Here is a 144,179-nt window from a genome sequence, read left to right as displayed (position 1 = left end):
GGCCTAAGAGAGGAGGCCAGAGACACACCCCCACTGATCAAATGTCCTGAATCCGCCACTATAAGTGTATAATCACAATAGAAGACGATGACTCTCACTTAAGATAAGAGGGAGCTGGGAGGACAGATGAGGGTATTTTGGTTCTTGAGATCTTCAAGCAATGTTCTCAAACTGATGTTGACCTGGATGGTTGGACTGTTCAGCCCGAGAACTATCGAGGCAACCATTTTCGTTTTACTTCAAACCCGATCCTGGCTAAAAACCATTGACTCGAGAGGTCAAACTGTCAACCCATTCCGACCCGCTCAATGGTTTTAACCATTTTTATTTTTATTTTTTATTTTTTGTCAAAATGGGCCATCCGATTCCAAGTAGTTTTTTAAAACATTATTATCAAGTAATCGTAGGGGTAGTTCTATTCTAGATTCCCGAAACGTTTCAAACACCGTGTGAAAAAAGGTTCTATCCCTAGCTCCCTGCCACCATGCCGTCAGTTAACAAGGGATGTCGATATCAATTTACATGTGAACCTGTGACTGAAGGATTTACTAATATTATTTTTGGGTAAATTGCAGAACATAGATAATTGCTAGGGAATAGGGATGGTCTCATTTTATAAACTAAACTTTCAAATGTGCTACCTTTAGTACCTGAATTTTCAAAAAAATATACATCAAGTCCAATTCCATTAAACTAACATCATCGTGAATGGTAAATTATAAAAATGCCCACGTTTTTATTCTCTATCTTCACAACCCATCTTCTTCACCTTTCCGATGCAAACCGGCAGCGAAATAAAGAGTTCTCACTTTGGAATGTATATGTCTGGTAGTTCCAGGTATTAAAATAGAACATTCGAAAATTTTAAGCCCTACAAGTGCAACTATCCCAAATTACAGAGTATCTATCTGCAATTTGCTAAACTTAAAAGAGTTCCTACTTCTATTTAACTCCGATTTCTCTCCACTTTATATCTGCATTCTGCAATTTTAAGTTCCCCGTAAAAGAGACCCTGTTTCACTCACAACTACGCTGAGAGAGAGAGCCTGACGTTGGAAGAGGCATCAAGCTCTGAGATTCAACTCGCGGTCCGGTCAAGCTCCAGTACGCAGACGTTTCTCCGACGATGCCTCCGGAGAGAGGTCGAGTGAAGATGATCTGGTCGGTCATCGTGGAGTTTTTCTACTACATAGCTGCCGGGGGCTCCATCAACCCCCTCCAGTCCTTCCACTACTAGTCACTGCTTGAGCAGCCCCTTTAAAGGCTTTCGGAACAAGTACATCAAGTCCATCTCTTGCCCCTGCTGTTTCTATTAGTTGTCGGATTTGTATTTTCTAAAAGTCTTATTTCTGTTCATAGAATCACAGTCGATGTTTCCAGGGAATTGCTTTTCGACTACTGTAAAACTTTTTTTTTTTTATCTGTAAAACATTCAATCACAGATGCCGAGTTGATCTATGCATATCATATATACCGTAACTGGACCCTTCTTGTTTGGTGTTTTTCGCAAATTGTTGTTCACTTGTATCATTGTATGCATCTTTGGATCTCTAATGAGCCTAGAAGTCTAAAGGCGGAAATCAGATCCTTTCCCGACTCGCGTTTCCGTTTTCGTCTCCAAACACAGACAGACAATGTCAGATAGGAATCTACTCATTACAGGGACTTATCTAATGTCAGATTGGAATCTATTCAACACTCATACCCACCCCCCCCCCCCATCTTGTGTTCACACATCATTTTACACCAATCCAGTGGTGTAAAAACTCCCCTTCATTCGGCAGGGCTGGACCATTATGAAATATGAATCTTTCACAGATTCATATTCTAAGTGCAAACTAGTTTGCAGCCAGTCATCATCTTTCCACCCTGTGTCGCGCCATGGTCAACTGCTAGTGCTAACCCTCACACTACAAAGTTCCGGGCTGGTGCACAAATACAGAGAGCTCTGCATTATTAAATTTCTACTGGGAGCAAAAAGCTTGCTTTCAAGAACTAATTCAACTTGACAATTATCCACTGTACATGATAAATTAGCTTATCCTATGTACAGCCATTCCTGAATCCTGTCCCCTATATTGCTTTAAATTAACATATGGGTAACGGTCATTTGCAATTTCTTTTAAAATTTTCCCCGCTAAAGCACTGTACAACCTATATATAACCCGAGGCTAAGCTAACAAGGAAAAAACAAAAAGAATCATGGCATCAGCAATTGGATGCACAATAGAAATCAACTAAAGTTTGCTTGAGCAGTAGGTAGCTACCGATATATACCCATACCTTCGCTAGACAGCGCTCTTCACCTCTAAACGTGCTTGCACATTTTATGTATTTCCATCAGAACTCTCTATGTTCTCTTCCCCAAGTTCTTCCTCAGTTTGCGCTCATAGCAAAAGCCACTGAATCTTTGCTTGCAATCACCCACATAATTTTCCTGCAGCATGAAAATTAATTTAAATCACCAGAACTAACCTGAGACCATGATACCCAGAATGAAGTGAAAGCTAAGTTCAGAATACCACAAAATTTTCCAAAAGCCTCTCCCCTGATCTTCTGGACTTGCCTGCAGAAACTCCACCAATATGAACAAGATAAAACAAACAATAAAGTGAAGAAAATACCTATTGAATTAAAGAGTGATGTTATTATGACCGAAAAAGAAAACTGTTCCAACTGTACCTCTTGATTTGACTATTCTACTAGACCTGGGAAGGAATTTTTGGCACATCGTGGTGCCCTGAAAACCCAGTAAGGGATAACCCATAAGATCTAATCTGTCCTCAATTGGCATCTCTGTAAACCCAAAGGAAGTCTTCCAGGTTTGTGTTCGCTGAGGAATAGCCGGCAAGACAAGTCTTTCTACTCCCAATCTAGATAGCATCTGTAAATTGCAAAGCAATGTATGTCTCATGACATCAAAGTTTAATATCATATTCAGATCAGCCGCTCCAAAAGAATGAATTCTTCACAAAATTATTGGGATAGATGAAGGTTACCTTCTCCAGTTCATTCACAAGAAGATGGCACATACCCTGCTGGCGGTGTTGAAAACAGGTTGCAATTAGAGGCATCTCTGCAACCCTTTGTCCATGGACCCTGAAAATTTAACACGGCAACCACAAATGATGCCTATGAACATCACAAATTCCTACAGATTAAGAAATTAAACGGGAAACAATCATTGAGACAGAACAGTTACCTCACTGTGGCCACAGATATCAACTCATCTCTTTTTTGCAGAACCATTGTATAAAATCCATTAAAGTTCAATCTCCTAATTTTTGATCTGTGGAAGAAAATGAAAGAAGTAGGCAAAGCTGAGTATCAATAAGTACTAAAAGATAACAGTAATAGTTCAACTGTGATGTTTATTTATTCATAGGAGTTGCTTCATTTGTAAACAGGCCCTTTTGTAATTTCTACATGCATTATTACGTATATTTCCTTTCAGTCAATTAAAGTTAATATTATGTACATAGAACTTGTGTTGGAAAAATAATAGTGCTGATTTACAAAGTAAAATATTTGTACACTTCCAGGATTTCATAATTTTTATTAGTGAAGTTTTTCACCTCTTTTTCGCAAACAATCCAGTCCAGGGTAGATTGCTTCCAACATGAACCTGATCAAAGGAAGAAATAGAAAAATAGAACTTCTCAATCTCTCAGAACAGTAATAATCCCAGCCTCTATATAGGGGAGATATTATAAATGGGGTTCCTTATTCAATTTCAATCTTAGGTTTGATTTTGTTGAAGTCCGGCCTGCCCTAGAAGTCTTTTTTGTTTGTTAGCTGAAAAATAAAGTAAACAGAAAGAAGTAAGAGAGGAAAGAAGAAGGAAGAAAGAGGAAGAAGAAGAGAAAAGGTCTGGTTCGAATTAGGGAAAAATCTACCCTAGTTTCGGCCAGACCTATTATTATATTATTAATATAATTGGAAAAGACATAAGTGCCCTTATTTAAGTAAGAGGCACTCGAACTAACATAATAGTACAATCAGCATTCTCAACAGGTACAAAGACCGAAATACCCCTTCACTAACACTCCCCCTCAAGCTGGTGAGTATACATCATATAATCCCAGCTTGTTACATATGTAGTCCACTCTCCCCCGACTCAAACCTTTTGTAAACAAGTCTGCCCACTGGTTTCCGGTATAACATATGTAGTCTATATCACTCCATTCAGCACCTTCTCTCTCACAAAATGACAGTCAACTTCAATGTGCTTGGTTCTTTCATGAAACACCGGATTGGAAGAGATATGAATCGCTGTCTGATTGTCACAATAGAGCTTCATTGGAATATTGATGTCATATCCTATCTCCTGTAGAAGGTTCCTTAGCCACACTAATTCACAAGCAGTATGTGTCATGGCCCTATATTATGCTTCTGCACAGCTGCTTGCCACAACTGTTTGCTTCTTACTTTTCCACGTTACCAAGTTACCCCCCAGAAGGTGCAATAGCCTGTGGTAGACCGTCTATCAGACATAGAACCTGCCCAATCAGCATCGGTGTATCCTTTTACTTCTAGTTTTCTGCCACTTTTGTACAGCAAACCACGGCCAGGAACTCCTTTCAAATACCTCACAATCCTTAGCACTGCATTCCAATGTGGGACCAAAGGTTTCTGCATGAACTGACTCACCACACTAACCACAAATGAAACATTTGGTCGAGTAATGGTTAGGTAGTTTAGTTTGCCTACAAGTCATCGGTATCTGCCAGGGTCTTCAAATACTTCACCTATATAACTGCTCAGCCTCATATTTGTTTCCATAGGTGTCTCAGTCGGTTTAGTACCCAACAAACATGTTTCTTCCAGTAAATCAAGCACATATTTCCTCTAACACAAATTAATGCCATGCTTAAATCTTGCTACCTCTATGCCCAAAAAGTATTTCAATTTGCCAAGGTCCTTTGTCTGAAAGTGTTCCTGTAGGAATGCCTTCAATCTATCAATGCCCATTTTATCATTCCCAGTCACAACGATATCATCTACATACACCACCATTAGTATTTTGCCTACCGGAGAGTCATGACTGAAGACAAAGTGATCAACTTGGCACTGTTTCATACCAAACTTCTTGACCACCTCACTGAACCTACCAAACCATGCTCAAGGGGACTGTTTAAGTCCATATATAGCCTTCTTAAGTCTGCATACATTATCATCCTCCCCCTGAGCAACAAACCCTGGTGGTTGCTCCATGTAGACCTCCTCGAGCAAATCACCATGCAAAAAGGCATTTTTGATATCTAGCTGATATAGAGACCAATCATACATAGCTACAAGGGAGATGACAACACAAACTGACCCTATCTTAGCAACTGGGGAGAATGTCTCTATGTAGTCAATGCCATAGGTTTGGGAGTGCCCTTTTGGAACCAGTCGCGCCTTCAGGCTCTCAACACGACCATCTAGCAAGTACTTAACGGCATACACCCACTTACAACCGACAACCTGTTTCCCAGGAGGAAGAGCGGTGAGGTCCCAAGCGTGATTATGATGGAGGGCAGAGAGCTCTTCTTCCATAGCACGGCACCACTCTGGAGAGGTAAGGGCTTCCTGGACATCCTTAGGAACAACCACTAAGGATAACAAAGAGATGAACTGGCGATGGGAGGCGGAGAGGTGAGTAAGGGAAACAAAATTGGAAATAGGGTGAAGGGTGCAGGTGCGTTTACCTTTCCGTAAGGCAATAGGAAGATCAAAGTTGGAGGCTGGTGTTGGATCTGGAACTGGATCTGTCGACGGTGATGAAGCCGAAGGAGTCGCAACCGGTACACGTGGACGATGTGTATACACATGACAGATAGGTGGACGGTCAACGGATGGTGGCACCGGAGGCAAGGACGTAGGCACGATTGGAACCAGAGGAGGAGGATCAGCCACAGGAAGGGGATGAGGAGGAAGTAGAATCATCGGACCCCACGAAGAACGGAGTAGACTCGAAGAAAGTAACATCAACACATACCAAGGAACAACGAGAACTAGGATGATAACACTTGTACCCTTTCTGAGTCCGAGAATAGCCAAGGAAGATACACTTAAGGGATCGTGCATCTAACTTGTCAGTCCCGGGACCCAGATTATGGACAAAGCGGACACACCCAAATACCCGAGGAGGAAGTGGAAACGGAGACATGTTGGGGAACAAGAAACTAAAAGGAGAATGACCATCAAGAATAGACGTGGACATCCGATTAATTAAGAAACAAGAGGTGAGCATTGCATCATTCCAAAAGGGTTTGGGAACATTCATGTGGTGCATGAGTGAGCGTGTCGTTTCTACAAGATGTCAGTTCTTTCTCTCAGCAACCCCATTTTGTTGTGGGGTGTAGGTACATGAAGTTTGGTGTATAATGCCATGTTGGTCCAAGTATTCTTGAAAAGATGAAGACAAGTATTCACGGTCATTATCAGAACGGAAAATTTTGATGTGAACACCAAATTGATTGCGGATCTCGGCATAAAATTTCTGGAAAATGGCAAATAATTCACTTCTTTCTTTCATTAAATAGAGCCACGTCATTCTTGAAAAGTCATCAACAAAAATAACAAATATTTTTATCCATTATATGACATCACTTTATAAGGATCCCAAACATCTGAATGAATCAAAGAAAAATGACTCGACACACGGTTATCAACCCTAGAACTAAAGGGAACACGATGGTGTTTCCCAAATTGACACGACTCACAATCTAGAATAAAAAGTTGACTCAATGAAGGGACCAAGGACTTCAGCACTGTCAACGAATGATGACCAAATCTACAATGCCACTGGAGAGGAGAAATAGATGACTGAAGGGTCGTTGACGTTCTTCCACCACCATCAAGATAATACAGTCCACCGGCTTCATGCCCTCCACCAATCTTCATTCCTGTCTTGAGATCCTGAAAAACACACATAGAGGGGTAAAATGTAATGGAGCAATTAAGGGACTTGGTCAGCTTACTAACAGACATAAGATTAAATGGAAACTTAGGTACATATAAAACAGAGGATAGGGATACAGGGTCTAGGTCAACATTACCGACACCACGAATAAATGATGTGGAGCCATTAGCAAGGGTAACAGATTGTGATGTTGAGCAATGAGAGAGATGAAAACACACCTGGAATTCCCGTCGTGTGATCGGAGGCTCCAGAGTCAATAATCCAGGGGTTGGGTGTGGATGCCAAACAAGCCATACTTGAGTGTGCAAAGGCAGTTGTGTTCTGCTGCGACGTGGATTAAACAAACCTTTCATACTCATCACGAGGAACACTCACCATCTCCTTGCCTAGACCATCTGAAGAGGTAGAAGGCATCTAGTCAACTAACCGGTTCTCCTGTCTAAAGTTGGAACTAGTGTCGCTAGTCATGGCATGGTTGGCCCACGTCGAGGGTGGACCATGTAAGTCATAGCAGTAGTTAATAGTATGTCCATCCAAACCACAATGAGTACACCTCCGTGGACCCGAGCCACGTCCTCTACCACGAGCTCCCCCTGAATCTCTACCTCCAGTACGACCACCACCACGGATATGTGTAGATCTACCACTACAACTCCGGTCATACACTGGACCGCTACTGCCACCAAGGCCAGGCTGGGCTCCTCAAGCCCCACTTCTGCCACCTTGACCTCTCGACACTGCAAATGCTGATTTATCTGAGATATTAGAGTTTTCCATAGATCCAATGGAAGTCCTCCGAAGACGAGCAAACACCTCCTCTAAAGATGGAAGGGCAAATCCTCCTAGTATCTGGGCTCGTACTAGTTCATACTCGGACTTCAGCCCCACCAGAAACCGAGTCACATCAAGCTGCTCTCTCTGTTGCTATTGAACCTTGACATCAGAAGTGAGAGGATGATAGACATTTAACTCATTACGGATATTTCTCATGTTGGCATAATACTCCTCAAGGCTCTGATTTCCCTGTTGCAGATTGAAGTATTCCTGATACAGTTGATATACCCTAGTTGTATTATCCTGACCAGAATGCAATTTCTTAGCATGATCCCACACCTCTTTGGCTATGTCAAGAAACATGAAGTTCACAATGATTCTGGGTTCCATACTGTTCCACAACCATGTGATGATCTGTGCATCTTCCTGTTCCCAGTCTTCGTACTCTTGAGAATTAGTGAGGGGTTTCTCCTCTCTTATGTGCTTTACCTTCTTCTTCGCCTTCAGAAAAACCTCTACAGACTTGGCCCAAGGGACATAATTATCTCCATTCAATTTAATGGAGGTCATTTGGACATTCAGGTAGTCAATAGATATCATCACACTAGGTTTACTATCACTGTTATCTGCCATTTCCGAATTCCCTTATCACTGAATCCTGAGCACTACACACTGCACACTGCACACAGACACTTCACCGAAATCTGCACACTGATTTCAGCAATAATAAAGGCTGAAAGCCGTACTTGTAACACCACAAACCCTACTCTACAGCTACCGGAAGTTTCACCATTAAGTAAACACTACTTCCCTTCGAATCACACACAAACCAGCATAAACCCTAGCATAAACCCTAGCATACTGCAATCTGAAAACCCATCATACGATCTATACCACACCTCTCATGTGTTCCATAACAGAAACTATGCATAAAAAAAAAAACTCCTTACCTCATCGCCAAAAGGCCAACCACACGAAGGAATGAAACACCACTGCACCACACGCACCAGCCCTACATTAATTAGGGGAGGGCTTAGAAACCACAGCAACCAATCAACAATGACACCACCGGAGGCATAGAAACCTCCAACGGAAGAGGGCGATAACTCCTTTTCAGCCCTTTTCCCAGTCTCCAACCAACAGCTGAGAAATCCAAGAGAAACCCTAGTTCGAATGCGCAGAAAACAGAATTCTAGCAAGTCTGATTTGTTTAATGTGGCTCTGATACCATGTTGAAGTTCGGCCTGCCCTAGAAGTCTGTTTTGTTTGTTAGCTGAAAAGTAAAGTAAACAGCAAGAAGGAAGAGAGGAAAGAATAAGGAAGAAAGAGGAAGAAGAAGAGAAAAGGTCTGGTTCGAATTAGGGAAAAAATCTACCCTAGTTTCGGCCAGACCTGTTATTATATTATTAATATAATTGGAAAAGGCATAAGTGCCTTATTTAAGTAAGAGGCACTCGAACTAACATAATAGTACACATCAGCATTCTCAACAGGTACAAAGACCGAAATACCCCTTCACTAACAGATTTTAACTTCTATACTATATATTTGAGAGATTAATCATCCCCAAGGCCATTTTGCATGATAAACATTCTCACAATAAAAGGATAAAGACAGCGAACTATTTAAGGAAAATTTTACTAGTGAACCCCTCGGAGATGAATGTAATTCTGTGTCGATCTAGGATCCTATAATTGAAAGGATGGAAAGGAAGTTGGCCCCTTGGAAGGTCAAATACCTTTTGTCTGGTGGTAGAATGACACTTCTGAAGAGTACTCTCTCAAATCTCCCCACCTACTTCCTTTCTCTCTTTCCTATCCCTGCCAAGGTGGCTAAAAATTTGGAAGCACTTCAGAGGAATTTCCTTTGGAGGGGGTGGGAAGACAAAAAGAAAATTCATCTTGTGAAGTGGGACCAGGTGTGGTTGCCTCCAGAGGAAGGAGGTTTGGGTTTAAGAAAATTAAAAACTTTTAGTACTGCCCCTCTTAGTAAATGGTGGTGGAGATTTGGAACTGAGAGGAATGCTTGATTGAGGAGACTGATTGCATCTAAGTTTGGGGTGGATTGAGGTGATTCGAGGTCTTTTGGACCCTCTACAGAACTGTGGTTGCTCTCTTTGGAAAGGAATTCTTAAATCCCTTTCAGTTTTCTCATCTGGTTTAGGTTTCAGAATTGGTAGAGGAAATAGACTAAAGTTCTGGAAGGGCCCATGGTGCATGGTTATCCCTCTTGCTGAAGTTTTCCCCCTGCTTTATCAGTGTGCTGCAGACCCAGATATCTCAGTTGCTGATTCCTATGATATGAGTGGTGACTCTATCTCCTGGAGTCCTCTATTTAGGAGAAATCTTTTCGACTGGGAGCTGGAACTGTTTATGGAGTTCATGCAAGTTCTACAGAGATAAAGCATCTCAGTCAATTTGGAGGATGAGTGGATTTGGAAGTGAAGTACGGATGGCACTTTATCTGTCAAGTCTATAGCCTCAAAACTAAGTCAGATTGGGGTGGCTGACTTCCCAAGAAAAACAGGTGTGAAACCCAATCTGCCCTTCCAAGGCAAACTTTCTAGTGTGGGTATTGATCCTTAACAAAGGTCTTTCAAGAGTCAATCTGGATAAGAGAGGGCTGCAGATCCCTGATCTGAATTGTGGGATGTCTGGATTAGCACCAGAGACAAGCAACCACCTCTTTCTCCACTGCCACTTTGCTATGAAGCTTTGGGTTCATTTTCTTAAAACTGTTGGGGTCGACTGGGTCATGCCTAGTTCCATCAAGGATTTGTTCTACTGCTGGAAATTGACTGGCATTAAGAGAAAAGGGAAGCTGATCCGGAGCACTATACCTACAGCTGTTATTGTGACCATTTGGTTGTCAGTTAGACCTTAGTTTAAACATCAAAATGTATTTTAGATGCTTCACTCTCAGTCAGTCTGGAATCTGGAATGAGTGCTCCTCTTTTTCCGGTGAGTTGTACCAGGGAGTTGTTGTAACCTTCTCTTTCTTTCAATAAATTCTTAACTTACCTTACCTTTCAAAAAAAAAGTATGGGGTGTCCACATGCTTCTTTTCTATCAAATGAGCCAACATGATTGAATCCATGGCATACTTCCTCCAATTAACAGAAAACCCAAGAAATGAATGGGCCTCGAACCCTAGAAATTATGTCAATGGTCCCAAATCTTCTTATCTTAAAGGACCTATGTAACCACTATTGTAGACAAGGTTCAAAGTATCAATGCACCCAATATGCACGAACAAGCGTATAGGGAAGTCGGTTTTAGGCATGCCTACCCCGTGAAAGTGCTCAAAATCCAAAACACCCCTTATTTGGGGTATCAAAGGAGCTACTGGTACACCCGATACGGGGCATTATTGTATCGAAATTTTGAACCTTGGTTGTAGATGTCAAAAACCTTCTACATCATTTCCCAAAAGTAAAATGTCATATACATATACGAAAAGATATGTCAATCCATTAGAATTGTGACAACTGACAAGTGAATAAATTATATTGGTTTTAAGAAAACTCAACATTAATAATGATATCCTTAAATTGTTCAAACCATGTTCTTGGGACTTATTTAAATCCATTGAGCGAGTTCTTAAGTAAACAAACTGTTATCTCAGTGGCTTCAGCAGTTCGAACCAGATGAAGAAAAAGAAGAAGAAGAAGAAGAAAAGGAGCAGTCGAATCTGATAGCATAAACCCTATCAGTCAACCCTAATATGAATTAGCCTCTAATTAGCTGTACAAAGATTAAACTGCCCCCCACTTAAGTATGGGGCAGGAAGTCTCTATTAAAACTGCCACATAAGCACATAACTTAACAAAAATAAAATGACTAATCTACCCTTATTCGGCTAGTTCTAACACTCCCCCTCAAGCTGGAGAATATGTCATATGATCCCAGCTTGTTACATATATAGTTCACTCTCCCTGAGCTTAAGCCTTTTGTAAACAAATCTGCCCATTGATCACCTGAGCCCACATGTTCTGTGCTTATCTCTCCAGTAAGGACCTTCTCCCTCACAAAGTGGCAATCAATCTCTATGTGCTTTGTTCTCTCATGAAAAACAGGGTTGGATGAGATGTGGAGTGCAACTTGATTGTCACAGTACAATTTCATTGGTCTATCCATGGAGAACCCAATTTCTTGTAGGAGATTCCCCAGCCATACTAATTCACATGTAGTGTGTGCCGTGGCTCTATATTCGGCTTCAACACTGCTCCTTGCCACAACCGCCTGCTTCTTACTCTTCCATGTCACAAGATTTCCTCCAAGAAATGTGCATTACCTGTAGTAGATCTTCTATCAAACAAAGAGTCTGCCCAATCTGCATCTGTATACCCAATTACCTCAAGTCTTCCTCCTGGTTTGTACAATAACCCACGGCCTGGAGCTCCCTTCAGGTACCTTACAATTCTAAAAGCTGCATCCCACTGAGGTATCCGAGGGTTCTGCATAAATTGGCTCACCACACTGACTGCGTCTCGTGATAGTCAAATAGTCCAGCTTCCCCACTAACCGTTTATGCCTTCCAGGATCATCAAATATTTCCCTTGTATCACTACTTAACTTACAATTTGGCTCCATGGGAATTTCAACCGATTTTGCACCTAACAATCCTATTTCATCCAACAGATCAAGAACATATTTTATTTGGCACAGGTTTACACCTTGTTTTGATCTAGCAACTTCTATACCCAAGGTCTTTTGTTTGAAAATGGTTTTGCAGAAAGACCTCTAGTTTATCGATCCCTAATTTGTCACTACCAGTTATGACAATATCATCCACATAGACCATTAATAAAATCTTTCCGACTTCTGAATCATAGCTGAACACCAAATGGTCAACCTGGCATTGTTTCATTCCAAAATTCTTCACCACTTCACTAAACTTCCCAAACCAAGCACGAGGCGATTGTTTCAACCCATAAATTGCCTTTTTCAATTTGCACACTTTACCATCCTCCCCTTAAGCAACAAACCTAGGTGGTTGATCCCTATATACCTCCTCCATAAGGTCACCATGAAGGAAGGCATTTTTAATGTCAAGTTGAAATAAGGGCCAATCATACATAACTGCTAGGGAAATTAAGACACGAACAGAGCCAATCTTAGCCACTGGAGAGGTCTCCATATAATCCACCCCATACAACTGTGAATAACCTTTAGCAACAAGTCTGGCCTTCAGACGCTCCACACTACCATCTAGCAAGTATTTAACAATATACACCCATTTACAACCCACAACATGCTTACTAGGAGGAAGAGTAGTGAGAACCCACGTTCGAGTATGCTGAAGGGCAGAGTTCCTCCTTCATTGCCTGCCACCACCCAAGTGAGCTAAGAGCCTCTTGGACATTCTTAGGTATAGAAATAGATGACAACAGTGAAACAAACTAGCAATGTGAAGCGGAAAGGCGAGAGACTAAAACAAAATTGGAAATGGGATGAAGGGTACAACTACCTTTACCTTTCCGTAAAGCAATGGGAAGATCAAGTCCTAAAGGTTCTGCGACAAGAGCAACAACAAGATCCGCAGACAAGGTAGAAGCTGGAAGAGCCGGTGTTTGTCGGTGAGTATGCACGCACCGGATCGGTGGTCGTTCAGTAGGGATCTGCACTGGAGGAGGTGAAGGGTCAACCCCAACTGGAACAACCGGAACGGGATCACGGACTGGAAGAGGAAGATGAAGCAAAGGTGAAGACACCAATGCTTCAAGTCCCGAGAAAAAGGGGACAGACTCAAAAAATGTGACATCAGGACAAACATAGCACTTCCGAGTAATGGGATTGTAACACTTATACCCTTTTTGAGTCTGAGAATAGCCAAGAAAGACACACTTAATAGAGCGTGCATCCACCTTGTCTATCCCAGGACTCAGATTGTGAACAAAGCACACACAGCCAAAGATGCGAGTGTTAATGGAAAGGGAGACAGGGTGGGGAACAAATAGAAAAGGGAGACCGACCATGAAGAATGAAGGAGGGCACCCGATTAATAAGAAAACACGCAGTAAGTACAGCGTCACTCTAAAATCGTTTAAGAACACTCATATGATGAAGAATAAACCGAGCAGTTTCAAGGAGATGACGGTTCTTTCATTCAGCCACCCCATTTTGTTGAGGAGTGGATGCACATGAAGTTTGATGAATGATGCCATGCTGCTCTAAATACTGTTGAAAGGAAGTAAGAAAGTATTCACAACCGTTATCTAAACGAAGAACTTTCATTGAAACACCAAATCGTGTACGTATTTCAGCATGGAATTTTTGAAAAATGGAAAATAATTCACTCCTTTCTTTCATTAAGTAAATCCATGTCATCCTTGAACAATCATCAATAAAAGTGACACAATACTTGTAACCATTATAAGACTATTTTAATCGGACCCCAAACATTTGAATGAACCAAAGCAAAAGGATTCAACATACGACTATCAACTCTAGGACTGAAGGGTACCTGACGATGTTTCCCATACTGACACGACTCACACTGTAAAGACAACAAATGACTCAAAGACGGAACCAGATCTTGAGTGCCTTGAGAGATGGATGTCCCAGTCGGCAATGCCACTATAGAGGAGTGAGTGAAGTCTGAAGTGCAACTGACGATCCACCACCGTCAAAGTAATACAATCCACCAGCCTCATGCCCCCCACCAATCTTCTTCTTCGTCTTGAGATCCTAAAAAACATAAAAGGAAGGGAAAAATGTAATAGAGCAATTAAGAGTCTTGGTTAATTTACTAACAGACATAAGATTGAGTGGAAACTTAGGGACATATAGAACAAATGATAAAGAAAGAGTTGTGTCAACATTACCAACACCACAGATGAGAGAAGAGGAACCGTTGGCAAGGGTAACAGTTTGGGATGTGGAAGTTTCAGAGAGGGAAGATAACACACCTGGAGTCCCGATCATGTGATCAGAGGCTCCAGAGTCAATAATCCAGGGAGAGGGTTTGGATACCAGACGAGCTATACCTGAGTGGGCAAGGGTGGCTGTAGTATGTTGTGAAGTAGCCTGGAGGAACCTCTCATACTCATCGCGCGGTACACTCACCATCTCCTTCTCGAAAATAAATGTAGATGTAGAGGGTGTTAGATCTGCCCGTTGGTTATCACTGACATCAACCCCACCAGCTACTGCATGATTAGCCCATGTAAAAGGAGGGCCATGGAGATCATAACAGAAATTCACCGAATGTCCGTCCTTGCCACAATGGGTATACTTCCTTGTAGAGTTACTTTTTCTATTACCACAACCTCCCCCTGAGTCACGACCACCACGACCTCCTCGGGAGGAATGTCCTCCCCCTCTAGTACCACGTCCACATCCTCTGGCTATCACAAATGCCGATCTGTCAAACTGTGTGGGATTCTTTGTAGATCCCAAAGAAATCCTACGAAGCCGTGCAAAAACTTCAAGTGTAGGAAGAGTAGAGCCTCCCAATATTTGGGCCCTAACTGGTTCTTATTCTGATTTCAACCCCAATAAGAACCTAGTGACATCTAGTTGTTTCCTCTGTTGTTGTTGAACCTTAACATCTGGAGTGAGGGTATGATAGACAGAGTTCATTTCTAAGGTTCTTCATACTGGCATAGTACTCTTCTAGGGTTTTATTCCCTTGTTGCAGATTGAAATACTCCTGATAGAGTTGATATACCCTTGTAGTATTATCCTACCTAGAATAAAGCTTCTTGGCATGTTCCCATATGTCCTTAGTTGTATCTAAGAACATAAAGTTGGTATTTATTTTGGGTTCCATACTATTCCATAACCATGTCATGATTTGGGCATCTTCCTGTTCCCAATCATCAAACCCTAAAGAGTCAGCTAATGGTTTATCTTCCTTCACATGTTTCACTTTCCTCTTTACCTTGAGGAAAACTTCCACTGACTTGGCCCATGGCACATAATTCTTACCATTAAGTTTAATGGAGGTCATCTGCACACCCAAATAATCGGAAGGGATCATCACACTCGGTTTCTAATCACTAGAACCATCTCCTGTTGCTGCCATTATGTCTCCCCCCACTGCTATCTCTAATTCTGAACTCTCAGTCACCAACCAAATACTACAGCAGTCTCTAAACTCAGGTGATAGCAACCACCTCTGCTACCTTCAGGTAAGCCTGTCCATTTGGTTTTAGATACTAATATGGGTTTTGTGCCTGTAACAGATATCCTAGAATTTCAACTTAGCCAACCAAGTGACAGCAGGGAAGTGACGAATGTTAATGCTGGAATTCGAACTAAGAAGGGAGTTTGGTTGGTAGAGAGGCAACAGGAGGAACTAGAACGTATTTGGGAGCAGATTTGTACCATGTTAGAGGAATATAAACAAAAAGAGGAAATGATAGAGGTGATTCCATAAAACCCTGAATCAGATGCAAGGCCCAATAGATTGGGGCAGGAAACAGGAAATAAAGGGCCGCCTAGGAAGTCAATGGGCAATAAGGGTAGGAAAAAGAAGAAAAAGTCTAAAGTAGAGAAACTAATAATGGACATTGAAGGGGATATTGAATTCAGTGGAAGAGGGGAAAGGAAAAGGTTTCTAAATGAAGGAAAATACTATCTTGGAGGGCTAAATTCATGAAGGTTAATGAAGATAATCAGTTGGAATGTGAGGGGTTTGGGTAGTGCCAGGAAAAGGAGATTGATTAAGGAATTACTTAGGAGAGAAAGACCTGATGTTGTGATGTTACAAGAGACGAAAATAGTTGAACTGGATAGGAGGTGGGTCAGAGAGATTTGGAAAGTAAGAGGGGTAAGATGGTGTTCAACTCCGTCATGGGGAGCTTTGGGAGGAATAGTAACTTTGTGGAGGGAGGACTTCGTAGAACCAATAGAAGAGCTAATAGAAAACTTCATTGTATCCCTAAAATTCAGGATGTGGAAGATGGCTTCATTTGGGTGCTAACAAATGTGTATGGGCCAAATAATTATAGAGAGAGGAATGAGTTATGGGAGGAGCTCCATGGTATTCAAGGTTTATAGGAAGGTCCTTGGTATTTAGGGGGGGGGGGGGGCTTAATGCAATAAGGTTAGTCAAATAATCCCAGTCAAGCCATCACAACTAGTATCTGTGAGTTACAAGAGATTTTTTTACTACATAATATCTTCACCTGGTCCAACTAATCCAACTTGCTCGAAACTTGATAGATTTCCTTTTAATGAGGGTTGGGAGAGCCATTGGAGAGGTTTGATAGCTACGGCTCTACCTAGGATAACCTTTGATCATTGCCCCATAGAAATAGGACAAGAACCTCTTGGAAATGGACCTAGACCATTCAGATTTGAGAATATGTGGTTAACACATCCAGATTTTTTGTCGAAGGTTAAGGAATGATGGAGTGAAGAGATGAGGGGAGCAAAATGGAATGGGGTTGGAAATGGACCTAGACCATTCCCAACTTGCATAGATCTGCCTCTAACTTCTTCCTTGAAACCGCCTTGGTGAGAAGGTCTGCTAGCTGCATGTCGGAGGTGATGTATGGAAGACATACTTCTTGAGATGTAACTATATTGGTGGCAGCTTGATTATCACAATATAACATCAATGGTTTCTCATAAACAATACCTAACTTCTCAAATAATGATCTCAACCATAGGATCTCAGCTACACCATTTTGCCATGGACCTATATTCAACTTCAGCACTGGAATAAGAAACATTTTGTTTTTTACTCCTCCAAGAGACAATGTTACCTCCTACAAAAGCACAATATCCAGAGGTAGATCTTCGATCATCAACACACCCAGCCCAATCAGCATATGTGAAAACTTCTATCTTCATGTGATCATTATTCTTGAATAAAATGCCTCTACCTAGGCACCTCTTCAAATATGCTAGTATCCTCTCAACTGCAAGGAGGTGAGTAGTCCTAGGAGAGTGCATATACTGGCTAACTACACTAACTGCATAACTGATGTCGGGTCGAGTGAGACAAAGATAGAGAAGTTTTCCAACTAACCGTTGGAACATAGCTTTATCTTCAAGGGGTTCTCCACCCTCTGCATTGATCTTGTGGCTTTGTTCAATGGGCGTGTCAAGAGGCTTAACACCCAACTTTCCTGTTTCTTCCAACAGGTCAAGAACATACTTTCTTTGAGAAACAAAAATCTCATGCTTGGATCTGGCTACCTCAATGTCGAAAAAGTAGCATAGTTCTCCCAAATCTTTTACCTCAAACTCTTGATAAAGGAATTGCTTAAGGGACTCAATCTCAGTATTATCATTTCCTATTACTAAAATATCATCCACATATACAGCAAGCAAGGTTAAGGAAGAACCCACTCTCTTAATAAACAAGGTGTGGTCTGATTGGGCCTATACATATACGAACCTTTCAAGGGCTTGTCTAAATCTATCAAACCAAGCTCTAGGGGACTGTTTTAGTCCATACAAGGCTTTATTCAACCGACAAACCTTCTTTCCTATCTCTGTACCATAAAATCCAAGAGACAACTGCGTGTAAACCTCTTCTTGCAAGTCTCCATTGAGGAAGGTAGTTTTAACATCCATATGATACAACGGCCAAGAGTAATTGGCTGCAAGAGATAATAAGACTCTGATAGTGGTCATCTTTGCTACTGGTGTAAAAGTTTCCAAGTAATCAATACCATATGTCTGAGTAAATCCTTTTGCAACTAACTAGGCCTTATACCTTTCAATAGAACCATCAACATTATGTTTCACAGTGAATACCCATCTACATCCAACTGGTTTCTTACCTTTAGGCTGATCAACTATCTCCTAAGTATTGTTTCTGATGAGGGCATCTATTTTTGCTTTTATTGCATCTTTCCATTCTAGTACTTTCAATGCTTCTTGTATTGTTCTGGAAATGAGAACATCGACAATGGATGCGAGAAAAGACTTATAGGAGGGAGACAAATGATCGTAGGACAAGAACCGAGAAATGTTGTGAGTTGTGGATGTGGTGCAACGACGCTTGCCCTTACGAACTGCTATGGGAAGATCAAGATCATCTAATGAAGGTGAAGGCTCCATGGTGGGATGTCTCTCATCTGTAGTATCTATGGTACCTAGATTTGGCTCTGCAGAAGGAACTGAGGCTACTGTGGTACCGGGATCTGAATCTGCAGAGGAAACTGGGACTAACCTGCACTGTTGATGTCTGAAATCAACACCTGTCTCCATCATCTATGATAGACTCTCACATCCTTGCATCTCTGACAGCCATCCCCATTACACCCCTCTTCACTTAATGGGATAGGTAAAGGAACTTCTGACGAGTTAACCCCATCCTTACTACTCTCCCCTTCAGTAGAAACCCTTGGATAATAGGGTACATCTTCAAAGAAAGTGACATCCATTGAGACAAATCTTTTCCCAGAAGTAGGTTCATAGCAACAATGTCCCTTTTGAGTTTGTGCATAACCAAGGAAAATACATTTTGAGACCTTAGGATCAAACTTGGAACGATGAGGGCCAAGAATCTGAACAAAGCATGTACAACCAAAGGTTTTAAGGGGAATGGTAGATAACTCTTTATCAGGATATAAGAGGGTAAATGGAGATTTCATGTCAAGAACCCCTGAAGGAATCCTATTGATGAGATACACTGTTGTAAGAACAGCATCCCCCCAGAAATGTATAGGCACATTGGAAGTAAACATAATGCTTCTGGCTACCTCCGATATGTATCTATTCTTTCTCTCAACAACCCATTTTGCTGTGGTGTATGAGGACAAGTACTCTGATGGATAATCCCATGTTCAAGCAAATAGGAGGCTAATGGGTTTGCAAAATATTCTTTCGCATTATCAGATCTAAAAATTTTGATTTTGACCCTAAATTGGGTTGAAATCATCTGATGAAAGATCCGAGTTAATGTTGGAACCTCATCTTGAGAACGCATGAGATAAATCCACAAAAAAACAAGTATAATCATTAACAAACAAAAGGAAATATCTGTACCCCCCCATGGCAATGGTATGGTAAGGTCCCCAAACATCAGTATGCACAATTTCAAAGGGAACATTACTTCTATTATTACTTAATGAATAGGTTGTCCTGTAATGTTTTGCAAGTTCACAACTCTCACATTTCAAACTAGACATCTAGATAGATTCAAATAAACTAGGAAACAAACTCTTCAAAGCCCGAAAAGATAAATGACCCATCCTATTATGCCAAAGCATAGCCTGATCAACAGACTGAGAAACACAAGACCTCTTAATCTCACTATCTCCCCAACGAGGACTCCCTCCAAGCAGATAGACTCCATTTGCCTCATGGCCAATCCCAATCACCTTCCTTGTCTCCAAATCCTGAAAAACACATCGATCCGGAAAAAAGGTTACTGAACAATTCTAGTTTTTTGTAATGCTACTAACTGAAAGCAATTTAGTACTATGCTTAGGAACATGCAAAACCGAAGATAAGGAAATAGCATTAGACAACTTGATGTCTCCCATGCCAGAAATAGGAACAAGGGAGCCATCAACAATGGACACTGTCTCTGCCTAAAGATAAGTAATAGGTAGTAAATAGTGACGGCAATCCAGTCATACGATCAGATGCTCTAGAATCTATTATCCATGAATGTTCTGTATTACCTGTAACTGAGGCATGGTGAGCTGAGGCCCGATTACCTGAATGAGCAAAAGCTAAGGTAGGAGGTACTGATGGTGTCTAAGGAGGTGGAGTTGAATTACCAATTTCATTTTCCAGCTGAATTAGAGCAGCTCAGGCAGCAACTAAGGTATCTAGAGGATTGCCTCTTGTGCTAGATGAGGTTGTACTATCAGTGTTAACAGACATATTTGCATTCCCCTTTTTATTTCTGAGTTTTGCTAGAACTAGATGTGGATGCAACTTCCAACATGTCTCTTTAGTATGTTTAGGTTTCTTGCAATGCTCACATACTAGGTCCTTCTTAACTTCCTTCTTCATGTCTCTTTCCTTATCACTCCTAGATGTGGGCTTAACTACTGCCAAAGCTGATTCAAAAGGCCATTGTTGTAGCATAACTTTTCTCCTAGTCTCTTCGTTGTGCACTAAGGAATAGGCCTAGGACAGAGTTACACTATCTCTTGTCAACAGTTGCTGCCTCACAATATCATATTCCGAATTTAGACGGTCCAAGAACTCAAACACTCTATTAGTTTCAATCTGCTTTCTGTAAATCTGTACATCCTTCTTACTTTCCCATTCAATTGATTCAAGATGGTCAATTTCATGCCATAGGGATTTCAAGATTGAAAAATAAACTGAAACTTGTTTCTCACCTTACTTAAGATTTTTAACCTCACATTTCAGCTCATAAGCCCTAGCAACATTAGGGTGCTAAGAGTAGGTTTCTTTCACAACATCCCATGTTTCTTTAACTGTTTTTTCCCATAAGTAATTTCGGCTGATGTGTGGCTGCATGGAATTGCACAGCCATGTCATCACCAAATAATTTTCCTGAATCCACTTAGCATAAGTGGGGTCCTCCTTATTTGGTTCCTTCACATCTCCCAACAAATAGTTCAGTTTTCCTCTTCCCTAATGGCCATCATGGCTGATTGGGCCCACTCTATGTAGTTTGAACCATCAAACTTTACGGTTGTAATCTGGAAGGTGTTTTCAGTCATACCACCTGAACCAGTCCCAAAAACACCCTCCCCTTGGTGCTTGAACTCCATTCTTGGTTAGCGGTTAAGCAAAAAACACCTTCTATTTACTGTAACAATCAGCCTACTGGGTCTGAAAAAAACTAACGATAGTAGGTCTAGAAGCAGAAATCAGATTTAGAGAAAGAAAAAAAATTCCAATTCACTGTATCACTGTATCAATCAGCCTACTAAATCTGAGAACTAATAGCAGTTGCCCTGGGTACAGAACTCCAAAAACAAAGATCGGAGAATAGAAATCTGATAGCAGCCAAACTTAAAAACAAGTCTAATCTCTTATCCAGACACAGTAACAGTCCTGGATTTCAGGGTTTTCTCTTAAAACCCTAGAAGAGAAAAAGAAAAAAAAAATCTATATAGCCGTACCTCACAAATTAAGCTATCCTTGTTGCTGCCCTCAAGAAGGAATAAGACCTTACCCAGGAATTTCTGAGAAAAAAAACCTGATCTTGATTCAAAAAGTTCTTGCTGAAATTCTGATCGCCAACTTCAGTTTGCTCAAAACTGATCTTGATTCTGATCAACCCGAGAAACTTCTGAAACAGAACTGATCTCGGAGAAAAATCTTCTTGATCGCCAACTTCAATCTTGATGAGAGAACCAAAAAATCTGATTGGCACCTCCAATCTTGATCAAAAACCTAACCATGATCACTTAATTCTTCTCTGATTCTTCCTGATTACAAGGAGCACTTTCCAATCCTTGGATAGTTGCTGAAGACTTCTTGTAATCTCCAAGAATCAGTCAAATGAAAAAAACTCAGCCCTAAATAATTCTTATGTGGTCGGCTGAATTAATTCCACATGAGAAACCCTAGATCGAATGCTCTGATACCAAGTAGTCACTCAAGATTGAATAGACACTTAAAAAGAGAAGAAAAAATAAAAAAAGAATAGGGATAAAAGAGAGAGAGAGAGAGAGATTTTGGTAAAAGATAGTTGGGTTGATGTGTTTAAACAGCCAACCCCCCCCCCTTAAATTTATATACATAGTATCATACTTGTAAAAGGACTGAATTGCTTACATGGCAAGATAAGATAAGATAAAGATGAAAAAAGACTAATCCTAATCTTATAAAAGACTAGTCCTAATCTTATAAAAGACTAATCCTAATATTATGATAAAGAACTAATTCTAATCATAACTTACTGCTGACATACGAACAGTGGGGACCACCTTAGTAAGGTCCACATTAGTGTTCTCTACAGGGAACATAGTGCTGAAGAATGTAGCCTTCCTAGGGAAGTGGTTATGGAGATGGCCCTGAGAGAGAGAGAAGAAAGAGAGAGAGAGAGAGAGATTATGGCATGAGGTGGTGGCAAGCATTCATGGCTGCTCAAGAAATGGTTGGGATGCCGAGATATCTCGTCAAGCTACCCTTACAACACCTTGAAAGGCTATACATGGCATTCTCCCTCGCTTCCTCAGTTTTATTAGGTATGAGGCTTGTTTTGGTGATGCTATCCGGTTCTAGGAGGATATTTGGGTGGGTACTCAACCCCTCAAAGATCGATTCCCCTTGCTCTATTCCCTCTCCCTTCATAAAAATGAGCCGATTGTAAATTTTCTCCCAAACCCGTTAATTCCCTTGTCTTTAAACTGGGATTTCGGTTTTCGTAAAGGGTTAAGGGGCGGTGAATCAAGTTGTGTTATTGAGCTAATTCATTTACTAGAGTTCGTTTGTTTGGACCCCGCATCTTCTGATCAAAGAGTTTAGACTCCTCTTCCAAAAGGTACATTTACTTCTTCTTCTTTTCTAAAATCCCTCAATTATAACCCTAATTCCTAAGGGCTCCCCTTCAAAGAAGTCTGGGCGTGACCTATTCTTCCAAAAATTGTCGTATTCTGCTGGGCAGTCTACTATGGGAAAATCAATACCTTGGAAAACTTGCAGAAAAAGAGACCCTCTCTTTGTCTCTCCCCGAATTGGTGCTCCTTGTGTAAGGCCCAGAATGAGGACTGTTTCCATTTGCTGATCTCATGTTCCTTTGCTATAGCTTTATGGAGTTGGAGCCTTTGTTTATTTGGAGGTAGGTGGTTTCTGCCATCTGATTTGAGTTCGTTATTTAACCCATCTTTTTTTGTATGGCACACTAGAAGAGGTAAGTTCATGTGGAAATGTGTTAGGGCAGCCACCTTATGGACTCTCTGGGAGGAAAAGAATGCAAGAGTCTTTTTAGAGAAGGAAAGAAGATTAGATGAAGTGAAGGACTGCATCCTAACAAGAGCAATTCATTGGATGAAAACCTTGGATACTCTTTATGATTTCTCCTTTGATGACTTATGGAGGAATTGGTTAGTAATAGATAATGCTTCGACAAAGAATAATAGAAGTTTGTCAGAATGGTTTCCACCTCTAGAAGGTGTCATCAAGTTGAATTTTGATGGAAGCATCCAAGGTAACCCTGGGCCTTCAGGTATAGGGGGTGTCCTGAGGAATAAGGGCAGCAACATAATTTCCTTATTCTCAGGACCGGTAGGAGTGGGGGACTCTACAAGGGCAGAAATACTAGCTGCAATACGAGGAATTTAGATTGCTAACCAGCTTGGGGTGAAGCATCTCCTAGTTGAAGGGGTCTCTCAAGTGGTAACAAGATGGCTTCTAAACCCGGATACTATCATTTGGGGCTACAAAGATCTCATCAAAAAAGTAAAGTGGTTAACTAGCAATATGAGAGTTGAGGTAAAATGGGTTAGCAGGTCTGCTAATACTATAGCTGATTCTTTAACCAAACAGGGGGCTTCTAGGGAAGATCTTTTTTGTGCTACTTTGTAAATTGTTATTATTTTAGAAATCTGTACTTAACTAACCTAGAGAGGTTGCAGCTTGTGCCTCTCCTTGGGGACATTGTATTACTTTCCATTGCTGGTCTGATTAATAAATTTCTTTCAATTATCAAAAAAAAAAACATTTCATCATAGGATATCCCATATTCTTCCTTGTAGCCATGAGCTACTAGATGTGCTTCTTGTTACAAGAATACTGATCAACAATTCAACACTAACAACTTATCCAAAAAAAAAACAATTCAACACTACCATCAGATTTTTAACTTCATTAAATACCAATTACTACCAATAAGTGGTGTATCGAACAGAGGCATAACTAGGTCCTATGTATTATTCTCAATTTATACCTGAATTTTAACATCAAAATACCGCCACATGTTGGTAAGTAGAAGGGATACATATTGAACCAAGTGAAGTGATTAAAGCACAACGAATAATGAGAAACCCATAATGATCTAGAGGACAAGAAAAACATAGACCTCCAAAGAGAAAAAACTGGTGAATCTGTAGAGGTAGAAGTGAAAGGCAAGAACTTACTAAGGGAGGAGGATCAGCAATTGGAGTAAGAGGGAAAGAGTCAATAAATGGAGCCTATGCCCTCCTTTTAAAGACCTGAAGAAGTTTCTTTGAATTGGTAAATGACAACTCCATTGAGGTATCTGAAACAGAAAGATCAAAACTAGGCAAATCGGAAAATAAAGAAAAAGGAGACTTAGCAACTAATGAATAATAAGAGAAACGAGAATCTTAAAGGAGTTTTCAAACAACTCCCAAAATGTCTATGTTTCTTCCTCTTAGCTAATCCATTTTGTTGAGGAGTTCAAGGACACAAGAAATGGGATGTGATTTCGTATGTATTCAGGTGATGTTTAAATTCCCCATTTAGATAGTCTCCTTGAATATAACCTTACAACATTAATTGTCATAGAAAATTGGGTTGTAAACATAGCTCAAAAGACTTTTATATAAAATACTTATAATTTTTCATGGAAAATAAGTCCAAGTACAACAAGTCACCCATAAACAAAACATGGTAACAAAGCCCAAACAAGACAAAACGGGAGCAAGTCCCCGTACATCACTATGTATTGCATCAAAAACTGTAGTGGAAATAGATGTGCATGTAGGGAACAGCATAGTAGAAAAGAACAACTACCGCATGATTTATCAATTTAATACAAAGAACAACTTTTTATTCAATAAGCAAGAATGAAATAAATTATCGAGTTTATTAGAATATAAGTGCTCAAGGATTTATTTCATAAGTGTCAAATTATATTTAAACTAGAATAATCAAAACTATTTCAAACTGAAAAAAAAAATTAACTAAAAAATGCTGGAGTCAGTATATCAATCTTCTCAAACTCTAAGGCAAAGAGACAACCAATTAAGAGTGATCACTTCCAGCCAGCCATGATACACACACACACACATGTAACAAGAAAATTTTTATTAAAAGAAAAAAACTGAATACAACCTAAAGGCAGATGTTAAGAAACATCCAACAAAGCCAACAACTCCAACTAACCACCTAGAACAACAGAAAAAACAAGAGATGACATCAATCTTGCACAGCAATCACAATACCAACAGAGAAATTACAAGGCTTAGGTCAATCTTCCACCTCACCAAACTCTTTTGGCCTCCTTTCTCATACCACATTTCTCCCCCTAATGGCTCAGGAGCCTTTTTCAAGCTTTCTTCTTTCCTCTTTCTCTCCAATGCTTCAAAATCTCTTCTAGAAAAATTCTCTCGTCCTAGGAAGAACAAGCCCAAAGACTTGCCAATTTCCACCTCTTTATCAACTAGAGTGTTCAAGTCCACACTACCTTTCTTCATTTTCTTTTCCTCCAACATACAAATTCATCCCTAATTCTCTGATAGGTCAGACTTTTTCGACTCCTCCCAATGAGAATCCACCAGAAGGATCAACTTTCAATCCACTTTGAATAAGTGAGAAGGTTCCCAACAAGGGTTTTCAAGACTCAAAGACCTGAGTTTAATCCCTCTTCTTTTATAAATCCCTTTATACTTATTGGCCGGCCCAACTCCCACTAGACCATCTTTCACCCTTAAAAAGACCTTCATAACATGAACCACCACATTGAGTTTGGTTGAAGCTCTGGTCTTCTTTGGGGTCTCCAAAACGTCATAACTTCCAGCCAAACTCGTCTCCTTGCCCCTGTGGCCCAAATCAACTCTCAGCCTTCTGACAAACACTTCAGATACCAAATAATCTGCATTGTTCCCAAGCAAAGCGTCTTGATTTAGCAATTCTAAATCATTCACCTTCTCATCCTCAACTTCTTTTAAGCTGCCACCTCCCTCCTCTCAGTACTTGGGCCTTGCGTACCTTCAGCTGGTTCAAGAAGTAGAGCATTGGACGTGACCTTGCCCAACTTAGCTTGAAGAAAACCCTTAGACTTCTTAGACTTCATTTTAACTTCGTGTATCACTGAGCAGAGCCCCTTTCTTCGAACATTAGAAGCAGCAACCGCCAACAAAACAGCAAATGAAGATTTCTTCCGATGAAATAAGCCACCTCATGCCTTCTCTTAATTCTTCTCTGGCCTACAATATATAGCTGTGTTGTATATTATATAATATGACACATATAGTAGAAATTATATGTAATATTTTTATATTATATAAAGTATAGCATATAGTTTATACATATGCTATATGTCATCATACAAGAGTGATATAATTGATTGAACTAAGGAGGAAAAGAGTGCTAGATTATTTCCAGATAATGAGAGAACTACGGAGGCAATAATTGAAAGTACTTCAGTTAGGGAGGCTCATCCTTTTCAGATTTTCCTTTGATGATATCATTATAAGTTGGGCGTAAATTGCAAGATCCTGTTGATCAAAAAAAAAAAAGAAATTGCAAGATCCTCTTCAAAAACGAAAAAAGTGGTGAAGCAGTGGACAAATCCATGAAGGGGCATTATAAAGCCGAATTTTGATGGTAGCAGCTTTGGGATTCTTGGGTGATTCACTTGCTAGGCAAGGGGTAAATAGAAATAAAATTTTAATTTTTTTGGGGCTCAATTGCAATGTGATTTAATCGGGCATGGATAACATGGACTATACTCTCAAGGCTTCTTTGTATATGTAAGGGTAGAATTATTGTACACTTTATTTACAAGTTTAATAAAATTATTTTGTTACTTATCGAGAGAAAGAGAGAGGGAGAGAGAGAGAGACAGACAGACAGACAGACAGAGATCTTTGTATGGTTTTCATTGATTTAGAGATAGGGTATGGGAGTCCCTAGATAGGTAATATGGTGGGTTCTTAAAGGGGGGAAAAACAGAGTCCCAATATGTACAGATACTTAAGGATATGTATGAGGGTGCAAAAAACCAACATTAGAATACCTGTAGGAAACATCAGATTTTGCAGTTACAATGGATCTTTTTTTTTTTTTTGGATAAAAGATAAGGTAAAATTTTATTCAAATAGCCAAAAATGGCAGATTACAACCAAGGCCCCTAAGACAAGGAGCCGAAACTCACTTTAACAACTACAATACATCATAACTCAAGAAAATTCCTAGATCTCAGCTGAGAACGGAGGACTGAAGCCTGAATCTCCTGCAGCCACCCAGGAAACTAGCTTGCCAAAAGCAAAGGCAATCAAGCAATCTATGATAGAGGAGGTCCCGTGGATCTTCACCAAGGGTCAGCACTTGGTCCTTATTTATTTGCACTAGCCATAGATGAATTGACTATACATATCCAAGAGGAGGTCCCGTGGTACTTAGTATTTGTTGATAATATAGTATTAATTGATGAAACTAACAAAGGGTTAAATGCAAAATTAGGTTTATGGACAAGTACATTAGAAACAAGAGGTTTTAAAAGTAGGACTAAAACAGAATATTTGCAATGTTAGTTTAATAGCAATAGGAGAGAAAACCTAGGATACACCTATGATTGGAGACCAAGAGATAATCCAGTGTGACCTTTTTCGTTACTTGGGCTCAATAATTCATAAGAAAGGGGATTGAAGATGTCACTCATAATACTAGAGCAGGTCCAGCAGGATGGAAAAAATGGAGGGGGTGTATCCAGAGTCTTATGTGATAGGAAAATACCACTTCAGCTAAAAGGAAAATTCTATAAAACAATTGCAAGGCCAGCTATTTTGTATGGAGAAAAGCGTTGGGCAGTTAAGAAACATGTCTAAAAAATTAGTGTGACAGAAAGGATAGGATCAGAAACAAAGTCATACAAAGGAACCTAGGAGTAGCTCCAATAGGTGATAAAATGAAAGAAAGAAGACTAAGGTGATTAAGCAGTTTGGTCATGTGCATAGAAGACCATCAAAGATCCCATTAGAAGAAGTGAGCTGTTACAAGTTGAAGGGGCTAGAAGAGCCAGGGGAAGACCAAAAAGGACATCGGTGGAAGTACCAAGAAATGATTTAAGCACCCATAATATGACAGTGGATATGGCACTAAACGGAACAGATTGGAGAAGAAGGATTCATGTAGCTGACCCCATAAGTTGGGACAAGGCTTAGATGATGATGATGATGTTATATGTCATAATATAAAATATACTATATACTTAATATAATGTTTTAAAATTGTAGGCCTGGAACTGAGTTTATGTTTCAAGCCCAGGACAGGGGATGAGCCAAAGCAAGGCTTGGGCAATAACCCTTATCATATGTGCTAAGCCTGGTTGGGCCTGAGCCCAGCTCATGATCACTCCTACAATGAATCTTATGCCCCTTCCTTTCACCTTCGCAAGAAAAGTGACGAGGTTACCATCATTAACTTAACAACCAAATTAAGATTAGTAGACAACCAAGGTACAAGAAAGACATTGGACAAATGAAAAGAACCAGAAGCTAAAGAAGGCATGCAAAATGTGAGTACCTATGACTATTACTAGTAAAATGGTTGATACCCAAATTGACAAAATCAATGATCAACAAAGGACTGGACTGGATGGAGAGCAAAAGCAGGAACATTTATCAGTTAATCCAATGGATATAAATGAAGAGAGATGGCCGTGGGCATTCAATTCTGGACCAACCAACAAACTTCATCAGATAAACAAACACCATGGCTGAGGTGGTTGACTCACAGGAGAACTATCTACCTTATTTTCTGACCCATGATCACCTCAAGTAGCCCAATAAGCCTTATTACCTTTCTCTGTAAAAGCCCTTCTATGGTACAATAGTACACTCACAATATGGTCATTATATTCATAGTACCAAAAAAAAAATCCTTCCCTGGTAATGTCAAGCAATATCTTCATATTCCTTGTATACATGACATTATGTACAAAAAATTCCAAAATAGATGCTTCTCTCTTAAATTTATTTATCAAACAGTAGTCCTCATCTCCTTTCATTCTTACATTATCCATATAGTAATGCATGTATCCTCCTGAATAAACTCATTGAGAACAGAATACACGTCTGGAAGAATACCCTTATTCAAATATTGACCCAAATTAATTCATAATCGGGTCTCAACATCAAGAAGAATTGCATAACTCACTTCTTATCTGGGATCTTCTTTGATACCTTGTTACAACCAAATTAAGCATCTAAGTTAGCCATCTTAAATTCCAACCAGAGTCATAAACTCAGATTATATTCTTCAATCTTCTTTTCCCTTTATGCACAAAACAAAATATCATACTCAATCTAAAAGTTCCTTTCTAAATTAAACTGTTGATACACCCTTTCAAGATATCCACACATCTGTTTGGTAGTGTAATCCATGCATGGGAATCCCAACACTCAAATCCATCAAACTCAATATCCAAGAAATAATTTTAGCATTATCATTTTTATAAGTAATTTTAGCATTGTCATTCCTCCATTGTCTGAGAGCTTCCATATCATTCTCAGTGGGTTTGAGATCAGCTCCATTGAGATAACCCCATAACCCTTTTCTTTCAACAAAAAATTTGAAGTGGAAATGCCAAACACCATAATTTGAACCATCAAATTTAATTGATAGGAGTCATGTTACCTGGATACGACATGGCTGGATATGGTGTCAGAAACAAAATTTTAACTAAAAAATGAAACATCCAACACAATAAGGCACCCTTGTACAGGTCTCTAGGTATCATTCATAGAATATCATTCTTATCCATAGTCATAGATAACTCAAACAAAAGCTATTGTTTCTAAATCTTTTTTCACAACTACCAAAAGTAGACTTGGCTCTCAGAGAACTCAATATCTTATTCAAGTTTTGAAAATAAACCAGAATACCAATTAAAAAGCAGGCATGACCAAACAATTAGGTCCTTTTTGGTGATACATACCCAACAAGAATCAACTATAAACTCCAAATATGTAGTTATCCAGACTGGCTTCTGGAATTTGAAAAAAAAAAAAGAATTAAGCCAATTAAAACAACCTCTAAACTCTCCTAAAAGCCTCCAAATTTTCCAGAAAACCTAAATAATCCCTTTGACTAAAACAAATAAAAACAAGTCAAGTTAGCTTCAATTTAGTTACCTAGGTTTGTATCCACAATTTCTTATTCATCATCAAAAAGGCTTGTTCCAACTATATGGTTAAGCTACATGAATCCTGTTTTGCCATTCTGTTCGTGCCATATCCGTTTTTAAATTTTACAGTTTCTTCTTGATTCCTGTATAGCTATCAATTTTCTCATTCAAACTTCAATATGCGGATACTGTATTTCTTTCCCTTCGCCTTTGCTCTGATACCATGTCTGTCTGTCCTCGTTGATCTAATCAGCAAGGATTTAATCTCTTTAAGTTATAAATTCAGATCTCAAGAAAACAGAGTACTCGAGCATAAGACATTAGAACAGAGTTTTCTGGGTTATCACCTTACAATCGACCAAATAACCTTAATTAGGTTAATGTTGAAATATTTACAAAGAGGCCCTTCAAAGAATACAAATTACAAAGTCCCAATGCAGGGACAAATTTTACAGAAAGTCTCAATGTCACTATTGCATCAAATCCCCCAGGCCTCCTGCTTGTGATTCTCAAATCACTCTACTACTACCATAATACTTCATACAAAATTCATCCATCTACCTTGAACACAACCCTTTGGTGAAAGAGAAGACTAAGCTCAGCATTATAGTCAAATAAAACTGCCATCACCACCGTTGGATTACCCTTTATAATTCCCTAGCATCTTTTAAAGAATAACAATGGAAATTCTGTCAAATCCAGAGCTCATCACTTGCCAATGGAAATCTTAAGTCTTTCCCAAGTCATAAGATTCTTCATCATTAAGATCATTAGAAGAAAAGGACAAAATCCAAATTTCAGCTATGCAGAGCATAATTGCAACTCTCTCTTTAATGAAATTCAGTTTTTTCTAAAAAACAAAAAAAAATGCAACTAAGAATATAAATATGATGAGCTTAAAAGAAACAGGATAGATTATGACAAAAATTAAAAGCACCAAACATGATATGGCACCCTGAACATATAATTCCAGCAAAAAAAAAAAACATCTTTTTGTTGTTCTAGAAAACCCATTATGCACCGAAGTACTACTTGGCTTGATAGAGAAACAGATGCTAGCATGATAAACATAGAATGCAACACACACAATTTTAACCACAACAAACCATTGGTGGCCCAGATATGGAAAGGAGACTGCTGGGCATGGTGTCAATTACAGAATTTATACTGAAAAATTAAAGTATAGAACATGACATGACACCTTTGTACAAGTACCTGAGTGCCATAGTTGTTCGTATATATGTATCCTTGCTTGAAGAAATAAACATACAGTAATAGAGAAATGATAGACATCTTACACTCTATTGAGAAGAACATCCCCAACAATATTTCTTTTTGTGTGGGGCTCAATGATAGGCTCAAAGCACTCATGCATGACATCAACAGCACGAGACAGCTTAATATTGATATGCATCCTTGATGATGAATCATGAACGCTACAATCATTTCTCCCTGATCTCAAAATAGTCCAATATAAGCCTTTCACACTTGTTGGATTTGGTTTCCCAAGAATTTGCTGAAGATGCTTAAATATCTGAAGAGCAATTACATAGTCATAGAAAGCACCATCAAAATCCAACACATCAAAATGCTATGAGAATTTAACAAAAATTAAAGAAATGAAAAGGACAATAAAGTAACAAAATCATTCCATATCATATGCCTTCCTAAAGGAGAAAAGGAAATGAAAAACCAAGTTCAAAAGATAAAAACACATATAACTTGTCTATGTAGCATGGATTATTGTAAAATGAGTGAAACATGTCACCAATAAGGATTGGTTTCAATACGTTTGGCTTTCCCTTTTCTTTTTTTTCTTAAATTGCATGACATAGACCCAACATTTGCAAAAGATTGTAAGCAGAAGTACCTTAGGGCCCATACCAGTAACAAATATATGTCAGACTACATTCATATATGCTTTAATCAACTGATATGCAATTCATAAGACATCCTAAAAATTATTATCAGTAAAATAAAAATCAAAAATCACCACCCCTGTATAAATAAACCCATAATTACCAATAATAATTCTTATTCATCAGCATTATCCATTTGGGTCAAAAATAGAAATATTAGTCTGCCATTTCAACCCATAAAGAGTCAATATGCTCCCCCAAATCCTATCTTTCCAGATTTGTTACAACATTGATCCACATTGTAAATCTTCTACCAAGTACCAACCCTTTAGATCCTTGAGCCTGCATAAAAGCAATCCCCACTGATGTATCCGTTATTCTTCATAGTACATGTGCAAGCCATTGCAAAAAGGTTATTATTTAATAAATTGTTTTAAACCATCTAAACATATTAGCATATCTAACCTTTCAAAGCACTTCTTACCAATATATCCATTTTCTTCACTGTCCATGACCAAGCCATAGCAAAATAATTGTATTTCATTATTTAATAACTTCTTTAAATTACTGAAGTGTATTATTGTATCTACATATCCCATTTTACACAGGCATCAAATATGGCATCCCATTCCCATGCTATAATCTGAAATGCACTCATTAATAGAATATAGTCGCTTGGTAGAACGTCTTTGAGGACAAGATCATGCCTGAATTGATTGATAAAGAATGACATTCTACTGATTTGATCATCATATAAAATATCCAAGAGGAAAACTTGGTACTTACAAATTTCAAGTTGTTCCTAATTTCAGGTCTAACAATGATCCAATTAACCAATGAATTCAACTATTTCCTTTGTTGATAGGGGTGTAAACATAGTGAATTCAAATCAAATCAAGCAACACTCAAATTCAATTCGATATCCAATAGTTATTGAAAAAATGAAAACTGAATTTGAATTCTGTAGAGAACACTGATGTGGGCCCCACAGCTATGGTCCCACTGTGTTCATAGGGTAGAATGTGTTCTAGTCATCCTAGGGTTAGCTGGTGGTCAGTCAGTTATTTCAGTTTTATTTTGTTCTATTTGTTATGTAAATACTAAGGGCAGATCTGTCCTTTCCATGTAATGAGCATAACCTATAAATACTAAATAGAAATGGCGGCGGCAGAACATTCAGATTCTGTCCCTCCTTTCAACCCTTTGTGTTCTATAGTTCTCTCTTCTCTTTCTCTTCTCTTCTCTACATTTTCCTTCTATTTTCGAACCTGAAATGTATTAGGGTTCAAGGCTGATAGCAGTCTTGAACTTCTACTTGGTATCAGAGCAAGGTTAGGGTTTCTCATGTGAGTCTAGTCCAACCAATCACATGAGAACCATCTAGGGCTGGAAGCTGAGAAAGTAGAGTTCGTTGACTGATTCTTGGAGATCGCCAGAGGGTTTAACAGCTATTGAAGACTTGCCACGGTTGCAAAGTGTTGGTGATCAGGAAGAATCAGAGAAGGCTAGGGTTCAGGTAACCTTGGAAGGCAGCGAACAGCATTCTCTTGTAAGTTATTTTATTTTCTGAGAGAAATACTATCAGAGAAGATAGGTTGGACCTATCTATAAAGGGTGGCCAAACCATTCTAGGGTTTTCTTCTTTCTATTTTCTAGGGCTTGATATTGATCTTGCGGAAGACCCTACTAATCTTATTGCAAACCCTACTGCTGGGCCAAGCCTTGTGATCTACCTATGAAGCTCTTCTTAAGTTTTTTTTTCTCAGCATTGATCAGTTTTAGGGTTTCATATTAACCCTACTACAAGTCTTATCTGTACGGTATTGCTTGGAATGTGCGGCTGAGAATTTTTTTTTAAGGACTGATTAAAACCCTAATTCTGGTTCAGCATATCAGAGCTTTTAAGGGGTGAAAACTGTACAGACTGTTGCTGTTGTGTTTGCTAATTGGTTTCAGATCAGACTTATACTGGTTTCATGCACATATACCGTGAATACAGATTAGTCCTATACTGATTTTTTTATTGTGGCTGAAAGTCCAAGTGTTGTTCTTCGACTGTAGTAACCCTAATTTTTGAGACTACTAGTTCTTGAACGAAATGGAGTTTAAAAATTAGGCAGAAGGCAGTTTTGGGAACAGCAGTTCTAATAGTGTTTCTGAGACAGGTTTTCAGATTACAACCGTAAGATTTAATGGATCAAACTATTTGGAATGGGCCCAATCAGCCATGATGGCTATTGGGGGAAGGGGTAAATTAGGGTATCTCTTGGGAGATGTGAAAGAACCTTCCAAGGGAGACCTCATGTATACCAAGTTGGCCCAAGAAACTACTTGCTTATGACATAGTTGTGTAATTCTATGCAGCCTCATATCAGCCGAAATTACCTGTGAGCAAAGACAACCAAGGAGATATGGGATGTTATGAAAAAAACTTACCCCCAACCCCTTAATGTTGCCAGAGCTTATGAATTGAAATGTGAAGTGAACACTCTTAAACAAGGAGAGAAATCGGTTTCGGTCTACTTCTCTACCTTGAAGTCCTTGTGGCATGAGATTGATCACTTAGAGACTCTTGAGTGGGAGAGTTCCAAAGATGCACAGACCCATAGAAAGCAAGTCGAGACAAATAGGGTGTTTGAGTTTCTGGCAGGTCTGAATTCAGAGTATGATATTGTGCAGCAACAAATATTGACCAAAGATAGTGTGACTCTCTCCCAGGCATACTCCTTAGTGCATAGTGAAGAGACCAGGAGGAAAGTCATGATGCAACCTCAGCCCCTTACACCAGCCCTTGTAGCTATTAAACCCAAATCAGGAGGTGATTCAAAAAGGGACATGAACAAGGAAGATAAAAGAGATGTAGTATGTGAGCACTGTAAGAAACCCAAAGACAAAAAAAAAACATGTTGGAAACTGCATCCTCATTTGGTCCCAACAAAGTTGAGAAGTAAGATGGGTAATGCTCATGTGGCCATGAACACTGATTCAGCATCCTCGTCTGGCACAAGAGGCACACCTTTAGAGACCTTAGCTGCAGTTCGGGCTGCTTTAATACAGTTGAAAAAGGAAGTTGGGAACTCAGCTCAGCCACCGCAGTCACCATCAACCCCTGCTACATCTGCTTTCGCACATTCAGGTACTCAAGCCTCAACCTACCATGCCTCAGCTCCAGGTATTACTGAACCCTGTTGGGTAATAGATTCAGGTGCATCCGACCATATGACTAGCTTGCCTTCATTGTTTACCACTTATCATTTGCCTTCTGGTAGGGATAAAGTATCTATTGCTGATGGTTCTCTTGTTCCCATTTCTGGCAACGGTGACATCAAGCTATCGGATACTATCTCCGTGTCCTCTGTCCTGCATGTTCCTAAGCTTGATACTAACCTTCTTTCAGTCAGTAGTATTACCAAACATATGAACTGCTCAATAACTTTCTTCCCTGACCGATGTGTTTTTCAAGACTTGGAGACGAAGAAGGTGATTGGGACTGGCCGTGAGACGAATGGGATCTATCTGCTAGGGAAGAGATCTCGTTGGGAAGAGTCTGTGGATAAGAAGTCACTTGTTTCTTAGATTGTGAGTCCGGTTATGCTTTGGCATAACCGATTGGGTCATTTGTCTTTCCGGTCCTTAAAGAGTTTGTTTCCTACTTTGTTTGAGTATGTTGAGTTGTCCCAGTTGAAATGTGAAAGTTGTGAGTTTGCTAAGCATTGTAGAAAAACTTATTCATTGAGTAATAAAAGGAGTAATAGTTCTTTTAATATTGTGCATACTGATGTTTGGGGGCCATATCACATCCCTTCTATGGGTGGGTATAGATATTTTTTGTTATTTGTTGATAACCATACTCGGTTTTCTTGGGTTTATCTTATGCGTTCACGAGATGAGGTTCCCGCCCTGACCCAAAAATTCCACCAAATGATCCTAACCCAGTTTGATGCCAAGATCAAAGTTCTTAGAGCTGATAATGCAAAAGAATACTTTGCTAAGCCATTGGCATCTTACCTTCTTAATCATGGGGTTATCTACCAGAGCACTTGCCTTCATACACCTCAGCAGAATGGGGTTGCAGAAAGGAAGAATATGCACATCTTGGAGGTGGCTAGAAGTATTATGTTTACCTTCAATGTTCCTATTCGCTTCTGGGGTAATGCTATGCTCACGGCGGTATATCTTATTAATAGGGTTCCTTCACGGGTTCTTGATATGAAATTTCCTTTTTCCCTTCTATACCCAAATGAGGAGTTGTTTATTGTTCCTCTTAAAACATTTGGTTGTATCTATTTTGTTCAGCTTCTCGGACCCCATCACTCCAAGTTCGAACCAAAGGCCTCCAAATGCATCTTTCTTGGTTATGCACAAACTCAAAAGGGTTATTGCTGCTATGATCTTGTCTCAGGGAAGAAGTTTGTCTCCATGGATGTCACTTTCTTTGAAGAGACACCCTATTATTCTCGGGTTTCTCCTCAGGGGGAGAGTAGTGAGAGTGGGGATTTGGGTCCTTTTCTTCAGGGGGGAGCGCAGTGAGGGTAGGGTTAATACTTTTGGGGTTGTTCCCTTACCTATTCCATTGGGTGATAAGGGCTACAATAGTGAGGGTGGTCAGAGGGATCAGGAGTTGAGAGTCTAGCACAGGCGATGCAGGCAGGTTGATCCCGGTCATCAGCAGTCCAAGCTAGATCCAACCTCTTCTGCGGCTCCAAGTCCAGGTATTACAATCCCAGGGCCCACAGAGACTCCTTCCACTGTTGCCACTTCACCTCCTGCAGACGACCTTGACCTTCCCATTGTCGTCCGTAAAGGGAAACGGCATTACACCACATCTACAGCCCACTGCATTTCCCAATTTTTATCCTATGATCGCCAATCTCCCTCCTACAGGTCCTATCTTACTTCCGTTGCCAATATCCCTATTCCAAGAACAGTGCAAGAAGCCTTATCAGTCCCGGAGTGGAAAGGTGCAACGCAAGTTGAAATGGATGCCCTGTTGAAAAATAATACCTAGGATCTAGTTGATCTGCTCAAAGGAACAAACCAGTTGGATGCAGATGGGTACTTACTGTGAAGCACAATGCGGATGGCTCCATTGAGAGGTACAAAGCTCGGCTAGTTGCAAAAGGGTTAACCCAGACTTATGGTATAGATTACTTGGAGACCTTTGCCCCGGTAGCCAAGATGACCACCATTCGAGTTCTATTATCTCTTGCAGCAAGTCACACTTGGCCTTTGTACCAAATGGACGTTAACAATGCTTTTCTGAAGGTCTGCCTCTTGGATTCTATGATACAGAGACAGGTAAGAAGGTCTGCCGGCTCAATAAGGCATTGTATGGTTTGAAGCAGTCACCTAGAGCTTGGTTTGATAGATTCAGACTAGCCCTTGGGAAGTTCGGTTATGTACAGGCCCAGTCAGATCATACACTGTTCATCAAGAGGGTGGAGTCCTCTCTGACACTACTTGCAGTATATGTTGATGATATTGTGGTGACAGGAAATGATAACCATGAGATTGAGTCCCTCAAACAGCTCCTTCATCAAGATTTTAAGGTGAAAGATCTTGGTGCACTATGGTATTTTTTGGGTATTGAGGTTGCTAGATCTAAACAAGGGATCTTTGTCTCTCAGAGGAAATATGTTCTAGATCTGTTGGCAGAAACTAGAAAGTTAGGTGTCAAGCCTGCGGATACACCCATTGAACAGAACCACAGGATTAGTGCAGAGAGTGGGGAGCCTCTTGAAGACAAAGTTATGTTCCAACGATTAGTGGGAAAGCTCTCATATCTCTGCCTCACTCGGCCAGATATAAGTTATGCAGTTAGTGTTGTCAGCCAGCAGCCAATACATGCACTCTCCTAGAACCACACATCTTCTTGCAGCAGAAAGAATATTAGCATACCTGAAGAGATGCCCAGGTAGAGGTATATTGTTCAAGAACAATGACCACATGAAGGTAGAGGTCTATACGGATGCCGATTGGGCTGGGAGTGTTGATGACAGAAGGTCTACCTCTGGATATTGTGCCCTTGTGGGAGGTAACCTTGTCTCTTGGAGGAGTAAAAAACAGAGTGTTGTCTCCCGATCTAGTGTTGAAGCTGAATACAGGTCAATGGCTAACGGAGTGGCTGAAATTCTATGGCTAAGATCACTACTTGAGGAGTTGGGTATTGAGTATGAGAAGCCCCTGATGTTGTATTGCGATAATCAAGCGGCTATTAATATAGCAAACAATCCGGTGCAGCATGACAGAACTAAACATATTGAAGTTGATCGGCATTTTGTACGAGAGAGGGTCTCATCACAAGAAGTGTGTCTCCCGTACATCACACCCAACATGCAGCTAGCAGATAGCCTCACCAAAGCTGTACCGAGGAAGAAGCTAGAGGCGGATCTATCCAAGTTGGGAATGATAAACATTTATTCCCAACTTGAGAGGGAGTGTAGAGAACACTGATGTGGGCCCCACATCTATGGTCCCACTGTGTTCGTAGGGTAGAATGTGTTCTAGTCATCCTAGGGTTAGCTGGTGGTCAATCGGTTATTTCAGTTTTATTTTGTTCTATTTGTTATGTAAATACTAAGGGCAGATCTGTCCTTTCCATGTAATGAGCATAACCTATAAATACTAAATAGAAGTGGTGGCGGCAGAACATTCAGATTCTGTCCCTCATTGCAACCATTTGTGTTCTACAATTCTCTCTTCTCTTTCTCTTCTCTTCTCTACATTTTCCTTCTATTTTCGAACCTGAAATCTATTAGGGTCCAAGGCTGATAGCAGTCTTGAACTTCTACTAATTCAATTAAATAATCGGATATTTGATTTTATCTGAATTCAGCCAATTAATTATTTTAGGCAATTAACATAAATATATAACATATAAATATTTTTATATAAAGTATATAAATATATATAAATTATTTATGTAATTTATATTATAAATAAATATATAATCAGTTGAGATATTTATTAAATCAAATCATGTCACATCCAAACCCAACTCGATTATGTCAAACCTCAAATTTGAACTCGGATTTTTGGGTATAGTTTACACCCCTATTTGTTGACTATCAGCTTCACATCCAAATCCAACTCGATTATGTCGAATCTCAAATTTGAACTCGGATTTTTGGGTTAGGGAACCTTGCAGCAACAGATCCATTTGAATCAATTAATATCCCATACTATATCTTAATTACATGAGCACCTGAGTTAGACCAGTGTTGTCACACCAAACCCAATGAAGTCAACCCACCACCCAACTCCAAAACCAAGTTTGAAACAGGTCTACCAAGTACTGACAGAACCAAACGGCCCATTTGTTTTTCCAGATCGGAACCATTCTACCACCATTAACCTTAGTAACTACCAATCAGGGAGCATAGGTGATTATTAATTACTGTACAAAATCAGAACTCACAATAACAAAGTCAACAAGATTATATCTCATTGATATGACTAATTTCATAACATAAAATTTAATTTAGACAGTTTGCACATCGTAAGTAACTTCATTGAGTTAGAAAAATAAACCAAACGTCAGGAAGCTGCTATAGAGCATAATAATGTAAAATATATTTATAAGCACCTTCCAAGAGGGTTTGAATTGCTAGTATAAGCAAAATACCTGCAAACAATTTTGACTGCAAAATGTCTCTGCTGAACAACTTCGAGTGGCTAGCAATTTCATTCTACCAAGACACTCTTTATGGTCTACAAGAAGGAACTAGAAACAGATTAGTCTTTGAAATAAGAATGACCAAAACATGTAAGGAATTTATAGGAGACCAACACTGGCGTGTGCATTGATAGCAAATCTCAGTGAATGACTGGCCATCAGTGTTAGCATCCCTCGAGTCACATATCCCACATCGACAAGAAGGACAGTACCATTTCCCTTCAGGAACATCCTGAAATAGATCAAACATCAAACAGGTCACTTTCCATTCACAAATGATAGCTACTAAAATTCTACATCTCATTTAATCTAGGAAGATATTAACAAACAAGTAATTTTTGCCGATCTGCACAGATTAGTTATATCACAGAAAGTCAGAAGCTACCTCAGAAACAATTTAGACAATGTGAACATATAATGCTGCCAAAGGATATATTTCACAACATTATAACACTTGGCAACTCAAAAATAGAAAGAGAACTCTTTCAACAAAGAGAACTGCAATTTTTCACCACAAAAAGCATGTATACCATGTAACTGCTTGGGATGGTGCAAGGATCTGTATGTAAAATCATTAAACATCATAGCTTAACCAAAAAAAAAACCGTTGAGCATCATATATACAGTGACAACTTTACCAACTTGTTTATATGCTTGGCATGACCCAAGAAGCAAGCGAACACCTTTCCAACAAACTGACTTTGACCATGCCAAGCTCATGGGCATACAATTCGACTCCTATAAGCCTGCCACATAAGGGTGACCTTCAGGGCAGGTCAGACTCTGGTAGTGTTTAACACAAGGGCTATAGAGCTAGCTCAGACATGGCCCTAAGTAGGCCTGCACCAAGACACTGTGTCTTAAGCATATTGTACCAGAATTGTTACCTGGTCTAATTTCTTCCACCATGAAATATCAAAGTTAGAACCTAGAGTACTAGTAACTTTGGCATAATAAAGGGAAAATATTATGATACTTATAAGTCACAGAAAGGAATAGTGAGATGCTTTGAGTAACTTATACGGTGCCCTTAATATTTCAGTGTATTAATAGTTAGATTGAGAGTTGGAAATTTTTAGCAAAAACCAACCAGTCACTTCTCTGAATCAAGCATTCTTTACAACCTTAGAAACATAAATAATAAAAATTCTAATCAGATCATGGCTCAAATTTTTTACACAAATTGATAAGTTATGATTTCCCTGAGAAAGAGTACCTTTTTTTGGTGAAAAGAAAGAGTACCTCAGTCCAGTGGAATTTTTACAGAAAACTAGAGAACTCAAGTACCAAGCACAAACTGACAAATTAACGTTTCCTTTTTTTTTAGGTATTTGTTATATAGTTTAAGTAGATCTTCACCATTGATAGAAGTTACAGAGTTGACTAACATAGCTTTTGAGTTTGAAAATGACAAATTTGACCACCTGTTTCAGATGATAGTTTTCTTTTTTTTTTCTTTTTCTAGCCCTTCGTTAAAATAGGTATACGATCAAAAATTCTGGAAACAAAAGGCTCACCTTAAGGTCAATGCAGCTCAAATGATATGAGGATGGGCAGTGATCACAGAGAATAAGCATTCCTCCAAAATGGCACACAAAGCATACTGCATCACTTTGTTGGCTACTATGATACTTCTTCCTTCGCTTTTGAGGACAGGATACCATATTTTTAAGCCTGACCATTTTGTCAGAATTGGAAGACAGAAGAGAGTGACAACAACGTTTAATATATCCATCAGCTCGATTAAGGGATAAATCAATTGCCCCTTCATCTTCCTCTGACTGTGATTTGATATTAACACTGACCTGCTGAATTTCTTGAAAGGCCCTTTTTCTTGCATGTAGACAATTGTTTTTTCTAGTGACAGAAAATGAAGCCTTTCTCTTCCTTCTCTCGTGACTGATGGGAAATGCCACTGTTAAGATATTCATATTCCCAGTTTGATTTGGTTCCATCAAATTCTGCCTTTCAAGAACTGAGTGATTGCTTTGTAATGCCTTTTCACTTTTTCCAGTTAAGTGATCAACCAGAGATTCATTATCCTTAGTTTGGTGCAACAAAAGGTCCTTTCGTTTCTCTACGGTCTTCTTTGTCTGGGCACTAAGCTTCTTATTATTGGGCGGAACACATAATACCCGTCTTTTTCTCTGACCAAGGCAATCAATGGGGATTGGTTTTCTGTTATCTCTACCAACAACATTACACTGTTTAAAGAAAACATCAGTTGACATTTCATTTCCTGTGCCTGAGGTGTCAACTAGAAGTCCCTTATCCTTAGTTTCATGAATTACAAGGCCCTTTGATCTTTTTGGCGTCAATATTTTCTTGACTGGCTTCTTCTTTTCTTTAGGTTGAACGATACCGGATATCTTTCTTTTACACTGAGCTGAGAAATCAAAGGGAACAGGATCACAGGTACTTTCAGTAGTAGCATTACTGTGCACGAGAGAAGCATCATTCACTATTTCCTCTTTCCCACTTGAAATCACAAGGGACTCTGGTTCCAATATTTTCAGTCTCAACGTAAGTGGCTCATTTTCTTGTTGAGGTAGTAAAATAAGAGACAACCTTTTAGCCTGACCAGAGCAGTCGACCAGAATGCTTTCAGAGTTTTCTTTCTCAACTACCACAGCCTGTGAACATGAGTTGACCTTACTCTTCTTTGGTCTTTTAGAATTCCTTCCTTCGGTAACAGTCTTATTGATTTCCTTAGGTGAGTTATTAACTGCCTTTACATTTTTTCCTCTAGAATTATTAGCCATGCAAGCATTACCCGTGCCTTGGTTGTGAATGCCCTGCAATACCCACTGCAAATCAATTGACTGCTTCTTTTGTTTGGGTAAAACAGGAGATGATTTTACGTTATTTATGCTTGTGTCAATGTGGAAGCTATTGCAGCTGCCTTGTTGAAAATCTGGAGCACGCAACAGCAAGTGAGTATCAATCTGCTTAGAATTTTTTGACTTTTTCCCTTTTTTCCTCGAGACACCAGCTGGAAGATTGGGTGGAAGAAGCACTTGGCGACTAGATTCAACTGCAATCTCCATAGCAACCTGCATGAGGTACTTACTCCACAAAATCCCGATACCACATGTCCACTCTGAAATCAATTCCACAAAACCAGCATTAACTCGTAAATTGTACCAAAGCTTCTTCACAAAAGCAGATAACGGTGTATCTCGCTCAAGTTCCTCAGCCAGCCCCATCAAAACCCAGGTGCCTCGATCTCTCCAACCACCCGAGAATTCATCCCAATCACGGCTTATGCGCAAATCATCAACCTTGAACTTGCGCTCGTCCCCCTCGTCAGGAAAAAACACAGAACGTTCCTCCGAACCCTCTTCCTGATCAAACACCACACCCTCCCACCATGCATCCTCATAGAATGCATCAACACAGAGACCATAAGTCAGCTTACGTTGGCATGTTTTAGTTGACAAAGGGGGAGGTGGGGGTCGGATACATCCACGGTAGGTTGTTCGGACACGATGGCGGAGGCAGAAGCCCTCCACCGCTTTTGTAACAGGTATGGCTTCTACAAGCTTTGACTCACCTTTGTCACATAGAAGCTCGTCATACTCAACAGAGCGGCTTAAGTCAGAGACTGCAACAACTATTCCAGGATGCCATGAGCCACGTAGACCTTCCTCAAATTGCCTCACCTAGGCATCAACCACCATATCAACACAATTCAGCTCCATTCATGCATTTCATCAAAGTCAGAAAGATAAATTTAAATTTCGACAAACAGCCACCTAAAGTACTGCTTCAAACATTGACAATAATTTAACATTAAAAAAGAAATAAATGAAGGAAAGCTTATGGAAGCAAAAGAGATTTCACAAGAAGTTGCCGATGCCTATTAAAAAAACATTTTCTCTGGCATACCTTATATGCTTGGTTCCAACGAACTAACGGAAATGACGAGTTACCCGGAGACTATAATGAACAGAACATGGAGAAAACAAGAAAAACAGAGTATATGTACCCACCACCAGTATAGTGGTTCAATCTCAACTTTACTCAATCTCTTCGAAAAACTCATAAATTAAAGTTAAAACATAAGAGAAACTCACCCATCAAAAGAAACTATAAAAGAACTCTACAACTTGGGCAATCAGAAAAAGCTACAAGCCTGACAGAAATTTAGAGAAAAACGCATTGTAGAACCTAAAAGCATTCATTGCCAGTAGATTATATGAAGAACGAATGCATTACTCTACTGGGAAGAGCGAGTAAAACAATAAATTCATCGAAATGATGAAATCGAACAGAATAGAAAGGAAAAGGAAAGAAAGAAAGCAGAAAGAACGGAAATAAAGTAAAGGATAAATAGACTTACCTCAACCTTGTTACGAAGAAGAAGCTTTCTTTGATTCATTGTAAAGAAGAAGGAGAACAGAGAGAAAAGGCAGAGGAATGTAGTTCAGTGTAATGGCGCAATTTCATGCTTCAGTAGGTTCTCGACTGCGAGTCGACCAAACCAGCTCTCTGCATGACATAGGGTTGGAGCTCAGAAATACTGCATAATCTAAATTCATTGTAGATAAACTACTACTGGCTCATTCCACATAGATGGTTCACTCCCATGTTAATCTCATCCGTTCAATACTAGAATGTCTCTTTTCATCTTTTTCAGTAGATATCCTGGCCATCTCTTCGAACCCACTAATCGAACGCCCACATTGTAAGGTATATGAAAATCTCAATGTGCGACCTATCCATGTTGTATTGTACCCACTTAATGGTGAGTTCTTCTTTACTACCAAAACAAAGAAAAAAAGAAGGAATGATGTAGGTCCCACCTAACTGCCATCTGTGAAGGAGGGGTTTCTAAGGTACAGCCAGCACCATTCTAAATCCAATTTCTTGGCACTGGGGTCCACATTTACAACCAACCATTGAACGGCTAGGCAGAAGAATAACCGCATGATGGCGCTGGTTTTATTATCCTTTGAATGATTTTCTTTTTATTTTCCCGCTCAGTTTTTCTTTTCGGTAAAATTGGAAACGAAACGGATGGCAAAAATGACGGACAGGATTAGGCCGTCCGAGTTTGATTACAGATTTACAGTTGGAAACTTCGCTTGACTTGGATCACAAGTCATATAAATCCCAATTCATGTGGAATGTAAACTTTAATAAGACGAGGAGACCGGATCAGCTTCAAACAATTGGCACCTCACACGCACATCCTATCATGCATTGGTAACATCTCCCATAGTTATTCGTTATAATTCATAGGAGATGTTTTCATGCACGGTGGATGTTGATGTAGCACAATCCGATCATTCCTAGTTGGCGTTCACGTGGCTCCTAAGAGGTACTTGAGACGAGAGAAAAGCGGAAGAACTCCCGAGGGGTTTCTCAATGGGAACGCTCCAATGCTTAAGTTAGTATTGTGTGCAATAAGCGAAAGGAGAACGAAGGCTAAGAGTGAGGATAGCGTGTTACTATTATGTTCAAGAGGTCAGAGATTCAAGAAGAAGTTTCCTTTCTTCCCCGAAGGCTTTTATAGAGACACTCACATCAGGTTGGGCATAACCGCCACTGGGCTCCTGCCACAGCCGTTACCAGCCAGGGCTGCGCAGGTGGCCGTTGTGGTGTACGCTTCACTCAGGTGAGTGACACATTTCCAAAGTGGCAGGCACGCCTTTGCCTGTAGAGAGACGTGGACGCAGACTATTGAAAGGACTAGGACTATGCCGTCAGTAAAGGATATGGCCCAGTCTGACTGGTACAATCTGTTAGTCGGAAGTTTTCTGGAGGGTGCCAGTGCAGTTCGTTCGCGAGCTATCTCGTGGCAAGCTTAGAATACTCCAAGATTACCCTTAGTGAAATTGGTCCTCGGAATGACTTGTCTACTAGGGAGCTCGGGCAAGCTAATAACTGTAGCTCGCGAGCTACAGTTGCCTCGGATTATCTCTTCAAAGATAGCACGAGAAACCCGGAGTTCGCCTAGCAGCAGACTCCTCCCCTCGTGAGCTGTAACGTAGCAGACTATTTCGTGGGCCCGTCTCTTTGTCGCTCCGAGCTTCAATGCTAGGCTGTCGCTCATGCTAAGCCGGCATCTACATGTCACCATTTCATAGGTTTGGTCAAATCATCATTCATCAGATGTGCCTGTGAGGCGCCCATTTGTGAGGAGCAGATCCCGTCACTAAGATGAGATAGGGTCTAGATCTCCATCGAGACAAGATCTGCTCCTCACGAATGGGCGCCTCATATGTGCATCCGCCATGCATTGAGAACATCTCCTGTGAATAATAATTCATAAGTACTGGAGATGCTCCCAATGCATGGTAGGATGTGCGTTTGAAGTTTTTGACAATCACAAAAAGCTCCCTTTAATTTCACTTCAACAAAATCCTTCCCTTAATTTTTAAAGAATTCAATAAAAATCTCACTTTTGTCACAAAATCCTCCCCTAGATTTTCCAAATACCCATTTTACCCTAGCCAAGTCGGAAGCAACATATCCAAAACCACTATTGTCTATCTCTTACCGTTAAATCTAACAATGCCATTTAACGTTATCCAGGGTTTGATCAAACAATTCACCATTCAAAGACATTGACTCCGGTACTGGTGATGCATGCTTTAATGCCTTGAAGACTTAGCAACCATAAGCGCCAATGTTGGAGCCAATGTTAGCATTGGCATTGGCGAAGCCTTGAATAACTCCTTGGGTAGCAACACTTTGACAATTTTACCAACTCACCGTTTGCTGTTAGGTTGGATTTGGGCATGAAGTCCTTAAACACCTGGTTAGTGGGGCAGAACACTATTAACCCTCCTTCAATGTTGTTATCAAATATCTACTCAACTTCGGAAGCCACTAGCATATCTGCGGAAACCTTACAACCTCGCTCTGACATTAGAGATGTGAGGTTTAGCTAGCTGTGACCCGGAGTGGGGGTTTCATCTTCAATGGATGCCATGACCTTGCCATGGTTGGATTCAACTCCAAAGCCGACCTTGCTGCCTTTGAGATCGGTGATATTGACGAAGCTAGAAGAGCTGGGGGCGGAGCCAGTACTTGGAACATAGTGGTAGTCAAGACCATATCGTTTGTCATTTGATGCAACTTTTGTGCACCAAAATTATCGAGGAGAACATGAAGGGATAGGATGTTTTTGATAATTTAATGGTGTAGATGGAGAGGTGCTTGGGTAGGAGGTCTGACATGCCGCCATTGTTGACTGTGCAGATTGTGATGGTCTCGCATTGGTTGTTCTCTACGACGAGTTGAGTGATAGCTAAGTGTTGGTTGAAGATGGAGATTCGGGGTACTTTGCTAGGATGCATGTGATATTGTGTGCATCAGTGACCCCGACTAAGAGTAGGATGAGAGAGAGGGTTATTGTTCTGGTGACCATAGGGAAGAGCTACATTATTTGACTAGAACGAAAATACAGTAGCGGTTTTGGGTGTGTTGCTACCGATTTTGTTAGGGTAAAATGGGCATTTGGAAATTTTTGATGCACTAGTCTAATGCTTTTCCACATGGATTAGTGACATAAGGGAGGTTTTTGTTGAATTTTTTAAAAATTCAAAGGGAGAATTTTATTAAAGTGAAACTATAAGGGAGATTTTTATGATTGTCAAAACTTAAGGGAGGTTTTATATTTTACCCTAATTGTAAATTTGTATTTTTGTGTTATCAATGTGTTTCATACACACTTTGCTTTATGGATATGCACCACATACGCACATCGGGAACATCTATGTTCACGATGGGTGGTTGTAATGTGTGATGTGAGTAGGAATGGGTAGGGCTCCAGTGGAATTCGTATTTAGTCCTCACAAACCACTTCACATTATCCTCATAATCCATTTCAGTCGTGCAATGGGAATATCTCTCATTCAATAAAAAATGCAAATACAAAGATGATTCTAATGCACGACTGCAAAAAGGTTGTGAGGCGGCTCAATTATGACCAAATCCGAGTTCATCGAATTTATGCCTAGTTGTCGGTATATTGGGAATATCTCCCTCCAAAGGCCATGTTCACTTTTCAGTAAGTTAATTACTCGGGTAAATACAGTTTATCTAGGTACGTTTTTCCTGGGAAACACTTACCCAGGTAAGTGCATTTATCCATGTTTTTTATTTCCCATGTAAATAAGGCAATGATCATCTTATGATTTCATAAAAATATATTATTAAAAGGGGCATTTTTTTGTCTCATTCAAGTGTTGGACTTTTGGCAACAACAATGTTTTAAAAATCAATTTAGAGGCTGAATTGCTTTTACCTTTGAGGCGTGGGTCACCCTAGTTTGACCATTCGAGTTAAATGGGTCAGATCATGACATGTAATCTAACAAGTATTATATCAATAAAATAATATATGCATACATATGTATTAACTTAAGTTTAATTTATATTTATTTATTTATAAAAATATTAAAAATTGAGATTTGAGTCCACAAAAGAGGTTTTTCTTTACCACTGAAAATTTATATATTATAACCTGGATTTGGATCCAACTTGAACATATCAATGGTTCAACTACATAGGCTAGATAGTTTTTTATCAAATCAATGATTTTTTAACAAACCTTGAGTTTTAGGAAAATTGAACCCATAATCATGGCAAAGTGATGGTTTAAACGGTTTGATTGTTTGAATCAATAGAAGGCTCAAAACATTGGGCAAAACTTGCATGACCACAATTATAAGTAGTTGTTGCCAAAAATAACAATTGTCAACTATTGAGCAAAACTATTCTAAATATTAATGACAATAGAAGGTTAGGGTGGGCACCACACTCCCCATCCTTGATCGACTTTTTAGTCCTCGTCCTAACTCCTTACCCAATCCTTGATGAAGACCAGCTTCCTATTAAGGGCTTGAATCCTTGAATTTTTTTAATTAATAGTTTTTTTGGAAAGAAAACATCTCTTAAAATAAAGAAACATTTCATAATATAAATAATATTTTAAATATATTTTGATATATAATTTAAATAATATATATTTAAAATAAATCATATCACTACAACAAATTCCAATTATAATGGCGTTTTTCTAAATGCCATTATAGATCATCTTTAATGGCATATCTTAAAAATGCCACTATGTATTTTAACCATCACATTTTAAATTGCCGCTCAAATATAATATAAATGCCACTATAATTCTTGATGTATCTCTAATAAATTGTGCCCAAAAAAGTAATTAAAGTATTAAACGCCACTATACATATAGTCTATTTTCAACTATTAAAAGAGCAGTAAAAGAAAAATGAGCGCTAAACTTTCCCGTTCACATGTGTTTGGGTTCTCCTTTTCCCTTATCTCGTTCTGCGTTCTCCTCCATTCATCCCTGAAACTCATATCGTGTCAAGATTCGTGGATGAGTTCATTGCAATCCACTTTAACATTCTTATCCATTTGTGTGAGTTCTTTGTCTATGGATATTATATTATTTCCATTTTTTGCTTGGTCTAGAGGGGCTATAGCAGAGCTGTCCTTGGGCGATGTTCATGCACCGAGGCCACTACAAGAACGAATGACTTTATTGAAATGGTTGGCCTTCTTTCAAAATCTTCCTCTAGATCCTGAAGGGAATACCTTCAATGGTGCATGTTCTTCTTTTGTTTGCCTTAGACATCCCTTACTCGCTTCTTCATCCTTGTCCTCTTCTACCTCATTCAAGCCCTTACCTGTCATTGAACTTCCCTATCAAGATTTGCTTCCATCCCTTTGAACATTAGCAACTATGATGATAGTGACCTTAATTAGCAGATCGATAAGCTTTCGGTAAGTTCTGTAGTTGATGACCTTCCCATTTTTGTTGTCTTTTTTCCTTGTTGGGTTCTCTATTTTTCTTATTTTTGTTCATTCTGATCATTTTAAGTTTTATTATAGTTCATTAATTCTTTTTAGTATATTTATTATTGTAGTAAAGGGCAACAACGTATGATTTAGTTTTAGTCGTGCATTTGATGATTGTACATCCCCTAGTTTTTGGTAGAATGATCAAATAAATTTGTATTTTTAGATGGTTTCTACTTACATTGCTCTGGGAATATATTGAAGGGATATATATTGTCGGTATGCTAGGTAGATACTAACTTATGGTTTATTTTTCGGTGTTTACGATGGATCATTCTACTTGATGTAGTTATACTTGGTCATAACTGAAATTTTCAATTTAATGCGTGAAAAAGAAATGGGATAGTTGCCCTGTGTAGCTTCTAGGACTCTTAAGAACGGGATTAATTTTGAATTTGATGGCTAGAGGTATGATTTAGGTCAATTGGTGCTCCCTTTGTCAGGAGGGGTGGGAATTAGTCAGTCATATTCTTTTGCACTGCCCCATCTTTTTGTAGTATGGACTCATTTCATTAGACTTCGGCATAGATTGGGTTCCTCCCGATGACATTGGCTGCCTAGTTTTTGCATGGCCCTCAGCTAGGCTTAATAAAAGAGGCAGGATTGTGTTGCTTGCTTCTCCTTTAATCCTTTTTTGGGTGCTTTGGGGTGAAAAAAAATAATAATTTTTTAGGGGTTACTCTTCTCAGTTAATGGCAGTGATTGGGAAAACAGAGACTCAGAGAGGCTGCTATTCAAATGGTTGTCAAACAGGCTAGGATAGGGTCATTAGGGTCGCTTAGTTTGTTAACAATCTTGGAATTAATCTAAGAACAAGATTGTATGTAATAAAGATATCCAGTGTGTAGATGATTAGCTTGTTGGAGGCCTAGGTGGGCCCAATCCTAAGGACAATAGGAGGTGGTCAAGTTGCAAAACAGTGAAGAAATATTTAGTGGAGTAGATTCAGTACCTACCAAACAAACCTGATGTGTCATGTTTGTTGGTAGAAATTAGCATTTTTTGTAACTTGTTTTCTCCTTGAACAAAAACATATAAGGGCACAAGTGCTTTCAATAACATATATTCTATTTGGGAGCCTTTTCCTTCTTGAATTAAAGCTTCACTCATTTGTCTAACACAAGTGAAAAAGAAACTTCATGACTACAAATATCATTCAAAAAGAAACTTTGGCTGGTTTGGAATGATTGAAGCTTTGATTAAGTTGCTTTCAAGGATAGCAAGAATTGCCTATGGGCCAAAAGAAATTTCTTCTAGGGAGTGTGATGGAGATGAAGCACCTGCTTTGGGAAACAACAATAATTGCTCCCTTGGTCATAATGTAGATGTGTTATATTGTAGCAGGTATTAATTTATGTATCAAAAAATTTAAGGAGTATTGAATTTTTATCTTTTACCTAATTTATAGAAATTATTGAAACATGAGATTATTAACTTGTAAACTTCCAATGCCAGAAATTATGTACACCCAACTCAAGTTTCAGTGTTGTATAGTGAGGATAACTGTGGTTCTAATGCAATTTTGATTGCTTAATGGATAATTGATATTTCACTGCAGGAGTTGCCATTGAAGAACACTTCAAGCTGATTGACAAGCATGCTGAGGTAATAATGAACATGCAACTTGAAAGAGAGGAAACGGAAATGAGGGAGATGATGATGAAAGTGTTGCATGATCAAGGCTTTACTTTAGAAAGCTGAGGCAAAGAAAATGGTAAAAGCATGTAGTGTAGACCGAAAGCAACATAAATAGGATGCAGTGTCCTCTCCCTCCAACCAAACTTAAATGAGATGATATTGGTCAAAAATGGGAAATTGAATTAGCAATGTAAATTTACATCTGATGCTTGGTGGTTTTTTTTAGAATACCATAATCATTCCATTGGTACATAAACCAAATTGCCTTACTTTGTTCTTTGCATGCCATATTTTATATTCTCTGGAGCACACTGCACACTGCACTTTTTGTAACAACAATGCATAATACCCCCTTCAATTAGGTTGAGGTTAACCTCAAACCAACCCAATTTAGACTAGTTTTGGGAACCAATAAATTAATTGATGGTTGCACTTTAGGCAATTGTACACTACAAGAAAACTAGGCATTAACAGCAATTTTTCAACCAACAGATCGAAGGTCTTAACCTTAAAAAAAAAAAAAAAAAACTATGGCCTTAGATCAAGTAGAGTGGAGAACAGGGTTTATTCTAATTTCCAACGTAGAACTAATCAATTACTAGTACACAATGTGGTTAGTTTTCTGCTATTGGTTCTAGGAAGACTACACTAATTTTCATATTTCTCTTGTTTTGGTCCTTGCTTTTTATTACTAGGAATCTGTATACATATTTATCAGCCCATCCACTCTTACATCACTATTCGATCCTTTATGTCTCCATTAAAACAACAACTAGTCCCATCCATATATTCTCCCAAGTCCTTAAGCCTTTATCTCCTTCATTAATTACAGTTAGTTAGCCTTATTATTCTATCAGTTCAACACATTTTGGTGGATTGATTAATTATGTAATGCAGTTATATTCATGCAGCCCTAATCCCTAGTTATTTTTTATTACAACCAATGGAAACCGTCAAACATCAACTTGCAGCTATCATAGGTCATTATCAACTGGTTTCTATTTAGCTAGATGTTATCAGTTTATTCTATCAAGGAAACTATTTGAATCCCCTTATTGGGTGTCTCCCTCCCAACAAAAGTTGGGACATAAGGTTCTTTTTTTTTCATGCATATTAATAAATCTTTATAAGAATAACGTGGATTCATTGAAGGGGTTGCTATAGTTGTGGAGGTTCATGATCGATAAGTTTTTCTTCTAAAAATCTTAAGTTACTGCCTGCCTATTTATTAATATGCGCTTGTGGTGTTTATAACAGTGTTATTGATGATAGTGAGATAGAGATGACAGATTTTCCCACAAGTTCAAGTAATCTTATAAGTGCAAAGAAGTTTAAACTTTCTATATGCTAGACCATACTGTTGGCTGACCCATACATGAGGCACACAAGGAATGGGTTGGATCTATATTGATGGTTTTAACTATCTTAACTTATTGCATATTAGATAGAGAAAATTCAAAAATGTCGAGAGGTAATACTAACTATTAGCTCTCTCTTATGCATGCACTCAAATTATCCTTCTACTCAAGAGGAGGAATTACAGAAATTCAAGGAAAGAATTTGAAGCATGGCAAGCAGCCCGAGTTTGGGAACATCCAAATGTTGTTGAACTTAGCATAATTCTTGGGCAATGGCTTGCTCAAGAGAACCTGAACAACATAACAAAATCTAGTCACTTTGAGCACATCCCCCTAATGGATTGTGATTAGAAATTTGGTAAGACTTATGATAACAAACAGGGTTAGTCTAGATCTTATGTACCAACAAGGATAGTGATCTTGAAGCTTGGCCCTGACAAGAATGAGGGTATAGAGTGAAGATTCTTGGACTGGTTCATTAGAAGTTGTTGAAGAGGAAATGCTTCAGCAACAACCAACCCAACCTGAGAATAGTTTTTCTTTAGAGAGAACACCTCCTCAAACTCTACAGCAAGGTCTGGAATCCCAAGGTTCCGGCAATGAAATACGCAAAGCCATCACCCATGATGCGCTCAAAGTCCCCAAGTCATTCAAGTAAAGGTGACGTATTTCGCCACAAAAGCTTCAACAAAAACATTAATGGGTTTCTTTCTTTTTCTTCCTACATATTCTATAACTCAGTGATTACTTACAATGCAGGTATATGAGCCTAACTAATCAACTAATGTCTCCCATTTCTAGAGGCTTTATCGCAATAAACAGAAAGGTAGGACCCCTCATGCCACCAGCTAAAGACCCACCAAAGGTATACAACTTCTTAGAACTCCGTTGATTCCATGAATTCTTCCTTACATTCAATTAAATTATTACAAACATATAAGAAAATCAAGTTGCTCAACCTAGAAATTACAAAGATGTAATCCCCAAAGCTGTCCTCCCCGGGAGGTGGTTCTATTTGAATCCAATTGAACAACCAAATGGATTACTCACTTTACTTTGTTTGTTGTTGCAACTACTGAATGATCAATGTCTTTAGGAAGTGGGTATTTCACCAGTCTGAGTATTAACACCATTGTGGATGAGGAAATCATGGGTTTATTTTAATTTTCGTTATCCATGTTTTATAGTTAATGGATAATGCTTCATTTAAAGAAATTTGTATTCAATCTTCACACAATGCATCTACAAAGTATTTAAATTCTTTAATTTCCACCCCTTCATTTGGAATTGCTCAGAATCTATATTTTCGTGATTCAAATGTTCATAATTTGTTTCTCATTCTCACCAACCTGGTACCATTGGAGTTGGACTGAAACAATTTCTCCATTGATCTCCGTCCACAAACATACTTAATTTACAATGTGAAAGAGACAACATCATTGGTTTTGAATCTTGTTAGGTATGGGGCAATGCACTTCCTAGTAGTCAACTTTCTAGTTGGTAGTTATTTCAACCTGAGCTTCAAATCCTCCTCAAAGACAAACTAAGTTGTAAATTGTTCATCTCATCATTGCATAGTTCTGATAATGTCTCTGATTAATTGGTTATTTGATCAGAGAAAATAACCATTTTAATTTAATTAAATATAGAGAAAATAGATTATTTGAAGAAAATTAAAAAAAGAATAAAAGAAAAGTTATTTGAAAAAATACTTTTAGCGACAGTATTTTGACTATTGCTAAAAAACATGTGCCAAACTTATAGCGGCAGCCAATTAAACATTAGCGCAGTTTTAACTTCCACTAAAAATTATTTTTCTTGTAGTGACATGATTGTTGTATATGGTTCTTTGGGGGCAATAATTGCTTGATTGTTGCCCATTCAACAACAGTCTAGAAAGGTTGTTGCCTAAAATGATTTTAGATACAACTGTTGGTACGATTGTTTGGCAACAATTGCAATTGATTGTTGCAAATGACTATTACTACACACAACTGGTCCAATAATGGCTTCGCTTCCCTCAGCTCGTCCAATTCACCTGAACACCTCATTTCAAATAACATCAAATGCTAAAACCTACCCTCTTGTTTTAAGAAAGGACAAATAATACCTCCCTTATTTGGGTCTTGGGTGACATTAACAAGTTGGGATCATCACTCTACCCAACCTGCCAATCTCAATGTCCCACCCACGGAGTGACATTTGTAGTGTCATACGGGTTCCCCATCTTTATATGTAAGAGACGAGAGTTAACATTCTTTGTTTCCTTTATTTCATATTAAAAAAGCAAATCAAACATAAAATTAAAAATTTTTTTCCCCATCTACCTCACTCCCTCTTCTGCCTATTTTTCGTTCTTTGCCCAAATACCCTTTCCCCTCTTTTCCCATTATTTTTCTCTTTATCAACACCAATCAAGGCAACCTGGTTCCCCTTACTTTTTATCTCTATCAACACCATTCACAAAAGTGAGCTTTTGCTTTCACTAGCCATTTCCCAATTTGAGAAAGGTAAGAGAAGGGTGGGGTTAACCAAATGGAATATGCTTATCTCTGAAAACCTATAAATAATTTAATTTCACGGTTCTATCTCTAGTTTTTCTATTTTATAGTACTAACCTGTATAACTAATTTTGCCATCTTCCACATGTGTGAAAACCATACGTTTAGTACAAATATAGCAATCCCTTCTCTTGCTCACATGAATGCATAGAGCGAAGACGAATTCCTCATTTTTCTCTTGCTCACATGAAAAGAAATAGGGAGTTCGTGTCAAATCGTGAAACATAATAGATATCACAACCCGCATGCCGTCGGGCCAGGCCGGGCCGGGCCGCTACATCTCTACAAATAGGCTACACAAACAGAAGATCTTAATTGACATCAATAGACAATGGGGGTGTTTGGTGCCACTGTTGTGTCCCAGAAAAGTAGTGCCACATAGGTGCCAACTCAGTATTTCTAGTCAAACGATTACTTCTATTTGATAAGCTATTAATTAATGTAAAATATGCATCATCTTGAAACTCAAGAAAGTCAAGTTTCTCTGAAACGTTCTTTATGATTGGATGACTTGGTGTCGATGTGGCAGCAACACTATCTGTTTTTGTAAGAAAATGACTTGGTGTCGATGTGGCATCTACTTAACAACACAACAACAATATGCAGTTTTTTAGAAAACGGCAATGGTACTAAATACGAACAAAAAGACCTTCGATGAGTCTATTTGCGCAATAACTTCATATCTAGCTACGAGCAAATTAGGCCCAATAACATCTTATCTATAGTTATGTTGGCAATAAATCAACTTCGACGAGTCTATTTGGGCTTATGAACTTCATAAACAGGATCTTCTCATGACCAATAAAGGCCACACCAATGCTACAATCCATTGAACACGATATATATATATATATATATATATATATATATATATATATATATATATTTGAAGATTTGACAACAACAAAAAATGTAGTGAAATTTATGCCGCTCATTCATAGTGGAAGTTTACATGCGGTGTTAAGTGGTAAAAAAGGAGGCCTCAAAGTAGCCTCTATTAGGTGAATAGTAGTGATGCACTCTCAAGTATCATGTCCCCTAATTCTAAATTTTTTATAAGTTCACCTACATTTGTTATCGTTTGTGATATCTTACCATATGTTTTATCAAAGAGTTTCATTCCTATTGAACCCAATTCTAAAAAAAACAATTAATGTTTCGAATCTTAGAATATCTAAATTCCTCATGAGAGTACCTCGGTCATGTTTGGGAGTGCTTAAAAATAAGTGTTCTTTGGACCATTAAGCAATTATTGGTATTTTGGAAATAAGGCCAAAATAAGTGCTTATTTTAAAATTAAAAATAAGGACTTATTTTTTAAGCCCAAATTTCCAGTTTTCTTTAAGTGTTTATACAATAAGCACTTATTCAATTTTTTTCTTCCAAAATTATCCCTATTTTAATTTTAAAATACCACTTATAAAATTATTCCTAATTAAATTTTATAAAAGTATTTTTATGAAAGCATTTTTATAAAAGTACTTTTACCTTTTAAAAAGTATTTTTATAAAAGCACTTTTATTTCATAAAAAATACTTTTATAAAAGTAATTTAATAAAAGTGCTTTCAAATAGTATATTTTGAAAATTAAAAAAAAATGAAGGACAAAATAGTCACGAATGCTTATTTAAGTGCTTATTAGAAAAAAGGACTACCAAGCGCTCAATATAAAATAAGTGATTCCTTTAAAAAATAAGCACTTGAAAAATTGGGTATCAAATGCAAATAAATGCTTATTGGAATAATCACTTGCTTTTAAGCACTTATTTTTAACTTAACCACTCCCAAGCATGGCCTTCTATACTTTTAAGTAAAAAATCTATCTTGTTACTTTGAATTTTAAGGGAGTAGCATGAAGATGAATTGATGGAGAAAGAAGTCACGTGAGTTATAAGGTTGACTACTTGACCCCAAATCATGAAGATTTACCTATACCATGTAATTGTAATCTCTGTTTGAGAGGGAGGAAAATAAAGATATTGCATGCATCAGTAACATTTACCAAGTGAAAAGTAATATGCTAATAACATTATCTAAAACTAATCTCAAAATTAGTACGACAAAGGAAAATGGTCTCAAAGCTTTAAACGAGTTTTGCTCGCTTGTGAACTAATGTCATGAGTATGAAGTATCAATGGATTTTCGGTTCTGATAACTTCTAAACTAGCAAAAAGGCCATCTTTTCCCTTTTATAATCTGAGAGGCCAATTTAGACCTACAATAAGTTGAAAAGGCCACTGTTTGCCAAAAAAGGTATGTGTTGTGACATCATTCATAATCTCTTAAATAAATAAAATATTAAAAAATGTGATGTAGCACTTACTTAAATTTTATATTTTAAGAAAAAAATATTAGTTAAATGCTAATCACAAGAATAAAATAAGAAATATTTAAACTGAATTAATAAATATATATTTATATGGGGCCCACTTAAAATTTCCTATTTAATAGGTGGGTTTCTCCCTTCCATTGGTTGTCTTCTCCCTCCTTTCGACCCCGGATTGCTGCTACAACTTTCAGCAGTTGCGATTATCACTTCCCCCCTCTGTCACACACACATTTTCTTGCCGTCCTAAAGAGTCAACCCAAATGAGAACAGCACCATCCTGATCACCAACACGACCAACAACACCAGCAAATGGTGTCATTTGCTGGTCAGGACATCGATCATCACTCACGGTCTAAGTCTATAAAGCAGCATGGTACCCTCTTTTTTCCCATCGAAGCAAAGCCGCGTACAACCGGCATTGAGCGACAAGGAGAAAGGATTCGTAGGGGAGGAGGGTGGAGCATATGGGAGGAAGAGGATGTCTCTGTGGCAGAATATGAAGTGGACGGCAAGATGGCGAGGTCATCAAGCTAAGTAGGTCATGTAGAAGGACATGTTGAACTGCCATTGATCATATCAAACAACTCATTAGAAACAACAACCATTCCCGAGAGAGTGAGAGAGGGTGAGCAAGGAAGAGACAGAGACTTGCAATTTCAGTAAGGTGGTCAAGATTTACGAAGGTGAAGTGAAGAATATCATTGCAACAGAGCCTTTCAATAGTTGTCATAGAAAAAACTTTTTTTCTTGCTTGCCTTGTGTCCTTTCTCTCTCTCTCTCTCTCTCTCTCTTATCCTTTTGGACTAGAAATTAAAATTTTGCAGGTGTAGCGGCGTGTCACAACCACCTCACATGCAGTAGAACTGATTGTGGTCATATTTTGACAGAAATCTAACCAGTTTTCTCTGGGATGAACACCATATTGTCACCCCCAATCACGAACCACCTCACATCTTTCATTCTCAACCTGAGTATCTCGGATACGATCTTAGGATCCGAATGGATGAACGGTAGCCGTGTCGATTCTTCAAATAAAACCAAGATGTGTCGCCAAAGATCTTTAATGGCGGTAGCCCTTCATCCTTATGGCTCTTGACCAGATTATCTAGCCATACGATTCCCCACATCTCCTTGGGCATCCACCATATCTTGATGTAGATCTTCCTTTATTCTCATAACCTTGCCGAAGTTGCGATTCAGATTTATCTCTGCATCCGCGAGTGTAATGTTGGAGATCAGAGGTGATGATGAAGAAAGACGACTGTAGGGATGGTTGAAATAGTCATCTTGATGACAGGCGCAGGAAGTGGAGAGAAGCTTTAATGCATAGATGACGTAGGTAAGAGAGATGAAAAGGATGAACCAAACCATGGTTTTTAAAAACGAACCCGTGATCCAATCGGTCAGGGGTCCGGTTACTGGTTCGAACTGTCCGACCGTTCGACCCAAACAGCCAGTCCATTTTGACAAAAAATTAAAAAATTGGAAAACAGTCAAAATGGTTTGAACGGTTAATCGGTCGGTTCGACGGTTTATTGACCAAAATCAACGATTTTAGGGGAAAAAACGGTTTTGAAAGAAAATGAATTCTCGGCTTTTCCAGTTCGATCGTCTGATCTGGTCCAATTTTGAAAACCATGAACCAAACAATGAGCTTTGGGAGAACTCGAGTTGGAGTGGCGAAGACAGCAAAAACGACAAATGAGAGTTCAAGTGGGCCCACATAATTTCAAGTGGGACCCACCTATATATTCTTTTTAATATTTATTAATTGATATATTAAATATTTTTTATTATATTCTTGTGAGTGGGTTCCACCTACTATTTTTTTCTTAAAAATAGGAAATTTCAAGTGAGACCCACATACATTTTCAGTATTTATTAATTTATATATCAAATAGTTTATATTTTATTCAGTGGAATTCATTTATAATTTTCTAGTTTTTTGAGTTTAAAAGTATCACATCAGCATTTCCTATTATTTTACTCATTATTTAATAAACTGTGAATGGTGTCATGCCTTTTTTGGCTATAGGTGGCTTTTTCAACTTAGTTTGATGTCTAAATTGACCCCTTAAATTATAAAAGGGCCAAATGGTATTTTCACAAAATTCAAGGGTTCTAAGAATTGAAAATCCAAACATCAATATCAATGATTTTTGCAACATTCATTCATTGGAAACTTGAGATATTCCAACTAAACCAGCCTTATGTCTAAAAGATTATAGCAATAGGCGAATTCAAAATAACAAGAAAGCAACGTTAAGATGGTTGAACCGTTGAAGAACTATTTAATCCAGTTGCAAAGCTGTTAATCATTATTTACAAAGCTTGTTTAAAGATGCTACTCTCAAAAGGACCGGAGGAGTCATCGAATGTTTAGTTGGGATAGGTTTGTCATATTCTTTTTTGTTTTATTTTTATTTTAAATCAAAATTATATAAATGTCGAACTGCTAGCCGTTGCCCCGGGTTGAAGGAGTTAATGGTTCAACGTTTTGGGTCAATGGTTTTTTTATCATTTCAACAGTTTTGGGCTGGATGACGGTTTGAGGTTAAACCAGAACCGTTTGATTGATCGGTTTCTGGTTCGAACGGCCCGACCGTCCGAGTCAACGGTGGTTCGAAACGTTGAAATACATCGAACCTTGCTCGTGACCTGATTTAAAATCTCATAAGCAACACCCCACTACAAGAGAAGCTTGCATGCATAAAGAATCGACGAGTGGCTTAGACAGAGAAAACTTCCCTACTTTTGTTTGATGAATGAATTCATAATTGTAAATATTTCTTAAAAAGGAAAGGCAAAGTGCCTGGACAAGTGGGCCCAAACTCTGAGAAAACAGGAGTTAATTAAGGACTCAATATTAAACAATTGGGTAGAGAAGGACTTGAACCAAATAAAAAAAAAATGGTTTGACCAAAAAACCACAATTGATCTCAAAACTGACCAAGATTCCGATCTGAAGTAAGGAAAGCAGCACTTTATGTGAAGGATCCCCTGACTGAATAAATCAATGCTAAACAATCTAAAGCAAAAGGTCGGGCATGTCACGCTTGTACTACTGCTACTACTACAACTAAGTTAGCATAAGAAAGAAAAAGCTTCCAGTACCGCCACCACCTCTAAGTTATCCGTTGTGTAACGGATTCTTAGTTTAGTCCCCGCCCAAACAAATTCAAACAATTTAAAAGAAGCGAAGAAAAAGGTAAAAATCAATACTTTCTTCTTTCCTTTTGCCCATGATCTGATTAAACAAATTAAAAGCATAAAAACCCACTACTTTCTTCTTCCTGTGTCTCCTGGCAGTAATGCATTCCCATTTTTTCTTCAAATTCTGAGAAATCCCACCTCGATCAGTTCAATGGGGTCTTGCATTAGCAAATGCCGGCCCAAACCTCCTCCCTACAACGAATGCAATCTTGTCCAAGACAAGCTCGTAATCTCACAGGCTCCTGCTACGTCTCCTAACGTTCCTCTCTCCATCAACCCATCACATTCTCCTCTCAGTTCCCCCTCCTCTTCTTCTCTCTCATTTTCATCAACCAGCGCTAGCACTAATAGCTCTTCTTCCTCTTCAACCTCCAACTCATCGGCGTGTTCATCTTCTGTTTTGATTTCGAAAGATAGATCATCATTTTCAAATGAGTTCTTGTGGTCTTGCATCAAGGAGAACCCACACATAGTTCCGGCTATTCCAAGCAAAGCAACTCCTGCTAAGGATTTACTCGTTAAGCGGCCTCCTCCTCGAAGGTCTGAATCCTCACCATCAAAGCAGTCAATTCCGCCACGGCGCGTTGCACCCCAACAACTGAAAAGAGGGCGTGATAGCTCCCCAACACTCACTCGACAGAAGAGTTTCAGGAGGGATTTTGAAAGACCCCACTCCCCAAGCTCCTTTCCAAGTCGAACCTTCCGTTCTCCATCTCCGAGTCGAAGGCTTAACAACGATGAATATAGAGGAGTTCCAGGTATTAAATCTATCAGAGAGGTCTGCAGTCGGAACAGTACTGGTTTGAAGACAAGCGCAGCTAAGCCCACCTCGTTACCTGCAAGGAAGGAAATCCTTCTTCGGCCTAGAAGTCCTTCCAACAATGTAACTCGCGATGGGGTGCAATTGAGGAACAGAGAGACCTCCACTCTCCACATCCGTCCTGATGTCGCTCAAAATGCAGTCGCAGAAGTGCTATCTTACCAGGATTACAGTTCTCTTCCCATGGACGACATTGATAACCCGCTCATCTCCTTGGATTGCTTCATCTTCCTTTAGGAGGAAGGAAACTTGCACAGTGATGTGTCGATAGGCAGGTTTTTGTCTCTGCCTTATGTGTCCCTTTTACATATATTGGAATCAAGCTTGATATTATTATTTAATACTTTGGTTACTATCAATGTAATCAAGAAGCTGTGTGGTGTGTACCATTCCCCCTGTATTAGTTTCAATATTGTGTCGTTGTGAATTTGTGATGATTATTTTATGTAAGTACATGTATTTTTTCTAAATATTATATATAAAAGATATGTATTCTCTTATTCCATTTCTAAATTGAACTATAAAACTTCAATAAAATGTATAATTGCAGAGCATGGCTACGAAGAACTACATACCAGCTCGAGATGTGTTTCATACTTTCATTCAGCTCAAACTAGGATTGGGGACAAGCTTGGGTTTGACTGGGTCTGAGGTAGGTTTCAGAAATTGGGCTTGATTGGGTTGATCTTTAAATGAGAAGCAGTCTGTCCAAGTTTGCCCTGGTGGGAATTGCCACATGGGTTTGAAGGTAGAACAGTAAAACTGTTAAACTGATGTGTTTGGACTTTTGAATTGGGTTTAGGGCCACTTTGATTGCATGAGATTCATGAATAATGACTATGGATTTGAATAAACCATCTAGAAATTTGGTTAGAGCTGGGGATACATTAAACTTGCTGGTTTATTGATTTGGATGACTATCCCTGTCCATTCATTTAGAAAAAAAAAAAAAAAAAAAAAAAAACGAAAACTTTGTAATAAATATTTTCATGAAGATTACCAATTGTAGAATTTGTTTCTATAACAGTAAAAGAAGTATCTTTTTTGGTTTGTCTGTTGTGGTTGTGATAAATTGAATTCTTGAGCTCTGGGTCTGGACTGGTCCGGGACTTCAAAATTCAGGTTTCACCAGCATTCATGGTGCCTGTTGGGGGATGAGGTCTCAGGTATAATGCCGCCAATGGGCCAGGATTGGTCTGGGTCATAGGTATAATGCCGCCAATTTAAGATGTGTTGGGTGTAGTTTGGATTGGCAAGTATGGGTTTTGAAATTAGGTTGCACCTGACCCGAGCTCAATGTCGATGCCTTATGTTTGGGCTTGGTCTGAACCTGATCCAGCCTGCCCATGTTGCACCCAAGCTTCTATCAAACAAATATAGATAAAATATTTTATAAAGCATAGTCATTTGTTGGTTATGACTTTACACATACCAAACATTATTCACATTCATGTATAGAGTCACAAGTTGTTTAGGTTGTGTTTGGTTTAAGAAGAGACTTTGTTAAAATGAGATGGGATGGGAAAGATAAAATGAGCGCAATGATTTCATTTAATATGATTTGGTTGTATGAGGGAAACAGTGGATATCTAGCTAAGTACTTTCAACTCTAGAAAATGCTGGTTTCTCTCCATGTTTTTGTTGATGCAACTCCAGCTCAAATGTCAACAGGGGTGTAATTTGGGCGGATTCAGGTTGGAATCTTGTTAAAATTAGATGGGCCTGGACCAAATATTCGGGCCCAGTGCAGTGTAAAATGCTACCCGATTTGCATACCAATTGATCATTGAAATTGAAAGGAAAACAAAGAAGAGTACATGTTGGAGAAAAAAAAAAATCAACACCCAACATGACATTTGAAGACTTATAAAACGTTTAGAGAACTTCTGCTTTGATTATATATGTTGCATTGGCTGAGCCTTGTTGTAAAAGCTATTAAAACTAGTTGATTTACATCCCGGGTCGGGTTATTGATGTGGAATGATATCCCTGACCCAACCCAAACCCCACCCCCCCTGCCATTCCTATGTCTGATTCGGTAGAGCCAAAAATTTATCAATGGATAATTTTTTTAAATTATCCTTATGATTTAGTTAATTAATTAAGTGTATTCTTACTATTTGGAAAATGACTAATTTCTGACAATTGACTAATTGATACATTAATATTCCATCAAAACTCATTATTTTTACCCTTTACCTCCTTCCCCCTCTTTCTCTCTCTCTCCCCACCTTTTTCCTATTCAGTCCTTTCCCTCCCTCTTTCTCTACTATCCGCCGCTCCGGTTAGACCGCCACGACAGCCCCTTTCCTCTCGCCGTCAGAAGCCCTATTGCAGGGTCACTGCAACTACCGAATGGCATAATCACCACAAGTGACGACGACAAGTCCCAACGCCCAACACTACATGGATTCCGGCAACCGGACTCAACACCTCAATAATAAACGCCCGAATTTCGGTCGCAGCGTCTCACATTTCGGTTCATTGCTTCCTAAATTATTATAGATGTAATGACGGATGAAAGACAATACTAATTAGAAGGATGAAAATACAAGCCTATCCTTGCTTTTATAGAAATCTTGGAGGGCTTGACCGTTTTTATATTTGTTGTTTTCATTTCGGGTTTCAACTATCGCTCTTTTGGCAGGAACGACACATTGTCAATGCCCTGCACTAAAATCCGACCGTCCGTGTAGATATCAGGATCGAACAAATAGGCAGACCCATCGTCGTGCCCAAATTTCACAGACCCATCAGCCTCCTGTGCCACCACCTTGTGCGGCAGCCATAGCGTATTGTATCGGACCTTGCTGAATCTTCTTACAGGCATAGCGTATCATGCAACAGCCATTTTGCAGGGCGGTGGTATTCCTAAGCTCAAAACACTTCTATAGTGTTCAGCCGCAGAAAGTAAGCCGTGTCAAGCTGCCAAAGCTAGTTGTCTTCCATGACGACCGTCTCGTCCAAAACCCAACTCCTCACCTTTTGGGGATGACGATGGCACCCTTGGTTTGATGAGCATCTGTAGCACCAAAGAGGAAAAGGCTGCAACCGGTAAAGTTTGAATAATCCAATCGGACTCATCCAATATTTTCCAAATGCAAATAAGGGTTTTGCAAAGTGGGGTTTTCATTAGCTTCCAATCAAACCCCATAAAGCCTCGTGTTTCTGGAGTTTTTTTTTGTTTAGATTTGAAGATTCGAAAGTCACATATTTGGTTAAATACATTTTCAGCGGTCTGCTCTCGCTCTTGCTCTGACATCGCCCCTTCGAGTAGGCAAAGAGTCCTGGCGAACGCCACCGATAGAACTGACTGGTTGACCTTTCTCAGCGATTCGCATCCTTCCCAGAGATTCTCGTCGATGAGATTTTCAACTAAGTTTCGAACCATTTCATATTTGCGGTAGCTGACTGGGATATCGTTGATGATGGACATAATCTGAGAGAGTGCTCGAGCGATACCGAGTCTCCCTGTGTTGGGAATCCCACTTAATGTGGTGGGGTTTGGGAGGAAAGTCGGCCGCTGATTTGGCAATTAAGGAAGGGAAGATAAAAGGTAGGAAACGAAGAAAAAATAAGAAGAGTTGGAAAGAAGGTAGCGAATGAATTGGAGAAGCTTATATCTTTCTGATATTGGGAAGGGATTTGTCAGCAAAGATGAATGCAGAGGTTACCGAATTCTGAAGAAGAAAAGGAGCCATAGCGGTGGCTGAGTTCTCCATCGTCATCCTATCCTATCTATCTAGTTCTAGTTTGAATGTCTCCGCTGGTATCATTTATGAATTACATTATTTAACATATTTATGTATTTGTGCAAATATGAGTTAGACCGCCACCGATAGACCCTTTCCTCTTGCCGTCAGAAACCTATTGCAGCGGCGACGGTGTTCATAAGCTCATAACACTTCTAGTGTTTAGCCGTAGAAACCCTTCCTGCCCAAGTCTCTAAGCTTATTTCCCCTTTTCCTCGTTTTGCTTTGACATTTTAAAAAATATTGAAGGGTAAAATTGTCTTTTTATCTTTATATTAATGGGCATATTATTAATCAATAGTAAAAAACATTGGGAATAATGTTAATTTTCAAACAGGATACACTTAACCAATTAGCTAAACCATGAGGATGGTTTAATAAATTTACCCTATCCTATATCAAGACGTTTCACAAAATCAATTGATTTTCCCTCTTTACATTTTATTGTTGAATATGAGTTTGGACATTTTTCCTTTTGGTATGTATGATTCCATAGAAAATAAGTGCCCTCTACCTTATGCTCCTCCCTTTTTTTATACAAACCAAACATAACATTTATATTAAAGGATCGGTTGTTCAATATTCGGTCTTATGTGTTTTAATAATAACAAATCAATTATAGTACAAATGATTAAGTGAGTAGTTGTATCATTGAAATAAAATTGTTTAACATATTGCTATGAGAAGTAAAGCTTTAGCGAAATGTTTGGACAAATGTCAATCATTTTGATTCAACTTGTTAATTTTCCCAATTAAAAAAAAAAAAGAATTTGCTACCAAGAGCTGAAATGAGAAAGCATCAAATTCCGAATGTTCTACATTGTTTTGTGTTTATGACGATATAAATCATATACATGAGAGGGTCTTTATGGGCTTAATCTTTACCAATCTTGACAAATATAATCTTAAAGACCAATACTTAGTGCTATGAATGGTTCTTACATGTCTTTGTACTCAATAAGTAATTAATCTAAGTTTGAAAGCTTAAAGAGATAAACCATTCTTTGCCCAAGTGACGGCTAAGCAATTCAAGCATTTGAATCAAATTGATTAAGTTATAAAGTCATAAATATGTAATAAAATTTTTAACATAGAAACAAATATGAAAATTTGCAAAAAATGTAAAAAAAATAGACACATTTATGATATTTTTATTAATCAAATTAAAAAATAAGTGTATTAAACAATAATTATTTTTATTGATAATGAAAATGAAATAACTAACAAAAAATGAAATATAAAAATTATAATAAAAAGTTAACTTTTTGGTTAAATGTGTTAAACTTTGATGTCATAAATAAATAATAAAAATTAATAAAAAAATAATACATAAATTTTGCAAAAAAAAAAAGCATTCAGGCATATTTATAATACCATGTGTTTATCATATTAAACAAAAAGTAAGTGTGATATATTAGAATTATTTTTATACATAAAGATACAAAAAAGAAAAGAAAAAAAATGAACACATCTATATTTCTATATTTGCACTACTATTAAAAATATGAATAATATTGTAGAACTTTATTTTGATTAAAATCAAAGTTTTAAAAATCAACTAAAACACAAAACCGCTTTGGCATCTAGTTTCCAAGTGAGCGGTTCAACCATCCAGTTTGAGCAGATCAAACTGGTAAGATGTCAAATATAATTTAACTCTTTTTATTTTGACCGCTGGATTAATATTAGGTTAAAGTTCATTATATATGTATATTATTATGAGAGGGGAGTGTGAGACTTTGAGAATAAGGCAATTGGTTAAAGCTGAAAAATGACAAAGAAGAAGAAGAAAATGAAGTGTCACTAGAGGTAGTTGTCACCATGTTCACCAATCGTAGAACCATTTTGTCCTAAGAAGAATAAAGAATCGTTGTTGATGACTATCTCCATGTTCATAATTACCATTGCTACAACATCGTTTGCCCTCTTCTGACATCTATAAATTTCTCTTAAATCTTGTATTGTTTATTTCATTGATGTATCTCATATTTTAATATAAGATCGATGTTTAATCTATCATGCCTTGCATTTTTTTTTTATTTCTTCGTTGAAGTTGCATTTTTTTTGTTACAATTTAAAAACAATCACATAAATGAGAAAACTCAAAAATCAAAATGGAAAAAAATAAAAACCCTAACTAATTTTGGACATTGGGAATAATTGAACAATATCATGAGATATGAAATTTTCATTTTTCTTTTTCTTTTTAAATTTTCTAATTTATATTTTAAAATAAATAAAAATTGGAATTAGCTTGAAAGCAACCTGAAGACCATTAATCGAGTCAATATTTTAACAACTAAACCGTCTAGGTCAGTGGTTCTCTGACCATATCAACATTTTGTTGTAAAATAGCGGTTTAAAGCCAAAACGAAACTAGTGACTTGACCAATTCTTATGCCAAACTGTTTATTCATTCGGTCTAATTTGGTTTTTTAAATAACGAATAAAATACACGTTTTTTGAATTTAGTCCTATTTAATTGTAAGGTTTATATTGTAAATTAAACTTATACTTTTCACCTCATTCAATTCCCTCTATTTAAATCTTATATTTTTTTCGATAATTGAACAAAAGAAAAAAGACACACCAAAAAAGACAACATTATAAAAAGAAGTGTCTAATCAAGCAAGTGGCCTACCAATGATACTTGAAACTTTACAATTTAATATGATTATCACATATTTGGATGAAGTGTTTATGCAGTCATATTTAGATTTTGCAATGTGCATCTGATTAATAATTAAAAAATAAATAAATAAACACATCAACTTTATAGAGAATTTTGGATATATCACTATTATAATCGCCATCATCTAGAATTGCCACCTGTAAAAGCATGTAGAACTTTTCTTGACTAAATTCCCACATTTGTCATTTAGTCTATTTCTAATTATGAAGGTTGAAAATGTATTTTCAATTAATGCTTTTCACCTCATTTAATCCCATGTTATTAACTCTTATATTTAAGGTATTAACCCCCATTATCTCTTATTAAAGTATATATTTAAGTTATTTTTCACTAATAAATGCTACTAATTATTTAATGTTAAATACTTTTAATAATATAAACCCATATATTTTAAAATTTACTCAAAAACAAAACAATTATTTACCTAAACTAAGCAATTCAACCATCCAAATCAAACTACCCATGAAGCCATAGTTAGATATTAGAATGTTTAAATAGAAATAAATATAGAAAATTATAAAAACATAGAAAAATAGACACATTTATGATATTTTTATTAATCAAATTAAAAAAGTGTAATAAATAATTTTTTTATTGATAATGATAATGAAACACATAATCTAAAACTAACAAACAATGAAATAATTTTCCTATTTAGTGGAGATTAATAGTTCATAATGAAAAATAATAATAATAATTAAGTGTCATAATTAATTATGTTATGCATTCATGTACTGAAGTAGTAGAATATAAAAAAACACAAAATGAAAAAAATACATAAATTTTACAAAAAAACATTTTGGCACATCTACAATATCATATATTTATCATATTAAACAAAAAAAAATGTACATATAGAAAAATTGAACACATTTATAACTTTGTATTTACACTAATATTAAAAATATGAATAAGATTGTGGAATTTTCTTTTGACTAAAATACAAAATTTTCAAATTTAATCCCTATTTAATTGTGAGGTTTAAAATGTAGTTTGAAATACAATTTTCACTTCATTCAATTCCCTATCTTTAAATATTACATTTTTATTGATAAATGAACAATAAAAATGCAATGGCTAAGAAGATAAAACATTGCAAAAAAGAATAATCTGCCAAGTAGGTGGGTTGTCAATGATACCCAAAACTTTGCAACCCAATATGAGGTGCTTACATAATCAAATCCGGATTTTGAAATTTGCATTCGATTAATAGTGAAAAACAAAAAATATAGAAAATACATGAAATTTATAAAAAAATTGATACATTATTATTATCACCATCATGGTCTAAAATTCTCACATGCATACTTACTAGTGTATTTGTATGAATGCGAATAGTTGTCTAGGCTTGTTGTACTAAGTGCTAGGCTTAGACTCAGCCCAAAAACTAAAAAAAAATTGAATTATTGGACATGAACCCAACACCAAACCAAAAATCCAAATAACATGTGTAAAATTTTGGGTTGGATTGTTTTGGGCCAGCCCAAGTTGCACCCCTAGTTAGGGGTGTCCATGGTTTGGTTAACTAAACTATAGACTTCTTCTTTTTTTTTTTTCCAAATCGAAACTAGTTATACCAGTTTTTCGCTTTCTCCAAACCAAGACTAAACTTGTACCATCGGTTAACCGGTTGATCGGTTCAATTTTTTGACTAATTCGGTTCTTCAAAATTTTGATTTTTTATATTTATAATATATACTATATAAATGCATATAATATTATATTATAAATAATAAAATGATATATAATATACTATAAATATTATAAATATAATATATGTATATTTTCATATATAAACATATAATATATAGAAAATATGTGGCATATAAAAAATATACATATAAATATATACTGGTTTGTTCAGTTAATTGCCAGTTTTTTCTAGGTTAACTGAAAATTGAACCGATACTTAGGTTTTTCAAAAATACCAAACTAAAACCAAACCGATTGATTCAGTTAACTGCATTTTTCAAATCGGCTTGGTTATTTGGCTTTTTATGGGCACCTCTACCCTAGTAAGGCCATGCTTAGGAGTGCTTATTTAAAATAAGTTATTATTTGGGCCATTAAACACTTTTTGGTATTTGATAAGCCCAAAATAAGTGCTTATTTTTAAGCCCAAATAAGCACTTATTCAAATTTTTTCTTTCAAAATTATCCCTAGTTGAATTTTAGAACACCAGTTATAAAATTATCCCTAATTGAATTTTATAAAAGTACTTTTATGAAAGCATTTTTATAAAAATATTTTTACAAAAGCACTTTTATAAAAGTACCTTTATGAAAGCAAATCACTTTCAATAAAGTACTTTTATGAAAGCATTTTTACAAATGCACTTTTATAAAAACACATTGATGGAAGTACTCTTATGAAAGTATTTTAATTACGAAAGCATTTTAATGGAACTACCTTTACAAAAGAACTTTTAGGAAAACACTTTATGGAAGTACTTCTGTGAAAGTACTTTTATAAATTTGCTTTTTGTAAAAGTGTTTTCATAAAAGTACTTTCTTTTGTAAAAATATTTTAATAAAAGTGCTTTTTATAAAAATATTTTCATAAAAATGCTTTCAAAGGATATACTTTGAAAAATTGAAAGAAAATGAAGGATAAAATATTCACTAGTACTTATTAGAGAAAAAGACTACCAAAAATGCCCAATATAACATAAGTACTTATTTAAAAAAAGAAACACTAAAAACATTAAAAACATTGGATGCGAAATACAATTAAATGCTTTTTTGAATAATCACTTATTTTTAACTTACACCCCCAACTCCCAAATATGGCCTAAAAACCGAACGCTTCATGGCAATTCTCCGCTTCGATCTAATTATTGAGGTCAGCGGTCGCACCCACCGGGTCACCGGTGCGACGAGTCATTAGAGTGGTGGGTTGAAAGTTGAAACTTGAAAACAGATAGCGAACTAGCGAGGGAGGGCCGAAGTGGAGTTTACATTTACGCTCCACAGAGCGCGCCCCACGGGCGCCCTACAGCACATCCGAACCGTGTAATAAGAGCATCTCTCAATGATGATCCCAATGCACGCTGAGATGTGCATATGTGGCGCTGGTGTGATCTCGCCCGAGGGGCATTGTTCCTGTACGTACCACTAAATCACGAGTTCGGGGCATTTTTGTCAAAGAGAATTCATTTCTCTCTTACCGGTTACTCAGTTATGCTAGCGCTACTCGTGTTTCGTAGCATTTCTCCAGCTATAAATTCCCACTCCCAATCTGGCGGGAATATCATGCAGCGGGTTCTCTCTCTGCTAGTTCAATTGTCTCCCTCCTGCATCTTTCTCCTTTTTTCCCGCCAAAAGAAAGAGAGTAAGAGGAAGAAGAAAATGAATAACGGCAACGCCGGCAAGAAGAGAGGTCCGGCTTCGTCCGGATCAGAACCCACGATGAAGCACCAAGCAATGATGGAAGAAGAGGAGATGGACGAGGACGTGTTCTTTGACGAAACTCTCCTTCAAGAAGAAGAAGAAGCTCTCCGCAACGCAGAAGAGCGGGAAGCACTTGCTTCCCATCTCTCAAAGTGGAAGCGCCCTCTTCTTTCCGCTGCTTATCTCTCCCAGTCTCAGAGCATCAGTAACTACTCGCGTCCCATTCTTCGATGCCCTCTGCTATTATCCCAAATTTTTAGGTTTTCTTTTTCTGTTTCTAATTCACCGTTTATGGATCCTTATTGGGGTTTCAGTTTTCCAACAACTTGAGATCGATTATGTGATCGGAGATAGCCATAAAGTGCTAATGCCAAATTCCTCTGGTCCGGCTGCCATTCTCAGAATGTTTGGTGTCACAAGGGAAGGTTAGTTGTATTTTTCTTTTTATTTATTCATGACCTATTACTTATAATCGTCGCTGCTTTGTTTTTATTTCTTTTTTGTTTAAAATTTCCATAAAAAGTTGGTTCTTTTCCCTCTACTGCTGCTTGAACTCATTGGGGAGGGCAATCATAGTTTGAAGTTTAAACGAATTTCCCGGAAGAATTCAATCATGTCTTTCTGACATTCACATTATCTGACCAATAGCGGTAATTTACTGGCATACTCAGAAGTACAAATTAATGCCAATTTTATTGCCAAGTAAAATTCTACTGTCATTGTAGTTGCTGTTTTCAATTTCATTTTTCTAGTTGCCTTGACTCTAAATAACAATTAAAGTTCTAACTGATCTTTTAACTAGCAGTCTGAAAGTTAAAACATATTAGGGTGGCTTTAATTGTTACTTACAAATTGTTGCTGCGTTGTACAGGGACTGACCTAAAGGTGTAACATTTCTAATGATTATTATTATATAAGCAGATTATTTGTCTAAGTGAAGACTGGAAGCCATTATTACTGTACCTGCATGTTATTTTAAATTTAAACATTTTTTTTATGGGACTCATAAGTTTTCATCTTGGCATTGTCAGGACACAGTGTCTGCTGCCTTGTTCACGGCTTTGAGCCATATTTCTACATCAGCTGTCCTCCAGGAATGGGCCCAGATGATATCTCTCGCTTCCATCAAATTCTTGAGGTCGTCCCCCTCCCCCCCTCCTTTATTTCCCCCGATGGGGTAATGTTTAAGCTTTATTATTAGCAATTTACTGTGGTTCTGCTGGTTGTGTCTCTCTGGTGGGGTGCTTTCAGAGTAGGATGAAGGAAGCAAATAGAAACAGTAAGGTTCCCAAGTGTGTTCTACAGATTGAGATGGTGCAGAAGAGGAGCATAATGTATTACCAGCAACAGAAATCTCAGCCATTTCTCAAAATTGTTGTTGCATTGCCTACAATGGTCACTAGTTGCCGAGGTAAAATTGACTATTAAATTGCCAATTTTTACTTAAATTGCCAGGAAGTTGTTTTTTCCTTTTAAATCATTATTTAAAGTATGGTACTTGATGAATTGTAGTTATATAGTTGTTTCTACTGCAACTAAACATTTTATGATTTTAAACAATCTATCATTTTCCCCTTTGGTTCTGGTGCAAATGCTTTTTTGATGCACAATTTCCTAAGTGGCAGCGTAGTAGACTAACATTTGATAACGTCTAAAGTTGCTGAACTGAGCGGCTTATTACTTTTGCTTTTAGTGGATAAACTAATTAAGTAATAAACTTATTGATAAAAAAAGTAATAAAATATTCAAGGATGTAGTAATCTACCCAACTTCAGCCCCAACTCTCAAGGAACCCACAACCTCCTTAAAACTTCTCACTAAAAGACAAAGCAACAAGCATTTCAGTTTAGCCACTTCAGCTGTTATCAAATGGCACCTAATTGTAGTTTGCTAAACCTTGTATAACCTAATTATTTCATATCATCCTTGACATCATACAGGTAAATAAACATAGATGAGCTCACACAGATATATCTATAAAGATCTTTTTCTTTTTTGTAAAAAATAGTTGACTAATGTTGGTTGAATTTGAACTGGTAATGGTTTTAAATGCTGATACATGGATCAAGTTTTCTTTCATTTTTTTTTCTTTAGAAGGGAGTTTAAAAGCAAGCTATCTTGGATGCCCTTGTTAAGGGGGTTAGGTTTTTTCCCCTTTCCCATGCTTGGTGTTTCCATATCATCATATCTTGTAATTCTCCTTTTTGAATGAACTTTAATTTATTGTAAAAATATATATCTTAACTGTCAATTGGGACAGACTGCTTATATGGGTTTTGTAGATTCTAATAACACTTTACTTTGGCAGGAATCCTTGATAGGGGCATACAAATTGACGGTCTTGGTTTAAAGAGCTTCATGACATATGAAAGCAATGTCCTTTTTGCTCTTCGTTTCATGATTGATTGCAATATTGTTGGAGGCAATTGGATCGAAGTTCCTGCAGGAAAATATATGAACACAACAAGGCAGTTGTCTTATTGCCAGTTGGAGTTTGATTGCCTGTATCCTCATGCATTGGATCTCGTTAAATCTCCTCTAAAGATTTTTTTTTTATCCTTTTATTTTTTATCAATCACATTTACTTTCAGCATGGTTTCAATGGGGACGTTGCTATCCTTGACAAATGTTGCTAGGTATTCTGATATAATCAGTCATGCCCCTGAAGGAGAGTTCTCAAAAATGGCTCCTTTTCGCATTTTGAGTTTTGACATTGAGTGTGCTGGTCGCAAAGGGCATTTTCCTGAGCCTAGTCATGATCCTGTTATTCAGGTTCATCTATTACTTTTCTCAAAAGAAATAAAATTTGAATTATACAGCTAGCTATTAATATACCTTCTTTACAATGAACCATCTTTCTTTCTAGGTTGCCAATCTAGTGACTCTTCAAGGAGAAAGCCAGCCATTTGTACGCAATGTCATGACACTTAAATCATGTGCTCCAATTGTTGGTGTTGATGTGATGTCATTTGACACTGAAAGAGAAGTTTTACTAGCTTGGAGGGTAAATTGTTTCTCTCTCATAGCAGTGTTCATTCTTGTATTCTGAAATTTCTCTTTGCACCCTTTATTTTTGTGAGTACAATGTATTAGTACTACTTATAGAGGGGGAAAGCCCCATTTATAGTGGTATCAGAATGAGTGCTATATGGTTGTAAGGTTGCTTTCAGAAATCTCTATTCATTGAAAAGATGCTTTAATGGTTGGTTGAAAACAAGATATGGTATTGAATACTTTCAAATGGGGCAATTCTGATGTTTGAAAAGTTAATAATTTCTTTCCTTCTGAACAACCCATAATTAGGTAAAAGGGAGTGTTCTCTGTAGGATTGGACCTTGGGAGCTCAAAACCTTTATCAGTCAATAAAAAATAAACTCAGAGGGACTGTGAGGCATAAAAGTAACAATCCAAAAAGGCTCCCAATAATGAAAACAGATCTTAGAGGTTGTAAAGGAATGGAGCAACAAATGGGAAACTGGAAAAATGCCTCCTGGGTCCATTTGCCTAAAAATCACATATTGGGAATGTTTTTTCCCTTTTGGTTGTCTTCTCTGAGGGGCAAATATGATGTATGTTTGGTAAGAATAAGATAATTTAATGTCTTGTAATGTGTGTGTAGAGAACATTGATGTGGGCCCCACAACTGTGGTCCCACTCTGTCCGTAGGGTAGAATGTATCTAGTCACAGCTGTGGTTATTTTGCTGTTCTGTTATTTTTAGTTTCAATTTTATATTGTTTGTTATTTGTTAGCAGTTATGATGTAAACACCAAGGGCAGATATGTCCTTTCATGTAACTAGCATAACCTATATATATTAACTTAAAGTGTCAGCGGCAGAATATTGACATTCTATTCTTTTCCTCAAAATCTGTGTTCTATTGCTCTTCCATCACTCTTTCTTCTACATCTCCTTCACTTTCTCTTCTTATCGAACCTGAAATCTCTTAGTGATCAAGACTGAATAGCAGTCTTGAAAACCTACATGGTATCATAGCCAAGTTAGGGTTTTTCATTTGAGTCTAATACCAGCTGACCACATGAGAATCTCCTAGGACTGAAAGTTGAAAAGGAGGAGTTCGCAGACTGATTCTTGGAGATCGCCAGAGGTACTAGCAGCTGTTGGAAACTTGCTAGGGTTGAAGAGTTTTGGTGGTCAGGAAGGATCAGAGAAGACTAGGGTTCAGGTAACCCTAGAAGGCGGCGGACTATTTTTTCCTTGTAAGTTACTTTTTAATAGAAGTTTTTTAGAGAAGATAGGTTGGACCTATCTGGAGGGGAAGGCCGAACCATTCTAGCTCTTTCTCTCTTCGATTTCCTAGGGTTTTACAGCAAACCCTGGACCGAACTGTGTTTCTCTCTACTCTAGGGTTTGAAAGTGATCTGCGGCAAGCCCTAGTGGTTGATTGAACCTTGTGATCTACCTAGAGCTACTCTTAAGTTGATTGGTAGGTCCGATCAGATTCTAGGGTTTCTTATTAACCCTACTGCAAGCTCATCTATACAGTTTGGATTGTGCGACTGAATTGCTTCCTTTCAGGACTGATTAAAATTCTAACTTTCCCTAGCATATCAGTTTTGTTTTAAAGTTGTTCTCAGAGTTCTGAGGGGGATAGAGATCTACGGACAGCTACTGCTGTGTTGGCTAGTTGGTTTCAGATCAGAATTACTTCAGTTTGTGCACATACACTAAGAATACAGATCATGCCTATACTGTTTTGATTGTGATTGGTGATTCAAGTACTTTTTTGAGTCTTGACAGAAGCGGAGTCTAAAATTCATGCAGAAGGCAATCTTGGGAACGTCAGTTATGGTGGTATTTCTGAGATGGGTGGTCAGATTACAACCGTAAAGTTTGATGGATCAAACTATTTGGAATGGGCCCAATCAACCATGATGGCTATTGGTGGAAGAGGTAAATTATGGTACCTCCTGGGAGATATGAAAGAACCTTCCAAAGGAGACCCGGCATATACCAAGTGGATGCAAGAAAACTACTTGGTTATGACATGGCTTGTAATTCTATGCAGCCTCATATTAGCCGGAATTATTTGTGGGCAAAGACAGTTAAGGAAATATGGGATGTTATGAAAGAAACTTAATCCCAACCCCTTAATGTTGCCAGAGCATATGAATTGAAATGTGAAGTGAACACCCTTAAACAATGAGAGAAACCGGTATCGGTCTACTTCTCTACCTTGAAGTCTCTGTGGCATGAGGTTGATCACTTAGAGACTCTTGAGTGGGAGAGTCCCAAAGATGCTCAGACCCATAGAAAGCACATTGAGAAAAACAAAGTGTTTGAGTTCCTGGCGGGACTGAACTCAGAATATGATATTGTGAGGCAACAGATTTTGACTAGAGACAGTGTGACTCTCTCTCAGGCTTACTCATTTGTACACAGTGAAGAGACCGGAAGGAAGGTTATGATGCAACCTCATGCACCCACATCAGCCTTTGTAGCGGCTACACCCCAATTAGGGGGTGATTCAGAGAAGGACAGGAGGAAGGAAGACAAGAAGGATGTAGCATGTGAACATTGTAAGAAACCCAAACATACAAAAGAGACATGTTGGAAACTGCATCTCCACTTGGTTCCTGCGAAGTTAAGAAACAAGAAGGGCACTGCTCATGTAGCCATGAACATTGATTCAGCATCCTTGTATGGCACAAAAGGAACATCTTTGGAGACCTTAGTTGCAGTTTGGGTTGCCTTAATATAGCTAGAAAAGGAGGTTGGAAATTCAGCTCAGCCACCGCAGCCTCCATCAGCCCCTGTCGCATCTGCCTTTGCCCATTCAGGTACTCGAGCTTCAGCTTATCATGCCTCAGCTCTAGGTACTACTGAACCTTGTTGGGTAATAGACTCGGGTGCATCTGATCACATGACTAGTTTGCCTTCACTGTTTACTACTTACCATTTGTCTTCTGGTAGGGATAAGGTATCTATTGCTGATGGCTCCTTGGTTCCTATTTCTGGGAAGGGTGACATCAAGCTTTCAGATACTATCTCCCTATCATCTGTTTTGCATGTGCCTATGCTTGATACCAACATTCTTTCAATCAGTAGTATTACCAAGCATATGAACTGCTCAGTAACCTTCTTCCCTGACCGATGTGTTTTTCAGGACTTGGAGACGCAGAAGGTGATTGGGATTGGTCGTGAGACGAATGGGATCTATCTGCTCAAGGAGCGGTTCCATCAGGGAGAGTCAGTAGAGAAGTTGTCTTTTGTTTCTCAGAGTGTGAGTCCGGTTATGCTTTGGCATAACCGATTAGGTCATTTATCTTTTCGATCTTTACAGAGTCTGTTTCCTACTTTATTTGAGTCTATTGAGTTGTTTAAGCTACAGTGTGAAAGTTGTGAGTTTGCTAAGCATTGTAGAAAGCATTATTTATTGAGTAATAAAAGGAGTGGTAATTCTTTTGATATTGTGCATACTGACGTTTGGGGGCCTTATCATATCCTTTCCATGGGTGGGTACAGATATTTTTTGTTATTTGTTGATTACCATACTCGCTTTTCTTGGGTTTATCTCATGCGTTCACGAGATGAGGTACCTTCCCTGACCCAAAATTTTCACCAAATGATCCTAACCCAATTTGATGCCAAGATCAAAGTTCTTAGATTTGATAATGCAAATGAATACTTTGTTAAGCCATTGGCATCTTACCTTCTTAATCATGGGGTTATCCACCGGAGCACTTGCCCTCATACACCTCAGCAGAGTGGGGTTGTAGAAAGGAAGAATATGCACATCTTGGAGGTGGCTAGAAGTATTATGTTTACCTTCAATGTTTCTATTCGCTTCTGGGGTGATGCTATGCTCACGAGGTATATCTTATTAATAGGGTTCCTTCACGGGTTCTTGATATGAAATTTCCTTTTTCCCTTCTATGCCCAAATGAGGAGTTGTTTATTGTTCCCCTTAAAACATTTGGTTGTACCTGTTTTGTTCAGCTTCTCGGACCCCATCACTCCAAGTTCGAACCAAGGGCCTCCAAATGCATCTTTCTTGGTTATGCACAAACTCAAAAGGGTTATTGCTGTTATGATCTTGTCTCAAGGAGGAAGTTTGTCTCCATGGATGTCACTTTCTTTGAGGGGACACCCTATTATCCTCGGGTTGCACCTCAGGGGGAGAGTAGTGAGAGTGGGGGTTTGAGTTTTTGTCTTCAGGGGGAGAGCAGTGAGAGTGGGGCAGTTCTTTTACCTATTTCATTGGGTGATGAGTACTGCAATGGTGAGGGTGGTCAGAGGGATAGGAGTTGAGGGTTTATCACAAGTAGTGCAGGCAGGTTGATCCTGATCATCAGCAGTCCAGACCAGCTCCAATCTCATCTGCAGCTCTAGGTCCAGACACTTCAATCCCAGAGCCCACAGAGACTTCCCCTACAGATGATCTTGAGCCCATAGAGACTTCCCCTACAGATGATCTTGACCTTCCAATTGTAGTCCGTAAAGGGAAACGACATTGTACCACATCCATTTCCAATGTCCCTATTCCAGTGCAAGAAGCCCTATCTGTCCCTGAATGGAAAGATGCAATGCAAGTTGAGATGGATGCTCTGTTGAAGAACGACACCTGGGAGGTAGTTGATTTGCCAAAAGGAAAGAAACCAGTTGGATGCAGATGGGTGTTTACGGTGAAGCATAATGCAGATGGATTTATTGAGAGGTATAAAGCTTGGTTAGTTGCAAGATGGTTTACACAAACTTATGGCATAGAATACTTGGAGACATTTGCACCGGTAGCCAAGATGACTACTATTCGAGTTCTCTTGTCCCTTGCAGCAAGTCACACTTGGCCTTTATACCAAATGGACGTGAAAAATGCCTTTCTGAATGGAGATCCACAGGAAGAAGTTTACATGCGTTTGCCTCCTGCATTCTATGATGCAGAAGTAGGTAAGAAGGTCTGCTGGCTCAACAAGGCTTTGTATGGTTTGAAACAGTCACATAGGGCTTGGTTCGATAGATTCAGACTAGCACTTGTGGAGTTTGGATATGTACAGGCCCAGTCAGATCATACCCTATTCATCAAGAGGGTGGAGTCCTCTTTGACACTGTTGGCAGTATATGTTGATGATATTGTGGTCATAGGGAATGATAGCCATGAGATTGAGTCTCTTCAACAGCTTCTTCACCAAGAATTTGAGGAGAAGGACCTTGGTGTACTCCGGTATTTTTTGGGTATTGAGGTTGCTAGATCCAAACAGGGGATCTTTATATCTCAGAGGAAATATGTTTTAGACCTGTTGGCAGAAACTGGAAGGTTAGGTGTCAAGCCTACAGATACACTAATTGAACAGAATCACATGATTAGTGTCGAGAGTGGGGAGCTTCTTCAAGACAAAGTCATGTTCTAGCAACTGGTAGGAAAGCTCCTATATCTCTGCCTCACTCGGCCAAATATTACTTATGTTGTTAGTGTTGTTAGCTAGTACATGCATTCTCCTAGAACCACACATCTTCTTGCGGCAGAAAGAATCTTAGCCTATTTGAAGAGATGCCCAAGTAGGGGTATACTTTTCAAGAACAACAATCACATGAAGGTGGAGGTTTATATTGATGCAGATTGGGCTGGGAGTGTTGATGACAGAAGGTCTACCTCGGGATATTGTGCCCTTGTGGGAGAAAACCTTGTCTCCTGGAGAAGTAAGAAACAAAGTGTTGTCTCCCGGTCAAGTGCTGAAGCAGAATACAGGTCCATGGCCAATGGAGTGGCTGAAATCCTATGGTTAAGATCTCTACTTGAGGAGTTGGGTATTGAGTATGAGAAACCCTTGATGCTGTACTGTGATAATTAAGCTGCCATTAATATAGCACATAATCCAGTACAACATGATAGAACCAAACACATTGAAGTTGACCGCCATTTTGTGTGAGAGAGAGTCTCATCTCAAGAAGTATGCCTCCCTTACATCACATCCAATATGAAACTAGCAGGCATTCTTACTAAAGCCGTATCAAGAAAGAAGTTAGAGGCGGATCTATCTAAGTTGGGAATGATGAACATATACTCCCAACTTGAAGGGGAGTGTAGAGAACATTGATGTGGGCCCCACAGCTGTGGTCCCACTCTGTTTGTAGGGTAGAATGTATCTAGTCACAGCTGTGGTTATTTTGCTGTTCTGTAATTTCTAGTTTTAGTTTTATATTGTTTGTTATTTGTTAGCAGTTATGATGTAAACACCAATGGCAGATATGTCCTTTCATGTAACTAGCATAACCTATATATATTAACTTAAAGTGGCGGCGGCAGAATATTGACATTCTGTTCTTCTCCTCAAAATCTGTGTTTTATTGCTCTTCCATCACTCTTTCTTCTACATCTCCTTCACTTTCTCTTCTCATCGAATCTGAAATCTCTTAGTGATCAAGACTGAATAGCAGTCTTGAACACCTACAGTGTGAATAAGTATGATTTGTAACCTCTAAAACAGAATGTTTTCTTGCCTAACAGTGTATATTGTCTGGCGGTTTTCAGGAAGCTGCCTTCCTGAAGAATTATTATTTTTTGATGAATAATAGCAAAATTTCATTGAAAAGAGACATCCCACTGCTCTCCAAAGTGAACAGTAACCAAAAGTACAGAAGTTGCTCCTATGCCAAGGAGCCCAAAATACAATTATACAAATTACAATTACTAAATACAGATGGCAAATTACAACCTGGCTCTGGATAGACCCATTCAAACTGATCCCTTGTCACCCCAGCCCTTGCTGCTAAATCGGCTAAAGCATTATCACTTTTGGACACCTATATGAATGAGCTATTCAAGATGGTATCTAAAAACCATGGCTGTCTCACCATTGACCTGAATTTCCATGGGATCTCTTCTTAAGCTCTGATCAAGCCGATTATGGTATGGCAATATCCCTCCACCTCCACATCCTTCTTCTAAGTTCTAACTTTAAACTCGGCTTACAATTTCCCAAAGAATTAATTTTATATATTTTTTACAATATTGAGAATATATGATTTATGTTTGGCATGTCCGTTTCTATCCTTATGTTTTGATCATTAGAAGGGGGGCATGTCTTAGCAGGGCGGTAAAATGAGACTGGCCACCGTGCAACAACCCGGTTAGGTCCATAACCAAATCCATCCTTCCCAAGACCCCGGGTGGATGGAACAGCATTAGTTAATGGCCTTATTAATTTTGATCATTAGAAAAATCCTTTATGACATAGTTTTACCATTGTTTGGCATGGTGGTAAGCTGAGAGTGACCACTTTGTGCAAAAATAAAACAAACCCTGAAGTTAGGCCCATATCCAATCTACCCCTCCCATGATTCCACAAATAGATAGGGCCTGCATTAGTTGTTGTCCTTTTTAACTTTGACCTTTAGAAAAATTATTTGTGGCATAGTTTTGATTTGATTTGTACTGATTTGTACTTTACAAATGCATAGAATCATGTGATTGTTGCATGCTTATAGTTCAATAATCCTTTAGTTCTTTATTGATCTGGGGCATGAATGGTAGTGTTTTTTGTTGATGTAAGAAACCTGATTAAAACAAACTATGAACGATTAAAACAACAATTTTATTTTCAGTTGACACTCTCTGATGCATGAGCCTCATACAGGATTTTATCCGAGAAGTGGATCCTGATATTATAATTGGTTATAACATCTGCAAATTTGATTTGCCATATCTCATTGAGGTATTTCTATTTTTCTCCTTTTCTTCCCATATTTTTGTCCTTTACTTTTTTCCCTTAGTCTGAAATTGCACAATGAAGAATACAAAGAATTGTACTATGAACATCTCTCTCTCTCTTAGCTGCAAGGAATGCCCATGATTTCTGGGCTGCAACTACACAGAAATGCATTAATATGGTTTTTCTTTTCATGGTTTTAGAGAGCTGAGGCCCTAAAAATAGCAGAATTTCCAATATTAGGCCGCATCAGGAATAGCAGGGTGCGTGTAAAGGATACCACCTTTTCTTCAAGGTTAGTTTTTGCATCATATATTTTTGGTTGCATCTATATTTTCTCATATCCTTGGCTTTCTTACATGCTTCATTTACTGCACTAAATGACTATTTAATTGTAGATGGAAAATTCATTTGGGATTCTGTAACTGTTAGAATGATTTCATCCTTTTTTTTTTCTTTGTTTCAGAGATTTCATATTTTCATCTTTGGACAAGGAACTTCTGCAACAAAGTAATGCCTGAACAATCATAAAAAAACCATATCAGTTTGAAAAGGATTAACTAATGCCTATATGACCTAGCTAATAGTAAAACCAGAACCTTGAACCAATGGACAAGGAATGATAATATGTGGTTCAAGACTTCTAGTTATGAGTGAGTGTGGGGGCCTTGACTTGGTTAAGGTGTCTTAGTTATGGTGGATGGAAAAGATATATGATAGAAGTAAGGAAGGAGAAATGGAGGTGTAATCTGGAGTCAGCAATATCACCAAGGTCACAGGGAAATATGGAGTTTCATAGCTCTGTAGAAGAGTCACATGGTTTGATAGACATTTTTTTTCCCGTTTAATCTAATGACAAATAGAGAAAGCACAATGGCTATTTGGGTTGATGAACCCCTCATACAGAGAACATACATTGGCAAGACTGTTCTCCAAAGACTAGCGTGAAGAGCTGAAAAGAAAAAGTTGTAATGGCCATGGAGGAACTAAAAAGGCCATTCCACAATGTCGATCCCAGATATTTGGGGTCTTGGGAGGGGTTGATTGGATATGGACCAAATCTTAGGAAAATTTTTCCCACAAAGTGGCCACTTTCAGACTTGAACCTGTGTTTTCACGTTTGTCAGCCCAAGATTTTACCATCACACGAAGCAATGGCCACTAATGACAATGCTGGTACTAATGAATAAAGACTCTTCTAGTTATAGTATCCCAGTCTGAAGAAAACATGCAATTGGAGTTCTTGTCTCCTCGAGAATACAAGATTAACAGTATTTTTTTCTGCAGTCCACACTAGGTCTGCAGAGAACATATTCAATTCAATCCACAAAATGAATAATGGAAGAACTTCTAGGACTATTAGAAACTTCTTAGATAACTCTTTTCTATAATAATGAAAGAACTTTATTAATATATGGTAATGAAAGAATTGAAGAGAACTCAAGGCATCATTGAGGAACAACATGCTTATGCAGAAAGATGCAAAATATACTAAAAGATTTGTATTAGATGTTCACAATCTCCTTACTATCTCTTCTGAAGTATACCAGCATAGGCTTGTTAAATCTATACTATATATAAAAGTGGGAATGCAATGTGAAACTTTTTTTTAGACTAAAATTACCCTCTACTTCTTTGTTTGGGAAAGGGTATAAAAGCCATTTTATTACAACTTTAATGACTACTAAAATGCCCATAATTGTGAATTTAGTTCATCTCTAATGGTAAGGGTTGAAAATGTAACTTCAATTATTATTACTCACCTCATTTAATCCCCTCTCATTAATTCTTATACTTAAATTATTAACTCCCATATTCTCTTATTAAATCCTATATTTAAGTTTCTTTTTACTAATAAATGCTACTAATGAGATCTATGCCAATATTTTTAACAACATAAACCCATATATTTTAAAACTGACCAAAAAATAAAACTATTCTTTGTCCAAGTGGTGGCTAAGAAATTCAACCATCCTAATCAAATTGATCAACCTATGAAGTCATAGTTAGGTAATAAAATTTTTTAAATGGGAATAGATATAGAAAATTACAAAAATGTAGAAAAATTACACATTTATGATATTTTTATTAATCAAATTAAAACAATAAGTGTAACAAACAAGAATCAAATGTGTTAACATTTAATGTCATAAATAAATAATAAAATTAAAAAAATATAAAAGTACAAAAATGAAAAAATATGTAAATTTTGCAAAAAGAAAAAACATTTAGGCACATGTATAATATCATATAATTATCATATTAAACAAAAAGTAAGTATGTCCTATTAAAATTATTTTTACACAGAATTACAAAAAAATATAGAAAAGATTGTGGAACTTTCTTTTGATTAAAGTACTCATTTTTTAACTTAGTCCCTATTTAATTGTGATGTTTAAATTGTAAATTGAACTATTACTATTCACATCGTTCCCCTCTATTTAAATCTTACGTTTTTTTTGATAAATGAACAAAAAAGATATACCAAAAAGATAAAACATTACAAAAAGAAGAATCTAGTGAAGCAGGTAGGCCTATCAATGATATTTGAAACTTTACAACTCGATCTAATCATCACATATTTGGATGAGGTGTTTATGTAATCGGATTTTGATTTTGCAATTTGCATCTGATTAATAATAAAAAACAAAATAAAAAATACATATTTATAAAAATTTGTGGATACATTTTTACCATCATTATCATCATCTAGAATTGCCACGTGCAAAGCACATGCATGCTTATTAGTAAGATAAAGAAGGCAAAATAACCCTCGAATCAGCAATTAAGCTTCTTTAGGAGTCAACACCTAGAGGAACTGTTAGGAATTGGCACTTAATGGGTTCTTGAAGGAATCAAAAGCATGCAGAAAATTTGGCATCAAAACCCCATTTCTATTTTTGTTGGTAAGACACAAATTTATTCAGTTTTCAACTTTGCCTTTTTAGAAAAAGGTATGGACTTCATATCAACTGGTTTCCTAAATGAGGAAACCAGTTTTCAACTTGGTTTCCTCATTTCTCAACCCACACTTTTATTTCAAATGGACTTCAGAACTGACTAACTTCTAAAAACCTTTTAAAGATTGACTTTTTGATTATTTAGACCTTTGACATAAATTTTTTAATAAGGAGAACAACTTCTAAAAATAATACCCATCAAAATGGATACTGAAATTATTAAGCTCTATTTTTTTTGATCAGTAAATTATTAAGCTCTATTTAAAAATTCAAATAACCAAAATTAGAAAATCATGTAGTAGATTTGTTGGCTGTTTGTAAATCAACCATAACTTTCTCAATTCATGTCCAGTTGCACGATTGGCTTGTTTGATGTATAACCAATTATTTTTTCTAATAATGCTAAAACGTAAGCGAATTGAGTGAGTTTTGACACTCCGAATTTTGGTTGCAGCTAGAGTGAGCGTTCTTTTGTTTTGAGTTGAAGCTTAAGTTAAACCCTTCTAATTTTTAGTTTCTAGGTCTTTCTTATCTTGCATCAACCTTTTTTCTTTGTAATTTTTTTTTTGATAATTGAAAATGATTTTATTAAACAACAGGAATAAGATTTTACAAGAATCCCCTGGAGAGGCACAAGATGCAGCCTCCTCTAACTGTTACAAAAGATCAGAAAAAATTACAATGCTGCCCAGAATAAATGGTCCCTAGTAGCCCCCTGTTTAGCAAGATGATCAGCCAAAGCATTTGCCTCCCTACCCACCCACTGATATCTACATGTTATGTCCCTTGTTAAACATTTAACTTTTTTGATGAGATCTCTATAACTCCAAACAACCGAATCTGGATTTGACAGCCAGCCCACAATCACCTTAGAATCCCCTTCAATCAATAGGTTTTCCACTCCTAGTTGATTAGCAATCTGAATTCCCTGTACTGTAGCCAATATCTCAGCTCTTGTAGAGTCCCCTATCCCTATTGGGCCTGAGAATAAGGATATGATGTTGCCATTTTCATTCCTCAATACTCCAATGCTAGACGGTCCTGGGTTACCCTGGCTGCTTCCGTCAAAATTATTGAACCCTATTCAATAACTAAGCCCTATCATCTATCCAAAAAAAAAAACTAGGCCCTATCCAACCTTTCCAAGTCATCAATAATGGAATTTAGCTCCCTTAGAATCTAGTTATGTGGTGTTTGTTGGTACAATAGTTTTTTTTATTCAATTGCAAAAACTTCAGATTCAATTTATTAGTTTTGATGCGTTAATTGATGAACTCATTTGCAAAAAAAAAAAAAAAAAAAAAGAAAAAGCAAAAGAAAAGAAAGAGAAAGGTAGAAATCTTTTGATTCAATTAAAGTGTTTGGCATGCTAAGCGAAGAACTATTGGCATTTTATCTTATACATGTTTTAGTTTTTTCTTTTTTCTTCGTTTTTTTTTTTCAGTTTATGCTTTATAGATTTGATATATTTTGAGTTATGGTACCGTCATTATCATCATCTAAGCCTTGTCCTAACCATATGGGGTTGGCTACATGAATCCTCCTCCATCATTCTGTTGTTCAGTGCCATAGTCATAAAATTCTTTCTCTATGTAGTGAACTAGTTTTCTGATGCTTGTTATAGGCACTTCTTTATTACTTAATTATTGTATCTATGATTTCCACCTTCAGCTACATTTGGGATCTGCCTATTATTCATACTTAATGGCATTTACAGACAATATGGAACGAGGGAAAGTAAAGAAGTTACAATTGAAGGGAGAGTTCAGTTTGATTTACTTCAGGTTGTCTGCTAACTCTATTGCATAAGATTTAAAAAAAATTATCTTACCTTTTTTCTATTTGATAATTATCTTAGCTTGCTAAAAATGAAAAATACACTTCCTCTTTGATTGCAGGTCATGCAAAGAGATTACAAACTAAGTTCTTATTCATTAAATTCTGTATCATCACATTTTCTTCAAGAGCAGGTGAGTTCGCTATTCATTCTGATGTCATTCCAAGTTTATGTAGTGCAAGTCACCTCTGGGTATATGAGCATGTAAACCATCCTTCAGGCTTGAAAAACCACTCATCTGCAGTCAAGCTTGCCCTTCAAATGGTTGGTCATTTAACCACGAGACTCTTGATTGTCAAGATTGCCTCACAAAGGATTTGTTGTATGAGATTCTTGGTGTCTCGTAATTGAAACGATGTTAGCTTGTAATTTGTTTAGCTCACATTAATAAAAATGACAGTGCCCCCATGCAAAGGTAGCCTACCCATAAACCCAAGACAACCTTAATTACAACGAATAACTTAGGTGGTATTTGGTACTGGGTTATTTTCATTTTCATCCGGTTTCAGAACACACTACAGTGTTACAGTGTTTGAGAGTTTTTTAAGCTGCTTTTCATACTGGAACCATTGATTGCACGGTGGTGTTCTGTATTGCTTCATGCTAATTTATGTGCTTCTGTGAGTACCTGCACTCTCTTTGGTGTTGGTTGCCGTCTAATGTGTATATGTAATGTCCTTCATTGGGCCATTAGGGTTTAACAAGGAAGAGGGGAAAATGTAATAAAGTGAAGAAAGAGAGTTTGGAGAATATCTTATGGATGTCCAGCTTTCAGAACATTTTGTGCAATGTCTGAGGTATTATGGCTTACAAAACCTTGAGGCTTGATGTATATGTATAAGCACTAGAGATTGGATTTTTAGGTAGACATGGATGAGTCAAACTGAGCTAGATACCACCCTCATTTTAGTGTTTTTTCTTATATTTTTTTATTGGTACTTATAATGGAAGTACATGAATAAACAATTGAAACTTTATTAGAAAGAATGAAGAATAAAATACAATGAAAATGGATAGATATTACCTTCCTAAGAATAGGAGTCAGTTCTGTCCCTCTTGCTACACTTGCTCAGTTATTGTATGGGCATTGAAACCCAAATACTCAACTGCTACTGTGACTAGGCCCCCAATACTAATATGTGCTTTTCTACTCCCATCACCTAGGGAGTTTGCTAAAGCATTTGCTTATCTTAGTATCAAATGAAAAAGGCCTGCAAGTTGTGTCTTGAAAAAAACTTCCTCCCTAATACAATGTCTATACTGCCCAAGAACCTATATAAGTGCTCCTAACCACCTAATAAATGCCTGTGGGTCTCCCTCCACTTGTGAGCTTGAATAGCCCAAGGAATATATTTGAGTAAGCAGAGAAAAGCTAAGCCCAAGTAGAGTCTCCTATCCCCATAGGATCAGAATACACTATCAAAATCCTTTTTTTTCCTAGTCTGAGAGGGTGTGCGCCAGTGATTTAAAAGGCACGCCTCTAGGTGCATAGGCGAGGCGCATTTTGGGGTATGCGCCTTGCCCAGGTCCTAGGCGCACCCCCTTTCAAAAGGCACACACCTGGTGTGCCTGATGCGCCTTGTGCCTCAGCCCAGGCGTGCACCTTTTTAATTTTTGCGCTTTTTTGCTGTTTTTTGAGTCTAACGGTTGGGCTCCGAGAACCCTCTATTTGCTAATGTTGTTCATTCATTCATTGCAATAAAATATCTTCTTAAAAGGCAACGAAAGTTATAAAATCATTATTTTCTATGTGAGAAATAAGAATTTCAGACCCTAACATAGGTTTGTTCGGGCTTGCCTCGAGGGGCGTGGTACAAAGGTGTCTCATAGAATTAAGAATGCAATATGTTTTTCATCACATTAGCTACTTGAAGCAATGCAATTAAGGAAAAAAAAGTGATACATGCTTGAAAATGCTTTATATGTGTTCTTTTATTTTTTAATTTTCATTTGAATATGCTTTACATGTTATGTTTATGTATTTTAATTTTAGATAATAGGTTTTTTAAAACATTTATTTTAAAATTTAAGTTTATATTTTTTATTAACGTTATGTTTACTATTTTTTGATTTTTTTGGCTTTTTTTTGAAATTTCTGACTTTTTTTTAAGATTTTTTAGTTTTTTTTTTTGTAATTTTGCACCTTTCTTAAAAACACAGGGTGTTTTTGGCCCTTGCGCCTTTTTTGTGCCTTGCACTTTTAAAACACTAGGTGTGCCTATCTTGGTGATATTCACCTATGGTTGTTTTGGTGAAGCTGTAACCTGGAGCTTATGGCTTCCAGGTAAGCTGAGTAACCAATGTTTATACCATTGGATATGAGACAATTAAATGAACCAGTATTGAAAACCAAATTGGGCTTCAAAATGTCAATGAAGGATAAGGGAGCTAGTTTAGGTATTTGAAGAAAACTGAAGAGAAGAGAGTTGAGGGTTTGGCAATGAGGGTCTGAGACGAGGGTTTCAAACTCTTTCTCTCTCAGCCCCCTAACACTGTTTTATTAGATATACTTGAATAATTACGAGGAGGCCCTTAGTTGGGCAAGAATTTACAAAGAACTTAGTATTTATAGAATGGGCCCAGAATAAGGCCCATTATAGAAAAGAAACATAAATAACAAGAAAGAATAAACAACATATGGGCCATTCGGCCCATCTTCTCTACACTCCCTTTCAAGCTGAGCATAGATGTCAATAATGCCAAGCTTGCTGGTATCATGCTGAAGTTTTGCCTTGGGAATGCCTTTGGCGAGAAAATCTGCCAACTGTCCTTCAGATGTGATGAAAGGAAGACACACTTCACCCGAAGAGACCCTTTCCCTAATGAAGTGTCGATCAACTTCAATATGCTTGGTTCTATCATGTTGCACTGGGTTGTAAGCAATGTTGATGGCAGCCTGATTATCACAGTACAACATCATTGGCTTGTCATATTCAACTCCAAGTTCTTCCATCAAAGATTTTAGCCATTATAATTCAGAAACTCCATGTGCCATGGCTCTGTATTCTGCTTCAGCAGAAGACCGAGCAACAACTGATTGTTTCTTGCTTCTCCAAGAAACAACATTACTAGCTACCAAGCTGCAATACCCATAGGTAGATCTTCTGTCATCAATGTTCCCAGCCAAGTCAGTATCGGTGTAGGCTTCAAGTTTCATATGACCATGCTTGGCAAACAGAATACCCTTTCCTGGGGAGCCCTTCAAATAACATAGGATTCTCTCTGCAGCTACCATATGAGTGTCTCGGGGAGCATACACAATGAGGTATGCTCCCCGAGACATCATTACCAGTCACTACAATATCATCTACATACACAATGAGGTATACTGCTAGAGGTTCACTCCTCTTCACAAAAAGAGTATGATCGGACTGTGTCTGCACATAACCAAAATTAACAAGTGCTGTTCTAAATCTCTCAAACCATGCTCTAGGGGACTGTTTTAGTCCATAAAGAGATTTCTTCAACCTGCATACCTTCCCTTTCATATCAGTTCCATACATCTTTGGAGGAAGAGACATGTAAACCTCCTCATGTAATTCACCATTCAGAAATGCATTCTTCACATCCAATTGATAGAGGGGCCAATCAAAGTGAGCAATTAAAGATAGAAGAACCCCCACAAATGTCATCTTGGCAATATGTGCAAAAGTCTCTAAATAATCAATCCCATATGTCTGTGTATAGCCTTTTGCAACCAGCCTGGCCTTGTACCTTTCAATGTTGCCATCAGCTCTATATTTGATAGTAAAGACCCACTTGCAACCAACAGGATCCTTCCCTTCAGGCAAATCCACCACTTCCCATGTGTCATTCTTGTGTAGGGCATCGATTTCAGATCTCATAGCATCCCTCCATTCTGGAATCGTAAGAGTTTCTGATACAGACCTAGGAACAGGATGAGAAGCAATAGAGGAGAGATAGGCAAAGTATGAAGGTGAAAGCAAACTGTAAGAAAGGTGCTTGGAAATGCAGTGTGCAGTGCACTTTCGTTTTCCTTTTCTAACAGCAATGGGAATATCAAGGTCAGGGAAGGATGAATCCAAAGGTGTTGAAACAATACCTGTTGTCTCTTATGTGACTGGAAGTATATGAGGCTCATGTGTTGTAGGAGAAACAACCTGCACATTTCTGGATCTCTGCATTTGATACACCTTGGGATTGAGGATAGGACGAGGACTTAGAGTATTGGGACAAGGAGAATGGAACGATTGATCCACCCTTGATACATTTGAAGGAGAGGCAGACACATCAAGAGACTCAACAGGGACAGGAAGAGGAAGAGCAAACACCTATGTCAAATCCTCCCCTTGTGGACAACGTCCTTCTGGAGAGGAACCATAAAAGGGGGAAAGCTCATCAAAGGTGACATCCATTGAGACATATCGATTGCCAGACTTTGGATCAAAACAACAATAACCCTTCCGTGTGGGGGAATAACTAAGGAAGATACACTTTTGAGCTTTGGGCTCATATTTATGCCTTTGAACACTTGGAACATATACGTAATAGGTGCAACCAAAGACACGAATAGGAACAGGAAAAAGGTCCTTGTCCGGATGAAGAACAGTGAAAGGAGACTTAAACCCCAAAACCTTGGATGCATGCGATTTATAAGGTAGGTAGTAGTAAGAACAACATCACCCCAAAACCTGGTAGGAACATGTGAGGCAAATAAGATACTTCTTGCAACCTCAACAATATGCCTGCTTTTCCTCTCAGCAACCCCATTCTGTTCTGGGGTCCTAGCACATGAGCTTTGATGAATAACCCCCATGTCAGAAAGATAGTAGGATATGTTTTTCTCAAAGTATTCTTTTGCATTGTCCGATCTGAAGATTTTAATCCTGATATCAAATTGGGTTAGAACAAATTCATGGAATTGTTTTACAAGTTTTGGAACTTCATCACTTGATTTCATCAGGAATATCCAAGTGAACCGTGAAAAGTCATCAATAAACATGATAAATAATTTGTAGCCACCCATGAGGGGGTAAGTGGTAAGGCCCCCACACATCAGAATGCACAATATTAAAAGGAACAGAAGATCTTTTATTGCTCAAAGAATAATTGTTTCTACAATGCTTTGACAATTCGCAAGACTCACAATGAAGACTGGACAAACTAATTCTCTTAAACAGTTAAGGGAATAGATGACTCAAGGCAGAAAAAGACAGATGACCAAAATGACAATGACACAACATAATCCGACTAACAGACTTTGAAGAGACAGATCCGAGAGCAACATTCCCAAGATGATCAGTGCATTGTCCTTGAGTATCAAGCAGGTATATTCCGTTCGCCTCATGGCCACTCCCAATCACCTTCTGAGACTTCAGATCCTGAAAAACACAGTAGGATGGAAAAAAGGTTACACAACAGTTTAGTGACTTGGTTAGATTACTCACAGACAACAGATTTGTATTTAGTTTAGGTACATGAAGGGCAGAAGGTAGGTATAAGGAATCTGTAGCTTTGATGGTTCCCTTACTAGAGATAGAGGCAAGTGAACCATCAGCTAAAGTGATTTTATCATGTCCAGGGAGTAAGTCATATGAAACAAACAAGGTAGACAGATTGGTCATATGGTTAGAAGCACTTGAGTCAATAATCCATGGGATCTTGAGATTACCTGAAGATGTAGCATGATTGGTAAGCCCTTATACCTGAATGAGCAAATGCTGAAGCAGTAGAATTTCCTGAAGGGTTGGAAGGAGAGGTCACATCATTCAATTGACTGATCATCTTTCCAAACTTTTCATATTTTGCTCTCATGGCTGCCAATTGTGCAGAAGTAGACATCTCTTCACTATCTGGCCCGGCAGCTATATTTGCACTTCCTGATCTTTTACTATCATGTTTTTTCTGAAACTGAATGGGAACAAGATTAGGACGTAACTTCTAGCACTTGTCTTTGGTGTGCTTCGGCTTCTTGCAGTTCTCACATATAACTTCTTTCTTTCCTGTGCCACTAGAAGTTCCAACATCCCCTTTAGGTTTAATCCCCATATTGGCAAAGCGATCATTAATATCAGCCCCTTGAACCTAGACAACCTTTCTGCTCTCTTCACTACTCACCAATGCATAAGCTTGTGACAAAGAGACACACTCCTTGGAAAGAATATTATGTTTTGTGATATCATATTCTGGGTTTAGTCCAGTTAAGAACTCAAAAACCCTGTTCCTTCAACCAATTTTCTGTAGGTCTCTGCATCATTGGTGGTGTCCCAAGTTACAGCTTCTATTAGGTCAATCTCTTGCCCTAGGGACTTTAGGGTTGAGAAATATACAACAAGAGGTTTCTCTCATTGCCTTAAATTCTTTACATCACTTTTCAATTTATATGCCCGAGGCACATTGAGTTTTTGGGAATAGGTTTCTACAACACTGTCCCAAATTTCTTTTGCTGAATTCATCCATAGGCTCATTGCCTTAAATTCTTTACATCACTTCTCAATTTATATGCCCGAGGCACATTGAGTTTTTGGGAATAGGTTTCTACAACACTGTCCCAAATTTCTTTTGCTGAATTCATCCATAGGTAGTTTTGACTGATTTGTGGCTGCATTGAGTTCACAAGGCACCCAATGATAGTGTAATTTTCTTGCATCCACTTCTCGTAGGATGGATCATCTTCTGGGGGAGCCTTCTTACTCCTGGAAATGAACCCCCACTTTCTTCTACTACATACATGAATCTTTACTGATTGTGACCATGTCGGATAATTAGTTCCATCTAGTTTAACTGTGGTCACAGTCAATAAGGAATCACTTGGAGTCCCTTGAACCAGTCCATATTCAGCACCACTTTTGTTTTCAAACTTTGAGGTGTACATCATGTAAACACTCCAAGTATGATTTCAGATGACTTCTACAAGTATACTGAATAAGGACAAGCAATAACAGAGTTCAGCCGACCACAAGAAGGCAACACTGAGTTCAGCTTTCAAGAAGTAAATAGAAACTTCTAGGCACTCAGCCGAAGTTCCCTTTTCACAAACACAGTGTGGGCAATAGAGACAACCCCACTGTCAAAAGAGAAAAGGCCTCAAGAACAGTTCGTACAGCCCCTCAAAAACAGCCAGGTATAAGCAACAATCCACAGCCTTGTTACAGGGATGTTTCGGCAGTTTGACAGTCCAATATAAAGTGAAAAAACAGCCAAGAAATTTCTGGGTTAAACCAAATTCAATGGCAGGCGAAGGTAGTACAGAACAACCAAAGTTTTTCGGACAGTTCAATAGTCCAAACACATTCAAAAGCAATACAGAACAACCAGAAGAAAAAACTGAACCCAGAAATCTGAGTGCAACTTACAGTTTCGAACCAGAAGAAAACTGAACCCAGAAATTTGAGTACAACTTACAGTTTCGAACCAGAAGAAAACTGAACCCAGAAATTTGAGTACAACTTACAGTTTTGAGCTTCAACAGAACCGAACTGTTCCTCTCCCCTTTTTCTTTTCTCTGATTCTTTCTGGCCACCGAACCATTTTTCCAAGAGATTCGAGTCTTGGGCACTTCCAATGACCTCCAAGAATCAGGCAACACGAGTCAAGCTTCCAGCCCTAGGATATTGAAGTTCAGGTATGGTCTGATACCATGAAGAAAACTGAAGAGAAGAGAGTTGAGGGTTCGGCAATGAGTGTTTGAGAAGAGGGTTTCAAACTCTTTCTCTCTCAGCCCCCTAACACTGTTTTATTAGATATATTTGAATAATTACAAGGAGGCCCTTAGTTGGGCAAGAATTTACAAAGAACTTAGTATTGACAGAATGGGCCCAGAATAAGGCCCATTACAGAAAAGAAACATAAATAACAAGAAAGAATAAACTCTACAGTATTTAAAAGTCTTATCTATGTATTGTGCCTGATGTAAGTTATGAGTTTGTATTCTCTTGTTCCTGATGACATTGTGTAATGCGTCTTTAGTTTGCCATGATAAAATTAATCTCTGTTTCCAATTTAGTAGTTATTACTTAGAATAAGGCTTTAAGGAAATTTTGGAGGGATCATAAAGTTCTTTGAAATGAACATTTCATTTAACTGATAATACTTGGTGAACAGTAGTGGCTTTTGAGCCATAAATTTAAAATTGTTTCTTAATCAGAGATGGAACTTATCCAGAAGCTTAAGCTACTTTGGAAAGACCAAAAGTTAAATCTATAAGAGATGTGTGAGCCCATATCTTGCAAGTCATATGCAACTTATGAATATGTGCTTTATGGAAATGGGAATCCAAACTTCTTGGATGATTAACAGTCAACCATTTGATAGGCAAGTAATGGTTTCTGAATTAATAGACTGCCAATGGAAATTATACAACTAGCTCACTCATGGATTCCCAATATCACTTTTTGGAATTGGATAGCAATGGCTTGATGTTTACGAAATGTTTTATTTGCATGGACATTGATTGTTAGCCTAGCAGGCTAGCATCATGCTGCTAGGTTATTATTCATTACAAATCATTTATCAACTTTTCCAAGGGTCCTTTCTTTCTGTCCTAATTTTCAAAATAGTGGAAAATATCTTAAGTGTCCCTTATTTTAAACCATCTTCCTTTCCGACAGCAAGGAAGAAAAGGTGGATGTTGTTGATGACGCTATTAAGGTGAGAGTGGGTCACTGGGTTTTGATGAGAGAGGAGTTGAAGTGGTGTCAACTGATTCAATAGGGAGGTCTATAGTTGTGGGCTTTGTCCCAAGAAGACAACAAACGGTTTGGGCGTGGTTGAAGTAGATATCTTTAAGCTAAATTTTGATGAATGCTGCCACAGAAATCCGGGCCAATGAGTAATTAAGGGTGGATTAGAAAAAATCAGAAAAAAACACTGTTCAGATTTTCTGGAATGGTTGAAGAGGGCAATTCTTTTAGGGCAGAGATGTTTGCTCTCCTCCAAGGATTAAACTGGCTTTTTCCTCAAAATTTTCCAACTTTATAGCAGAAGGCTGCAAAGTAGTTATATCATGGTTCTCATCTGCCACTGCTGGTCCTAGGGATTAGAGAGGAGGTGTTGGAGTCCAATATGAAATGCTCATTCAATTAGATCCCTACTTTGGCCAATAGCCTTTCTGGCTCTTTTGCAAGAGCTGGGGTCAACAGAACTGAATTGATGAGGGATTTGGGCCCAGGGTATAACTTATAAGAGTTTATTTCAAAGTGAATATTTGCGGTTGCATAGTTCAGTTTGTAGCTTTTTGTACTTGTACTGGTTCTTACATCCCTATCTACGGGCAGTATCAGGTATTTTGCACATCTTAGTAAAACCTAAGTACTATTACTGATAAAAACAAATTCCTTTGTTGGTGTTTTATGACATGTGTTAAATCAGTATAATTTACAATTCAAATTGATATGGGTCCTATTGAATCAGATTGTGCCTTTGAATCCTATTATGGCAAATATTGTGATTGAATCCTATTCATGGAATTCATTGGGGTTTACACCAAATCTAGAGGATATGGGATTGACTTTGAAGTTTAAATTTAATAATTTTTTAAGATTTTCTTTGCTTCCTTTTTTTTTGACTTCAAATGATGCTTACATATTTTTGTTTGGACCCATGAGTGATAAACGAATAGAAACATCAGATCTGAGGTTTTCTTTTTGCAATCTCTTTGTGTTTTCTGTTTACTAATTCAGAGGACTAAATGCATGGAAAAAGATGGAATAAATATTCCTCTCCCTCTCTCTCTTGGGGGAGGGGGGAGGGGGGAGGGGATGGGGAAGTTGCAAGTTGAACTTGCTCTAGAATTTTCTTTGATAGGTAACTTGTTCTAGAATTATGGTTGTACAATATAAAGATACAACTAATTCATGAATTATGTTTTGTGTTAAGTTCCTTTGGTTTATTCAGTATTTTAATAATGTCAATTTATTTTTGTTTGAAACAACTAAAGCATAATATTGCTGAAAAGATCCAAAAAATGTACAACAAGGAGCTGTACATGGAGATTTACAATACTGCCCATGCAATCCTATACCCCCAAACTCTGGTTTACAAAAAGATTATCAAAAGCCAAAAAAGGAATTATAATTTCTGTCCTTAAACATTATATTTACTTCGAGCCAGTAGAGCATTTTACCCAGAGATTTTTGAAATAGTCTGTAGAGCTATGTTGATTCTTGAAAAATCCTTGCATTTCCCTCCTGCCAAATGCACCAAAAAATTGCAGCAGGAGCCAAATTCCATGCCAGTTTTCCCTTTTTTTGTGAGATGTTTGACTCTCCATCTCTTCACAAAGTCCACTGGTTCAGGGTGGCAACATATGATTGACTGATTCTTATTCTCCTAACAAAGAACACATATGGTGGAGTCCAGCAACATACCTTTCCTCACCAAATTATCCCTTGTTAAAATCCTGTTCAGATAGGCAGTCCACATGAAAAAATGCTACTTTTGTAGGCACACTCTTACACCACACAATGTTGACTGGGATGGGCTCTCCCTCTGACCCAGAGATGTGGTTGTAAAAAGATTTGACAGATAATTCCCTCAATTTCACCCACTTCCAAGGTCCTTCTTGTATACTCTCTCTGTATGTCTACTTGAGTACTATATAGTTTATTCGACAACTTCACCACTGACTCCACTTCCTAATCATTTAAATTTCGCCTAATAATGTGAATTTATCAGTTATGGTTTACGAATCTATGATTTATAATTGAGATTTTATGATCCAATTCAAGTTTGATAAGATAGGATGAAATTAAGTGTTGAGCATGAAATGAAATTTTCATAGATGTAATACAATATAGTGGGTTTAAATGTAAATATTTTTTTTCTTGTGTTCTTTTTGACATCCTTATTCTTGTGGTTTGACTTATCATGTACATTTAACCTATGCTTATCCAGCAAAATAATCACTTAACCATTTGACTTCTGTTTCTAGTAACTCTTATTCTTGCATGGATTGGATGTTTTTGTTGCTGATAAAATTTATTTTTGAGGCAGAAAGAAGATGTCCATCATTCAATAATATCTGATCTTCAGAATGGAAACTCAGAGACTAGGAGGCGGCTTGCTGTCTATTGCCTGAAGGTGCATTTGTTACCTATTTTGACATAATCTTCCTTTCAGGCCCTTGCTTTGTCTTGTGGTTGACAAAATTGCATGCACCGTTAGCTTTAATTGATCAATTATTCTTTTACTGAAAGTATTTACGAACTGTTATTTTTTTTATGGTTATCTTCAAACTGTATTTCTTTACTGGAAAAAGAGATAATACTGAGAAAAGGAAGAAATAAAAAGTAATATCTTGACAACATGCCATCGTAGGAACTGGGTAGTCAGATTCCATATAAAAATACAAAAAGCCCCTACTACAAAGAATATGCATACCTCGGCATAGTATTAATTGTTCTTTCTGGTTCTTTCTCCTTGTTCATGGATGCTCAGCCTATATTTTAGGATTCTCTTCTATTTCTTGCCAGGCTTGCTTGTGTGGCTAGTTGTATACAGCATGGAATATGTGCATTCACTCTCACACAAACATATGCATGCATGTCATCTGACTTTTCATCTATTCTTTACCTGGTTAAACTGGGACAACCTAGAATTTGAATAGAGTCCTACACAGGCACTCATGAATTGATAACTAGATGGGCATGCTCCAGGTGCATTGAAAAGTACCATACAATGAGAGAGCAACACTAGTGGATCACTTAATATGTATTTTTGATGAATTGGATCACTTAATATTGTTGCATTATCCTTTTCCCTTGAACTGCAGGATGCTTATCTTCCACAACGACTTTTGGACAAACTGATGTTCATTTACAATTACGTAGAGATGGCTCGGGTCACAGGTGTTCCCATCTCTTTTTTGCTTTCAAGAGGGCAAAGTATTAAGGTAAAAAATCATGTTTGATCGATTATTCTGTTAGTAAATCTTAGAGTATTGGATTTACTGAGGTTCTTGCCATTGATTTCAGGTTCTTTCACAACTTCTTAGAAAGGCAAAACAGAAAAGCCTTGTAATTCCAAACGTCAAACGGCAGGGTTCCGACCAAGGAACTTATGAGGGTGCAACTGTATGTTATAATGTTTATAGATTTGACTTACTAAATTACTGACAGGATTTTGTATGACAAAAAAAGAACAGGGTACAACTGTAAGTGCTGCTAAAAAAGAAATTTCTATTCTGCAAGCTTTTAAGAAACTTCATGTTGATAAATGAGTCTGATATATTAATTTTTATATCAAGGGGGGGGTGTCAAAATTAGGAGTGGTAATCGGGATACAACTAGGATCAGATACTGAGATATACCTACATGTGATGGATGGATGAGAGAATAGGAAAGATGGGATAAGAGATGTGCATATTCATAGGAATCTAGACATAACCCTCATAAATGATAAAAGTAACTCTTTTACCCAAGTATGTCGAGGACATGATTGGACATGCTGACATGGTATTAGATATGGAATTTACACTAACAATTAAAGTATCAACATTATACAATACTATTGTACATGTATCCAGATATCATAGATAGAAAAGACTATTTACAGCAGAAATGAGAAGTGACCTCTTGTAAGCTTAAGGATCTAGAAAGATCTAGGGGCAGGACAAAAAGGACAGAGACTGAAGTATGAGAAATGATTTGAGGGCCCATGATTTAACAATGAATTTGGCACTGGATGGGGCTGAATGATGAAACTAGATTCATGTAATGAACCCCTATAATTGGGAAAAGACTTTGTTGAGTTGAGTTGATTTGAAAACATTAATATATGAGCAAAATTTAGATACAGTTTTTGTAATTTATTGCCTAAGTACACAGAATCCTAGCACACTTTAATACCTCCTGCACTAAATCTATGTCTGCCAGACTACATTTAGAGAGATTAATGTGCAACCCACTGATTTTCTCTACTACTTCCAATGGTCTTTATATTTCTCGTGTTCTTTTCTCTACGGGTTTCTTCTAAAAAGAAGTCATCTTTGATGATCTTTCTAAGTATCTAGACACAGGCAAATTGAATCAGTTATATGTATAAGGTAAGAGAGTATCCAAGCACATTGGATTATAGTCCAATGTTTTAAAACACAGAGGCATGACACAAGGTGTTCCACTACCTGGAGGCATGAGGTGTAGTTCAGAATGTAAGAGGCATAAGCCTCCCAAGCACAAGGTGTAAGCCTCCTTAAGAGGAGGGGGAGGAGGAAGGTGGATCTCATTTTTTCTTGTTTGTTTTTTATGAAAATGTCTTGTATTAAGAAGAATGAAGATGCATAGCACTAGCTGAAAGGGGTGTGTGTGTGTGTGGAGGGGGGGTGTCTTGTTGAACCCCCTGATCCAAACTTTCTTTTCCTTCCCTTCCCTTTCCTTTTCTTCTCGTTCTTTCTTTCTTTTTCTTTCCCTTCCCTTTCTTTTCCTTTCCTTTCTTTTCTTTCTGTATTTTTTGTATGAGGCGTGCATGAGGCACATGAGGTGTATGCCTCTAGCATGCCTCGTGCACCTGAGGCATAAGCCTCGGAGGCATCAGTGTCACTGGCATACAACTCATGCTGTTTTGGAGGCACCTTGCTTGAGGCACAACTCCCGGCACATGCCTCACCTTTTAAAACATTGCTATAGTCTATACTCTATACAACAGAAGGAAATTTTGGGACGAAAAAAATAGAAATGTAAGAATGAAAGGATACCCTTCTTGCAAAAATGAACAATATCTCACTGTACAGTGACAGCTTTAGTGAAAAAAAAAGAGAGCAGTCCCTCTTTTTCATTGTATTTCATCTACAGAATATTCAACCCATATAAAAGAATTTCTTCATGAGAAAATAGAGAATGGAATGCTTCTGAACTCTTCCTTGCTCATATTCATGTGTATAGTTGCGCCTCAGCCTTCTTACAGCTTCTGTCATTGTAGGTTGCTTTGTTGTCAAGAACTTTTGTGTTCGTTCCTTTCCCTCCAGATTTTCCCTTATAATCACTAGAGGTATTATCTTGCAAAGAAAATTGTCTCCTTGTGCCTAGGCCTTTGGTATGCCAGCTAGAAATCAACTCTTGTACTGATTTTAAACTTGAGCTTTGACCACTGTAAGAAATAAACCCCCAACCTGGGTGCTGAAATGACAATAGATAAATAGGTAATCCACAGTATCCACTGATGCTTCAAGAGCACAGGTCTTTGAAAATTGAATTTGACCGAATCTGTACCAACAACTGCAGTATCGACATTGAATTAGTTTAACACTTTTAACCTCTGAAGCGTATAAAGGAAGCTGTTATTCTAAATATTTTATATATATTATTATTATTATTATTATTATTATAAAGTCACAGATCAAACCGTTCGAATAGGATGGTTAAACCACTGGCCTGGAAATCGAAGGTTAAAGCGGTTCCGTTTCCGGGTTGATTTTTAAAACCTTGTTCTTCACTACATCAGGCTTCTTTTGTAAGAAGCTATTGTGAATCCACCACTGCACGACACTTTTTCTCCTTCAAATTGCCCAATTACTCTCCACACTACTTCCTCAAAAGGTTTTTCTAGCTCCAATTTTTTTTTTTTTGGTTTCTGGCAACCTGACAAATTGCATCCCATTCAAGGTCAGACTTATGTAGAAACTTTTGACATCTTTCTTTAACTGCTCTGTGTCTTCCACTAATTCTCCATTCACCATCAACTTCTGGATAATTCTCTACATCTTGCCTTTATTTAGTGAAAGAACTGCCTTAAACAGGGAGTTTTTATTTATTTATTGTTGTGACATAGGGAATTGTGCATATGCAGGTTTTGGAGGCTAAGGCAGGGTTCTATGAGAAGCCCATTGCAACATTGGATTTTGCATCTCTGTATCCATCAATCATGATGGCATACAATCTATGTTACTGCACTCTGGTAAAACATTCTTAGTCATGGCCATGATTTGTCTTCATCACAGAATGCTTTTATTTGCAAATTTTTATTGAATGCTGTTGTGGATTTTGGTTTCTGTGAAGGTAATGCCTGAAGATGCCCGCAAACTCAATTTACCTCCAGAATGTGTCACTAAAACTCCATCTGGTGAAATTTTTGTCAAATCAAATTTACAAAAGGTTAAAATTTTTCCATTTATTTTGCTTTTCAACATTTTCTATCTATAAAGATAGACCAGCTTTGAGATGAAGTTAGCTTTGTTCTCTTGGTTAATGTTGTAGTTTACTTTCAGGGCATACTTCCAGAAATTCTTGAGGAACTTTTGGCTGCTCGTAAAAGAGCAAAAGCGGATCTAAAGGTGACTTTGTTTCTCTTTTTGGCTTTTCAATTTTCTCAAGTGTGTCTATAAAATGCTAATTAGATTTTAACGTGTTTCTAGATCGTACGGAGCATGGTTTATAGTTATCAATTGTCATTAATGATAAGCCTTGTGGTAAAGCTAATTATGCAACACATACTTTCACTAATCATAAGTTTATTCTGCTATAGGAAGCAAAGGATCCCTTTGAAAAGGCTGTGCTTGATGGTCGCCAGCTGGCTCTGAAGGTAATGTTTGTGACTTCAAATTTGTTATTGTTTTTATGCCCTTGTGCACATGCTTGTCTGTGTTTTCCCAGCATTTTAGGCTTTTTATCCGGTAAGTGCGGATTCTGCATATTGGTCTTGAATGGAAGAGAATTGTACATTTCCCCTTCCAAAATTTTAAGATCATTGGGTTCTCTACTGTTTTGTCAGGTAAGCGCCAATTCTGTATATGGGTTTACAGGAGCTACTGTTGGCCAGTTACCTTGTCTTGAGATATCATCTAGTGTGACTAGCTACGGTAGTTTGATTAACCTTCATACTGTCACTTTTTTTCCTTCTCCCTGTTGGTCCATTATAAAGCTAGCTTAACTTGGTTTCTAATTGATTTTATTATCTTGACTTTCTTTTTGCAAAGGCCGGCAAATGATTGAACACACAAAGAAGCTTGTTGAGGAGAAATTCACTACACTTGGGGGCTACAAACATAATGCTGAGGTGTGTTATTGTAGTTTTATTTTTACTTGGGCTACAAACATATTGTAGTTTTATTTCAGTAGGACACCACACTGAAAAGGGGAAGGATATATAAAAACTAGATGCAGCAACCTTGGGTTGAAATGCATGTGCATGAGTTTTCTAGTCAATCCAGGTATGTAATTGGTCAGGGCTGCATTTCATGGAAAATTCATTTAAAAATCCATTGATGCTTCAGTAGAATGGTCTTTTGTTGGTAAAACATATGCCACCCAGGGAGCCAAAAGGGTAACAAGTTTCCAGGCAAAGTTTGAGGACTTGTAGCTGCATCGTGGTCCAGGTAAGTGTCTGGTAAAAGCTTTTGTTGGTGTTGCCTAGGTGCTGAGGTGTGGAGAATGAAGAATGCTGCTTGTGCTATTCGTATATGTAGAATATTTAGTCACAATAGCTCCTATCAAAGGACAGAATCAGGATGAAGTGGAAACCAACAAAGTAAAACTGAACTTTGATAGGAGCTCTTTCTCAGGACCAATTGGCTTCGGAAATTCTTTGAAGGCAGAACTGATGGCTTTATTTCAAGGCCTCAGATTAGCTAAGCAGTTTGGATTTAGGGTGATTGACGTGTAAAGAGATTCACAAGTAGTAATTTCCTGGGCTAATTCCAATAGGGGTATTCCTTGGTCCCTAAAGCACATTCTAAAGGAAGTGGAAGCAATTGCAAAAGAAATAGTGGCTGAATTTAAATGGGTTAGGAGTGCAAATGGTTTAGCTGACACCCTAGCTAAACAAGTGCTATGAAGCAAGAACTGTTTTGGGCATCTTTGTAATCTGGAGTAGCGAAGTGGGCTAAAAAGTTGTCCTGATCATTTCTTCATTCCAAATTTTAATAAAATCACTTTCTACTAACCTTTGTCTAGTTCTTTTTGGCTGTTGACTTTTTTGGGAGGCCTTAAAGGAATTCATTTGTACAGATACTTTGTTTTATGTACAGTGAACTTTCATATTAGTCTACTTTTTGATAATATCAACACAATTTTACGTTCCCTTTCCAAAAAAAAAAAAGAAAACAGTAATGCTCCGTTAATGAGAATAGTTACTGAATAAAAAACAGTAAAATTACCCAAATACCCCCATATGTCAATACTTAGATAGGATGGATTTCTTTTGGCAGTTTTAATAACACTAACTATTATTAGATAGAACAATGGTTTCCTTGGGTTAAACTATTTCCAGGCACTTCCATGAGGATTGCTGCATGGGCAAGAGACTATCTTTGAGCAGCTTATCTGTAGGGTGATTTTTGGACAGTTGATGGCCTCAAATCTAAATGAGACCTTTAATAAATTTTTCCCAAATTTTAAATGCCTTTAGGTTATGAGTTTAATAAAAGAAATTAAATTTGCTATCTTTTCATCACTTGGTGCCTTTGATTAGGATGTTTCGTATGTCCTTTTGAAGTGCTTTGACATGTCAGTAGCATTGGAAGTTTTGGTTGTTCTTGATTTTTATTCTCTGATTGGAAGTAATTACTTTATGGCATCAGGTTATTTATGGTGACACTGATTCAGTTATGGTACAATTTGGTGTGCCTACCGTAGAAGAAGCAATGCAGTTGGGAAGAGAAGCTGCTGACTACATAAGTGGCACTTTCATTAAGGTTTGTATGGAGTTTTAGTTTTCCACTGTACCTTGTTTTTCTTGTTTGATTTTATTGTAATTATGTTTTGGTTCTTATTTGTGTCTTGTCAGTTGCATTTATGACCAAATCATTGGTTGTAGAATAGAACCTTTGTAATGTTTAATGTCCTGCAATTGTAGATTGAGACTATACTGTTGCAGCTATTTAGGCCTATTTTAAATTCAGAAATTATGATGCTTTGCATGAACCTCCACATATTTTGATTGATTGATCTTTTGGTTGGTTCTAATGATCAATGAACTTTATAAATACGAGAAAAACATCAATAATCTTTTGTTTGTTTTAATGCCAATCTAATTCTGCTTCCTTCCATTTATGTACCTTTGTTTTAAGCCTTTTTATTATATTGTTGATCTTCATGACTAATGGTAGGTCAATTTATGTATTTCTTCTGAAGCCCATCAAACTAGAGTTTGAAAAGGTTTACTATCCATATCTACTTATTAGCAAGAAGAGATATGCTGGGCTATTTTGGACAAATCCTGATAAATTTGACAAGATGGACACGAAAGGTGAATGCCATCCCCTTTATTATACTTTGCTTCTTTTCTGCTAACCTTGTTTTTTAACTTATTTATTATCAATGACAGGCATTGAAACAGTTAGAAGGGACAATTGTCTCCTAGTAAAAAACCTGGTGAATGAATGTCTCCACAAAATCTTAATTGACCGGGATATTCCTGGTGCAGTCCAGTATGTCAAGAATACCATTTCAGATCTTCTAATGAACCGCATGGATTTGTCGCTTCTAGTTATAACTAAGGTGAGAAAACATCTTTCAGATCAAGTATGGATGTTAAAGAGTGCTTTTTCTGTCACCATGGGGCTTTCTAACTTAAATACTGATTATTATATTATAAAGGTTATTCTTGATGACCTTGATCTTGAACTAAATTATCCCACATGACAGGGCCTGACAAAGACAGGGGATGATTATGCAGTGAAGGCAGCACATGTTGAACTTGCTGAACGAATGCGCAAGGTTGGTTTACTGTCTATATTATATGATTTGCTTGTCGAGTGTTCAAACTTATCAACCACATCTTATGAATGCCATGGTGCTTAGACACATGTACATGTATAGCACTAGCACGCATGTTGGATTCAATAGATACAACTCTGAATACTGCATGGACAGCTAAATTATGTAGCGCTAAGACAAAACATTAGAAGTTCAATTATACTTGACAAGATATAAGCATTTACACTTGTTACCTGGTTTAAAAAGTTACAGCATGATAAGAATATCAAATGGGATACCTGTACCTATATTACTATATCCATGCCCTGTATGTTAGGAAGTGGAAAGTCGTTCACCATTTCCAGTCTGCATGTCCATATATCTGTATACATATAAGGGTATTTCAGACCATTTGGCATGGACATGTGACTTGTTTCTTTGTGCTTCATATCACTCACAAAACTGACACACTTGACTGACTGAAACCTTGAAGTATCAATTATTTGTGTCTGATAAATATTTGCATTTATTAGATCTAGAGAACTTGGGGAAATATTCATTTATTATGCTTCATGTGCTCAAGGAATCTCATGCTCTATTGCATTTGGATGCATTACTTAACTGCCTCTTTTTGTTTCCATGGGTGTTGTAATGAATAGCGAGATGCTGCAACTGCTCCAGATGTTGGTGATCGTGTACCATATGTCATTATTAAAGCTGCTAAAGGTGCAAAGGTAATTTTTAGGTAATTATATTGTTCAAGATGTGATTGATCTCTTTTAAAATGTTGTGCTGATCAAAGTTGATGACAAACAGGCTTATGAAAGGTCAGAGGATCCCATATATGTGCTAGAGAATAACATACCAATAGATCCCCAATATTACCTTGAAAACCAAATTAGCAAGGTTAGTTTTAGTATGATATTTTTCTTGTTACTTGTTTCTTAGCTTTTTTTCCCCTCTTTCATTGTGCTGTTCTTGTAATGTTCATGTGGCAGCCACTTTTGAGGATATTTGATCCCATACTAAAGAATGCGAGCAAGGAACTCTTCCATGGCAATCATACAAGATCTGTCTACATTTCAACTCCTTCAAACAGTGGTATAATGAAATTTGCTAAGAAGCAGCTCAGTTGCTTGGGATGCAAAGCTCTAATCAGGTATATTTCCATTTTATTTTATTATTATTTTGTTGTATGTTTAGGAGCAATGTTTTAAAATGCGGAGGCGTGACGCGAGGCATTCCACTACCTAGAGGTGTGAGGCATAGTTCAGAATGCAAGAGACCTAAGCCTCCCGAACACAAGGAGTTGTAAGCCTCCTTAAGAGGAAGGAGGTTAGGAGGAAGGGGGAATCTCATTTTTTCTTTATTTTTAATAAAAATCTTTTATACGAAGAAGAAAAAAGATGCATTTCTTCCCTTCCCTTTCATTTTCATTTTTTTTTCTTCTTTCTTTTTCTTTCCCTTCCCTTCCCTTTCTTTTCCTTTCCTTTTTCTTATTTTTTTCGTTTTTTTTTGTCTTTTTATATAAGATGTGCATGAGGTGTACGCCTCATGCAAAAAGCGCATGAGGCATACACCTCTTGCACCTGAAGCATATGCCTCAGAGGTGTCAGTGCCTCTGGCATATGCCTCAGGGCGTTTTGGGAGCACCTCACCTGGAGGCACGCCTCTAGGTATACTCCTCCCACGCCTTTTAAAACACTGTTTAGGAGCTATATAATGGTTAGTTCAGTGGACTAATACACTATCAATTCTTGCTTTCAGTCGTTCCAAACAGTAGATGACTGAATCCATTTTTTTTTATCAATTTGGTCCTGCTCATTTTCCTTCTAATTCTGCATTGAAAGCCCAAAAGTAAGCAAGACAATTGCTCCTTGAGTGCTGATTTTATCATTTAAAAGCACAAGTGCAATGGATATAAACCTTGATAGAGTGCAATGGTGAAAGAGGTTGAGCAGCTTAATCCATATAAGGGATAATGCTTTGTTGAGTTTGGAATAGACGCAAGTAAAACAAGCAGGATGCTTTGGCCATGAAAACTTGCATTTTCATTGTTCTAGATTAATTTACAGAGATTAAGTTCATCTCAATTTGGTTTGCTACAAGCAGGGTCTTGAATGTTCTTTTCCACAAAGCAACTCATGCACTTCAAGCTCTATGCACATCCAGTTTAAGGGTATAATAATGAAAATTATGCCATTGTTTTCTCTGAAACAGTAATGAAGATCAAACTCTCTGTTCACACTGCAAGGGAAGAGAAGCTGAGCTATATTGCAAAACGGTTGCTAATGGTAAGCACTTGCAACCTCCTAAATTAGTAAAGTGTAATCAAAATCACATTCAAGAATGCTGGAACCTTGAGTTCTTCTCATGTGAAAATGTTTTGTGGAATGATTATACAGTGCGGGAACTTGAGATACTGTTTGGGAGTCTGTGGACACAATGCCAGGAGTGCCAAGGTTCTCTTCACCAGGATGTACTCTGTACAAGGTTTTCCTTATTCTCCAACCCTTTGCAAATGATTTCTGTATTTTGGATTGTGTAATGGGTGCTATTTCTTCTTTCTTTTTTCCTCCCAGTCGTGATTGCCCAATATTTTATCGGCGGAAGAAGGCACAGAAGGACATGGCTGAAGCCAAGCTGCAGTTAGATCGCTGGAAATTTTGAGAGTTACCGGAAATGATACACTTGTTTTCTTCTGTAATGATTTTCTAAGATGCAATCCTTCCTGACTTGCATTTCAACAAGGATCCTTCTAACTGCACATATTGGAAGCAGAGATGACCGGCATTGGTGGAATGCTTCAGAATTGTGCCAATTCTGTTGAGTACCATGCACATTCTTTTGGTATCATCTGGCTCTTTTGTAAAGGGTCTCGAACTGACAGCTTCAAATCCTTGATTCACTTCAGAGGAAAATGAAGTGACGCTTATGACATTGTTTCACTGATTGGTTGGTTCCTCATTGAGCTTGGTTTTGCTTGGGAACGTTGACTCATTGCTGCTTGTTTCAATTTACAGCAATAAGTTTCAAAAACCGACTTGCTGTTCCTGATATTACCACGTAACAGCTCTTGTGACGGCAAAGGTTCCTGTGTTGGCCACATCATCTCCTTTTCATCCCTATGGGGCCCCTTGTCACGTCAAAAGGAAGTAGCGACTTTATTCTAACCATATTTTTGAAACTTCTACAGGATAAAATTTTAGAGAAGGGCTTTGACTTGAGATACCTTATACAGAGCCAAGGTGGACTGCATCCGAAACGAACATGGTTGAAAGAGAAACTGTCCGCTAAGCTTCGATTTTATTTCTTGTAATGTAATGCTTTTTATTGAAAGATGTAGTAGTGTAAATTGGACATGACATGACACCTGCTTTATCTACTAATTAATTATGTGTGGTCGAGTTCATTAACCATATTCTTTATTTTTCTTTGCCTCGTTACCAAATCCAACATTTATTGTTTCCTTAGCCTTCTCTTCCTTTGCTCTTCCAAACATTCAAAGTGCATTGGATTAAATCTTTGTTTCAAGTGCCTTATTATCTCCATGGACGCTGTGGACGCAATATTTTCTTAAGTTCACAAAATGGGAGGGGAGGTTACAAGTACAACTGACAATTATTAGGGATGCCAATGAATCGGGTTGGTATCAGCTTCTAGATCCCAAATCTGTCCCCACCCCGTGGATAGAGCGAGCTGGGGGCAGCAGCACTATGGGCCATCCATTTGGTTTGAATGATTGGACTGTTTGACTTGGGAACTAGATCTTTGATCAGTTTGTTGTCTGGTTTGGTTTTAAAAACCTTGAGTAACTGAAATATTCATGGTATACCCAAAAACCTGTCTCATTTTTCTTAATAGTAATTTACAAGGGCTTTAAAATTGAACTGGACAATGAATCAGTCGGGTCTAGTTCCTGGGTCAAATGGTATGACTGTTCAAATTGAATGAATGATCCGTTTTGACAAAAAAAAAAGGCCAAAATCATTGGACGGTTTGAACACCTGGGTTAATGGTTTGTTGACCAAATCAACATTTTTTGGAAAAATAATGATTCTGGGGTAAATGGAACCAATCGCCTTACCAATTCCTGGTTTTTCCAATCCGACTGTCTGGTCCAGTCCGGTTTTGAAAACCATGGTAATTCAGGGTAAAGTGCTCTATTCCGTTGATGTAGTTACAAGTTACAACCCTCCGGTAACAAGTGATGATAAGAATTGCATATTTTCTGTATTCTTCTAAATTTGCGACTCGGTGTAGCCAAGTAGATGTAGGTACATGAACGATTTGCATTTGATTGGATCTTTCAGAAGGCGGCTTGCGAAAAACGGTCCCTTCAGAGGTGAAGTAATTTGACTTACAGTGAAGGTGAAACATTATAATTTATACCAAATTACAAATACCAAATCTCAGAAACGTCATTTGAGGACTGACAAACTTCATTTCATAATCAACAACCTTGCCAATTTGTGCTTGATCATTGATACGAGGTTCCCAGCATATATCCAGAAGCTGAATCTTATGCCTAAATCCTACTTCCCAAGTGGGAGAATATACATCATAATTGGTCAATCTTTTAGCAATTTAAATAAAAAAATTATAACCATTATGGCATTGATGTAAAGATTCCAGAGTTATAAATCCTGTTGAATTCAGGTACTTATACACATATGATACACTTTTTTTGGGTAATAAATAAATATGATACCCTTGATCTTGCTGTCACACCCAAGATCATTTGTTAAGTACATTTGACACCGAAAGTGAACAAAACTAGGGATTATTTACACAGATTATCAAAATTTCAATGATATATGAACTTATAAAGAATGTTAGAACTCGTTCTTCTGTTTCATTTCTGCAACCAGAAAATACAATTCCCAGCCAGGTGAGGAAGTCATCTTCTCACGAATACAATCTCAGGCGTGTTGTTATTGGCTGACGACAAATGGGGCATGATGACAAACTTGCACCACAATCCTTGCAAGTCTAAAGAACATGGTACAATTGTGTCAGATGGCAGGATAATCACAAATGCAAGTGTACAATTGTCTATTTTTCTTGCATATGCTTTTGCACAACTACTGGTTAATTGAACTGATTTGGAGTTGTCACTCATTTTGTTTCTCACTCGGCTCTTTAGCAGATTTCACCTCAGTTTATCCAAGACATGCCATGGAAAGATCAGAGTAAATGTGGTAACTGGAAAACTCAAATTATTCAATTCAATAAATAGGCCCTTTCATAAAGCGTCTTAAGAGCTTTGGTCTACCCAAATAGTGGCAAATGGGATGTGTAGGATGTTCTGGCCATAGTCATTTTTGGGGAATGATAAGATTAATGGCTAAACCATCTAACTCAAGGCCTAGATCGATGAGAGGTGTGTGAGCACATGGATATGGTGCGAGTGATAAGATGGTTTCCCATGTATGCACATTTTGCATTCTCATATGTATGATTCTATATAATTAACTATATTTTGACATTAACATGCTATAAGAAGATCTTAGGGAATTGCTTACCAGATGACCACATCCAAACGCCATGTTCTTTGGATTTGTCAAGCATATAGGGCAAACCTTGAACAAATGCATCAAAATATGGTCAAAATCATGTTTAGAGAGATTAAGTTGCTATGTGATAAATTAAACATGAGAAACTAAAGTTACCTGTTCTGTCGGGGTTGCCTCCTCAACTGGTTGGAAGCTTGTTGTGTGTCTGTATGTTTTTGCTGCATTATCATGATCAATCACTTCCGGTGGAGGAGGAAGGGGTCTTTTATCAGGCATTCCTAATTTCTCACCTCTGCATGACCAAGATTAGGCTAGGGCTTAGCAATCTCCAAATCAAAAACTTGGAAACTTGCAGATAAAAACTGAGCAGGTATATAGATAGTGTTTCTAGCCTTACTCCATAATCTTGAGGTGTTGTGTGGCTCTGTACTGAAATGGAATTTCCATGAGTGCAGCAAGTGCAAAATCGGTTTCTTTCTTTGACATATCCTTGTTCTCAGACATGATCTTCGTGAAATTAACAAACTGCATAGGAAATTAATTGGACAATTATAAGATAATCCATGCTTATAAAGCAAAATGGTGATTAATGTAGATTGACATGGTTTGTCCATGTTAAATTATAAAATGAGATGACTCAATGAGTTGAACTAAGAGACCAAGGAGAAAACCAATAACAACCTGGTTTAGATATTGAAAACAGATTCTTTAGCTAGATATTTATCAGAAGATATGTCCTTAGAGAGGAATGGAGGAAAAGTATTGATGCTGCAGAACAAGGCAGGATAATGAAAATGATGGTGGTGGTGGTGTCTTTCCTTGAAAAGGTAACATTCTGCTTTCATGTAATATGTACATGTTTTGCACCAATAAGTGAGTACTATGGTGCTACTTTACCAACAAATCCCTGTGGCAAATACAGAACCTCCCTCTGGGGTTAACGACACTAATATGTCTCTATCCTAGTTTTAGACAGAAGTCAATGCCCTTATGTCAACCTTTCTTCTTTGTCTATACGACATTATTTAGAAAATTTTCTATAAAAACCAACCTTTAAGTTACAGGGTTTCAAAAATGAAAACATTGGCTGAAATTCTGATGAAGCTGAGCCCAGAATCAATCCTGATGTAGCCGAAATTCTTTAATTTGGGCAATCCAACCAGCAACCTACACCCCTACGTATAATTTATTCTTTTCACTTGCAAGTGTTTGGGATGTTCCATCTTTTATCATTAAGTTTCAATACATTCTAACACAAAAGCAATGTAAAGAGATCCTGTATGGAAACCATCTATGCAGAACAAGAAACCAAATTATGGTTGACACTAATAATAGAGAATGATAGATGAGAAAGATAAATGCATGAAATCAACACAATTTCCTTTTATGTATTTTCTTTGCATATGTTAAAATTTGGGATTTTTGTGCTATGTCAACGCTCTATCCTTTGCTTTGTAACTTTTTTTTGTTTCTCTAAATAAAATATTATTTTATTTATCATAAAAAAATGAAAGATACATGTACATGCTAAACTGATAAATAGAGTAGAGAAACTCACACTTCAAAAAGTAGATAACTGGACTGGGTAATACAATGAAGTTTATGAATAAAAGATGCAAAAGCTCTTGAATAGTAATATGCAAGTCAGGTCTTACTTGAAAATATATATTGAATTTATTGCTATCATAATATAAGCACCTGGAAGTTATCAAATGCCCTGTGAGGAATGTTATCATCAAATTGTTGCATTGCATTCCATGGTCCATCACCAACTCCAACCAAAATAATTGACAGAGGATAGTGGCTGTTTCAAATTCATGTGTCAGGAAAAAGAAAATAGTTTTTGATGCAATTTGACCAAATCAGAATTAGGGCTGTCCACGGGCCAGTTCGATTTGGTTACATGAAATCTACTCAACCGAACCAACCTGCTTGGGTTGAAGATTACACCACCCAAAACCAACCAAACTTTCTTGAAAACCAACCCAAACATGATGAATCAGTTTTTGGTTCGGTTTGGTCAGGTGGTCAGCCATAGCCATCTTCCCTCACCATAAAAGAAAATTCAGACATATCTCAGATATACTTTTTGCTTGTTAGGCAAAGACCAACAATAGAAACATAAAGGGGAGCTCTTTCATCCTTGACAAGGCATCTAATCAAGAATAGAAACATAAGGAGAGTTCTCTTGTTTAACAAGTTTTCTTTTAAACTTATTCAAATCAATAGACAACAGAGATTAGAGGGAGCAAAAATAATAAAAAAAAAACAGAAAAACACATAAATATATGGATAGAGATTAGAGACTTCAAACCAGGTACGAACTCTTGAATGCTTGTAGCCCAGCCTTGAACTTATAGGTTTTATACTTGCATGATTAGAAATCCGGAATAGTTCTGCAAGTGTGATTCCTCTTGGAGGATGAAGAGATAACTGATAAGAGAAATATTGGAATAGACTACAAGACAAAGGAGATTAGAAAATAGAGAGTTCTTTTTCTTTTTTTGAGTTTTCTTTTTGATTCCTTGTTCACGTTAGAGACTTGGAAAGGAGTAAACTCTGGTCTCTAGACTAGAGCATCAAAAGTTGTATCACTCTATTTTGGAAACTAGGAAAAGGTAGGAAAGTCCATTGTCAAAATACTATAATGGATTAATGGGATATTGGGAATATGGACCTGGGACATGAGGCATGAGAGAGAGACACAACTTACGGGCCATGAGCTATAGGAGACGTGAAAGACGTTTCCACTTCTTCCATTGCATTAAAAGGCAATAGCTATTTTAGTCAATAATTATTATCTAAACATAGCTGGACTTCGACCTGATCTCTTGGGTTATCCTATTTTAGGAACCGAAACTGACTGGAAATGCTTGAAAACTGATCAGCTCGGGTCAGGTTGGATTGGGTTAGTTGGTTTGGTCAGTTTGATTGGTCCCATGAACAGCCCTAACGAGAATGCATTACCTAGCAGCAACAATAGAATTGATAGTTGCTTGTTCTTGTGGACTAAATCTTCCAGGTGGTATATCAGGACTCCTCGTAACCTGTGTACAATGTAAAAAAGAGGACATTTTATTAACAATTTGTAGACTTAAAGAATTTTCATGACATAGAGGGATCTACAAACCTGTCCATCAGCAATAATGACAAGGACATGATATTGCCAATTACTTCTTTCCACAATATCTATTGATGCGTCAATGATTGGTGCAAATGAGGTTGGTCCTGCACATTAAATTACTTGATAAGAAAATAATCACAATTGTATCAATACATGCATCTTTTGGGATCCCAAAGTGAAATTCACCTGCAATGGACTGCAAAGCATGTAAGCATTGAGGATAGCATGAAGTTTTGTACCATAAGGAAACCTTCATATGCAAAATATCAAGTGATGTGATTCATATATTCATATGATTGGCTGAAATATTAAGGTCTTGCAAGGGTGCCAACTAGCTCATCTGGTAAAGTTGGTGTTTTTTGTTCCTACCATTTTGGGATTGAATCCGGTCCTCACTGAGTCACTGTTGAGAACACGGAGTGGCAGTGGTCAGGGTTCTCTGAAAATCCGAGGAAGCGGTGATGATGAGTGAACCAAAAGGGGTGGGGAGGAAATAGGTTGGATTGGAGGGGCTGCACTATGTACCTTACAGTGAGGAATCAGACCATTGTAGTTCTCCAGTTTTGTAATCCTAGAAGTTGAAGTTCAGTGGAGGAGAGAGAGAAGAGGAGGTGGAGGAAAATAGAAAGTTAGTGAGCGAGGGATAGAGAGAGAGAGAATGAGTTGGGTCTCTTGGATCCCCCTCAGATCCCTTACGCTCATTTTATTTGTATTCTATATATCATATTTATAAAGAGGGTTTTCTAGAATTATGCCATGTCATCTCAGGTGGCTAGCTATCGGCCGCTAATCTATTCTTAAACTACTGTAAGTCTACTTCAACACACTGAGGAGATAATGTCTTGGTGTTTTGGGTCCTGGTCTTACTCTTGTTTGGTTTGGTTCATGTGGCAAGGTCTACTTCAACACATTTTGATCTGGCTTGTGCTGGTATTTTTGTTTTAAATGCAGATGGATTCAGAACTAAATCCCAAAAGAAGAAAATTAAAAGGAAGTTAGAAGAGAGGACCGTTCAAAGAAATGGTCCAACTTCTGAGCAGAAATTTTGAGGCCAATTTCTCCCAATCCAGTCACTGGATTGAGCTGAAATTCGGGTAGGCCTTCATCATGCCACAGTAAAGTTGCTGGATTCCATGGACTATTGACATGTGGTCAATGATCAAAGTTAGATGTTTGATCACTGGACTCCATGGTTTGACTTGCTCAAGAGTCTGGTACTTTCTTGTAAAGCTTCATTAATTTTGGTTCAGACATTAGTTAGATAAAGTTAGCATTCTGTTTAACGAAAGAGAGGTCAGTTTTACCGAAGTGCTTTTGAAATCCAGCTCATTTGAGTGGATGTTAGTAAGTTGACGGTTGACTTGTAAATTTTAATTCAAACTATCTTCTGCACATTTTCTTAAAACAAAAGTATGCAAACAAATACAGACCCACTAAAATTAAGGGAAAAAAGAAAAACAATTAAACAACTAGAAGATTTACTCAAATTTTTATAATGAACCACTGTTATTCTTGTAGCCAGATTTAGTTGAATGTATGAAAATTAAACATAACTTTTAATGATCCTGTTTTCTGGTCAACTACAAAATACTCTATATATGATGTTTTATGTCATGAGATATACTATCAAGTAAACAAAGAAAAACTCCTCTTGGTCATCTATTACTTGTATGGATTTGATCAAACCCATCTAAACATAGAAACCAAAACATGGATATCTCAGTTATTTTAGCGAGATCACAACACATATTTCTTCATTTGCAGGTCAAAGTTTGAAATTAGAGTCTATTGTAGGATTTGACCAAATATTTAGTAAATATTGATGTAAAGGCAATGCATATTATTGCTTTTGCATAGAGTTAATAAAACTGCAAATTATTTGGCATCTCTATGACAGATGAACTGAAGCCTCACTTGGATATTTCTCTAATGGCCTTTTGTAATTGTTTGCATTGTCAACTTGTCTGGTCATTTTCAGTTAAATAACAAGGGGTGACCATTTCTTTTGTCTTCTCATATTCAAGCTTTGCATTGCATGAAACCAGCCAGGAATGTTGGAATGTACATATTAGTACATATTAGCAGATAAGAATTCCCATGCCACGATCATGCTACCTCAAATTAGAAAACATGAAAGGAATGAAAGGCAGGTCCAAATATAGTCACCAAGAGCAATGCTCATATTTTATCATTGTTATATCTTTAGATGCATTCGGCTTCTAGAATGAAGTTTCAAAGATAGGAAGCACAAGGAAAAAATGGAGGACAATATTACAAACCTGACAATCTTAGGTGAGGCACAATCTCTCTATATCGTGCAAGAGCCTCCTTGAAACCATTACAATATTGATGATCAGAGAAGAAGCTAAAAACATATTGATCATGTGTTGATGCTGCAAAGGGAAAAAATAATTAGATAACCATCTCTATGAAAAATCATAATGTGTTCTTAGTTAAGTTCAACCATAAAAGAAAACTAACCATCACCAAATCCAAAACAGGGTATCAAATTGTCGTCATCGAATGAAGACAATGTATGCCCTATTATAGATATAGCTTGCTCATATGGGTTGGGGGTGTCACCGATTGCATGGAGACTTTTCCTGTTGAATGAATGCTTACCTACAACCGTTGAAAGTTTTTCATAAGTAAGGAGATTTAGTAATGAACAACAATATTAGTGTAGAACAAAAGCAAATGTGTCACATATTACCTGTCCATTCATTGCTCTTTGTAAAGTCAATACCAAGGATTAAGTTGGATGATTCAAGACCAGCTTCTCTTAATGCGGAAATAACCTGGGAAATGCAAGTATCACATCAGTTTTTGTCCTTGTAATCTGAAGCACAATTACCACATGCAGCATAATAGAACATAATGAAAATCTGGAAGCTAACATTAAGAGAAATGAACTTTCCAGAAGAGTTAATTGAATTAGCACTGTCAATGGACTCTGAAAGTCTGAAACCCAATCCTACATCAGATTATTTCATATTCCAATGATCCATTTACATAACAAGACTGGATGCAGATTTAACCCCATCCAATCTGATTACATTTTATAATAAGTAATATTTATAATAATAAATTCAATATTTCATATTTATATAAATTTATTATAAATTAAAAAGTAATTAGCATTGCTCAATTATTTAGTTTATTCTTTATTTTTGATAAATATAAAGAAGACTTGGATTAAATCCAAATCTGATCTGAGATCCTTAGACCTGATAAGATTTGGATTTCAATGTTCATCAATCGGATGAGATTCAGATGTGGCTGGATTGATCTGCATCTGACCCAATGACAACCCAAATTTTGGGGTTTTTGGGGTGGACTGGACAGGGACCTAATTTTTGGCCCTTTTTTTTTTTGCACAAAGTTGTTGAACTCGGGCTTGAAGCCATGTTCTCATGCTTGTCAGCTTGAGATTCTACCATTAAACCAAGCAATAGCCTTATGGCCCCTAAATAAAAATAAATGACTAAAGATATAAATGTTTTCTCTATAAATGCTGGATTTCAAAGGGTGGAAAGACCAGTTTTTCTCCATGTTCTTTGTTGCTTGTTCCTCTTCTAGTGATCTGATATTAATCTCGCTTTATGTTATGTGAACCAATATATGATCAGAGTAAATGGTTTTATTTGTATTTTATGTATTTGATGTATCATATTGCTGTATAACTGTATTTTTTCATTGGTTGCTGTACAAGGTTAATAAGCTTATCGATTAGCAATTTACCAGCTTTGTGTGGACTGTGGATTTGACGTATTATTGCAGCTCTCTACCTCCTGTATCCAATGACAGAATGGAACACAGGGATTAAATCACAGGGTTAGTCCATTACCAATGTTGGTCCCAGCTATCTGGGGTCTTGGACTCTTGGGAGGGGTGGACTTGGATACAGTCCTAACCTTTGGCATTTTTTTTGCACAAGGTGACTGCTCTCAGACTCAAACTTGTGTTCTCATGCTTGACAGCCCAAAGTTTTTTTTTTTTTTTTTACCATCAAACCAAGTAATGACCCCTAAATGCAGGGTATATTACTGATATAATTATTGAAAGAATGTTGATTATTCGATATGAGTAAAAGGGATGTGTAACCTCCTACACCTAACAAATAACATGAATTAATCAAAAACCCTACTATATCAGATCACTAGAAGGAAATACCATTGACAGCTTTATATGAATTATTCCTTGAAGGTTGGGATGTTAACATAGTTTTCTATTGATGTTTGCCTTTTGAATTCTTATTTATCCTCAATATCTGTGTCATAAAAGCAAGTGTATTTAATATGATTCTAAACCTGAATAAATAATAGGAGTCTTGATATAACTAACATACTCTTAACTTCTGCTAAATGCAGGCATATTTTGAAAACAAAAATTTTCAAATACAATTTGGAAAGGAAATACCATTGATATATGAACTAGTCTTTATGATTTCTTATTTTTCCTCACCCTGTGTTGTTCTCTTTCTTTTGAATGATTTATGATTCCAATTTTTTTGATGGGCCAGTAAAGATAAAAAAATGATTGGACACCTCTAACATCAATATTAACAATGATTACAAACTTTAAATAGTCCATAAGCTTCAATAAAAGGGATTAGAAAATGAAATCTAAAGGAATAAGTCATGATAAGCACCTGGTCTAGAGAGCTAAAATTATCAGGAATATATGAGGCTTGTGGTGCATTCCCATAGTAAGGGTCCTTGTATGAGGACTGCGGTGCATTCCTATAGTAAGGATCCTCTGAACTCCCTGCATAAACTGGACTCCATGGTATTTCATCATGTGAAGAGTAATCCGATGATTCTTTGTTCCCCATATCTATAGGTATACTAACTTATTTCGAGAATAATCCTGTAAAAAGTACCATATCAGGAAGAGTTAATGCTACAACTATATCTAATAGACCTTATGGATCACCTTCAATATATAATCATCTTCAAGGATTATTAAAAGTTGACATGTGTTAGAATGAATATACAAAATAATGCAAAAGGGTTCCTTTTTGAGTACCTATATAAAGATATGTGATTGGGGGAATGAAATGACCAACTTGTGATAGAAAGATTGTAATATGATGAAAATGAGAATACATTTTAAAACTATAAATAAAATGGTTTGACTTGTAGGTATAAGCCAAAGTTTTTGTTCATTGATTATGTTAGTAGTGTTGAGGGTATTTTTGTTTTAAAAGTGTAATGCTATGTCTAAGGGTATTTCCATCATTTTACAAACTTTAGTTTTGTGGTCCTGTTCACTCTTTTATGAGGGATTGTGAAGTTACAAGAATAGTAAGACATGGTTGGAATTCTATGAAGTAAAGCACCTTCCCATCCATGTTCAATTTTATGCATCTTCATTATGTTAATCAGCTCTCAATTTGAACCATTGCCAAATAAAATCAAAATGGAAATTACCATTTTTTTTCTTGATAAAAGATAACTTTCATTGCAAGGATAAAAGGGGGGAGGAGATGGTAAGTTACCATTGACAATTGAAAGAATGTTGTACATAGTCCTCATTTAACCTGTTCCTGTTTTTATTAAGCTATTATCTATGTTTGGAAATTTCATGTTGCTTTCACCGGAATAACCTTGGTAATGGTTTTTCACTAGAATAGCCTTTTCCCCCCTACATCTTGAAGTTTTCAAACATCTCCTGATTATCTTATTTCATATATCCAACTTGGACTAAACTGCCCCATCAATTGAACTTAATTTAAAACAATCTCTAAGAGGAAAAAAGTCTTTGGTTCCATGTCCTTGGGCAAATGCTTGTCTGCATGAACATCAAAATGGTCAATGGCTGAGCAACATATCTGCACGGTAAACAGGGCAGCCAAAAGAAGAAAAAGTGGAGGAAATCCTACTTTGGAGTCTATGTAACTTCGATATGTCAGAATGGGTTGCATGTCCTATCGGATACTCAAAATTTAGTGCAAATTCTGTATCTGACACCTTGTTGAAGTCATTTTTGCTTACATAGCTTGGAAGGGAAGCTTGAAAATTGCTTGTAGTCCTCCTCTGGTTGACAGTTCACAAATCCATCATCAGTATTTGTATTCTTATTTTGTACTCGTACAATTGAAACCCCTGCATCTCTAACCTACTCCAACCATATCATCACAGAATTAACACCAAAAGCAGCATTAATCTGCCTTTCAGAAGGTGATGATCCCAAATTAAGTTAGACTAATTTGGCATCCTAAACTTAAATAGCACAAAGTTGGCGCTTTTGTAATCTGCTGCTCTGCATGCCTGCTGCTTCCCATTCAAAACAATGCAAATGATCATTTTAAACCCAAGTGAACCAAGCCATGATCTAAAAAGTTGACATGGTCAATCAGAACAGTCCAGCTTGAAAGAGTTTGAGGATCAGACAGACGTTCACTTTCAAAGTTTCCAAAGAAGAACATAATTTTCTTCATATATGATTTCTCTCATAATCAAACTACAAGGGGCCAGTTTTCTTTCACAGCCTTCAGGTCCACCGTAGAAGTCTTGACTCTGTGTTACATTAATATTAAAGAAACCATGACATCCATCTCCATGTTCATTTTATTTCATAGTTATTTGCAGCAAACGTTTGATCCCCAAGATAAAGTTCAAGCAGAACAATATGTATCAACAAATGGAAAGCAGCAGATAAAACAAAATACAAAAAATCACTAGAAACGTTAAATCTAAATTTCTCCAGAAGTTCAAAGAGGCGCCAACAGTTCGAGACACAAAGAAGAGGTTTGTTCCCTCCAATCCATTATCTTACTTCAGAGAGAGAGAGAAAAACCAAGGTAACATAAAATGAAGACCCAAAACAAACTGGATGAAATTGCAGCAAAACAGCTCAAATTTAGAGACACTGACGGAGGTAAGATGAACGAAGAGAACCCATGAAAAGAAACTTAATAGAGCTTCATTAGATTAAAAATAATCATAGAAATAGAAAAAAAAACTTACCTGCTCGTATTTCAATTTGCAGAAATGAAATAGCTATTCTCCGAGCCTATCTTTCCGGTTATGTGCCATTCAGCAAAGTTAAATACTTTCGGGAGCCGTTGACGTTTGATTCGTCCTAACGTTTGTCTTTGAGCCGTTTTCTGGCTGCGCAGCGAATCAAACATGCACGCAACTTGACAGCAAAAACTTTTGACTACTTATGTTCGACAGCCTGTGCTGCCCACAGGGTTCTCTCTCCTTGACACGTTAGTTGATATAGTTAGCGCCGTTACTGTTGTACGGGTCTGACTGTTCGTAAAAAAACAGCGTTGAGCTGTTTTGTTTTGAGAGCATGTATGAATGATATTAATGAATGAGGGTAAAATAATATTTATACTTAATATTTTTTAATATTTTTGATTGAAAAGACAAATGAGAATTGAATTAGCCAAAGTTTCACGTGTAGAAGTCAAGTGCATGAGAAAGGCAATTTTTAGAGATGTATAAGGATATGATTGAATATGCAAGTGTATCCTAGAAAAACTAAAATATGCATGGATACATTTGAAAATGCTATAAATATTTTAGTAAATCATTAAAATACATCAACAACATTAAATATAAGATCTTATTGAGGTGTATGTATTTTAAATTAATATATTTTAATGGTTTTATGAAGAAATATATTATAGCTGATTATAATTTTATTAAAAATCTTATACTTAATTATAATTTATAAATTATAATTCTTAAGTTTTAATGTTTTATGGGATGACAAAAACCTAATTCTCCTATCCAACCATAAAACATGCATTGGCACAACTTCTATGTGAAAATATAATTAATAATTATTTATTATTCATTTCCAAAAATTATAAAAAATAAATATTATATAATATGTTCAAAAAATAGTTATTAAAGAAGAAATTTCAATTGCTTTATGGATATGATAGATCATTCGTAAAATTATGATATATTCAATCATTGTTGTCAAATGATAAAATATAATTTATTATTATTTATTTTTTAATTCTAAAAATGAAAAATAAAAAACTAATTATTAAAGAAGAAATTTCAATTGGTTTATGGATATAATATCATCCATAAAATTATAATATATTCAACTGTTGTGATCAAATGATAAAAGATAATTAATTATTATTTATTTTTTAATTATAAAAATATAAAAAAAATTAAAGAAGAAATTTCAATTGCTCTATGGATATGATAGATAAATCCATAGATCTAAAAATATTTAGTCTTTATAGGTAGAAAAGAAATTACATTTTCAATTTTTTTGTTAATTCATATTTCCCCAAATATCTTCATGAAATTTCCATAAATCTACTGATAACAAAAAAAAAAAAACGTGAATATATTAAACATAAATTTAAACATTCAAGAAAAAAAATCACAAGATATTATAAAAGATTGAAAAAAGCAACCTATTTTGGCCATATTTTTTTCAAAATTTGATTTTTTTTTTTAAAAATTAACGATTCACACTTGTTTCTTGCAAAATTTTACAAATCAAGCACTTTAGGAATGAAGTTTGGAGTTTTAGAATCATTTGGGGGTGAATGAAGGTTTATTTTGGGTAAAAAAAGCTTGCTTTTCTTCTTTAATTTTTTTTTTAGTTTTTAACCGTATTGTTTTTGTCAATACGCTATCGGTACACCTCGATACACCCTCGATATGGGTCCAATACACATGAAAAAAAACGAAGTGTCCAATTTTCATACATATCCTTTATATGTTTTCAAAGATACGATAGGATATTCCCCATATTAAACATATCATATTAAAATTTTAAATCTTGGTAGAAGCTTCTAAAACAGTTCAGCTGATTTTACCAAACAGCCAAAATGATTTCGTTCACATGGGTTAAATTATTACGCTGGGATAACCATGTGGACAGCACAGGCTGTTGAACGCTTTTTTTTTTTTTATTTTTGGGTTTTTTTGATAAGACCGCGAGTTGTCAATCGAGGCATGAGTGCTTGAGTATAGAGCAATTTAGGGAGGCTAAAGTCGGTCGAGACTCGAGACAATATGTGAACCAAACCCGGTCAAAGGCCAACGGGTTTTCGTGGAGGGTTCGTCGGTCAGGTCTGGTCAAAATTTGGCATCGGATTCTCGTTATATTCTTCATGGGTAAAATTACTTAAACCACCCTTGGGTTTTGGTGAGATTTTGACTATAATGCTGAAAAAACATGACATTATAGCCAATTAACCGATATCATAAAAGTCATTCTTTTACTCTATGCCTTTTCGTCAAAGTTTTAAGAAGGGTGTTGATCGGTCAAGAAGCTATACAATGGGTCCCATCCTCCAAATCCATAAACCCCCAATGTAAATATAGGCGGGATTTGATCTCAAATCTCTGCTATAACTAGCAGGAAATCTTATCAACCAGTTGATTAGCACCTGCTATAAGCGGGATTTGATCTCAGTGTATATATATGTATAAGTAAAAGGTAAAGATAAAAATCGATATTATATATATAATTAAATTTAACTTTTATGACTTATAATAATTTATAATTAATAGTACAAATAAATTAGAATATAATAGAAAAGTTCATAAACATCCCCTGCTTTTAAGATGATTCTGTCCTCCGTAAAAGGTGGGGTTCATGCGTGATTGTGACTCCAACATTTATTTTTCTATTTTAATATGTTTCAGTCCTTTTCCCTCCTCTTCTATACTGAGGTAAAATAAGATGGACCAGGTCTAACACTACACTATATTAGAGAAAGTGGCTCAGCACCTATCATGGACCTACTTCCTTAATCATATTAAATCTAATCAGTTGAATCTTCCGGTGGAGTGCAAGTGATTCAGAGGTGTTTTATATGATTACGCTACCCATTTATTTGGCATGAGCCTCCTTTACGGATCATACACAGAGCTAAGGCTGCAACTTGGACCGGGTTGGCTTGAATCCAATCCGAACCCGATTCTATAATATATATTATATATTGATTTATTTATATGTATGATAATTGTATAGTCCTTATCACACACTATCATTTATTTCTTTTAAAATAATCACTTCATTTAATCCAAATCGAAAATATTAAAACTTTAATAATATATTTATGTTTTTTGAATATTTTATTCATTATCTCCACTTTGTTGTTTGTCACCCATAGCTTGCTGCCCATAAATTAAAAGAACTATTACAAGTTATAACTCATAATAAACTATAGTCATTTCAAACACTTTTTTTTTCCGAATTTTGTACTTAAAGAACCAATAAAAACATCAACAAACAAATACTAATAAAATATCGGATTAATATATGAAGTGAAAGTTGAGTTAAGATATGAGATTAAGAAGTTCTATGAGATTTTAAGGGATGGGAAGAAGGTTGGGCTGGGTTGTTTCTAACTCGAGCCTAGCTGACTTTGGATTGGGTTAAGGTTGAAGGAATTTAGTTAGAGTTAAGGTTAGGGTTGAGTAGATTGAGTTGAATGTCAGGTTGGATTAGGATTAGGGTTTGGGGTTTAGAACTTAGGTTTGGGCTAGGGTTGGCCTCAACCCGACCTAACCGGGCCTGACTTGCAACCTTATACAGAGCTGGTAGTCACTTGAATACTTAGTCCTTTTTTTCGGTAAACTAAATACTTGTAATTAGGTTTGAAATTGCCCAAAGCAGGTTTCTATACACCAGAAAATGTTTATTTTAACTAAACCATCCTCATGGTAAAAAAATATTCTATTTAATCTCCTAATTTTTTGTTGGATTTTTTGCAAAGAGCATTCATGTTTCGTTCGTTTGACTCCATCCATTCAAATTGGCTAGAAGCATCTCCAAGTTCAAGTTTGACTCCGTCCATTCAAACTGTGGCTGGTTGGAAGCATCGACTCCATCCATTCAAACAACTTCAGATCAAGAAGCATCGATTTCATCTGGCTGGGAAGCATCAACTCGATCGATTCAAACTGTGGCTGACTAGGAAGACTCCATCTTCAAAGAAATATCCCTCCTAGTTTGAGTTCGAGTGATTTGGGGTCCCATTCTTCATCCAAGTTCGAGTTCAAGCGATTTGAGATCCCATTCTCCGTCCAAGTTTGAGTTTGAGTGATTTGGGGTCCCATTCTCCAAGTTCAAGTTCAAAATTACTATTTGATTGTTTGTCTTCTCACAAACTTCAGAGTTAGGAGGAAGGGGTTTCTTCTTCTAACCTCGATTTGGGGTCCCATTCCCTTTATTTATTTATTTATTTGGTTTCTCCAACTCTTTTTAATAGGCTTGGGGAGATTTTACATATTTTATTTTTTTGTTTGTTGTTTCTTTATATTTGTATCTTATTGTTTAAGTAATTGATGCGATTCATTGGTTTCTAAGTCTATAAATATGAGAGTCATACATAACCAAGAGGTTCATTGAATTCTAAATGGTTTTGATGGTGTAACTACCTATAGGGGGATAGATGTTCAAAACTGTAACTTATGTATCAAAATTGCAAACAATTATCTGGTTTGTTTAGTGTTGGATGGTTTTTAAGTCTATAAACATATAAGAATCATACAAAACAAAGAGGTTTAGTGAGCTCTAAATGATTTTGATGGTGTAAATATGATGTGGAGGGATAGATGTTTGCAACTATTATTTATGTTTCAAAAAGAATTCAAAAAATTGTGTTTCAAAATTGTAAACGATAATCCAGTCTATGTAATGTCAGATGGTATCCAATTCTATAAAAAACTATCTAGTCTGTGTAATGCCGGATGGTTTCCAACTCTGTAATAAATCATTCGGTCTTCTCCATGCCAGATGGTTTATACACTTGTGAGAATCATATACTACCTTATGGAATGTTGGGATTTAGATGATTTTGAGGGTGTAAATACTATTTTAACACCTGAGGGGCTGAAATTTACAACTGCAATTGAAGATTCAAAACTGCAATAAACCATCCGGTCTGTGTAATACTGTATGGTTTCCAACTCTGTAATAAACCATCCGGTCTTCTCCATGCCAGATGGTTTATACACTTGTGAGAATCATATATTACCTTATGGAATGTTTGGCTTTAGATGATTTTGAAGGTGTAAACTCTATTTTATCACCTAAGGGGCTGAAATTTACTATTGCAATTGAAGATTCAAAACTGCAATAAACCATCTGGTTTGTGTAGTGTCGGATGGTTTCCAACTCTGTAAAAAATTCTAGTCTGTGTAATGCTAAATGGTTTCTGATGTAGTGCGATCCGGGCACTCCTAGTTGACCGTTGACTGGCTCTTGCTAGCAACAAACGACACCTGAGAAGATGAAAGGAAAGATTCCCAGAGATTTACCCGACGAGAATACTCCGATGCTTAAGTTAGTACTGTGTACGGGGAGTAAAGAGAAGAAGGCTAAGAGTGGAGGTCGCGCTATTTACCTGTACTTGAGAGATTGCAGGTTTCAAGAAGAAGTTTCTCCTCTGCCCTGATGGCTTTTATAGGAGCACTCTTTGGGAGATCGGGCATAACCGCCACTGGGCCCCCTGCCACAGCTGTTACCTGCCAGGGCTGCGCAGGTGGCCGTTGTGATGTACTCCTTACCCGGGCGAGTGAGACGTCCCTAAAGTGATAGGCACGCCTCCGCCTACTGAGAGACGTGGGTGCAGACTGTCGAAAGGACAGGGACTGCGCCGTTAGTAAGTGATATGGCACAGTCTAATTGGTACGACTTGTCAGATAGAAGCTTCCTGTGGAATGCTTGTGCGACCTACTCTCGAGCTACTTTGCAGCGAACTTGGAATACATCAGGAGTACCCTTAGTAGAATTAGTCCTCGGGATGACTTGTCTACTTGGGAGTTTGGACGAGCTGGTTTTCTTAGCTTGTGAGCTAAAGTTGCCTCGGAATATCCCTTTGGGGGTAGCTCGGGGAACTCGGAGCTTGCATCGTGGTGAGCTGCTTTATGGGCCCGTTACTTAGCTGTACCAGGCCGCAATGCTGAGTTGTCGCTTACGTTGGGTTAGTGTCCACATGTCGCCATTTCATAGATCGGGTCAAATCATCATTCATCAATTGCCTCCCACTCCTCGGGCTAAGAGTATCGCCTTAGCACGGGGAGTTTATGAAGTGCGATGGACTGATTTGAGTGAAATTCAAACTTGATTGACTACCCTCATTAAATGCATTCACGGGAATCAAGAGATTTTCTGACTTCCTTGACTTTTTAGATTCCAAAAACGTGCTGAGGTGGCCTTTAATTCCGAACGTTGTGCGGCTGTGACTACCTTAATCGTGGAAGATGTGCCGCTAATCGCCTTCGACTTTCAGAAGGCGTGCGGTCAGGATACCTGTGGACCGTTGGATCTGCTTTGATCCGAGTCATCAGTTTGAAAGGACGGGGGCTATAAATAGGGGGCCCCCTTCGAGCCCTATCTTCCTCCACTCCATCTTTTGGATTCTGAGGTCGCGTACTTCGCCTAGCCTACTCGAATTCCTCAGTCTGCTCCGTTCTGTCTTACTCTGGTGAGTCCCAATCGCCGTCAGCCATGTCTGGGTACCCACGCCATACCCATCACAGGGGTGATAGATAGGATGATGATGCTTCCTCGAGCTCGGGAGAAGCTTGAGAGAATATCCCAGAGGCTCGGGAAGGGAGCCTAATACCTTTGGTCCTTCCTTAATGATAGCGGAGAGACTCAGGTCTCTGATCCGCTACTTTCACCTCCCTGGGGACCTAGTTTACAGCCTCCCTATTGGCAACTTCCCCTAGGAGCATGGTCCCAATGATATAGTGATCTTTCAAGAACAGCTCAAGGCTGGCTTGCGTCTCCCCCTACACCCCTTGATAGTGGAGGTGTTGAGTCATTTCAATGTTACTATTGACCAGCACCATCCCAACGCTATTCGGAACATGGTTAGGACTATATCCCTGTGTCATGAGTACTGCCTTCCTTTGGACCTTGATATTTTTGCCTCTATCCTTTGTATAAAGAATGTTGCTCTTGGGGTTCCTTCGGAGAGGTGCTTTTATTACCTCTCCCCCCGTCGTGGCTATAAGCTCTTATACGAGCTGCCGAATAAGATTTCTGCCTGGAAGCGGGACTACTTTGTGGTCCGTTACACCGAGGGGTGGCCCTTTCCCACTGGTTGGAGGGGCGCTATCCAGGACCCCGGGGCTGAGCTGGACCCCAAGACTCGAAAAACGATGCTGTCTTGGGCGTCAGTAGGCTTCCATTGCTCGGGCTACTTATCCAAGGAGAAGCTCGTGCAAGCAGGCTTGAGCTCGGGTAGGTCGGTCTTTTAGGTCGCGTAGTGCCTTGTGACTTGTGTACATATGCATTTTGTTTATTATTGGACTAATACCGTGTGATTTTGTGGCAGCCATCATGTCTAGTGCCGATTCGCGCTGCCTTCTCTTGGGCAGTCAGAGACGCCAAGTGAAAAGGACGCGCCTCGACCGAACCCCGCCTTCAGGAAGCATTGAGTTTAGGTCTGCTGAGTCGGTCATGCCCTCTCCTTCGCCTGAGGTTCCGATGCCCCCTCCTGAGGGGACTAGTGGGACTAACCCTAGGGGAAGCGAGCTCCCTCACCCAGGGGAGGTACCCTTAACCCCCTTTAGCCCTGTCCTTACCTCTGATTCCCAGTGGGAAACTGAGAAGGGGTAAATGATTATCTGGTAGCTCGCCGGAGGAGTTGGAAGGCAATTACCAATGATGAAATCGCTCAGTGGGGAAACATGGAGCCCGGGGTTCTATCCGCGTTCGCCTTTGCTCACTGCATGGTGGTAAGTGACCTTTTCCCTCTTCGTCTCTTGTTTTGCCCTTTTCCGTTGTCTTCTGATCTTTCTTTTTCACCTATAGGTAAATTCTTCCATCCATGCCATGGCTCTCCATATGTGCATCCATCGCGTTGATGCCCTCGACCAGCGTGCTGCCAACCAGAAGCTCCAAGTCGAGCTTGATCGGATCCGGGGTGAGCTCCATCACACCCGCAAGGGGAGCGAGTCTCAGGAGCTGCTTGTCCATGACCAGGAAGCTCAAATCGCTCAGCTTACTGAAGAGAGCACACGCTATAGGGAGGAATCGTCGAGGATGGTGGGGGAGAGGGAGCTTCTTAGGCAACAGGTGCAGGACTTGGAGTCTGCTCTTCTGAATTGGACCCAAAACTTTGATCAGATGGTGGAGGCTGAGCGAGAGAAAGCGGTCTGGGATTTTAAGGATTCCCAGGAATTTCATGACCTCCAGGCGGAGTATGGTTCGGGTTCGTATTGCTCAGGGTTTAAGCTCTGCCGATGGCTGGTTCGGAAGAAGTTCTCCAGGCTCAACCTCAACGGCATTACTATGAAGGTTCTGTCTCCTGAGACAACGGACCAAGCGGATGAAGAGGAGCCTGATTCTCTAGAGGATGAGGCGGATTCTTGAGGTGAGATTTCTCTGGGCTTCTATGGCTTCTGAGTGCCGTAAACCCGATCTTTCACAAGTTTTCGGTTGGGTGGTTGTGCCCTATGATGATCAAACCTTTTTCGAACTGTTTGGCTCGGTTACTGCACTTGTCATTTTTTTTTGTCAATGATAGTTTCTTCCTTCTTCTGAGTATGAACTCCCTTTATTTTTACTAAAGCAATCTCATCATTTGAGTTGTTAAAGTTATATACTTGGAGTAGGGCTCTTCGGTAGGCGTTATCCCGATTTGTCATGTTTAATGCCCCTGTGTTATACCGCAGAGTGATTACAACGTATGTCCAAGCTAAGCATTGGTTGACTATTCCTCAGTTCAACCAACGTATCGGGACGAGCTACACTTTGCAATGTTTAAACCTGAGTTGCTTATGCTTTTGATATTTCATACCTTGCTTTCGCCACTGAAGAGTTTGTCTTCACACCGAGGTCTTTGTTAGCTCGGTGTTTTGGCCCTTGGGCTGAAGGGGTGGCTCGTGGCCCACTCGCGGAGTTTGCCCATGCCATAGAGGCGGCTGGGTCTTGTTGTACCGGGGTCATATTAGCCTGGTATTCTGGCCCTTAGGCTTTGAAAGGGACTCGTAGTCTGCTCCTGGATTTCTCCCAGGCCGAAGTGGCAGCTGGGGTCTTCTTGTGCCGAGGTCATGTTAGCTCGGTATTCTGGCCCTTAGGCTTTGGAAGGGACCCGTGGTCCGCTTGATTTTTGCAAATAATATTGCCTTAGGTTGACAATATTCCATGCTCGAGGTACTTGTTTCCATTCGAGGGTCTCGAGCTCATATGTTCCTTCCCCGAGCACTCACTTCACTCGGCAAGGACCTTCCCAGTTGGACCCGAGCTTGCCAGCACCAGGATCAGGCACCATAACTTTACGAAGGGCCAGGTCGCCAATACGGAGGTTTCGCCTCTTGACATTGGCATTATAGTACCGCGCTACTCTCTGCTGGTAGGTTGCGGTCCTAATGTACGCGAGGTCCCTTACTTCGTCGAGTAGGTCAAGGTTGGTACGTAGCTCATCTTTATTTGTTTGATCGCTGTATGCTTTTAGGTGCAACGTAGGTACTTCGATCTCTACGGGAATCACTACTTCAGTGTCGTAGGTGAGATTGAAGGGTGTTTCTCCCGTGGCGGTCTTCTCCATGGTTCGGTAAGCCCATAGGACACTGGGTAGTTCGTCTGCCCACAATCCTTTAGCTCGGTCCAGCCGTGCCTTTCGTCCGTGAAGGATGGCTCTGTTCATGACTTCTGCCTGACCGTTTGCTTGAGGGTGTGCGACTGAAGTAAAGTTCTATTGGATCCCCATGTCTCGGCACCATTCTTGAAATTTGATGTCATCGAACTGTTTGCCATTGTCGTAAATCAATACCCAAGGTAGTCCGAAGCGGCATACGATGTTCTTCCAAAAGAAGTTTTGGACATTTTAGGTTGTGATCATCACGAGAGGCTCGGCTTCTACCCACTTGGTAAAATAGTCCACCGCCACTACTAAGAACTTTCTTCCACCCGTTGCTGGTGGGAATGGCTCGAGTAGCTCGATGCCCCATTGTGCAAAGGACCACAGGTTGGTGAGATACTTGAGGTCGGCAGCGGGTTGGTGGTAAATATTGGCATGTCTCTGACATTTATCACATTTTCTAACGAGTTCTATGGCATCTGCCTTCATTGTTGGCCAATAATACCCTTGCCGAAGTGCTTTCTGGGCAAGGGCTCTGCCCCCCAAGTGTCCTCCGCACAAACCCTCATGAGTGTCGCGGAGTACGAGCTCGGCTTTGGTAGGTCGCAAGCAAAGCAGGTATGGGAGCATGTAGGATCTCCTGTATAGCCGCTCATCGATCATAACGTATTTAGCTAGCTGGCATTGCACCCTTCTGGCTGCATTGCGATCTGCATGGAGGGTCCCATGTAACAAGAAGCTCATGAGTGGGTCAATCCAGCTTGGCTCTGCTCGAATGACGGGAGCGATCTTCTCTGCCCCCCGAGAATGCTAGGCTGAGACAGGTCCTTTATGTACACGGTTCTCATGGTGATGTCGCTAGAGCTGGCTAACTTGGATAGGGCATTGGCCTCGGCGTTCTCCGACCTAGGGATCCGTCTGATGAAGTGTGACTGGAAGTTGAGCAGGGCCCTCTGACTTTGGCTAAGTAGGTGACCATGGTCGGCTCGCGAGCTTCATATTCGCCCGTGACCTGGTTGACTACGAGCTGGGAGTCACTGCAGATAACGATGTGCTTAGCTTTTACTTCTCTGGCAAAGGTTAGTTCGGCTATCAGTGCCTCGTATTCTGCTTCATTGTTGGACGTCTCGAACTCAAAGCATAGCGCGTACTCCAGTTTCATGCCGCTTGGGTTGTGCAGAACTATTCCGGCACCGCTGCCCTATTGGTTTGAGGAGTCATCTACGTGAAGGATCTAGGTCTCCTCATCCCAGCTCGCGGTTGGCCGAGCTAGGAGAGGTGCCACACTGGCCACTACTTCACGGGGTTCGGACTCGACCGATCTGGGAGCTTCGGGCTCGCCCGATGTGGGAGCCTCGCGCTCAACCGGACTTGGAACTTCGGAGCTGAATGTGCATTCAGCTTTGAAATCTGCTAAGGCTTGGGCCTTAATGGCAGTTTGCGGCTTGTATTGGAGGTCATATTCGCTGAGCTCAATGGCCCACTTCGTTAACCGTCTGGAGACCTTGGGCTTAAACAATACTTGCCTCAGAGATTTGCCGGTAAGGACGATAACAGTATGAGCTTGGAAGTACGGACAGAGCTTCCAAGCTGCAATTATCAATGCGTATGCTAGCTTTTCCATTTCTAAGTATCTCGTTTCTGCTCCTTGCAATACTTTACTAACACAATAGGTGGGTCATTGCACCTGATCTACTTCATTTATTAGTACCGAACTAACCACCTCGTCGCTCTCTTAGAGGTAGAGTTCTAAAACATCGCCCTCGTTGGGCCGAGTTAAGGTCGGCATGCTAGTAAGGTATTCTTTGAGCTCGTTGAATGCGAGCTGGCAATCTTGGGTCCATTCAAACCCTTTGCTCTTTATTGCCCTAAAGAACACCAGACAACGATTTGTCGATTTAGACATGAAACGGCTTAGGTCGGCTATGCGGCCATTCAACCTCTGGACTTCCTTCAGCTTTCGGGGTGGTTTCATGTCCAAGATGGCCTTAACCTTATCCGGGTTGGCTTGAATGCCGCACTGGTTAACGATGTATCCTAGGAACTTACCCGAGGTTACATCGAACACACACTTGTTTGGATTCAGTCTCATATTAAACTTACGCAAAATTTCAAAAACAGAACGCAAGTCTTGTATTAATTCATGTGAGAATTGAGTTTTGACAACCATGTCGTCCACATAGCACTCTACTTTTCTACCGATTAACGATGCAACTAATTTATTTACAAGCCTCTAAAAGGTTGCCCTTGCGTTTTTCAACCCGAAGGGCATAACCTTGTAGCAGTATAGGCTGAACTCCGTGATGAAGGCAGTCTTTTCTTCGTCTGTCAGGTCCATCTTGATCTGGTTATAGCCTAAATAGGCATCCAAGAAACTTAGCAACTCATGCCCTGATGTCGCGTCCACCAGACAGTTGATTTGGGGGAGCGGGAAGCAGTCTTTCGGGCAAGCCCGGTTCAGGTCAGTGTAGTCAACGCACATGCGCCACTTGCCGTTGGCCTTCTTTACCAGGCCGGGGTTGGCTACCCAGCTCGGGTATTGGGCTTCTCTTATGAAGTCCGCTGCGAGGAGCTTCTCGACTTCCTCGTCGACTGCTTTCCACCGTTCTGGGGCTAGGTTGCATTTCTTCTGTCTAACGGGCCTAACTACAGGATCAATGTTCAGCTTATGAGTTATGAGTCCGGGGTCTATACCGGACATTTCTGCTGCAGACCATGCAAAAATATCTAAATTTTGAAGTAAAAAGCTTACTAGTTCGGATCGTAGGGGTTCCTGAATGGAAGCGCCGATCTGAAGCGTCCGAGCTAGGCCTGCTGCTGAGGTCGGGACCGTGACTCGCTCTTTGCCTTGCTTCGTGGGTCACTCTAGTTTGAGGTCGTCGGCCACTTTGGTTTTCCCCTTCAGGGCGGCAACGTAGCACTTGCGGGACTCGAGCTGGTCGCCTCGCGCTACTCCCACACCGAAGTTTGTTGGGAACTTCATAGCCAAATGGTAAGTGGAGACCACCGCCCGTAGGACATGGGTGATCGGTCGACCTACTATGGCATTGTAGGGCGAGTGGGTCGCTACCACCAGAAAGTTATGCTCGAATCTGACCACACAAGGCCACGTGCCGACCTCTACAGGTACTGTTATTTTCCCAAGGGGCCGGACTTCTTTTTCGCTGAAGCCTACCAAAGGAGTGTCTGCGTGCTTTAGGTCGCTTCTCTGCAACTGGAGCTGGTCAAACCCAACTTTGAAAAGTATATCAGCCGAGCTGCCTGAGTCGACGAGTACGCACTTGACCTCGAAGTCGTTGATTCTCAACTTTATCACGAGCGCGTCATCATGGGGGTAATGGACCTCTCGCATATCGTCTTCTATGAAGAAAATTGGCTCTTCTGTTCTTGGCCGCTTTGGGGGGTTTTGCTCCTCTCGGGTGACCTCACGAACCGACGTCCGAGCTGCCGCTAAAGTGCAACCCACAACGATTGAACCTCCCACTATCATGTGGATGGTCCCCCGAACTGGCCTCTCCTCTGGAGGCTGCCTCTGTGATTGTTCGGCCAGCCTGTTGCAGGACTCGAGGGCGTCCTTACCGTGCTCTCCTTGCCGACCTGTTCTGTTACATTATTATTATTATTATTATTATTATTATTATTATTATTATTATTATTATTATTTTGTTCAAAGTTTCTCAAATATCCACGACGGATGAGCTCCTCTATCTCGTCGTGGACATTTTTACAACTCTCGGTACTGCGACCGTGGTCTTTATGAAAGCTGCAATACAGATTCTTATTTCTATCATTGGAATTCTCCCTCAGACGGGGTGGTCACTTCACGTACGGGGCATCCTTGATCGCCATCGGAATTTCAGCTCGCTTCGCATTCAGCGGAGTATAATCAGCTCGGTTTGGAGCAGGAGCTCGGAATAGCTGACCTGACTTTGCACCCCGAGCTGTTTCATTTTTTCTTCGGGTGTCCTCTTGATTGGGAGGTTCTTCTCTCTTTCTTTTTCCGGGTGCGCCCTCACCCTTCTGGTTGATCTCCTCTTCGGTGGCTATGAACTTATCCGCAAGTTTCAGAAACTCGGTTATGGTCGCGGGTTGGTTGACGACCATGTGCCACTTGAACTCTTTGTGCTTCACGCCCTTCTTGGCCGCTGCAAGGCGTATGGCGGGATCCAGGCGCGATATCTGCATACAAGCGTTGTTGAACCGCTTGATATAGCTCCTGATGGACTCTCCCTCCCTTTGTGCTACGTTAAAGATGCTTTCTTCAGTTCGTGGGCACCGCTTGCTGGTGACAAAGTGGGACGTGAAGGCTTGGGCGAACTACGCCCAACTTCTTACTGACCCGGGCGCCAAGTTCCGGTACCATGTGTGGGCTGCTCCCCTGAACGTAGTGGAGAAGGCCATGCACATGCAGGAATCACTGGCTCGCGATAAGTGCATTTGTGATTGAAAGCCATCTACATGATCACTCGTGTTGAATGACCCGTCATACTTGTCAAGAGGGGGGAGCTTGAAATCCTTGGGCATCGGGACCGCCAGGAGTTCGGAAGACAAGGGGGACTGAATTGAGAGGAGGGGAGCTTTGGCTTCGATCGAGCCTACCTCTTCTTTGCCCATGAGCTCGGGCAAATCACGGGTGACAGATCAGCGAGCTCGGCGTCGGCGCCTCTGCTTTCTGACGGGCTCGGTGTTCGTGCTGCTCACCTCTGCGCTATCTAGAACGGTTTGCGCCGGGGGTAGCCCAGCCTGCTGGTGATGGCTACTGATGGAAGAGGCCTGCTTGGAGTCTGTTGCTAGGATTTCAAACCGGTTCTCAAGGATCGGGGTTCCAAACTTTGACTATCGGGGCGACGTTGACCTGTCGAGCCGGGGTCCTCCCGACCTATCCGCCCACGACGAGATCGGGGTAGCCAGTCTCTCCCGTCTGCCGTGGGGGGAGGCTTGGTTTTTTGGGAGATTTTGGGGGGCCTCTCCTCGGCCAGAGTGTTCGCTCTGGCGGTGAGACTTGGTTTGCTGCGAGGCCAGGTGTTGCGGCTGGAGCTGAGGCTGTTGAAGCTGAGGTTGGGGCAGTTGGGGGAACTGCTGTTGATACTGCTACTGAGAGACCTGGTGCAACACGTGCTTGTGATAGAGCTGAAGTTGTTGGAACTGTTGCATTTGGGCCTGCATGGCTCTCATGCACTGCATCAGGTCCTCCAGCTGGTTCGGGCTGGCCACTGAGGGCACAACTGAAGGTTCAGTGAACGTCGTTCCGACTGTAGTAGGGAGTGGGGCCATGACAGGTGCCATTGTGAGAGGCACGTTCAAGCTGAGGATTCCGTCCGCTGAGAGGGGGACGGTGAACTGTCCGAAACAGATAGTAGGAAGCTGGAGTTGTTCCCTGGAGTTATCCATTTCCGTGCTTCGACCGACATTGCTAAGGGAAGCCATGAATGTTGGATTGTTTCAAGGAAGGAGAAGGAACTGTAAGAGTTTAGAGGGAAAGGCCTTTTGAAGCGTTTCCCACAGATGGCGCCAAATGATGTAGCGCGATCTGGGCACTCCTAGCTGACTGCTGACTCGCTCCTTGCTGGCAACGAACGACACTTGAGAAGATGAAAGGGAAGATTCCCAGGGATTTACCCGGCAGGAATACTCCGATGCTTAAGTTAGTACTGTGTATGGTAAGTAAAGGGAAGAACGAAGGCTAAGAGTGGAGGTCGCGCTATTTTCCTATATTCAAGAGATTGGAGGTTTTAAGGATGTGTAGGAGCGCTCTTTAGGAGATCGGGCATAACCCGGCAGGAATACTCCGATGCGTATGGTAGGAGCGCTCTTTAGGAGATCGGGCATAACCACCACTGGGCTCCCTGCCATAGCCGTTACCTGCCAAGGATGTGTAGGTGGCCGTTGTGACGTAGTCCTTACCCGGGCGAGTGACACGTCCCTAAAGTGATAGGCACGCCTCCGCCTATTGAGAGGCGTGGGTGCAAACTATCGAAAGGACAGGGGCTGCGCCATTAGTAAGGGATATGGCACAGTCTGATTGGTACGACCTGTCAGATAGAAGCTTCGTGTGGAATGCTTGTGCGACCCACTCGCGAGCTACTTTGCAGCGAACTTGGAATACTTCAGGAGTACCCTTAGTAGAAGTAGTCATCGGGATGACTTGTCTGCTTGGGAGTTCGGGCGAGCTGGTTTTCTTAGCTTGCGAGCTGAAGTTGCCTCGAAATTTCCCTTTGGGGGTAGCTCGGGGAACCCAGAGTTTGCGTCGTGGCGAGCTGCTTTATGGGCCTGTTACTTAGCTGTACCGGGCCACAATGCTGAGCTGTCGCTTGCTTTGGGTCAGTGTCCACGTGTTGCCATTTCATAGATTGGGTCAAATCATCCTTCATCAGTTTCCAACTTTGTAAAACACTTCCGGTCTGTGTAATGCCAGATGGTTTCCAACTTTGTAATAAACCATCTGGTTTGTGTAATGTCAGATAGTTTCCAACTCTGTAATAAACCATTCGTTCTTCCCCATGCTGGATGATGTCTAAATCTGTTAAACACCACCCATGTTGCTCCATACTAGATAGTCTAGGCACAAAATCTATTCTTGTTGTTGATCATATAAGTAGATATGTAGTTTGGGTATTAATCACAAAGATAGCATTATGAGCTTTATTCAATTGTCTTGCTGTTTTATCCAACTTGGCATTATCATTCACTACCTTCCTCTAATACACTTGCTTTGAAGATGGAGCCGATGCTTTACAGCCGACCGTAGTTTGAATCGATGGAGTTGATGCTTCCTGGTTAGATGGAGTCGACGCTTCCCAATTTGAAGCCGTTTGAATGGATGGAGTCAATGCTTCTCAGCCAACCACAACTTGAATTGATTGAGTTGATGTTTCCTAGTCAGATGTAGTCGATGCTTCCCAATCTAAAGTTGTTTGAATGGCTGGATGCCTCCAGCCAGCTGCAGTTTGAATGGATGGTGTCGAATTCGAACTTGGAGAAGACGAACAAAATATGAGTGCTTTTTGAATTCGATGGATTCTATTTTTAACAAAAAGGTAATTTTGTCCTAAAAACTTCATGTTTTCTCCCATTCACTCAATTTGCTATTATATCTAAAACATAACTGAAATTATACCCAAAACTAAGGGTAAATAATATATGTTGATCCAAATTTGAATTCGACCAGAGAGTGGTCCAAATTTGATATGTTTATAATTGGATCTAATTATATGGATTTGATTTGACTTAAATGTATGGTTTTCACGGTTCACTAACCAATTTGGGTATATATATGAACTATTTTATATATAATTTATGTTTTTATTTCAGTTTTTAATTTTTTATTTATTTATAAAAATGTCATTTTTTTGAAAAAAATAACTGGGTAAAACACCACTGTTTTTGACACTAGAATGCATCGATAGATTACCCAAAAATGACATAAAGATCACTCCAATTAGATAATTGAGTGCTTGGATTATGGAGCAATTTAGGGAAGCTAAAGTGGTCGAGACAATATGTGAACCAAACCCGGTCAAAGACTAGTGGGTTTTCGTGGAGGGTTGGTCAGTCAGGTCTGGCCAAAATTTATAGCATCGGATTCTATTCTCTTCTTTCATGGGTAAAATTACTTTACCACCCTTGGGTTTTGGTGGGATTCGACTATAATGCCCAAAAAACATGACAGTATTGCCAATGAACTAGTATCCTAAAAATGATTTTTAATGAGGTGGGTTTTCATCAAAATTAATACGAAGGGGTGTTGATTGGTTAAAACCTTTCTTACATGATAATTTTTTCCATGAAACCTTCTTATTTATTATTTTTATTATAATAGTGTAAGTAAAGGAAAAAGATAAAAAAATCACATTATAAAATTAAATTTAACTTTCATAACTTGTACCAGAATCAATACAAATGTCCCATTTGTGATAGTTTATAATAGTATAGATAGAACAGATTAATATCCTCTTACTCTTATATAGAAAAGTTCATAAATATCCTCTGTTTCTAAGATGATTCTGTCCTCCATTGTTATTCATTTCTCATTTACTCCTTTTTTAATGAGTGTAATGCTTGACGGACAAATTTGGACACTCAACCCCCGGTTCATGCGTGATTGTGACTCCAAAAATTATTTTTCTATTTTAATATGCTTCAGTCTTTTTTTTTCCTACTTACTTAATCATATTAAATCTAATTGGGGTGTAATTGATTGAGAGTCGTTTTCAAATAAAAACATATATAGGCGTGATTAGGCTACCCATTTATTTGGCATGAGCCTCCTGTATGTATGGACCATATGCAGAGCTGGTAGTCACTTGAATACTTGTCATTTCTTGGGTAAACTGAATACTTGTTATTAGGAACGAAATAAACCATGAGGATGGTTTAGTTAAAATAAACCATCCTCATGGTTAAAAATATTCTCTTTAATCTCCTATTTTTTTGTTCTTTGATATGTGGATAACTGGTTCAAGTTCAGATTAGATAAACCATAAACCCAAAACTAGGGCTGCAAATTTGAATTGATCAGTTTTAAGAGCGACCCAAATTGAATATGTTTATAATTGGATTTAATTATATGGATTTGATTCGATTTAAATGTATGGTGTTCACGGTTCAGTTAACCAATTTATATTTATATTTTTAATTTTTATTTATAGAAATGCCAAAAATTAGGATTTGAGGCGAAAAAAAAAAACAGGGCAAGACACCGCTATTTTTGGAACTTTAGAATGCATAAGTTTTGAAAAATTACCCAAAAACACATAATAAAGATCACTCTAATCACATATATAATTGAGTGTAAAGTTTTGAACTCAAGAAAATTTGCATATACATGTAGTGTGTAACCTATGACAGTTTAGAGGAGACCTCGGCCAGAACTTCCTTCCAACCCTCCTTATTACGCCTTTTATCATCAAAGAAGAGCCTAAATATTTCTCCCTACCATTCGTTTCCTTGATATGCAAAAACGAAGAGATGTGCTTTCGAATTCGACGGTGGACATTGGGACTAAACATAATGCCAAATTTATCCCACTTCACTTGTTGATCTGACCATCACCGAAAGCTTTGTAAGCAATGATAGATATAAAGGCTATTTTAGGCATGTATAGAAGCTCGACTACATGATTAATTATGCACCTGCCCGAACCAAAACGACAACCTTTCAAATGTTTGGATTTGATACCATTGATTAATAGGTGTGAGCACATCAAGTCAAGACAGAGAATGAGTAAATATGGAGAGTAGACTTGCAAATTGGGTTGGGTTAAGGTACTTCGTGTTGATTTTGGGTAGGGTTGTCGAATGTTAGACTCTAACCCTAAATGTTCGGCTTAGGGTTGATCCATGGGTCAATTTGGGTTATTCAAAAGAATAATTGAAATAAAAAAAATTATATGAAAAATGTCAATATTAAAATAATTAACCTTAAAAAACCAAACATAGAATAAAAAAACTTGAACATTTAACAATTTAAAGAGTAAACAATAAAAAGTAAGGACTAAATAGAAAAAAAAATTAAAGAGTGAAAACTTTTAACAATGCATAAATAATCCAAATTAGACTTGACAATCGTTTCAGCGGGTTGACCCATGACCCAACCCAACCCAACCCAGTTTTTTTCGGGTTGTGTCGGGTCAGGTCATTTTCTCATTTGGGTAGCTAAATATGAGATCCTAACCTTGTTTTTTCGGGTTGGGTTGGGTCGGGTTCACAGGTTGGGTCAACTTTTTGCCAGGTCTAATGGAGAGAGTGGAGATCCTTGTTGAAGACCACATTGTGGTTGGATAGATGAGCATGGACCTCAATGTAAGGAGCAATCTCTTTTGGGAACCTGCCGAACTAATTAGGGTACAGGTAGTAACCTATGAAATGTGTTTGCCGATTTGATCCTTAAACATGTTATTGAGACTGAATTCTCTAGGGTAATGACACTCAACCATTAAGTCCGCGCTGCACGGATCACATAACTGATTGAAATATTCTCTCCAAACTTAGCGGCAATGGTTCCCCGGGAATCTCAGACCCATTATAAGGGGCCTCCAATTCCTTACACCTATATAAAGCATCACTTTCTTGAGAGAAGGTATGCGTGATTCAACTCTCACATACTCTGGTTATCTAGCATTCTAGCTCTCTATTTAAAACCTTCAATTCGCTGACTTAAGCATTGGAGTGCCTACCCTGGATAAAGCAACCCATGCACTCTAATATTGTTTCCCTGCAAGTCGCCCTCAAGAAACTACATAGCTCGCCAATACTCAGCTTGGCATCCGAATTATATTTTAGTTTGGCATTATACAGCTCGACATCTAAGTCACCTTTTAGCGAGGAATTGTCCAACTCGACAACCAAGTCATTATCCAGTAGGGAGCTGCTAGATCGCACATTATCACAATCCAAAATGAAATTGTTTTCCTCTTTGTGGTAGGTTGATGTTTCAACCTTTTGGGTCAAATGTGTTAACCCTTAATACCATAATTAAATGATAAAATTAAAAAAAAAATGATAAAAATACATAAAATTTGTAAAAAACATTTTGAAAAAGACTTAAACCTCCCTTCATTTATACGATAAATACTAAGACATCCCCTATTGACTAAGACCTCCCCTCTCAATTGTATCAGCCGTTATATCTAACGGATGAGTGAAAAAGACAAACTGTCCTATAGACTAAATGTTGATTTGTAGGGTATTTTTCTGTATTTTGAATTATTTATTTTTTAATTCCACATAATTACCCATTAAACCAATAAGGAAATCACATATGCTTAATTATTTCTAACAACCATAAAAAAAGAGGAATTTGCTTTTCTAATGTTTAGCCAAATGTCACCATTTTCTCCCACTTCCTCCTAAATTGTCTCTAATTCCTATCTATCTCCTAAATTATCTCCAACACCTATTTATCTCTTAAATGATCTCTAATCTAGCAGATAGATTCTCTCCTAAACTATCTCTAATTCATATTTATCCCCCACTTTTTATCTATATCTATCTAAAGAAATATTCAATTAAAAAAAATCAGAACTATTTAAATGTTATAACGAAATTATATACTAAATTTAAAATATTTATTCAAAACACAAAAAATTAATAGATTTAATAATATTCATATTATTAATAATTCAATATTTTTACAAAATTCATCATTAAATTATGTAGTAACAATATAAATTATAATTTTATGAATTATTCAATTTAAATGTTATTAAAATAATAAAAAGTTAACATTAAAAAATAAAACATTATTTAAATATTTCAATAACTAAAAATATTAAATAAAAAATTAAAAATAGCTAAATAATATAACAAAATATTTAATATTACATAATAACATTAAAATAAATAAAATTCAAATAATGAAAAATTTTAAATATCTTACATATTATTTAAATATTTAAATAACAAAATATTTAACATTACAAAATTTTAAATAGTTAAAATAAAAAAAATTATGTAATAAATTTAAAAAAATCTTAAAAGTAGAAAAATAAATATAATATAATTCATAATATTCATATTAATAATAATTTAATATTTTACAAAATTAATAACGAATTATGTAATAATAGTACAATTATTATTTTATGGATTATTAAATTCAATAAATAATTAATATTTTAAGAATTTAAATAAAAATATTATTTCATTCACTAAATAATATTGTAAATAACTAATTTCACTTATATCAATTAATAATTATAGAAAATAACTATCAACAAAATTATATTTCTTAGTGGTAAATTTTCAATATATAATAGTGTATATTGATTATATATTTTTATATACTATATTTAATATTTATTTTATTTTCATTAATTATTTATTGTTTTTTATAAATATGCTTTCAATAATTATTTATAAATGTTTTTTATTTTTGTTATTTAATAGAAAATTATCAATAATTATTGGAGATTAAACAACTATTACTAATTATATATTTTTTATAATTTATAGATTAATACTTATTAGAGAATTAAACTTTTATTTAAGATTACACTATTTATTGACTAATTTAGTATGTTTTCAATATTTATTATATTTTTGTAATTATTGTATTTTTATTATATATCTATTATATTTTTATTATAAACTTATTTTCAATGATTGTGTATGCTTGCTTTAAATTTTCAATAATTATTGGATGTGAAACTATTGTTATTTATTAGAGATTACACTATAAATTTAGTTGAAATTAGGAGTGATGATTGCTTCAGTTTAGTTGCAGGTTGTTTCGCTAACCAAATCGATTTGGTCAAGTTCGCAGTTTGTCACTCGAAACTGATTGACCATTAGCGAAAACCCACCAACTCGGGTTGTATCATTTGAGTCTATTGTTTAACTTTTTTTTAACAAAGCACGGGTCCTTGTCACCATGCATCTCTTTGCTTCATTATCCTCACCTTGCATTACCCTGCATTATCATCATGCCTCTCCCCTTCCCACCACTCCCATTAAGCCATGTCACCCAATTACTTAAAAATATTCCTTTAATCTCTCTCCTAAGGTATCTCATTTAAACCAATAGGAAAGTATCATGTTGCCCCACTCCCTAATCAATTCCTAAAATGCATCCCCCAATCTATATCCACTCTCCCTCATTTAAAATATTTATATTAATTAATAAATAGTTAAATACGGTTAATATTTAATCCTATCCATATTCAATGAGTATTAAATAGTGTTATTATCAAAAGTTAATAAATATGATTAGTAAATTACCAAAAATTAATAAATATTGTTATTAGTTAACTCATTAACAACATTTTATAGAAATTGAAGACTCTTTAACTAATTCCTATAAAATTGAGATTTATATTTAACAATTATCAAAAAGTATAAAATTTTAGTTATTGTTATTGTTATAATTAATAACCAAATACAAATGGGGGAATAAAATATTATAATGTTAGAAAATGAAATTATTAATTAATTTATATGAAAAATAAAATATAAATTAGTGTAATTTTGTTAGTAAACTACCAAATAAAAAAATATTTAATAACAATTTGAAAAAAATTCAATAAATCCCTATAATTACACAAATGCAATAAACTTTTCAAAAAATTTTCATAAAACTACATTTTCGTAAAGTAACATTTTTGAAATTAAAAGATATAAAGTATTTGAAAGTTTATTTAAAATGCATTAAATAATTATTAAAAATGATTAAAATATTTTGGAAGTTTCAGGGAAATTTATTGCATTTGATAGAT

At 38.0% G+C, this 144,179-nt stretch overlaps 4 protein-coding genes, 1 long non-coding RNA gene and 1 pseudogene across 9 annotated transcripts; 3 read left to right on the top strand and 3 right to left on the bottom strand.

Moving 5' to 3' along the window:
- Nucleotides 1–1,961: 1,961 nt before the first annotated feature.
- Nucleotides 1,962–44,670, bottom strand: LOC148851824 (uncharacterized). Of its 4 annotated transcripts, none has more exons than XR_016098753.1 (11): nt 44,493–44,670; nt 41,668–43,812; nt 40,265–40,382; nt 40,100–40,185; nt 31,915–32,150; nt 24,660–24,781; nt 3,203–3,289; nt 3,000–3,099; nt 2,683–2,884; nt 2,523–2,566; nt 1,962–2,437 (listed from the first exon to the last, which is right to left on the bottom strand). XR_016098753.1 is itself a non-coding variant. In XM_088942855.1 (10 exons), the coding sequence occupies exons 1-10, from the start codon at nt 44,529–44,531 to the stop codon at nt 2,351–2,353; spliced, it is 3,144 nt and encodes a 1,047-aa protein (XP_088798981.1). In that variant the 5' UTR covers nt 44,532–44,670; the 3' UTR covers nt 1,962–2,350. The 4 variants fall into 4 exon arrangements, 1 of the variants encoding a protein (XP_088798981.1); XR_016098752.1 differs by having other exon boundaries at nt 24,660–24,734; XR_016098751.1 differs by lacking the exon at nt 24,660–24,781 and having other exon boundaries at nt 1,962–2,171; nt 2,284–2,437.
- A 1,993-nt stretch (nt 44,671–46,663) lies between these two features.
- On the bottom strand, nt 46,664–47,543 carry LOC148851823 (fasciclin-like arabinogalactan protein 2 pseudogene; annotated as a pseudogene).
- Nucleotides 47,544–61,100: 13,557 nt separating this feature from the next.
- LOC148851822 (uncharacterized) lies at nt 61,101–62,408 on the top strand. The gene has a single exon (XM_088946254.1). The coding sequence runs from the start codon at nt 61,240–61,242 to the stop codon at nt 62,143–62,145; it is 906 nt and encodes a 301-aa protein (XP_088802380.1). The 5' UTR covers nt 61,101–61,239; the 3' UTR covers nt 62,146–62,408.
- A 1,762-nt stretch (nt 62,409–64,170) lies between these two features.
- LOC148851821 (uncharacterized) lies at nt 64,171–65,706 on the top strand. 2 transcript variants are annotated; one of them, XR_016099665.1, is made up of 3 exons: nt 64,185–64,415; nt 64,556–64,962; nt 65,143–65,706. It is a non-coding gene; the product is annotated as an uncharacterized LOC148851821 (long non-coding RNA). The 2 variants fall into 2 exon arrangements; XR_016099664.1 differs by having other exon boundaries at nt 64,171–64,962.
- Nucleotides 65,707–71,595: 5,889 nt separating this feature from the next.
- On the top strand, nt 71,596–109,211 carry LOC148851820 (DNA polymerase delta subunit 1). The gene is made up of 30 exons (XM_088942913.1): nt 71,596–71,947; nt 72,057–72,167; nt 72,774–72,880; nt 72,994–73,153; nt 74,051–74,246; nt 74,379–74,514; nt 74,609–74,746; nt 82,337–82,414; nt 82,612–82,703; nt 87,086–87,152; nt 87,267–87,338; nt 98,159–98,245; nt 98,937–99,056; nt 99,139–99,237; nt 101,948–102,055; nt 102,157–102,252; nt 102,366–102,431; nt 102,623–102,679; nt 102,869–102,956; nt 103,074–103,153; nt 104,676–104,789; nt 105,229–105,343; nt 105,422–105,594; nt 105,742–105,813; nt 106,452–106,526; nt 106,609–106,698; nt 106,791–106,951; nt 108,013–108,086; nt 108,198–108,285; nt 108,375–109,211. Exons 1-30 carry the CDS (start codon nt 71,605–71,607, stop codon nt 108,460–108,462), a joined length of 3,351 nt encoding a protein of 1,116 aa, XP_088799039.1. The 5' UTR covers nt 71,596–71,604; the 3' UTR covers nt 108,463–109,211.
- Nucleotides 109,212–110,369: 1,158 nt separating this feature from the next.
- Nucleotides 110,370–121,529, bottom strand: LOC148851819 (E3 ubiquitin-protein ligase RGLG3-like). Its single transcript, XM_088943174.1, has 12 exons — nt 121,404–121,529; nt 119,084–119,301; nt 117,146–117,230; nt 116,914–117,054; nt 116,712–116,825; nt 114,439–114,536; nt 114,276–114,355; nt 113,007–113,112; nt 111,706–111,833; nt 111,465–111,600; nt 111,318–111,374; nt 110,370–110,784 (listed from the first exon to the last, which is right to left on the bottom strand). Exons 2-12 carry the CDS (start codon nt 119,264–119,266, stop codon nt 110,701–110,703), a joined length of 1,212 nt encoding a protein of 403 aa, XP_088799300.1. The 5' UTR covers nt 119,267–119,301; nt 121,404–121,529; the 3' UTR covers nt 110,370–110,700.
- Nucleotides 121,530–144,179: the final 22,650 nt, after the last annotated feature.

The sequence above is a fragment of the Nelumbo lutea genome, chromosome 5, assembly GCF_056320005.1.
Source record: "Nelumbo lutea isolate HS-2025 chromosome 5, American lotus-T2T, whole genome shotgun sequence".
Taxonomy (NCBI): domain Eukaryota; kingdom Viridiplantae; phylum Streptophyta; class Magnoliopsida; order Proteales; family Nelumbonaceae; genus Nelumbo; species Nelumbo lutea.
The sequence above is the reverse complement of the archived record's forward strand: the minus strand, read 5'-3'. Positions and strand labels throughout refer to the sequence as shown.

Coding starts and splice junctions, on each gene's coding strand:
- LOC148851819 (XM_088943174.1), bottom strand. CDS start 119,266: ATGGGGAACAAAGAATCATCGGATTACTCTTCACATGATGAAATACCA. Junction 117,231..119,083: donor ATTTTAGCTCTCTAGACCAG/GTGCTTATCATG, acceptor TGCATTTCCCAG/GTTATTTCCGCATTAAGAGA. Junction 114,537..116,711: donor GCCTCACCTAAGATTGTCAG/GTTTGTAATATT, acceptor TTTAATGTGCAG/GACCAACCTCATTTGCACCA.
- LOC148851824 (XM_088942855.1), bottom strand. CDS start 44,531: ATGAATCAAAGAAAGCTTCTTCTTCGTAACAAGGTTGAG. Junction 43,813..44,492: donor TTCTTCGTAACAAGGTTGAG/GTAAGTCTATTT, acceptor GTTGATGCCTAG/GTGAGGCAATTTGAGGAAGG. Junction 32,151..40,099: donor GCAGTCAAAATTGTTTGCAG/GTATTTTGCTTA, acceptor ATTGCTCTTCAG/ATATTTAAGCATCTTCAGCA.
- LOC148851822 (XM_088946254.1), top strand. CDS start 61,240: ATGGGGTCTTGCATTAGCAAATGCCGGCCCAAACCTCCTCCCTACAAC.
- LOC148851820 (XM_088942913.1), top strand. CDS start 71,605: ATGCAGCGGGTTCTCTCTCTGCTAGTTCAATTGTCTCCCTCCTGCATC. Junction 71,948..72,056: donor CTCCCAGTCTCAGAGCATCA/GTAACTACTCGC, acceptor TTGGGGTTTCAG/TTTTCCAACAACTTGAGATC. Junction 99,238..101,947: donor GAACTTATGAGGGTGCAACT/GTATGTTATAAT, acceptor GTGCATATGCAG/GTTTTGGAGGCTAAGGCAGG.